General features: G+C 39.2%; 1 protein-coding gene and 1 long non-coding RNA gene across 6 annotated transcripts; one reads left to right on the top strand and one right to left on the bottom strand.

Moving 5' to 3' along the window:
- Positions 1-34,863: 34,863 nt before the first annotated feature.
- LOC311592680 lies at positions 34,864-51,549 on the bottom strand. Of its 5 annotated transcripts, none has more exons than XR_014777479.1 (6): positions 51,425-51,546; positions 50,775-50,894; positions 49,840-49,935; positions 48,065-48,163; positions 47,716-47,811; positions 34,864-37,337 (listed from the first exon to the last, which is right to left on the bottom strand). It is a non-coding gene; the product is annotated as an uncharacterized lncRNA (long non-coding RNA). The 5 variants fall into 5 exon arrangements; XR_014777480.1 differs by lacking the exon at positions 34,864-37,337 and adding an exon at positions 37,839-40,419; XR_014777481.1 differs by lacking the exon at positions 34,864-37,337 and adding an exon at positions 37,839-40,415 and having other exon boundaries at positions 47,712-47,811.
- A 37-nt stretch (positions 51,550-51,586) lies between these two features.
- Positions 51,587-115,481, top strand: RAB38 (RAB38, member RAS oncogene family). Its single transcript, XM_084773385.1, has 3 exons — positions 51,587-51,927; positions 76,676-76,956; positions 114,602-115,481. Exons 1-3 carry the CDS (start codon positions 51,726-51,728, stop codon positions 114,752-114,754), a joined length of 636 nt encoding a protein of 211 aa, XP_084629511.1. The 5' UTR covers positions 51,587-51,725; the 3' UTR covers positions 114,755-115,481.
- Positions 115,482-144,179: the final 28,698 nt, after the last annotated feature.

The following is a 144,179-nucleotide window of genomic DNA, read 5'->3' on the forward strand; positions in this document are numbered from 1 at the left end:
CACAATAGAGAGGCAGATGCTTATACGCATAGCTAGAACACTGTGTATAAATATGTGAAATATAATTGAGATCTTACAAATGTGAAGCAGTGCTAGTACAACAAAAAGGTATGTTTATTGGGACAGGTAAGTCATTTTTTTTTATTAGAGTAGAAATCCCAGAAGAATAAAACAGAAGAAAACCACTGGCAGAACAGGAGCTTTAAGAAATTACTCAGTCCTCTAATAGGATGTGAGTGAGCTCTGCACAGAAATTCAAAAGCATAAAATGGCACATGTTAAGTAGAAAATGATTCAAACAGTCCTAGTGTCAAAAGCTAGGCATTGAGAAGCAGGGAAACTACATTTACCTTTTTCATATTCTCCTTTTTATTTTCCATGAACAAAGCTGTAATTGTATGCATTTCTTTTTGAAGGGGCGAAAATTGGCCCAGTCACAAAAACAGTGTATGTCTGAAGCTAGTACTAAAAAAAAAAAATGTGGGCATTTCCAGCTTTCTATCTTACTTCCTGTCCTGGCTCTCACTTACTAGATACTAACTACGGGAAGCTTCAAGTTCTTTCAGATTTATTTTTTTCTTTTTTAGGTTGAGAAAATTATAATAATATCTATAATATAGTGTTGTTATAAGACTAAAGGTTAGCTCAAATAATATCAGAATTAAAAGTGATGATATTATATTTTAGTTTTTAGAGCAATTAAAGAGAATGCAAAAAGTAAAATTAAAATGATTTTATTAAATTTTTGGGGGGTCTATTCTTTTTTTTCTTTATTAATTTATTCTTGTTACATCTCAATGGTTATCCCATCCCTTCTATCCTCCCATTCTTCCCTCCCTCCCATTTTCCCCTTATTTCCCTCCCTTATGATTGTTCCTGAGGGGGATTACCTCCCTCTGTATATGTTCATAGAGTATCAAGTCTCTTCTTGGTAACCTGCTGTCCTTCCTCTGAGTGCCACTAGGTCTCCCCCTCCAGGGGACATGGTCAAAGGTGAGGCACCAGAGTACGTGAGAAAGTCATATCCCACTCTCCACTCTACTGTGGAGAGTGTTCTGTCCATTGTCTAGATCTGGGTAGGGGTTTAAGGTTTACCACCTGTATTGTCCTTGGCTGGTGCCTTAGTTTGAGCGGGACCCCTGTGCCCAAATCTGCCTATCATAATGTTCTACTTGTAGGTTTCTAGGACCCTCTGGATCCTTCTACTTTGCCATTCTCCCATGCTTCTCTCTTCTAGAGTCCCACTAGAATGTCCTCCCCTCTGTCTCAGTTTTCTGGTAAGTGAAGGCTTTCGTGGGACATGCCCCTTGGGCTAATATGCAGATATAAGTGAGTATATACCATTTGAGTCTTAAGCCTAATGAAATGGGCAGGTCATCTTAATTGAGACATATTAAAACATACACAAAATATAACATAAGAGTTTAATAGGTCATATCCAGTAAAGAAATATGTCTGGAACTAATATCCTTCCAATAAAGGAAACGTCAAGCACAGGTGAGTATGTTATGAATGTATTAAACAAATCACACTAAACTTGACTATAATCTTTGAAAGAACAGAAAAATGCCATATGCTCATATAATATATAAAAATATATTACCAGCATATATACTTATTTTTGCTATCATATACTAGTATATATCTTCAGCACCACAAATTAATAATAATAAATTCATAGTTGTAAAGCAAAACATGTGATGGTGACATTTTTCATTTGTATTATAAAACTTCACAAAAATTAACAGATCATTATCTACAAGTTACTTATTATATAATTGATACTTTGTGGTAAATTCTTTGACATTTATAACACAAGGTTGTAAATATAAAAATCAGTAGCCTTTGTTTATACAAATGACAAGCAGGCTGAGAAAGAAATTAGGGAAACAACACCCTTCACAATAGCCACAGATAATATGAAGTGTCTTGATGTAACTCTAACCAAGCAAGTAAAAGACCTGGATAACAAGAACTTTATGTCTTTGAAGAAATATAGTGAAGAAGATGTCACAAAATGAATTACTAGCTTCAACTTAGTAAAAATGTCCTTTTAACCAAAAGCAATCTACAGATTCAATGCAATTCCCATCAAAATACCAACATATTTCTTTGTATTCATTGAAAGAACAACTCTCAACTTTATATGGGAAAACAAAAATATCCCAGAATAGTTAAAACAATTCTATACAATAACAGAACTTCCAGAGGTATCTCCATCCCTGATTTCAAACTACCCTCACAGAGCAATAGTAGTAAAAACTGCATTGTACTTGCATAGAAACAGACTGGTTGATCAATGGAATTGAATTGAAGACCAAGGAATAAACCCACACTCTTACAGATACCTATTTTTTGACCAAAAAAACAAAACCATATAATGGGAGGGAAAAAAAAAAGCATCTTCTAGAAATGGTGCTGGTCTACCTGCATGTCTACATGAAGAAAAATGCAAATACATCTATATTCATAATCCTTAACAAAACTCAAGTCCAAGTGGGTCAAACGCCTCAACATAAAACCAGAAACACAAAATTTATTAGAAGAGAATATGGGAATGAGGCTTGAACTTACTGGCACAGGAGACAACTTCCTGAACAGAAGAACACCAACAGCTCAGACTCAAGATCAACACTTAGTAAATAGGACCTCATGAAACTGAAAAGCTTATGTGACGCAAAGGACACTGTCAACATAACAAACCAACAGCCTACAGAATGGAAAAAGATCTTCACCAATCCTACATCTGAAAAATGGCTAATTTCCAAAATATGTAAATAACTAAAAAAAAAAAACCCCACGAACAAACAAAGTAACATAGTTTAAAACTGGGGTACAGAGCTAAACAGATAATTCTCAATAGAGGAATATCGAATGGCCTGGAAGCACTTAAATACATTCTCAATGTCATTAGTCATCAGGGAATTGTAAATCAAAGCAACTCTGAGATTCCATCTTACACCCACCATAAAGGTTAAGGTAAAGAAACTCAAATGACAGCACATGCTGGCGAGGATGTGGAGCAAGAGGAACACTCCTCCATGGTTAGTGTGAGCACAAACTTTGGAAATCAATCTGATAGTTTTTCAGAAAACTGGGAATAGCCCTAACTCACGACTCAGCTACACCACTCCTGGGCACATATTCAAAATGTGCCCCACCATACAACAAAAACACATGCTCAACTATGTTCATAGCAGCTTTATTCATAATAGCTAGAATCTGGAAACAACCCAGATGTCCCTCAACCAAAGAATAGATAAAGACACTGTGGTACATTTACACAATGGAATATTAATCAGCTATTAAAAACAAGGAAGTCTTGAAATTTGCAGGCAGATTAATAGTACTAGAAAATATCCTGAGTGAGGCAATCCAGACTGAGAAAGACATACACGGTATATCCTTACTTATAGACAGATATTATACATATAGTACAGGATAATCATATTACAATTCACAGACCCAAAGAAGCTAAGTAGAGGTCCTAAGGGAGGATGCTTGAATCTCATTCAGAAGGGGAAATAGAATAGCCAGTGAAAATGGTTTTAGAGAGGAAGCAGGATAGGACAAAGAATGTAGAGGGAAATGAGGGTGGGGATAAGATGTGGAGGGGGTTGAGGGAGGACAGAGAGCTTGCAGGGAGAAACAGTGGACAGGGACATCTCTGAGTCAAGCTGGAGACCTACTACAGGGTAGGCTCCTAGGAGGATATTGAGGGGACTCTAGCTGAGACTTCCACTAGTGGGGTTCATGGCGACTGAAGAGGCCACCCTCTAACCAGACAGGACTCATAGTGGAAGGAAGGTAACACTAACCACAGAAACTTTAAACCAAAATTTACCCTGCCTACAAGATGGTGCAGGGAAAAAGATAGAGCAAAGATTGAAGGAATGTCCAACCAATGCCCAGCCCTACCTGAGAACCACTCCATGGGAGAGAGCCAACCCATGACACTATTAAAGACACTCTGGTATGCTTGCACATGGGAGCCTAGCGTCACTGTCCTCTAAGAGGCTACACCCAGCAGCAGACCGAAGCGAATACTGAGAATCACATCCAAACATTGGGTGGAGCAGAAGGAGAGTTATGGAAGAGTGGGGAGAAGGACCAGGAAGGGATAGGAGCTCCACTAGGACACCAACAGAGTCAGCTAACCTGGGCCCAAGGGGTCTTGCAGAAACTGAAGCACCAAACAAGGACCATGTGTGGCCTGGACCGAGGCTCCGAACACCTATGTACCCAATGGGAACTTGGTTTTCATGTGGGTCCCCTAATAAGGAGATCAGGGTGTACTCTGTGACATGGACTCTGTTGTCTGCTTTTTTCTTTTGGGAATAATTTTTAATTATGTTTGTTTTTTAATGTATACATTTATATTATCACACATGAATAAAATAAACTACATACATCAGGAAGAACCATGAGACAATCAGGAATGATATAAATAATTACATTCATAATGATCTGGCTATTTGTATTTGGCAAACTTGAAGCAAGCATCCCTCTTATCTTGCCGAGTCTAAATCTCTGAATGAAGATCAATATCTATCATATCATACAACATCGATCTTGATCTAAAAACTTCTTATCCCCTAACCCACTAAGCTTAATTGTAAGACTAAACTATCTGGTCTTCAACCCCATCAGTGACTTGAGAAGGAATAAAACTTAAATACCTGAGTGAACCGGAAGTGTAGGTTAACAGCTTCCAAAATGAAAACAAAAACAAAAACAAAAACAAAAAACGACTGAGACAGTTTACTGCCTGAACAGTCACCCAACACTCTCTATAACATGGGAGCATCATCCTTGGCCTTCTAGGCAAATATATCTGACAGACTTATTTTTTGAGTCAGGAACTATTGAGGACTTGCTTACCTTGTCTTGGCAGAGTTCGGCATCAACTCTATCTGCATCTAAGCTTGTCTGTTTTTAGGTAGAATTCTGTCTGTTGTTGCCTGCTTTTTAGTCACTTGCCATGGCGGGGCTTCCTTGCCAGGCCATCTACACTGTGGAAAAGGATGAGCCCAGTCCTGATAGGACGATTTGATACGCAGTGGTGGGTTGCTGGGGGTTTGCCCTATTCTGAGGGGTAGGGAAGGAAGGATATGGGGAAGAGGAAGGGAGGGTGAGACCGGAAAGAGAGGATGTAAAGTAAATAAAGAAATTAATTAATTAAAATATATATTAAAGAAAAAAACATACCAAACTTGGCTATACTCCTTGAAAGAACAGAAAAAATGCTACATTCTCATATATCTGTATATATAATATTACTAGTATATATAACATATATAGTTAATTTTTATTATAACACACTATGTTATAATATGCTATACTAGTATATATCTAGTGACATACATACATAAATATATGTATATATACATATTATCCCTGAGTTTGATTTTTATTACCACAAATTAATAATAAGAATAAATTGATAGTTGTAGATCAAAAACTATGAGGACACCCAATTTTTATTTTTGTTATAAATTTTCATGAAAAATTAACAGAACAAACTTCTTTATTCTTTTAAGTTATCTACAGGTTCCTCATTGTGTAGTTGATATTTTGTAGTAAGTTCTTTGACATTTATAACACAAGGTTAGAGGCAAGAGAGAATGCTCAATATCTCCTCTTGTACTCAACATTTAGCATTTTACTAGAATACTGTTAATTAGGAATACCTAGGCATTGAAGAGGAGGAAACAACTCATTATTTGTCGCAGATAACATGATTTTTGAGTAGAAGAACAAAATGAATCCTTAAGAATACAAAAATGTTGCAAACAAATTTACTTTATTTAGCATAAAATTAATTTCTATTTTATCTGTAAACAAAACTAATTAGAAAATGTTTATGTACTTTTATGTGTAATGAATAATGGCCAAGACATTCTCATTTTTAACTATATAATATTACTGCAAGACTCAGCTAAAACTCAGATCAAAGGCAAAAATCTCCAGGGTTACTCATAAAATGTTAGCACTGATAGCATACCAACTCAAGTATGAATGAGACAACTTATTGATTGTTGTTCGTTGGACAGAGGTCAGGAAATAGTCTTATGAAAACTTCCATTGACTTCAAAGCTTTGATCATGTCTAGCAGGAAAGGATGTGGGATGTCTTGTGAATGGCTAGAGCCTCAAAGCAACTAAAGGAGACACGAATCTTCAAATTACATATGTGGGAGGTTGAGCGAATTAGGCAGGTTAATGGGATAAAAAGATTTATATATGTGCGTTTATCTCAGGATTCTAAAAACAAATTGGTCACATGATCTCATTTTCAGCTACTACCATCACATTATTTTAATGATAATTTTCATATTTTAGATTTTATGCTAATACATACTTATTACATTTTGAATATTAAAAGTCATTACAGTTAGCACTTTGCCTTAATTACATACAAAACTCAGCTAATCTAATAAGAAGCATTACGTCAATGTTATTCAAAGCACAGAGGAAATTCCCATGTCTATTGTTAGGTTTGTATATTTACTTGGCAACTATATGTCATATTGTGTGGAAGAATTTTGCTTTACAATACTTTTATATTATATTTTTCCAATAGGACCTAGAATACCCTATAGCAATTAGGAATTGAGAATCAATAACCAAGTTTTGAGCTCAGACTCACATTACTATTAGGGCACTGTACCACAATACTTAAATTTGACATAGGAGATACACAGCTCATTCTCTGACACACCAGTAATATCTAATGGATTTCATTACAATTATTGTAATAACATGAATATAACCGAGTCTCAGAAGAAGTCCCTTTCTTCCCTCTCTCCCTCCCCACCTCTTTACACTAGATCCTGACTCTCTCTTCTAATGAAGATTACTTTTTCTTGTCAGCACACAGGGATGGCTCTAGTTAAACTCAGTAGTTCACAAAGCGAAAGAGGAAGACATGAATACGGGAAAAATACTTGTAGGGTAAGGTAAAGGGGGTGACCTAGGCGGAAGAGGATAGGGGCAGAAGTACTCAGTGCATTGTGTATATGTATGGGATTGTCAAATATTATATTTTTATGGGAAAATATGTAAAAACAACAACACACAATAGAGAATTTGCTGATCACTCCTTTCAAGGGGTATTACACAGCAAGCTGATGCTCCACAAAAAAAAAAAAAAAAAAAAAAAGCTTTGGTTACACATTTGCAGATTCTGTAGAGTGGATTACTTTAAATCTGTGCTGACTCTTAGACATGTTGCTACAAGACTCTGAAACTGGTTTATCATTTCAGTGTATCAGTGATGAGATAAAGCCTTAATTTAACACAAAAGTCTTTGTGAAGGGTCCTGAAAGAACCATAAATAATGTGAAAGGTACAGAAAGATAAATAGATTGGTAGTCAATTAGTTCTTTCCTCTTGTAAGACTGGATTTTCAAAATTAAGGGATGTGAGTTAAAGGCTTTTTCTTTCTTTTTTGGTTTGCTTGTTTGTGTGAATGCTTTCTAGTAACTGTTTAAGATGATTAGAGATAATTATCTTTTTATAAATGTATGAACCTGCATAGATGTATCTTTTTATGTCTCTTCTAAAAGTTTTTTTTTATTTGTATGTTTACTTTACATCCTGATTGTAGCTCCCTCCCTCTTCTCCTCCTGGTTCCTCCCTCCCATCCTCTTTCCCTTCCCCTTCCCTTGTCTTCACAAAAGGGGAATCCCCACCATCCCACGCCAACACATCAAGTTGTATCAGCACTGAGCTCTTTTTCATCTATTGAGGCCAGGCAAGACAGCCCAGTGGGGAAGAAGTGATCAAAAGCAGGCAATAAAGTCAATGTCTTAGCAGCACCTGTTCAACATTCTAGGGGACCTACATGAAGCTCAAGCTCACCAAATCAGATGCTGTGACTCACAGCCCAGCATAAGGAGAGCTCGGGGAGTCCTGTGGAGGAGTGGGAGGGAAGGATAGAAGGACCTGGAGGGGACAAAAATGCTGCAAGAAGACAGAGTCAACTAACCTAGAGTCATGGGGGCCTACAGAAGCACCATCCAAAGAGCATGCATGGGCTGGAATAGATGCAACTTAAAAGGTAGAAAGATAATGGCAAACCGCAATTGTAGTGTCAAAACAACTGTATGCTACAGTTCTTAATATAAGTAAGTATAAAAATGTCTCAAATTAAAAAAAAATAAGAATAAAGATACAAGTTCTTTGGTATTGATTTAGGGTATGTGTTAGATTTGTACATTAGTACTGTACAAAAAAGAAAATTGAATCGTGGGGTTTAACTCTGTGATTACATGGTTTACCAACAAACATTTTATTTTTCCCCTCTTTTCTTTACTCCCTGATCAGTTCATATATATCTTTAATGCTAAGTTAAGTATAATAAGCTCTTTAAAAATCTTTTTTTATCTCTAACAGGATTAAGCCCTGTTTTCTGGTATACATTTTCTGTATAATTATCTTTTTCAACACTGGAATATATGTACCTAAAATGAAAATTATGATTGTTTTGAAATTTATTTTTATAAACAAAAGGAAACTAGTTCAATGCATTCCATCAGACTTGAAGTAATATTTAATTATTAAACAAGTAAAATTATTTTGAGCAAAAGGCAAAAAAAATAGAAACTAAAAACAAATAATCTTATATCCTTTTTGTGTAAGTATTGCCTTTTCTGTTTTTCATTCTGAAGATGAGAGATCAACAGAAATAAAAATAAACTCATTTGATATTTATATGTGATAATAGAAATAGAAAGTGGTGTTTCTAATTTGCTAAATATTTTCTAAGAAAGAGGACACATTTTTACTTATTATTTCTAAAGTGTATTCAGTTTAGAAATGGTGTATTTTTGTGACCAGATGTGAATTATATATTACAATCTTAAGCGGACATTTTCCAATGATACCATATATTTCAAGTAAAGATAATTCTATTAACAACCAGTATAATTTGTGAGAATATAACATTTCTTCAAACTTAAGAAACACAATTATATCATGCTTATTCCTTCTGGGATTCATTGTGTCTCCCACAACCCAACAGACAACAGAGTCCTGCTTCACTTTACCTCTTTCCCATAAATCTTGTACACTTTTAAGAACTCATTTCACACAGGATACATGTGTCTATTATTCTGATATTTACTATTATCCTAAACAACAGTCATCTGTTCTAGAATTATTAATACTTTATATTGATTCATATAATTGTTAAGGCACAAGTTATCCTTTAACCAGCCATTTTAGAAATAAACGAGCACAGAAACCAGTCAGGTTTTTAATATCTCTAATACATCTGGGCCTGGGCAGCTATTCACCCTCCAAGCTATCTTATCTATTTCCCATCCAAAAAAATCCATAAAATACTTGCACATGTTCCACTTGGGCTACTCCTGTTCCACCAGGCAGCCCTCAGAGTAATCTGCTTTTGGCCATGTGCTCCTGATTTACACTAACCTACAGCAACCTGCTCCTGCTTTCTCCTTTCTCCTCTCTCTCCCTCCTATGTTCCTTTTGAGATCCTGCCAAAGCCCACATACCTAGGCTCTGCCTACCTTTCTCCTGCCCAATCAGGGACAATTGGGGAGGCAAGGTTTACATCATGTCATATTTGGATATTGGGTCTTTGCTCATAAGGAGCTTGGGGAGAAGCAATTAACATTTGACTATATAGCAGTTCCAGATCAACCCCAACACTAGTCTTTTTTAAAATGGATTTTTAAAATTTATTCAGATTACAACTCAATTGTTATCCCATCACTTGCATCCTCCTGTTCCTCCACCCCTCCTGCTTCCATCTTATTCCCCTCCCCTAGCTCTATGATTGAGAGGGACCTCCTCCCCCACTATATGGTCATCGGCTATCAAGTCTCATCGTGGTAGCCTGCTTATTTGTTCTTTGAGTGCCATCAGGCCTCCCCACCAAGGGGAGGTGGTCAAATATGGAGCACCAGAGTTCATGTCACAGTCAGTCCCTGCTCTCTATATAACTTTGGAGAATGCCCTGTCCATCGGGTAGATCAGAGTAGGGGTTCAATGTTTACTACTTGTATTGCCCTTGGTTAGTGCAAAAGTTTGAGCAGACACACCTGGGCCCTGATCCACCCATCATGATGTTCTTCTTGTAGGTTTCTAGAACCCTCTGGGTCCTTCTATTTCCCCATCTCCTATATATGTCTTACCTAGAGTCCCAGTGGGATGTCCTCACTTCTATCCCAATTTCCTGGTAAGCGAAAACTTTCATGGGACATGCCTTTTGGGGTAGTGCCCAATTATAAGTGAGTATATGCCATGTGAGTCTTTCTGCTTCCTAGTTAACTCACTCAGTATGATAACTTTTCTTTCTTTCTTTCTTTTTTAAAAAAAGATTTATTTATTATTATGTATACAGTGCTCTGCCTGCATATACACCTACATGCCAGAAGAGGGCATCAGATCACATTATAGATGGTTGTGAGCCATCATGTGGTTGCTGGGGATTGAATTCATGACCTCTGGAAGAGCAGTCAGTGCTCTTAACTACTGAACCATCTCTTCAGCCCCAGTATGATAATTTCTAGTTCCATCCATTTGTCCACAAATTTCGGGATTTCCTTGTTTTTAATAACTGAGTAGTATTCCATAGTGTAGATTTATCACAGTTTCTTTATCCATTCTTCTACTGAGGGACACTTGGGCTGTTTCCAGGTTCTGGCTATTATGAATTAGGCTGCTATGAACATGGTTGAGCTTATGTCCCTGTTGTGTACTGGAGCGTCTTCTGGTTATATTCTAAGGAGTGGAATAGCTGGGTCTTGAGGAAGCCCTATTCCCAGTTTTCTGAGAAAGTGTCCAATAGATTTCCAAAGTGGTTGTACAAGTTTGTATTCCCACCAGCAATGAAGGAGTGTTCCTCTTTCTCCATATCCTCACCAGCATGTGGTGTCACTTGAGTTTTTTATCTTAACCATTCTGATGGGTGTAAGATGGAATCTCAGAGTGGTTTTGATTTGCATTTCTCTGATAACTAAAGACTTTGAGCATTTCTTTAAGTGTTTCTCAGCTATTCGATATTCCTCTGTTTAGTTCTAAGCCCCATTTCTCAATTGGGTTATTTGGTTTGGTGGTGTTTAATTCCTTAAGTTCTTTATATATTTTAGATATTAGACCTTTGTCAGATGTAGGGTTGGCAAAGACCTTTTCCCAGTCTGTAGGCTGTCGCTTTGTTCTGTTGACAGTGTCTCCTGCCTTACAGAAGCTTCTCAGCCTCATGATGTCCCATTTATTAATTCCCAACACTAGTCTTATGAATATACTAATGTCATCAGTAGTACTGCTTGCACACCCCACCATCACCACAAAATCAAAATTAGAGCATATTAAATTAATTACTTCTGTTTAGATGCATGGTGCACATAATTGTTTATATTCAGAAGAATTTAGTGATTATGTAATTAAACTAACATTATCAGATTATTAGCTTCAGTTCCTACCTGAAACAAGCACAGGTCACATTGTATTGAACCAGTAAAGCTTTATGTTGAGGTCACGTTGCCATCTATAAAGGGTCAAGGGGTTTGAAGTAGAACAGGCTTCCAAATAAGGATTCAGGAATATTGGCTTTCTGTTATAGCTCTAAAATCTTTCAAACACTTACTCCTAGCAAGTATGTCAGGAGAAAGTCCGAGAGAGAACCACTGAAGTTGCTTCTAGCCAGGTCAGTGTAGTAGTAGTAGTCCATCTTCTCCTGTGTCATACTGGTCAGATTCAAGCCACATGGCCCAGGATACAACTTCAAAGGAAGCTTGAAAAATCACCATTCCTGTACTTTCTGGAGAAAAGAGGACTAGGTAGCACCTTGCTTGTATCTACAAAGCCTCAAAAAGAAACACAATGTGTACCCTACATTGATTCCTGGGAAATAATTTCCCTGCTCTGCCTAAAAAAACAGACTAATTGTAATTATGAGACTCATTCAAAAGTAATAAACGTTGCTTTAATTCCCAGAACAGTCTAAGAATAACAGCTATTTCTATTTTTGGAAATACTCTTTGAAAAATATAACTATGGTCTGAGAGTGTCAGTAACTATCTGATAACCATTTGTGAGCTAACTCATGAAGAGAGAGGCCCTTTGAAAAATAGCAGCAGGTTGGCTTGCTATACAATCTATGTTGTCTTTAAAAAATAACATATATTCTCCCCCATTATCTGTAGAAACTAAGCTGGCTTTTAATGTAGCTTTTAGTGGCTTTTATTCTATCTTGTACAGCCATTTTGTTGAGAAGCTAGTTGTGCAGCAGGGGGGTTTAATGGGCTTTCTCCACTAGCTGTAATTTCTGAGCTTTTCAGGATAGGGGCAAGAGAAATAAAGATGCCAGATTTAGCAAACATCATGTTCAAACTCTGTGACTGAACTCTGCAGCCTATGCTATGCTGGAATGATAGATGCTCCATTATTATTATTTTGCTCTTGGGCCTATTGTAGATTCATCAGAAGCTTTCCAACCTAGTACATAGCATTTCCACAACGTTGAAATATATTCCTGACATTTTCATTTAGGCTGTGCACACATAGTCCCCACTCCCTTCCTAACAGATCTGATGATCTGTGTTGGGAATAACTCTTGAACCGAGACTCTTGCTCTACAAGGCTTCTTGCTATATGGAGTCTTTGAAAAATAAGACATATTCTCTCCCATTATCTATGGAAACCAAGCTGACATCTAATATAGATTTACTTCAGTACTAGACCATTTAATTAATAGCATTTAACATTTATATTTCTTCAGGATTCACTTCAAAAGTTGTTTTTATAAATCTATTAGGCCATCTCAGCTGTTGTTAGGAAAACCTCAGTTGACTTGAGAAAATGAAAACGCATTTGTTTGAGGTTGGTTTGATGTATTTTGGTGCTCATTACTGGCTGGTGTCCCAAGTATTGCTGTGTAACCTTGCCTTAAGATATGTATTCTCATGTGACTAATAAAAAGCCAACACACCTGGACAGGTGAATGGGATAGGCTTGGCTAAGGTTTGTGGGCTTTTGAAGACAGAGAGGATCCTTGGAAATGAGAAAAGACGGGATGGAGGAAGGAGAAGGAGAAGAATTGCCATGGCATAAAACAAGAGCCACGTGGACCTAGAGAAGGAATTCTAAAGTTCTTCATGGAAAGAGATGTAGTGCCTAACCAAGGGTTTGGGCATTGTGGATGAGAGTTAGCCCAGATAGAAATTATTAGAAGCAGATGGAATGGGATAGAGTCTGAGAGACAGAGGAGAACAGCGTAGGAGGTAATATCTGCCTTGCCCCAGATAAGAGCCTATTCTAAACTACGTCAGGGTTCTGTGTTTTCATTGATTGGTAGTGGGTTAGAAAATACCACTGTAGTAATAATTAGCCTAATAGTAAATGTTTATTAGGCCATACTTCTTAATTAACCACAACATGCATTTTGGGGTGGGTGGGTTTTGTTGTTGTTTGGAAACGAGTAGTAGGGAAAAAAAAATCAATAAGCTTCCTGCTACTTTCCTTAAAAGCAAACCTTTGTTTTTAATGTAATTTAGGCAGATGGATTTATAGTTGCATTCTTTAAAAACTGAAAAACAAGTGTAGAATCTCTTTAGGAATTGGGCGGGAGTTAGAAGTAGCACTGTGATTGTTGGAATGAAAATGGCCCTCATATGCTCATATATTCTAATGTTAGGTGCCCAGTTGTTGTAACCATTTTGGGAAGGATTAGGAGGTATAGCTTTGTTGAGGCAGTATGTCGCTGCAGGTGGCCTTTGAGGGTTCAGCCCATTCTAAGTCCAGTCCTTTTTTTCCCACACCTCTGCTTCCAACTTACAGATGAGATATAAGTTTTTCACTACAGTGTCATGCCTGCCTGCCTGCTACTAGTCTCCCTCCTGTAGTGGTTGTGGACTCACCCTCTGCTACTCTAAGCAATCCTCCAACTCCATGTTTTCTCTTATGAGTTGCCCTAGTCTTAGTGTCTCTTCACAGCAGTAGTAGAACAATAAGTAAGACAAGAATATACATGTTTTGTTTCAGCAATCTAATTGCCTTTAACCATTCCTGAGGATATTATTACTGTTAATACATTGCTAACTAAAATGAAAAAAAAATTGCAAGAAATGGTATACTTAAGACAGTGGTGTAAATTACTTCAATGCCATGACATATTTGTTTGCTTTCTGACTAACCAAAAAAGTGGAAGAACTAGAGTTTTGTGCATTAAGACTCTCTGAAGCATGTAGGGTGCTTATGAGACTCTTTTGAGTGTAGGAAAAGCACCTGTCACTTACATCTCTTCAAAATGAATCTTGAGAGAGCTGAGCTGTATGCTTTTACCCAATCCTATCACCGGCCTTCACCAGGAGGCCTCCCAGGCCTCAGAACATCCAGATTAGACACTCCCTCTCCTGCTCTACTAGTCCCCTGTCTGTCAGGTCCAACTTGGGCAGAGCCAGTAGAGGTTAGCTATGCACTATCCCCCAAACCCCATCAACCATTTTCCTGAGGTGGCCTGCAGAGTCCCAGGAACATCCATCTTAGATGCATCCCTATCAATTCCTTGCCTGCCTGGTCTTCATGGGGCCTCACCCACCAGGAATGAGGTGCACTCTGTCCCCTGAGCTCCACTGTCAGGCCCACAACTCTGCTTCCCTTCTCATGGAGGTCTGTGGGAAAATTGAGGTCTACCTGGAGCAAAGCTAGTTAAGGTGAACAGCAGGCTGTTCCCTCAGCCCCATTGTTAAGCCGAAGGCTCTGCCTGCCTCCCCAAGGAGTCCTTCTAGCATCTCAAACATCTGATCAACACCAGGGACAACCAGATGGCTAAAGGCCAGCATAAGAACACAAACAACAAGATCCAGGGCAATATGGCAGCAACCAAGCTCAGATATCCTACTACAGCAAGGCCTGGATATGGTAATGCAACCAAAGAATAATAAGATAATTTTAAATCCAACCTTGTAAAGATTACAGATCTTTAAAGAGGAAATGAATAAACCCCTTAAAGAAATAAAGGAAAATACAATGAATGGGTGAAAGGAATGAATAAAATGTTCAAGACCTGAAAATGGAAATAGAAAAGATAAACAAGTAAACTGGGGCAATCTTGGAGATGGAAAACGTAGGGAAGAGAACAGGTGCTACAGACACAAGCATCATCAATAGAGGATGAGAGATAGAAAAGAAAATCTGAGGCATAGAAGCTACAATTGAAATTGATATATCAGTAAAAATAAAAGTTAAACCTAAAAAGTTTCTGACCCAACACATCCAAGAAACCTGGGATACTATGAAAAGACAAAATCATAGAAGAAAACTTCAACAACTTAAGGAAAAAGATGTCTATAAACATACAAGAAGCCTACAGAACACCAAGTAGATTGGACCAGAAAAAAAAATCCTCCAGCCACATAATAATCAAAACACTAAATGTACAGAAAAGAGAAACACTATTAAGAGCAACAAGGGAAAAAGGCCAAGTAACATGTAAGGCAGGCCTATCATAAGAAGGGCCTGAGAAGATATCTTGCAGACTCTAAGAGTCCACAAACGTCATCCCAGACTACTATTCCCAGCAAAATATTTAACCACAATAGATAAACAAAACAAGATATTCCATGACAAAACCAAATTTAAACATCTATGTACAAATTCGCCCCTACAGAAGATAATAGGAAAACTACAACCCAAGAAGATTAACTATATTCAAGAAAACACAGGAACTAAATAACCCCACATCAGCAAATCCAAAAGAAAGGAAACACACACAGACACACAGACACACACACACACACACACACACACACACACACACACACACACTCACACTCACACACACACACTCACACACACACATACACACACAGTACCACCACAAATATCAAAATAGTAGGAATTTAACAGTCATTGGTCATTAATATCTCTTAACATCAATGGACGCAATTCCCCAATAAAATGGCACAGGCTAACTGGGCGTGAAAACAGGATACATCATTCTGCTACATACATGAAACACGCATCAGCCACAAAGATAGACATTGCCTCATATTAAAAGGCTCTTGAGCAAAAGTGTTCAAAGCCAATCTATATTCCATAGCAAGCCCTAGTCTCTTAAGAAGTATATAAGGGACTTGAAGCTTCACACATTTAGCAATCTGACAAACACACTCAGGAAACCGAGGAGCAAGCATCTTAACCTCTGAAGGTGAATACAGCCCAGGCTCTGAGCCATACGAAAGACTCTTGATATATTTTTATTCTTACTGGGAAGAAAAAGTGAGATTACAGTGAAAGCTTTTCTTTGATCTATTTTAGTATACTTGCCCATAAGATACACTTCAAAAGTTGCTTCTACAGGAATTGCCTGGCCATATGACCTCTTTGGCCTGGATGTTTAGAAATAATCTTGGAAGTCTCCATGTGGAGTGCTCTTTCCTCTCAACTGTCAAGTGTATATTAAATTTAGGATCAGCTTGTGCCATGAGAGAGAGAGAGATGAAGAAATGGGCCTTTACAAAAGCCTGTTTCCAGAAGACGTTGTGACTGCTTAGAAAGAGTGGTGGAGAATGGGAGTACTCTGCAGTGTCAGATAGGACAGGAATCTTTGAAGGCATAATGCGAAGGTTCTAAAAGTTGAAGCCTGAACTGGAAGAAAGAGCGGAGGCCATGAACAAATGGGATCAGATTAGACTCATTAGAGGATGCAGACCTCTGAGTGTGAAGAGTTCAGGGGTCTAGAGATTCTGCAGGTGACTGTGATGAGCCGCTGTCCAGGCACAATGCCCTTAGTTCGGAAATGCATCAAGGCAGGTGGGACTAATGGGGCTATAAATGTTGGGTGGAGGAAGGATAGGGTGCTAGGTAAGAACTTGGAATAAGCAGGACCAGAGTAGCTCTCTGATTAGTCATACTTTGAATCACTGTAAACCAACGCCTGAAAGGAAGATTATTTGATTCATAGTCGCAGAGGTTTCTATTCATGGTTTAGTTCCATTGATTCCTGGCCTGCGGTGAGGCAGACAGTTGTTGGTGGGACCATAGGCAGAGGCTCTCTTCCTGGTATACAGGAAGCAGAAGGATAAGAAAGGACCAGGGAAGCCAAGACTAGTGCTGCACACCTTTTATCCTAGGCCTTGGGAGGTGGAGGCAGGTGGCGCTGAGCTTGAGGCCAGCCTGGTCTGCAGTGTAAGTTCCAGGACAGCCAGAGCCACACAGAGAAACCTTGTCTTGAGAAGAAGGAAGAAAAAAAGGGTGTGTATGGGGGGGAAGGGGGTACAAGAGAGCAAGGATATCCTTAGAAAACACACCTACCAGTGACCTATTTTCTTCTTCAGCCATTCTTCGGCCCCTAAAATTACTACTATCTTCCAAAATAGCACCATTCACGGGGGAACAAGGGTCAAAGCCCGAGCCTGTGGACAGCATCTCATATTCAAAGCCTAATCTTTTCTTTGGGAAATGCTCTTAAGTGTTTGGGGAGAGGAGATTCACAGAAATGTGGTAAGGCAGCCCCAGTAAGGGAGCAAGAGTCTCCTGATGACTCAGGCTAAAGCCTGCATTAGCAATGCCCCAGTTTTTCAGCCAAGAACTCTATCAACTTAAAGTCCTTAAGTATAACAAAATGCAGCAAATTTTTCAGTGTAGTAATTTCAGGTATAAAAGAGCAGGAAATAGCCCTGGCTGCCATGTGCTTAATTTACTACAATACTTCCCGTGTATTATTTTTTGGGAAATATCTTTTTTTGTCTTTACTAGATATTTATGAAAAGAAATTAACTTGATCAAGGAAGTAGTGGCACACGCCTTTAAGCCCAGAACTCTGGAGGCAGAGGCAGGCAGATCTCTTGAGTTCAAGACTAGCCTGGTCTACGTAGTGAGTTCTAGGACAGCCAGGGCTACATAGAGAAATCCTGTCTCAAAAGTTAAATCTGAGGGTTCCATTGCAGCCAGTTTGAAGCCTTGCAAGTAATTAAATCAAGGACTATATTACTGGAAAGTTAGCCTAATGTTTGGTGATGGGCCACTGTCTAGGTGTACTTCATGTACATTTTTATAAAAAATAAGTGACCATGAGCCAAAAAGATAAGACTAAATATGAACTCACAAGTTCTTATAGAAATATGAACAAAAAACCTCAAATAGATTAAATATATAAATCAATGAAATTATATTAAAATTAAATAGTAATTAATTACAGAAGATACATATGCCATTGAAGCAATATTAAATGTAATACATTATTTTCACCTGCAATATAAATACTTATTTCATTATCTTTCTTTTCTTTCTTTGACTGAAAAGAGAGCTTTTCATACATTTTATTCTGATTGTTTCTTAGCTCCTTCTCACCTCCCCTGTCATCTGAATCCATACTCTTTCCATATGAAATAAACAGTCATCTAAAGAAAAAAAAATAAAGCTGAACAAGTCAGAATAGGACAAAACACATAGTGGAAAGAAAAAGAGCCAAAGAAAAAGCATGAAAAATAGACACAAGGTCACATAGGTCTGTATCCTTGGTCTCATTATCTTTATGTTCATGTTTCATGTACTTTTTGTTTTAAAACTGTCTCATCAGTTTTGTTCTTTTAAACTATCCTATCTGCTTTGATATTTTTCATTACTTCATCTTTTGTAATTATGAAAACATCATTTTAGTAGAGCAACTGAGGGGATAATGTAGAAGAAACTCTTGGAAAAATATAAAAGCCTGTTAAACGTTCTTTCCTTTTATATTTACTACTCTGTGTCCTGCTGAGGAACTTGAATGTGTTGGTGATACAAATGAATGACCTCACTCATATATTTTCTTGCCACTTGAATCAACTTTCTGGCCCTGGTCAGTTTGAGTTTTCAGTGTACTCTGTTTAATGTGATGAATTCTAGTTACTACATGGCACCAAACCAAGCATACGGCCAAAAGCAAATTATAACAGAGAAATCAATGGCAAATATTTTAAGCTTAGTGCTGTAGAAACTCATCAACTCTTCCAGAGTTAAAATATCTTTCCTGCTTCACAACTGAATAAGACTTCTTCTTTGCAGTAATGCCTCCATCAAGACAACTTGTAAATCTTAGTCATTGTTCAAGAACACACTACACTGTATGATCAAGAAACCATTTTAATCGAACTGAAGACCCAGAGATGAATCCACACACATTTGCTCACCTGATTTTCGACAAAGAAGCCAAATCCATTCAATGGAAAAACGACAGCATCTTCAACAAATGGTGCTGGTCTAACTGGATGTCTACATGTAGAAAAATGCAATTAGACCCCTATTTGTCACCATGCACAAAACTCAAGTCCAAGTGGATTAAAGACCTCAACTTAAAACCACAGACATTAACCCAGTTAGAGGAAAAAGTGGGGAAGAGTCTGGAACTCATAGGCACAGGAGACAACTTCCTGAACAGAACACCAACAGCCCAGGCCTTAACATCAACAATTAATAAATGGGACCTCATGAGGCTGAGAAGCTTCTGTAAGGCTGGTGACACTGTCAAGAGAACAAAGCGACAGCCTACAGACTGGGAAAAGATCATCACCGACTCTTCATCTGACAAAGGTCTAATATCCAAAATATATAAAGAACTTAAGAAATTAAACACCACCAAACCAAATAACCCAATAGAGAAATGGGGCGCAGAGCTAAACAGAGAATTCTCAACAGAGGAATATCAAATGGCTGAGAAACACTTAAAGAAATGCTCGACCTCCTTAGTCATCAGAGAAATGCAAATCAAAACGACACTGAGATTCCATCTTACACCCATCAGAATGGCTAAGATCAATAACTCAACTGACACCTCATGCTGGCGAGGGTGTGGAGAAAGAGGAACACTCCTGCATTGCTGGTGGGAATGCAAACTAGTACAACCACTTTGGAAAGCTATCTGGTGCTTTCTCAGAAAAATGGGAATAGGGCTTCCTCAAGACCCAGCTATTCCACTCCTTGGAATATACCCAGAGGATGTACTACCACACAACAGGGACATATGCTCAACCATGTTCATAGCTGCCTTATTCATAATAGCCAGAACTTGGAAACAACCTACGTGTCCCTCAACAGAAGAATGGATAAAGAAACTGTGGTACATTTACACTATGGAATACTACTCAGCTATTAAAAACAAGGAATTTCCAAAATTTGTGGACAAATGGATTGAACTAGAAATTGTCATAATGAGTGAGTTCACACAGAAGCAAAAAGAGCTAAATGGTATATACTCACTTATATCGAGACACTAGTCCAAGGTGTACGTCCCCATGAAAAACTGTACCTACCAGAATAATGGGTAAGAGGGGAGGACATCCTATTGAAACTTTAGGTGTGAGAAGCCTGGGAGAAAGAGGAAATGGAAGGATCCAGTGGGTCCTGGAAAACTACAGGAGAGTCTGGGCCCTGGGGTCCTCCGCAAACTGTGGCAACAGCCAAGGAAAAAATAGGCAGTAAAAACCTTGAACCCCTACCCGGACTAGCCGATGGACATTCTCCACTGTTGAGTGGAGAAGAAGATCTAACTCTCACACAAACTCTGGTGCCCCATATTTGATCATGTCCCTTGGATGGAGATGCCTGGTGGCACTCAGAGGAAAGATAATAGGTCACCAAGGAGAGACTTGATACCGTATGAGCATATTCAGGGGGAGGAGATCCCCCTCAGACACAGACATAGGGGAGGGGAGTAGGGGGGGGGAAGTGGGAGGAAGGGAGGGATGGGAGGATACATGGGATGGGCTAACAACTGAGATGTAATATGTATAAATTAATAAAAATGTATTAAAAAAAAAAGAAGCCATTTTACAGAAACATATATTATACGTCACATGTGTCACTAAATTATTCCACTCATGATAGAGACTATCCTAGAAACTTTACTCAATATACCAACTTTTCCTGTTTTACTAAAAGTTCTGAAAACTCTTGATTAATATAGTAATCTAAATTTTATTCATTCCTATTTTTTTCTTGATTTAAAAAAATAACTTGTAAATAATCTGAGAAAGTTTTATAACATGAAGTGGTATACGACTTCTATTAGTGATATTGTTTATTCAGACATCTGAAAAGACACTGGAATTCTGTGATGATCAATGGCCATATAAACAACTCTGTCACAAGCATTACTATGTTAGCCATTTTCTGATTATTCTCACTCCCAAGTCACATTCTGTTCTCTTCTCTTTTCCTACTAGTGTATCTGCTTGGCCACCATGACCAGAGTGTACAGAGTGTAAATAAGAGTATAAATAGCCTCTCTGCAAATTACAGGACTCTTGTCAATTCTCTGGGTGAATGCAGTCCACCTTTTTGTGTGGTTTAGTAAGCAAGGCATGCACCAGTTGGGGACCCATGACTGTTCACCTTTGGTTGGGTGTCCAGCTTCAAGTTATAACCCACACAATTATCTATAGTGGCCTTGGCCGGGACTCATTCAGACACTGTGACATGCATCAGTTTATACTAATCAACTACAAAGAGATCCATATTAATAGGCATTTTAAAAAACAAAGCTTTCTTCTCTGCAAGCTACAAAGGTATACTTTACACCACTGGACTCTAATAAAAAAACAATGCTGGCTATAATCAGCTAATATTAAAGAATAGACAATCTTGGGACCAGCTCTAGTAGGAAGCTGTATTAGTTATTAGTATTAATAAAGAAACACAATTCAACAACGACATGAGCTTATTTATAATTTTTATAAAGTCCAGGATTACTTTTAATTTCATTGTTTTCCAAGAACAAGATCTTTTTTTTTACAATAATCACTTTTGTTTATGTATAATTGATACAAAATATATTATACTTATCTGAAGGACACAGCCAGGTAGGAAAGAAAATTATGTCACATGTAAATTGTATTTCTACACTTGGCAACCCTCTTCCAAGACCTTTTATTTCTCCTCCTATGCAATCAAACTGTCACTCTTCTGCTTTTTGTTATGATGTGATAGTTTCTATTTTGCTGAATGTCACATGCAAAAAAGTTACATAGTACAAAGTCTAGTGGTCTTCTTCACAGAATATTGTTTTGAGATAAGTACAAATTATTGTGTGTATCTGTAGTTATTTCTTACTGCTAAGTAAAATCTATTATAGAAATACTCCAAAATGTATTAAGTAGTAAATGAATATATGGGTTGTTCCAATTTAAGAGATTAGAAATAAATTGAACATATATATTCATATGTGTTTGTATGGGCATATGCTTTCAATTCTTATAGGTAAACAGTAAGGAGTAGAGTAGCTGCATTATACACTTGGTGTCTGTTTAACATTTTAAGAAGACTACAAGATAAGTTTTAACTTGAATTCTCTGTTTTATGTAAAGATTAAATGCTTTCTCTTTATGTTTCTTTTATATTGGTATTATTATTTTTATCTCACTAATTTCTTCCAGGTTGGTTGTTACTATTGCCTAATGGTTTTCTTAATTCTGATCAATATAGTATTCACATTTTAAAGCATTTTCTTTTCAATACATTCTAATAACTTCTTGAATATATGGAACACAGTGTAACTATTAATTTCTTTGTCTAGTATTCCTATGATCTGTGTTACTTTTGCAAGAGCTTTCAGTAGAATGCTTTCCCTTTTCATTATGGACAGTATTTTCTTGCTTCTTTGAATTTCTGGACATTTTTGTTGGATATCAAATGTTGTAATTTATTGAAGTTTGATAGGTGTTGAATATTGCTGTAACCCTGAAAACAGACTTGACAGCTGTCCTGTAAATAGTTATGCCAGATAGAAACAATCTTATTCTTTCAAGACTTATTACATTATATAGGAAAGAATAGATAAAGTCTTACTCTGCTACAAGGACAAGATCTTTTGGAAAACTATACTGCAAACAGCATGAACTATGGCAAATACCTACTAGCTGGTAGGAAGAGGCATCGATTTCCACTCTTGGTGCTCCTGACGTTGTTCTTAGATTACTGATTTTTCTAGCTCAGACAGTTCTCTCATATATGTTTGCTGGTCAGCGTGTTGTTGAACACTCAAGCGATAATGTATATGAATACTGTGCATACCTTCTAAACTCTGTCAGTGTAGCTCTATCCTTTATGATATTCTTCCCTGTGATTTCTACCTCTCTATATTCCTCTAACTCCCATCTCTGACTACTTTCAGAATTTTCTAGGCTCTAACTTTACTTCCTTTCCAAGAGTCAGGTCTTGAGAAGGACAGCAAACTAGAGTGAGACAGGATTCGCCTTACTCACTGTCTCTCAGATTGCTATGCTTCATTGCTTAATATCAATGCCTAGTTTTTAGGCAGCTAATGCTTTATGTATTTCATTTGATTTACTTTTTAAATAGAAGACTAAACTTAGGTCCGTTTTCCATCCATCTTATCCAATATCCAAGCTCCTAGAATCCTTTGGCATTGTTAATGTACAAATCTTACTATTCTCAATCTCTGAGCTCTTTCAATGAAGCATAGAAAAAGAAAGACCATGAAAGATCATGTTTGGGTCATTTTGTGATTTACATCTGAAAATAGTCACCCAGTTCTGTCCCATGGTCATTCTTGGTTAAAAGGTCAATATAGAACAATGTCAGTCTGTGCTCTAATCCATAGACCACTGCATATTTATCAGTGCCAAATACCTACATTACTCCTACTCTCATAAAATAAAAGGCATCATTCTATTTTAAGGGACACAGTAAAAAGTCCATTATTTATTATCTCCAGGGACTGATCTTTCCTCTCCATTGAGTCTGAATGTTGCTTTTAATTAACTCTCAAAATCTGAGACTTATAACTATATATCCATGCAACAAATACTATTGGAAATCAAAGGAAAATTTAATTAAAACTTTAATTTAGGAAACAAAATAGGATAATATTACTTCAGTTGTGGCTCATGGTGTTGCTAAAATACCTGCCAGTCAAGAACCATCAAGTCCCAGGGTTATCTAGAATGATGCCACGTGCTTGTAACCTCACTAATAAGGAGACTGAAGCAGGATGGTCAGAAGTTCGAGGTCAGGTTCAGCTACATGATAAGTTAAGGCAACATGGGTTACATGGATTATAGGAGACCTCATCTTTAAAAAAACATGGACCTGCCAAGATATCTCAGTGATTAAGAGCACTTGGTGCTATTTCAGATGACAAAGGTCTGGGTCCCAATACCCACATGGTGGCTCACATCTCTCTGTAACTCTCAGTTCCCAGGGGTCTGGTACCTTATTTTGACCCCCATAAGCTCCAAATCTTAAGGGAGGCAGGGGAATGGTAACAGATTATATGTCATATGAAAATAGAAGTGAGAACCTACTTGGGAGGGGCAACCTGAAAGACGGGCAAAGAGAAAATGGAAGAGTTGTGAGACAGCAGGAAAAATATGAGTGAAATGCAAAGAAATATATGTAAACATGCCACAATAAAACTTACTACTGTGCATGCTATGCTAAAATTTAAAAATAATTTTAAAAAAAGAAATAGAGGTAAATTGATACTGAGAAAACACACACACACACACACACACACACACACACACACACACACACACACATGTATAAAATTGTTAACTTCTGGAGATAACATAATGTAGGTTAACCATGAAAAATGCCCAAAGAAAACCTACAAAGAAAGAAAGAGAAACCCAATCATGTCAATGAAGTCATCAAGTCAAAACTGACATAAAGATGAATGGAATGACACTAAAAATTCTTATTTATTAATAATTACTTTAAATGTAAGTAAATTAAAGTCACCAATTTAAAACAATAGAGTGAAGGAATGGATAAAATAAAACCCAGTTATACACTGAATATGTGATTTACATTAGGTTTAAGAGCACACATAGCTTGACAAGGACATAAAAATATGTTCTACACTAATGATAACCCTAAGAGAGTAGAGTGGCTACATGTAAGTCAGATAAAGTAGGGATATAGAAAAATATGGTTCTAAGTCAAAGAAAGTCAATATAGTATAAAATGGTATATGCACCAAGAAGTCATAATTATAGAAACACATGTATGCAACATCAGAGCACCTAAAAATGCAAAGCTTGACAGATCAAAAAAGAAGAAACATTGAAACACTACATTTCAATATTCTCATTTCAATAATGGATTTTATGTTCAGAATGAAAATGACTTTTAACAAAAACAATGTTGAACATTTGTTTACCTGTTCTTGACAAATGTTTACAGCATGCTCTACCAGACAGCATAACATGTATGCTTCTAAAAGGAACCTGGAATATCTTCAGAATTTCTAGACATCACTATGAACATTGACTTATTTTCACTTTTGCTTTATTTTCAACACATCTATCATACATAAAGTTAAAAGATGGCTCCTTGGAACCATTGTGAACAATGTGTCGGAAAGTTATTCCCTATCCAGCTATCACTACCAAAGCCTTTATAAAAATCTTCATTTTTGAGTTCTAACATCAGGTGTATTTTTCATTCTCTTGGGCCCTCAAATTCTGAACTCTATCCTTTTTTAAAATGTATTATTGAAAACTAGTTCCTGAGCTGAGCTTTTTTCATGCAGTAAATTATTATTATTTTTTTGCTGTGAACTTTATGGTTTTTTCTTTATTAATTTATTCTTGTTACATCTCAATGGTTATCCCATCCCTTGTATCCTCCCATTCTTCCCTCCCTCCCATTTTCCCCTTATTCCCCTCCCCTATGACTGTTCCTGAGGGGGATTACCTCCCCCTCTATATGCTCATAGGGTATCAAGTCTCTTCTTGGTAACCTGCTGTCCTTCCTCTGAGTGCCACCAGGTCTCCCCCTCCAGGGGACATGGTCAAAGGTGAGGCACCAGAGTATGTGAGAAAGTCATATCCCACTCTCCACTCTACTGTGGAGAATGTTCCGTCCATTGTCTAGATCTGGGTAGGGGTTTAAGGTTTACCACCTGTATTGTCCTTGGCTGATGCCTTAGTTTGAGCGGGACCCCTGAGCCCAAATCTGCCTATCATAATGTTCTACTTGTAGGTTTCTAGGACCCTCTGGATCCTTCTACTTTGCCATTCTCCCATGCTTCTCTCATCTAGAGTCCCAATAGGATGTCCTCCCCTCTGTCTCAGTTTCCTGGTAAGTGAAGTCTTTCATGGGACATGCCCCTTGGGCTAATATGCAGATATAAGTGAGTATATACCATTTGAGTCTTTCTGAAACAATAAATAGTAGCAATAAATTCTTACATTTCCAGCATGTTTCCTAATTATCTTTAAAATTACAGAAACATTAATTTTATTGTTTTTGATTCCACACTGCATGACTAATATATCTCTTCTGTAAGTAAGCCAACTACAACTGAGAAAGGTAGATAATGTTAAAATCTTTTAAGATGTTGGGATAACCATCACTCTACACCTGGAACATGTTATGTACAAAACAATTAGAAGTATTATTGGCTTTGGTAGAAAACTTAATTAAGAATTACATTCACTGAGACAGAGAGAGCCCCTCCCACTTTTAGGGGACCAATATGATGACTGTTCTGTACATGTTTGACATATGTGTAAGGGGTCTAGGTACAGCCTTTGCGAGCTTTTTGTTTGGTAGTTCACTTTTTGTGATAGCCAATGGGACCGTGTTAGTTTACTCTGTAGGTCTTCTTGTGTTGTCCTTGACCACTCTGACTCCCTCAATCCTCGCTGAGCTCAGCCTACTGTTTGGTTATGGTAGGTGGGTTGCCTTGTCTGGCCTCAGTGGGAGAATATCCACTTAGTCCTGCTGTGACTTGAGGTGCCAGGGTAGACTGGTACCACTTAGGTCCTCTGAGAAGAATAAGAGGGGAGATGGGGGGTCATGAGGGAGGGACTGGGAGGAGAGGAGGGAGGGCACTGGGATCAGGCTGTAAAGTGATGAAAGAAATATTTTTGTTTCTTCTTTATTTTTAAATTTATTTTTATTAATTATTCACTTTACATTCTGGTCGTAGGCCCCTCCCTCCTCTCCCGCCAGTCCCACCCCTCCTCCCTGCTTCACCTCCCCCATCCCCTACTCCCAAGAGAAGAGATCCCCCCCCAACCCATTCACCCCAGTATATCAAGTCACATCAAGACTGAGGGCACTTCCTTCCCCTGTAGACCAACGAGCCAACTCTGCCAGGGGAAGCAACCAAAAAGCAGACAGCAGAGTCATGTCAGAGACCGGCCCCATTTCCCTCACTAGGGTACCCACATGATGATTGAACTGCCTATGGCCTACATCTATGCAGGGGTTACAGATATAGTCCCTGGCTGGAGCCCCAATCTCCACAGGAACCCCTGGGATCTGGTTTATTGCCTCTGTCAGTCCTCCCTTGGCATTTTTAAAAAGAAATTAAAGAGAGAGAGAGAGAGAGAGAGAGAGAGAGAGAGAGAGAGAGAGAGAGAGAGAGAGACTAACTCAGTTACCAAACCTTTGACCTACAATAAAATAGAATTACATTTACTTTCTCTGAATTTCATTCTTTAACATTTTTGAATGCCATCAAAGATAAGTGGTCATAAAATTACAGATAGAGAAAAAATATCTTCAGACACACACAAGCACATGTATTAACATAGCTACATATTGGCAAGTGAATTTTAGAACAGAATCTACTTCAAATCCCCTGGTCAACACTGTTAAATCACTTAAAATTATGAAATGAAGTGAAACTCCTTCTAGGTTAAACCCACTGGCCCACTGACTTAAAAGTTGGGATAGGCCTTGTTTTGGAAAATATTTACCAGATAAGACTCTCTAACTCCCTTATCTTTCCCCTGACCTCTAATACTACTGGAATGCTTTCGTTTGGAAGTATGAAAAAGCAGGCTTTTTCTTCAAGACTCCCTTTTTCTAGCAGTCAGTAGAACTAGGAAACCAACTCTATAAACGTTCATGTGCCATCCTTCAGGTCATTACCATACAACTGATGGTGACTGGGGCAGTTCACGCATCTTTTTGTCTGGCTCACTCACAGCTTGATGGGGTTGCATCTCCAACCATTCTCCACCATTACATCAAACACCCTTGGTTGGAGGGGTTTTTGTTTTGTTTTGTTTTTTTTTGAAATTGAAGCCTCCTGCCTAATGATAAACGCATACTCCTCTCTCAAAGTCTTCAGGGACCAAATGAAGAATTTTTCCTGTAAGTGATTAACCCATTTCCTTTTGTATTTGTTTCTAATGCTCATTGCAAAGAGATTCTGAGAAGAATCCAACTCTGACTGTTCACCACAGGGCAGCTGTTCTGCAGATGTTGCTATGCTTCTTCTGGTGTTCATATTGAGATTTAAACTTATTGCAGCCTGTAATTTTCACATGTTTCTACAACAGAAACCTTTCATATGCTAAATAATCTTCACAGGCAAAATGGCAAAATATTTAATTTATTCTAATTTCACAATAAGATTAATGAACATTCACTGAGCTGTGACCATAGCACTGCTGAAGGTTCTGGTCTTATATTTAAGAAGAGAGTTAGTGGGGAACTTAAAAGACATATAAGTATTAAATATACATAAAAGTCAAGTAAGTGTTTAAATTGTCCAAAGAGGGAGTCACAGAATAAAGCAGCATTCAAAATCTATGGGAAAAGGGAGGTACATGCAACACTGGGGAGTCTGGGAGGAGGGGAGGGAGAGGCAACTGTGGTCCTGATGTGATATATATGAGAGAAGAACAAAATAATTCAAAAAGAAGATAGAAAAAGTATAGACTCATAAACATGATAAAGGCATTTCTTCCAATGAGAAAAAGTGTGTGTGTGTGTGTGTGTGTGTGCGTGGGTGCGTTACATTAGATACATACATGATACAGCCAGGGTAGAATATCTAGTGTCTCACCCTATCATTTTCTTCCTTCTTTCTTTGAGACACGGATTGCTTGTCTCCATCTTTCACAGTGCAGGAGCTATGGGTGCAGGGAGCTAAGCCTGGCTTTTACCTGTATGCTGGGGCTTCAGAGGGTGTACCAAGCATTCTCACCCTTCCAGTCACTTCCCTGGCTCCAATAGTGCTATTTAAATTAAGCCAATACAGTTATTCAATGCTTCAAATGGCCAATATTTTATTGCTCTGTGAATCATAACTGGTGATTTATTGGTGGGTGGGTCTTCATCTGACTTGAAGTCAAGCTTACCTCCTTCGACGTGTGATCTCTAAGATTGTAAGGCTTAGCTCCTTAGCTTGTAGAGAAATGAATCACTGGCATTCTCACATGCCCTACGCCTGGAAGGAGACAAAATCTTGCCCCCTTACCCATTGGTCAGAATCAGTCATATAGCCAAACTTAATTATAAAGAAAGTTGAGAAATTTACACCATCAAAAAACCAAACAAGCAAGCACACAAACAAACAAACAAACAAAAATCCATACCAAAACAAAATAAAACAAAAATTTAACCAGTTTTATACAGAAGCCAACACCAACAGAGGAAGTAAATGGGTACATTGAGCTACTGGGTCAAGTTTCATTTTGTGGGCAAGTTCAATGTTTGTTTCTATTGAAGGTCAATTAAATTTTGTCCTACCTTGTATATCAAGTATTGCAATTAGCACAAATGCCAGACAAGTTTTCCATTAATATCAACTAATATATAAAAAATATCTCTGCTGGGGATCATAGGAAACATCAAAAACACAACAAACAAAAATAAGCGGTGAAAATAGGAAGGGTATTTGTAGAAAAAAAATCTGTTCATTCTGAGCAGAATAGGAATAGAGAGAGCAAAGGAAGGTAAAGGCTTTATGTACAACACTGTCAAGTAATAATAAATAAATATAAAAATATATATAATTTGAAATCAGACATTATTCAGTTTAAGTTCTAGCTCGGTTAATATGTTATGTTAATTATTAAATTAAATTATGCTTCTCTTAGCTTCAACTGAATTTGGAAACTGACGCTAACATCCACATGACAGGCTTAGGCTAGGAGCTAAATGGTATAAGCTAATAAAAACAAATAGAACTATGACAGCAAATATTCCCCTTTTCTCTTCTTCTTAGTCCTCTTCCATGCAATCTTTCACCTTCTCCTCTTGCTTTTCTCAGTTTCTTTCTTCTTTTCTGTCTCCCTAGTGAACTCATTTCCCATTTCCCAGTAAATATGATGAGGGCTAAATTTTCCCCTCCAAGATTACAACTGAGGTTGCAACAAATGCCCTTTCTCACAAGTATTCCAGAATCTCTGCCCTTTGAATAATCTACTTAAGAATATGATTAAAATGTTCTTTATTAGGTCCAAACACTCTACTTTACACAGACTTTAGGAATTTCTTCTTTAGATAACACATCACAGACCATTTCCTTGCGTGCTTTACTGATGCAACTGATAATGAACTTTTAAGCATCTGAAAAAATGGTCAGAAGCTAGAAAATGGTAGAGATAAACATTTTATATAAAAAGTAGAACAGTGTAAGGATTTAATAAAATCCTTAAGCTATTTACTCATCATTGATTATTCTTGAGTTAAAATATCCTATTTGGATTTGTTTCATTTTAGCAAGTAATCAAAACGTTTTAAAAGGGAAAGAATGGATTTCTGAATTTTACTTGCTGTGCATTTACCTTGAAATAGAGTATTTGTCAGCATTTTAGGATGTCTGTAACCATATGCTTTTGCATATAGTCTCTTATATAAAGGGTTTCAGTGGAATTTCCTTTGTTAATATCACTTCAAGTCAAATCTTTAATTAAAAGCTTTGAGTCTTTATTCAGCAGTGTGAAATGCTTTGATTCAGCCCTGATAAGAAGTGCTAAGCATAATTAGGTGTTTAAAATTTACATATGCCAAAAATTACACTCAGAAACTTTTGTGAAATTTGTACTTTGGAGGAACTCCCTAAATATGTAAAAGATAACTTTTGTAGCTCAAGAAGACTATTTTTAAAACTATGTTTTATTTTGGAGAAAAAGCAGATGTTTTATTATCTTTGAGGAAGGAAATGATTTTGCTTAAAATGTTATTTCCTATGATATATCACTTCATATATAATGTGTTTAAAGTAAGAAAAAAAATCTTATTAAGACTCCAGAGATGTTATATTTGGAAATGCCACACTGGATTAAAAAGTTATAACTTGTTAAGCTTGTTCCTTGAACATTTTTAAGAGAATAGACTATATGAAAATTTAATGTTATAGTATTTAAAAATCAATGAAATAATCATTATGTAAACAAGTAGAAAAGGATTTTTATATCTATTATTGTTCTAAGTATATGTACGTGTCTACATATACACATATGCATTAATAGAAATAGATTAGTAAATAAAATGCAAGACATTTTGACAGTGATTGTGTTAAATGATAAAATTTATATGTTTATTTTTCTACTTTCTGCTTTTGCTAAATTCTGGAAGATGTATCTGTAAAAATGTATAATACAATTTTTAAATGCCCCCAATCTGACTCAGTAATGAATATGAATTCACCATTTATTGATATACATCAGCCGAACCATTTATGACTCACTAGTAGCTCTCCAAAATTATTTGCAGTGATGATTGCTTGCATCTTCGTGAACTAGATAGCAATTTAGTATATTTACATCACAGATCAAGAAGATCAAAATTTTCATTGTTGTTGAGCCTTAGGGGATTGTTTTTATGAATACTAATATATATATAACATGGAAGTACCCCAGGATGACTTGAACTCAATATCTTTCTGCCTCAGCTTCCAGGATACTGATATTATAAGCCTATACTATTATTCATGACTTACTTCAAGTACTGAACATGTGCTAACTCAATATACAAAACAATCCAAAAAGAAAGATAACAGAACTTTTAAATTTTGTTCTTATATTCCATACAATAAGTTCTGATCATATTTCTTCCCCCGATTCTTGCAAAATTTGCCACCCTTCTTGTTGTCCTACCCCCTTTTTATCCATGAAGGCCATGTATGGTTCAAACATTCTTGGATGTGTGTCTTCAAGAGGAGTAAGGTCAACTTATCAGGGACTGTAATTTTAGAGAAAACTGACCCTTACTCTCCAGGCAGCTAGGAATTGTCAATGGCTCCTTGATTAAGGTTGAAACTTCATGACTCAGTCCACATCTCCATGCTTTGATTCTGCTTGTTATAGACTTGCACAAGTCTTTTTTGTGGTGTTACAACCATAGTGTGTGTGTGTGTGTGTGTGTGTGTGTGTGTGTGTATACACAATTTTTCTTGTGCTTAGAAGATAGTGTCTTTTTAGTCATCCACTGTCTCTGGCTCATACACCCCATTTGCTCTGTCTTCCACAGTGACCCCTGTGCATTTGCAAGAGGAGTGCAAAATATCGATTAAATGCTGCACTGTAAAAGTAGCTTTTTTAAAATCTTTTTTATTAATTCATTTATATTGCATCTCAATAATTATCCCATCCCTTGAATACTCCCATCCCCCTCTCCTTCCTGCTTTCCCCCTTCTCCCCTCCCCTTTGACTGTGACTGAGGGGAACCTCCTCCCCCTATATATCCTCACAGGGTATCAAATCTCTTCTTGGTAGCCTGCTATCCTTCATCTGAGTGCCACCAGGCTTCCTCATCAAGGGGACGTGGCCAAATATGGGGCACCAGAGTTTGTGGAGAATGTCCTGTTCATTGTGTAGATCTGGGTTGGGGTTCGATGTTTACTGCACATAGTTTGAGCAGGACCCCTGGGCCCAGATCCACCCATCATAATGTTCTTCTTGTAGGTTTCTAGGACCCTCTGGATCCTTCTATTTCCCTATTCTCCCATGCTTCTCTCACCTAAAGTCCCAATGAGATGTGCTCCCCTCTGTCCCACTTTCCTGGTAAGTGAAGACTTTCATAGGACATGCCCTTTGGGCTAGTATGCAGATATAAGTGAGTATATACCATTTGACTCTTTCTGCTTCTGGGTTAACTCACTCATTATGATCATTTCTAGTTCAATTCATTTGTCCACAAAATTTGGAAATTCCTTGTTTTTAATAGCTGAGTAGTGTTCCATAGTGTAAATGTACCACAATTTCTTTATCCATTCTTCTACTGAGAGACACTTAGGCTAGTTCCATGTTCTGGCTATTATGAATAAGGCCTCTATGAACATGGTTGAGCATATGTCCCTGTTGTGTGCAGGAGCTTCTTCTCGTTATATTCCAAGGAGTGGAATAGCTGGGTCTTGAGGAAGCCCTATTCCCAGTTTTCTGAGATAGCACTAGATAGATTTCCAAACTGGTTGTACTAGTTTGCATTCCCACCAGCAATGAAGGAGTGTTCCTCTTTCTCCACATCCTTGCCAGCATGTGGTGTCGCTTGAATTTTTCATCTTAGTCATTCTGATGGGTGAAAGATGGAATCTCACAGTCGTTTTGATTTGCATTTCTCTGATGACTAAAGAAGTTGAGCATTCCTTTAAGTAAAAATAGCTTTTATTCATCCATTTTAAATGTCATCTTGGAGCCTTACTGCCTTTGTCTGCTACCTAGGCCTAGTCATGGAAGCTTCTAGCATCTGTACAATCTTGTCTAGGCCTATAATATTTTCAGCTTCTGAGAATTACAGCTGAATAAGCACAGCCTTTCTTGTTCTTTCTGAACTCTGGCTAATCTGTTTCAACTCATCTGTCCTGGTTCAAACTCCTCTCCAAGCTGATTGATTCAAGCTGGCTTCTCTTTTGGTTTCTGACTGAATTGCTCTGTTTAGGCTCAAACTAACTCTACCAATCTGGTCTAATATTTTAGCTCCTTCTCATTCTTTGGCTCATTCTGTCTTCACCTGTATCTAGCTTTTCTCTCTTCAACCTGTCTCTATAAACTGCCTCTGAATTCCACAAACTGAAATGCTACAAACTTAACTCCACTTCACAGCCTTTCAGCCAAACTGCCTAAACTGGAACTCAGAGATCTGAATGCCTTTGTCTCTTGAGTGCCGAGATTAAAGGCATGTACCACCATACCTGGACTAAGTTTTTCTTTACCTGAAACTTGCTCTATACCAGGTTGGCCTTGAACTCAAAGATCTGTTTGCTTCTTTCCCCTGGGAATAAAGATTTTCTATCCAAATCACACAAACCTAGAAGGTCTTTGGTCGTGATCTCTTGCCAGAGCAGCCATTTTGAAGTCTCTTAGTCTAGGATTGTTTTGGTTCTCTGCATTGATCTTTACAGAAGCTTCTATGATGAGCTCTGACAAATGTCTTAATACATGGGCATATTGATAATTTGTTAGAGGTTGGTTTGAAACTATGTCCATTTAGCAGAATAATAGTAGTATGCTCTCTCATATGGTCCATTGTATGTCTGGCAACTGATTCATGACATGGTAATGATTTCAGTTATTCATCTTGCGGAAGAGACCTTAAATGCAATTAGGAAGTGGTTGGTCACTGCCATAACATTAATGCCACTATTGCTTCAGCTTTAGCTCACAGGGTTCATGCCTGGCTAAAATTGATAATTGTTTTTCTTCCGCAGTAGCATGCTTACTTTAAGTATTATACGTGCATTAACTCTATTTTCAGAATAATTTGAAAATGTATATGATATTTTTATTTTTTTCTTTTCATTTTTTTCTTCTTTATTAATTTATTCTTTTTACATCTCAATGGTTATCCCATCCCTTGTATCCTCCCATTCTTCCCTCCCTCCCATTTTCCCCTTATTCCCCTCCCCTATGACTGTTCCTGAGGGGGATTACCTCCCCCTGTATATGCTCATAGGGTATCAAGTCTCTTCTTGGTAACCTGCTGTCCTTCCTCTGAGTGCCACCAGGTCTCCCCCTCCAGGGGACATGGTCAAAGGTGAGGCCCCAGAGTATGTGAGAAAGTAATATCCCACTCTCCACTCTACTGTGGAAGTGTTCTGTCCATTGTCTAGATCTGGGTAGGGGTTTAAGGTTTACCGCCTGTATTGTCCTTGGCTGGTGCCTTAGTTTGAGCGGGACCCCTGGGCCCAAATCTGCCTATCATAATGTTCTACTTGTAGGCTTCTAGGACCCTCTGGATCCTTCTACTTTGCCATTCTCCCATGCTTCTCTAATCTAGAGTCCCAATAGAATGTCCTCCCCTCTGTCTCAGTTTCCTGGTAAGTGAAGTCTTTCATGGGACATGCCCCTTGGGCTAATATGCAGATATAAGTGAGTATATACCATTTGAGTCTTTCTTTAACCCAGAAGTATATGATATTTTTTTTCTTTTTTTCCCCTCCTTTATTAATTTATTCTTGTTACATCTCAATGGTTATCCCATCCCTTGTATCCTCCCATTCTTCCCTCCCTCCAAATTTCCCCTTATTCCCCTCCCCTATGACTGTTCCTGAGGGGGATTACCTCCCCCTCTATATGCTCATAGGGTATCAAGTCTCTTCTTGGTAACCTGCTGTCCTTCCTCTGAGTGCCACCAGGTCTCCCCGTCCAGGGGACATGGTCAAAGGTGAGGCACCAGAGTATGTGAGAAAGTCATATCCCACTCTCCACTCTACTGTGGGGAGTGTTCTGTCCATTGGCTAGATCTGGGTAGGGGCTTAAGGTTTACCGCATGGTACTGGCACAGCAACAGGCCGGTTGATCAGTGGAATCGAATCGAAGACCCAGATATGAATCCACACACATATGGGCATTTGATTTTTGACAAAGAAGCCAAATCCATTCGATGGAAAAGGGATAGCATCTTCAACAAATGGTGCTGGTCTAACTGGATGTCTATGTGTAAAAAAATGCAACTGGACCCATATTTGTCACCTTGTACAAAACTCAAATCCAAGTGGATTAAAGACCTCAGTATATGATATTTTTAAAAGGATGTGTGTGTGTGTGTGTGTGTGTGTGTGTGTGTGTGTGTGTGTGTGTGTGTGTGTGTGTGCTGCATGTGACCATGGAGGTAAAGAGAGGACACTGGACCCTTGGCAGTTGTGCACTGTTCAATGTAGGTACTGGGGATCAAGCTCAGGTCATCTTCAAGAGCATCACATGGTCTTAACCACTGATTCATCTATCCAGTATGACTTTATTTTAGGGGAAAACAGAGACAGAGAAGGATGACACATCCTTTTAGTGTTTCTTGTTAGCATATATTAATTATACATAAGTAGGTTTCATCATGAAATTTTTATACATGTGCATTATGTATTTCAATTACATTCATCTCATTATCTTTTCCTACTCTACTCCCACTCTAACTGATCTTTCTGTTCCCAACTAGGCTCCTACATGGTGTGTGTATCTGTCCCAATAAATTTCATTATGATTGTTCACAGAAGCATGAGGTAAGAGTGTGTAGATAGGAGGATGAGGACCTTACGAGAGATCTCTTTCTCTCCCATTAATGGTCAAATGTATTTACGTGCACATGAAAAGGTAGAGCCCTTTAAGCTCCTTTCATTCCATGGTAGGTTTTTCATAGGTCTAATCTTCTGCAGACTTTGTGCAGGGGATCATCTACTATGAATTTAAGAGGATACAGGCAGTCCAGATGAGACATGACAGGCTGAGGTTAGATGATAGGGGATGAAGGCTCCCTCTTTTTGAGGACTTGGGTGGGGCAAGGGAGGGAGGGTAGAACCCGGAGGTGACGAGGGAAGGGGCTACAATCAGGATGTAAAGTGAACAAATTAAAAATAAAATAAATTAATTAATTAAAAAAAGAGTACAAATCCTTTTCATTTCCGTAAGGTAGCATTGTACCATATAGTCTTCTTCTCCTTGCACTGCACCATGTCTTCTTCTCCTTGCACTGCACCATGTCTTCTTCCTTTCCTTACACTGCACCATGTCTTCTTCCTTTCCTTGCATTGCACCATGTCTTCTTCCTTTCCTTGCACTGCACCATGTCTTCTTCCTTTCCTTGCACTGCACCATGTCTTCTTCCTTTCCTTGCACTGCACCATGTCTTCTTCCTTTCCTTGCACTGCACCATGTCTTCTTCCTTTCCTTGCACTGCACCATGTTTTCTTCCTTTCCTTGCACTGCACCATGTCTTCTTCCTTTCCTTGCACTGCACCATGTCTTCTTCCTTTCCTTACACTGCCCCATGTCTTCTTCCTTTCCTTACACTGCACCATGTCTTCTTCCTTTCCTTACACTGCACCATGTCTTCTTCCTTTCCTTGCACTGCACCATGTCTTCTTCCTTTCCTTGCACTGCACCATGTCTTCTTCCTTTCCTTACACTGCACCATGTCTTCTTCCTTTCCTTGCACTGCACCATGTCTTCTTCCTTTCCTTACACTGCACCATGTCTTCTTCCTTTCCTTACACTGCACCATGTCTTCTTCCTTTCCTTGCACTGCACCATGTCTTCTTCCTTTCCTTACACTGCACCATGTCTTCTTCCTTTCCTTGCACTGCACCATGTCTTCTTCCTTTCCTTGCACTGCACCATGTCTTCTTCCTTTCCTTTGGCTCATATGTTAATTTCAGGGACTTCTTCCACAATGCTCCTGAGTCTGAGAGAGAGAGTCTTGCATTTATTGCTTCCCATTCATCTTATTCTCAGACACTTAGTCTCAGTCCTTGACCATTCATGCATGCCTGCAGTTGCCACTGGCACTACAAAAGGAGCTTTGCTCCCAAAAGCTGCCAGCAGCACTATTCTATGAGCATAAACAGAGTTATGTAGAAAATTTGACAGGCACATCATGTTCATTTAACAAAACAATAAGAGTAAATCTCCCACTAGAGCCTTTGACCTCCTTAGCCACAGGCTTATGCTTAACAATGTCACACAAGGAACCACAATCAATAACTATTATCACCAAAGTGAAACCAGGAACTTTTAGCTTAGGGCCTATGTTCTTAAACAGCTTTTAACTCAAATATTCTGCCTGTACCAACCAGATGTCTGCTGTGTTGCTTTGTACTTTGGCTTATGCATCACTGCCAAGGGAGATGAATATGATTCTAGATCTAGAAGATTTTAGATGTAAATCCCACTTCCAATACAATGACTTGCAAAATATCTATTGTGTAACAGTTATATTTTCTAAAGTGAAAACAGCAGTCTCTTCTACTGGAAGTTTCTATGGAAATAGATTTAAGTTGTATTACATCCAAAGATGGTCTCTCTCTCTCTCTCTCTCTCTCTCTCTCTCTCTCTCTCTCTCTCTCTCTCTCTCTCTCTCTGTCTCTGTCTGTCTGTCTGTCTGTCTGTCTGTCTGTCTGTCTGTCTCTCTCTCTCTCTCTCTCTCTCTCTCTCTCTCTCTCTCTGAGCCTTTGGAAAAAGAACCTATCCTCTCAGCTTGAGCTTCTACATGAATAAATGGCAATACTCACACTGTTTGGTGTAAAAGAAAGCCTGGGCTTAAATTATATATATGACACAAACATGTAAAATATGTCTTGGCACATTATATGACTTCTCTGAGTGGGCACAGTTAATGAGTGTTACAGTCTCAGTTCAAGTTAGGGTTCATTGATGCAAAACAGCATGTGCCATAAAATGCAGAGAGGCTAGAGTCTCTTTAGTTGGCAGTGCTCAGGAATGCTTCCTTAGAGGAAGAATTATTTTAGTTTTTAGTTTTTAGCTTGACTAAGTTAACTTGTTTAGACTTAAAGGTTTAGCTTGATGCTTAGTTAGACAGTACAATATTTAGTTTTTGCTACTATTATAAAAACATTATCGCAATTGGTATTTAATCTTAATACTTTATAAACATAAGAATTATTTTTTGTTTGTGGCATGTTCAATAAAAGAGAGCAATCCAAAACTTACTCTCATACAGAGACTTCTTAAGCTACTCTTCAGTCAACTGTCTGATTTGATTCTTTACAGCCAGAGAGAGTATATGATATTTGTTGCTAAGAATAAAAGTATATTCCTTCTTGATCTTTTGGTTAATATCAAGTGTAGAATCTGAAGTTCATTGACTTCCCAAGTTCATACTGCAGGTGAGTTGTGGAGCTGGTATTAAACTGAATAGCTTATTTTCTGTGGTGGAATTTAAAGTCTCTGACACAAAGTGAATAGTTGGCCTCTCAGCAGAGTGTGTCTCTGGAATTTGTTATAAGCATTTTCTTTTCTCAGGCAAGATGGCCATCATTTCTTTTGGTGAGACCCATAATTAAAGCCTTCAGCAATTCTTGCAGACCCAGTGTTCCAAACCTCTTTTCCAAGTTATGCTAACTTCTCTATATAATGAGTGTCAGGTAGTACCAGCTAATTAGCAAATGTCAGACACTGCATGTAGATTCATAACTCTTACTTTCCAAAGCCCCTATTTGCTGTCTGTGACTTGTGACCTCGTTGTGAACCCAACTTACAATAAGGCTACCACTGTGATTGGGGTTAAAGTAGCTGTAATCTTCTTAGTCTTAGCTGAAGCTGTGAAAGTCTCTTTCATCTTCAATTATTATTTATTTGGCCTGTTTCCCTGGAGGGCAGGGGGCTGCCTAATCCTTTAGACTGAGCCTCAGGAGTCTGCCCCAGCAGAAAGGAATGCTAGTCTTACATACCAGGAGCTAGAAGACTGGGTCTTGACCCTAGTAAGGATGGAAGTGGACATGTTTCAGAAATTCACTTTTCTCATGGACATTTACCAAGAGACCTACTTTAGAAATGATTCAAGAGAAGTTCCTAGCATTGAAGAAATTCATAGGTGAAGAAGAATTAAAATACTGAAAACCCCTTATTTTATTTTTTACAAATTTTCTCATATATTAGATCTTACCCACAGTTTCCCCTCCCTCCTGCTCTCCCAGTGTAATCTGCTCAACCCCCTCCTCTCCTGCCAGATTCACTCCTCCTTGCCCTTCAGAAAAAGGCAGGCCTCCCAGGGATATCAACCAAACATGGCACATAAAGTTGTACTAAGACTAGGCACCTCCCTTCATATTAAGGATGGACTAGGCAACCAAGTAGGAAGAAGAGGCGTGTATAAACAGACAAAGGAGTCAGAGACAGCCCCTGCTATCACTGTTAGGAGTCCCACAAGAAGACTAAGCTGCATAACTATAACATATATACAGATAGGGTAGGTCAGACCCAAGCAGGCTCCCTGATTGTTGGTTCAGTCTCTGTGACCCTCTATGAGCCCTGGTTGATTCTCTGGGTTTTCTTGTGTGGGTCCTTGGTCCCTTCAGGCTATGGCATCTTTTCTTCCCCTCTTCAGCAAGTTTCTCAGAGATCTTATCATTGTTTGGCTGTAGGTTTCTGTATATGCTTGCATTAGGTGCTGGATGAAGCCTCTCTAATGACCACTGTGCTAGTCTTTTGTATACAAGTAGCAGAGTATCATTAGGAGACATTACATTGCCTTTTTATTTATTTTTTTCCTTTTTGTTGATTGTATTTGTTTCTCTCCTAGGTGGTTGGGCTATCTGACCTTAGGCTCCTGACCCTCCAGGCAGTATCAGATGTAGGCTCTCTCTTGTGGTATGGGTCCAAACCTGGACCACTTTAGACCCATGATTCGTCTCTCCCACAGGTTTTTAGCCCATCTTGACCCCAGCACATCTTTCCAGCAGGACATTTTGCAGGTTGAAGGTTCTGTGGATGGCTTGGTGTCCCAGTTCCTCCACTCAGAGCCCTGTCTAGTTATAGAAGAGAGATGATTCAGACTCCATATTCCCCCAGGGATTCCTGAGAGTTTCTATTACACTAAGTTTCTACCTTGCCTTCCAAATGTTCCACAATCCCAGTCATCTCTCCTGTTTCAGAAATTCACTAGGCTCATGGCTATTTATCAAGAGAGCTACTTCTGAAATGACTCAAGAGAAGTTCCTAGTGTTGTAGATGACTCCAAAATTAAGGAGAAGTAAAACACTAAAAACCCTTTACTTTCAAAAAGAAAAAAAAAGAAACCAAACTAAATGAACGAACCCACCACCAATCCAACCAACCAAACAAAATCTCACAGTAGATCAGAGTGCATAAGTTTATTGTGTAGTTTAAATTCCGATTTCCTGTCTAAATGTTGTGTAAACTCTGCTCCCCCATTGTCCTCCTGTTATGTCCATAAAGCAGCTTACAGCCAATTGATAGCAGGGAGAAAGGAGGGCTGGACTTTCCGCCATCCAGGAGAGGAGGAGTCAGGAAAGGAAGGAGGAGTGAGCCAGGCATAGAAGTCCAAGGAAGATCAGGAAGAAGGAGATGGAGCCCAGAAAAGCTACAAAATGCAAGTATCCCTGGGATATTTTCTGGGAGCAAGATAGGATAGCACAGAGGGAAAGAACAGACTTCAACTGCTCAAGATTGTTATTGTGAAGCTTGTTTTTAAGCAAATACAAAATAATTTCAATGATTTGTGTGATAGCAAGGTTAAAAAATAAGCTAAGAGAAACAAACACTGTTTACTAAAACTAACTTCAACAGAGGTAGGATAGAATGGGTCAGAAGTGACCTGGCTCATGGGTGAGACTGCACAGCAAAGCTAACACCAGCTCTTTCTCTGTGCCCATACTTTACTCTAGGACCGTGGAGAGCATTGGAAAATGTGTCCTGGTGACCATGTGATTAATGTGAGAACTTTAATGAGGAAGTGAAGATTTGTTTGCCATTCCATTGCATCATATGGAGGACCAGCAATGGTGTGACCACATTCATCAAAAAGGACTCTCCCCTCAACAGCTGCTGCAAACACTTGCTCTCATTGAGAACTGGCTATGCTGTGTACAACCCTGATTTGGGCCTTCAGACAGTGGGCCTCGAGCTTCTTTTTTGAGATTTTTCATGGGATTATGTCCCTCAAGAAACTTAGTAGAGAAGCCTGTTCATACTTCTCTCTGAGCCTCCTGTGACATGATCCTTCCCTGTGACATGAGCCTATTATGCAACAGTACACCTCACTGCTATAAATTATCACACGTGAACAGACTGAGAAGGGCTGCAACCAATTATCTGCACCACAGAATCGGACTCTATCAAAAAGATTTAAATAGATCCAAGCTAAGAGACCATTGGAGTAAACAGCCAACTAACAACAGAACCCTTTCACCTTTCCTCATCACTTCTATTTTCTACATTTTGTTTGAGTATTTTCTTACCCAAAGATCATAATCAAAGATGATCTTTAAGTGACTCCAAGTAAAATGACAGAAAGCTGTCATCTCTCACCTGCCTTCCAGATGCACAAACATCAGTTTACCTCATCAAATTTTTCCAATATGTCATTGTCTGAAGGTTTCTATTGCTGTGAAGAGACACCATGGATACACCTACTCTTATAAGCAAATATATTTAATTGGGGCTGGCTTACAGTTTCAAAGGTTTAGTCTGTTATTATCATGGTGAAAAGCATGGCAGCGTGCAGGCAGACATGGTGCTGGAGAAGGAGCTGAGAGCTCTACATCCGGATCACCAAGCAGAGGAAGGAGACTGCTACTCTAGGCCTACTTTGAGCATACATGAGACCTCAAAGCCTGTCTCAACAGTGACACACCTACTCCGAAAATGCCACATCTCCTAACAGCACCACTCCCTGTGGGCCAAGCACCTAAATATATTAGTCTATGAGAGACATTTCTTTTTTTCTTTTTTTCTTTTCTTTTTTTTTTTTTTTTTTTGGTTTTTCGAGGCAGGGTCTCTCTGTGTAGCCTTGGCTGTCCTGGACTCACTTTGTAGACCAGGCTGGCCTCGAACTCTCAGTGATCCGCCTGCCTCTGCCTCCCGAGTGCTGGGATTAAAGGCGTGCGCCACCACGCCCGGCTAAGAGACATTTCTATTCATACCACCACAGTAATCGAAAGAGTTCTGCTTTCTGTAGGTCATCTATTATAATGTTGCCAAAAAAAAAAAAAAAGGTGATTGTTGAGACTGGGATATGTCAGGTTTGGAAATCTACAGGCAATATATAATTCCCTTTCATTAAAATACTTCCAGTGTGGCAGGGTGACAAAGTGAGGTCTTTAAGTAGTGAATTTCCCAGTTTATTTTTTTGGGAACCTGAAAAGACTTATTAACAAACACCAAACCCAGAAAGCTTAATGAATTAAGCTGTAAATCCATGTGATAGAAACATCTTAATTTAATAGTTGCATGTACATCTAAACATTTAATAAAAATCAACAATCTAGTAAAATGTTTTCTATGAAAGATGTAAATAACCAAGTTGAACAAAAGAGACTGATACTTTCAATGTCTGTTACAAATGAAACACTGTGGGATACTAAAGATACATTAACATGCAGAGAAAATTGTCAAAGTCATAATTTAAAATGCTTTTGCTAAAGAAAAAAAAGTGAGTAGTGAGAAGAAAAAACATTTAGTGACTTAAGTTAAATGTATCACTGCAAAACCTTAAAATACTAAGTGAAAATAAAAATTAAAAAATGTTCCAAATAATTATGCATTAAAGTTAAGAGGTAATACCCATATCGTGATAACTTTCTTTTCAATTATATATGTACATATATACATGATGTGGATAACTATAGGTATAATTAATGCATGTAACTATATATTTTAATATATAATCATGTCCATATAACATTAGGATTATAATATTCATATACAAAGATATAATAAATGAATCATTTAATATGCTTTTCAATGTATTTCATATATGTATGATGTAGTTGATATCGAAAATCATATCACATGTAACTTTATTTTTATTATTTTTTTTACATGTAACTTTAAATATTGCATTTTCAAATAATATAATAGGATGATTATAATTTTCATTGACTAAAAATCATGGAACTAAATGTTAAATAACTGTAAGTTACTAAGTTTTATGGACATGGCATTGTTGTTTTATCAGTTTTATATCAATGTATTTCTGGTTTGTATTAAAATTGATGGTATATTAAATATTTTGTGCACAGAGTTTGAAAGAGTGCCAATTTCTTTAGAATAGTTTTTTAAGATTTATTTTATCTATTATTATGTATACAGTGTTTTGCCTGCATGTACACCTGCAGGCCAGAAGAAGGTGTCAAATCACATTATGGATGGTTGTGAGCCACCATGTGGTTGCTGGGAATTGAACTCAGGACTTTGGAAGAGCAATCAGTGCTCTTAACCTCTGAGCCATCTCTCCAGCCTCCTTAAATGTCTTAAGAAGACACTAGTTACACAGTCCACATAATTTGTTGGCTAATTATGTCTATGCTTCAGACCCATGATGCACGTGTTTATAAAGGCCTTTATAATTTAGAGAAGCTATTTAACAGACTGTAGCACAGTATGGGGTATCAAAACTAGGCTGATGTTGGAGTCGGCTGCAGTGTTACAGAAGAAAGAACCACCAAAGCTTCTTTCCCAGGAAACTTTGGGCTTCTATCTTTCCATTATTTTCTATAGATGCCAATCAGAATGCTCGTGTCTTAGAGGAAAACAACAGCAACAGCAATACAAACTGTTGAACACCTGTGTTCAACAGGTACCTTACTATATATTCAAGTTTCACAGGAACAGAAGTCACGGTCTTTCATATTTCATATTTTATATTATCGGTAAATGATTTTTGAGCACACATGCAAGGCAGAACATCAAACATATCTGCACATGAACAAGTGATAAAAATGTCTCAGCCTTCTAGGTATGTTGTGACAGGCACTGTACCTAATGTGCTGACAAGAGATATGTTCATAATCTCAGAAGAAGAGACAAAGAGGAGATGAGGAGACAATGTCTGCAGAAACAAAGCTTACGGAGAGAAAAATAGCAAACCAGCATCCATAGAATGTGCCTAGTCCACAAGAGGGTTATGGAGGGGCATACTTCTCTTTTTTCATATTTAAGGACAGTTATCAGTCAGGATTCAATTTGGCTACATATAACAGGACTCAACTAAACTAATAGTTAAACAAGACAGCACATTCTCTTCTAATGCATAAAGTATCAGATATACATAAAGTATATCTTAAAGTTATGGGGAAATATATACTATTTTATTTTTGAAGAGGACTGATCTAGTGATCAGATCAGATAAAGGCTGGTGACAGAGTACCAGCCTAGGAAACCCAAGTCAGGCAGATTTCTTAGGAAGTGGCTGCTAGGTGAGCTATTAAGAGAGGAGAAAATTGGGCCAGTGAGAGAGTTCAGCTGGCAGTGGCGCTTACTGCCAAGTCTGATGACCTGAGTTTGATCTCTGGGTCCCACATGGTGGAAGGAGAAAAGTGACCATTGCACTCTGTTCTCTGACATGCATACTTACATGTACCCTCATTCCTTCCCAACAAAATAAGTAACTGAAGGGTAAGGATGAGGGAGGAGAGGAGGGAAAGAGCAGGGATTAGGACAAGAAGAACAAGAGAGGCACGGGAGACAAGAATCAGCAAAGTGCTGCCAGGGGGAAAGTGGGGCAGGACCCTGAGGGAGACAAAGGTACTGCCAGACGACACCCATGAGCCCTATAGACATTTCAACCCAAATGAGCTCATGCAGACGGCTCCCACAATGCCTCCTGAGTTAAGCTGCTGTGGCAGAGTCACCACAGGGCATTGGCTGGGCCCTGTCTGACTGGTTGTGAGTGTCACATGAACTGGTGTGTTGGTCTGTGGTGAGGGAAAACGTCTCAGCACTGATAAGATCAGTGGGATGAGAATGACAAGTGTTGGCTGGAAAATTACTGACACTCAGCTGGGAACTTGGCAGCAAGACTTTGGCCGTCATTGTCACTGCACACTGAACCCTGAAATCTGCATCTAGAGTTGCTAGGGCTTCTTGTGCAAGACCTAATTGTGCGCTCAGATTCTTTTCTCTTTTAGGTATCAGCAGTGTTGCCTGTATAAGTAAAATGGAAACTATAGAAAGGCAGGAGCAGCAACACAGTGTCAAAAGGCAGTCACCTCACCATCCAAGAACACAGGTCAATTGTACATAATGTTTATTTTTATATGTTTCTACAGATAACATATCAATTTGTTTGTGAAGCAAAAGTTGAAACTATAGTTAGTGATTTGATTTTTTTCCAATTTTAAAATAAATGTTATGAAGAAAATATTGTGAGCAACTTTCAGTGCGTTGTTGATATCTCAAGATTACTTAATTTTCATACTTTCAATTGATAGAATTTTTCATATTGTTGTATTTTTGTATTTCTTGTGTACCAAATTGTTTGTTCGCATCTTTGCTCTTTTATTTGTGGAATTGCTTTAAAAATAATTTAATGCAAATTTAAGTATATAAAATATATTCTATTTTTCCTTTCTTAAATGTAACTTTTCAACCATTTTGCATCTATCATCTGTCTTGTTTCCAAAGACATACTTACAGACAGACACAGAAATACAAGCACACATACTAATATATGCACAAACATACATGTAACCACAAACCACATACACAGACACATGCATGTGTCTTTTATCATTCCTGCCCTCATGTAATCCTTCCTAGCAATAATATTGAATAACCATTCATTTTTATCTTCTCATACTGCTTCTGTGGTATAGAGGAAACATACTCTGGAACTGGCCTGTGATAGAATCAGAGGGGTCAGCTGATGGATGCTGGTAATAAAGAGGGAGGAGCCAAATGTGGCTGACTTTCCAGGCTTGGTATATAATGTTAGGGTGGAGCCACAGACCAAAAACCATGAGTACAGGAAAAGGAACAAGTCTGTTAGGGTAGATAATGGATTCAGTTTTGCCCACGTTGCAGTGGAAAGGCCTGCCAGAAAACCTGGCAGAAATGCCCAGCAGGCAGTTTGTAACCAGTGTAGAGAATGCAAGAGTAATGCTGGGGTTGAAAATATGGCTGTGGACATCATCAGTCAACATTTGTTAGTTTAACATGTTCTTTTCAGAGCATATCCTTGGCCAAGAATTTTGCAAAATACTTTATTGCATCCTTTTTCATTTAGTCTTCTCAAAGAACTTATTACGCAAAAAGTACTTCTGTTCTCATTGTACATAGGAGGGGACACAGATACAGAAAGTAAGTTCCTTAGGTCTTACATCTAGGTAATGTTAGAACCTGGATGAAAATTTAATCTTTGGACTAATTTGGTGTATTGTACAAGAGTGAATGAGTTCAAGCAAAGATTCTGTATCTAAAGCATGGAAAATAGCAAAACACTACATGGACAGAAAAGAAAAAGAAATTGCCAAGGAAGGAGCTTCAGAAGATACTCACAAAATAGGCCGAGGGCCATGCTGATAGTTTAATTAGAATGGGTGCATTTTGATGGCAGGGGCTTATATCTTTCCTATATTGTATTGGCCTTTAACACGAAACTTTCCATTGCAGTGTTTTGCATATAAATATATTTGATTGACTCTTGAACAGTATGCCAATACTTTTCTGGCATAAGTTTATCCTTTGGGCAACATTGCATGGCTTCTTATATCCTCATTTATGTAGACTGGGGCTTAGTCTGAATACTGAATACACTCAGTATCATGCCATAACTGCCTTCTCTGAAAGCAGTGGAAAAAGACACCTTGGTACTTGCTTGCTATATAGTATAAGGTTGGGTTACTGCTAAAAAAAAAAAAAGATATTTCTATTTGTTGAACAAGTGTAAAATATGTGCTTTTTATCATTAAATGATAAAACTTTGTGGCCTAGGAATGGAAGCAAACTTTTTTTTTCTTTCTATATTGCCGGAATTTATGATAGTATAGTACAAAAAATCTGGAGAAGAAACTTAGGTCTATATTTTTGTCAGATGCTAAAGGAATGTAGTACATACAAGAAGAAAAAAGCGTTGGGGCTATGTGTTGAAATTCATATTATGTCTCTTTATATCTGGGACTCTGGTGGTAATTGTTTAAACTATTAAATGCCTATTTTTTCCCCCAAATAAAAAGGAGGGACTTGCTACAGGGTAATCATGAGGCTTAAAGAAGTTCAGCTAAATAAAGGCTACATAGCATAAGGAACATTAAACGGGCCTCCATTTTGGAATGTCTTGATGCCGGCTCGTCACACATACTTGCCTTTCAGCTTGTGTCTCCTCGTTCATGTTGGGCAGATTCGGAGGAGCAGGAGTCCCAAGTCTGGCAGATCATTCAAGACAAGCCCAATAAGCGCAGCTGTGAACATAATTACACCTTTCAATAAACCTATGACCAAAGTGTTTTAGGACTGGATCAGGTTGAAAACCTCAGCTGCAGTTAGTTTCTGGTGATAACTTGCTATTTTTTTTTTAAATAAACTTTTGGAGGAAAAAAAAAGCAAACATTTCAACGTCAGAATTCTTACAGACCAACATGAGTTCATTTCAACCACTCTCCACACTGGATCTGCCTGGGCCTCTCTCCAAATAATCTGCATGTTAATACCCACCTGAAGATGACTGCTGCATTCCTGAACCAATCCTGGATGTAACCAACGCCCATCACAACAAGTGAGCACAGGTTTGAGAGGAGCAGGCTTCCGAGGAGCCTAGGGGATAACAGGGGAACTCTTTGAAGATAACAGGGAAAAGAACTGCAACCCTGACTTGGCAGCTCAATTTGTTGAGATCGTGCTTTAGAGGATTTTTCAGATGCCCATGTTGAATGCAGATGTCATTTGAGACCTCTAACTCCCTGCTTTCGCCTCAGAAATGAATAGACTTGAAGAAGGCTTTGGCTCATTCCTTTTATTTGCCGTGATTATTAATAAGGTCGCTTTCTGTTTCCAAGAGGCCCCAGTTTGGATAATAAATTATATGGTCATCTCTTCAAAGATCTTTTTTTTTAAGGGCAATGACATATTTTTTATGATATCTTCCTTACATTAATCTAAGAAAAATTAACTTACCTTTCCTACAACAAAGCTGTTGGGACTGACTCTATCTTGCAGCCCTTTAAGTATTTACTTGATGCAATAATTAAGAGCTCGCATAAGCTAACAACTAACTCCCTGTGGTTCTTTTAATGGCAAAAGCAAATAAAGCAACTTTTCAGAGGCTCATCTAATTTGCCAACCCCAGAGAGAAAGCAAAAGGGATTGGCCTTTCAAGCTTATATTTGCAAAGCAATTTCCAATCATTTTAATTAGTTTTTTCCCACTTAATAAGTGAAAGCTTTTGTATCCACACTGGACAGCAAGTGGACGGAGAAAGAGATAGGCGGCACTGTGCTTGCTGGGATATCAGGAAGATCTTGAACTGGGAGGACTTTGCAGTCTCACACCTTTATGGCTTGAGTCATCTGTGTTCCTGTTGCTGGGGCGTACTGTGGTTGTGCAACAGGAACGTGGTAAGAGCGTGAAAACCGTGCCAGAGATGTGTAGAGAGTCGCTGGGAAAAACCGGTTTCCCTGATGCAAATATGGATGTCGAGAAAGTTCCACTTCAAGTTCGGAGACCTAGTTTCCCCCCCCCCCCCCCACTGGACTGCTGCTCTGTGCTTACCATGCCTCTTAAATCTAAAGGGCTTTAAAAAGAAACTAAGAGTAATTTCTCCCTGTTGTGAGGAACTATCATAAGACTGCAATGAATATCTCTGGAAATAAACTGCACATACTTTCTGTCTTGTCAGAGTGCCTGCTACCTATTGTCGGGCAGTTTCCCAGAGAGGGCCATCCTACTGCCTCAGAGGGGCCGCAAAACAGACATGTTAGGGCTCCTTCCCGGGTCCTAGACCTACTTTTTACGTTTCAATGTTGTGTTCTTTTGCTTAAAGAGCCACCTGTTTTTATAAATAATGGCCCCAGAAACCCCAAGCCTTATCCTGCCTGTCCTAAACCACATGTTGGAATATCTGATGTCCCAATAATAGAAGAAACAGGATCAAAGTCAAATTGACACAGCTGATATCTGGCTTGGGAAACAGGCCAGGGTGTGCAAAAAAGGTTGGCAGCTATGGTAGTGAGGGATGGGCCCCTCCATGTCTCAAATTTCTACTCATCTGCTGGTTTCTTCCATAAGATCTTTGGCCACAACAATTCTTTTTTTCTTATCTATAGGAGTATGGTTTGGGATCTGGCAAGAGTCTTATTTTGTAAGCACTTCTAGCTTCTGAGGCCTCTTCCTGGGAAATGAACATGCAGTATCCTTCAATTCTGCCAGCAGGCAAAACATTTCTATCACCTGTTAGATATGATCTGCCTAGTGGGTATGTGGATGCCACTTACCTAGATATCTAAACACTTCAACCAAATGTGAAGACACTGAGCGGTTCCACACATCTCCCCTTAGTGTTCAGTTATGAGCAAAGCTTCTGAATTAGCCTGTATGGAGAAACAAAGCTGAGGAGAGCCTACTTGGACTGAACTTAAAGCTTGGCTGTCATTTCCCATTAAGAGCTGCCAATTCTTCATGTTTAGGCAGAACCTATTACACACCATATGTATATATGTATACTCTCTTCCAGGTCAGTGAGAGATGGAAAGGGAGAGAGAGAGAGAGAGAGAGAGAGAGAGAGAGAGAGAGAGAGAGAGAGAGAGAAGAGAGAGAGAGAGGTATATGCCCCCTCCCCATGTCATTTAGACATTATTGCTTCCTTTTATTTGGAAAAATCAGTTTAGCAAGTTGCACATGTGTGGTCACCCAGGAAAGGATGCTTATGAGGGGCTGCTAGAGGCTGAAGGTGAAGGTGTTTTGTAATTTCAGAGGGACAGAACAGACAGATGTTAGCCGCAACAAACTTCTTGCTCACTATTTTATACAGTTTAAATCTCCTTTCATACACGCTCCAGCTACATGGGACCCTGGGAAGGTGGCTCTCAATCTTGTTTCCCTCCCCCATAGTTGCACACAATACTTCACATCATAAGGAAATATAAAGACAAAATAGGATTGCATGGACTGAGCTCCCTCCTGCGCACACCGGGTACAAAATAACCGATTTTGACAGGGAATACTGGTCCCCAAGATCTGCTTCTTTCTCCCCTCACTTCCCTAAGCTCAGTGAATTTACACCTGCCCAGTGAGACTTTTTTCTGGCCTCCTGAAGTAAACAGCCAGCCCCACACAGGCTTTACACATCCCTATCCTACTTTACTGGCGCCTTTATCTCGCTGTAGCTCCGTGACTATTTGTCTACCCCCACAAGCACACAGATACTTACATAGCGCGTTTTATGAAATAACCGAAGAAGGAAGAAGGCGTTGATACTACCAAGACCTGCATTTGAAATAATGCTTTTTCTTTACACGACTAAGGTACATCCGGTTCTTGGGATTCCTCCCTTGTGAAAGAGGAAAAATAATGATACTTGTTTTTAGGACTGCCAGGATGACCAAGTGGCGTATTTATAAACATTGTAAACATGTGCTGCTACTTATAAGACCTATGGTAGCCGCTCAGTGTAGCTGGGAAGTATTAGGACCAGAGTGGAGGCTGAAAGTTTAGCAATCCCTCAGCAGTTCACCTGGGGGGGGGGGGCTTCTACTTTAAGGCTATTAACAGACGAATAGGTGAAAAGGTGCGAAGAGATCAGTATTACCATTTTACAGGGCGCAGGGAAAGAGTTTGTCTAATCTAATTCAACTCCTGGGGCCAGGGAGGACCCAAATCAAAGAGCCTCCTGCTTTGGTGTTTGTCTTGGCCTCCCCAATCTTACAACACAGTGTGGGTGGTGGGAGGCTTCCCCCACCCACCCCACCCCCCTACCCCGCCGCCCGCCCCGGTAGCGTCAGAAGACCTAGGTACTTCTCAACACTCAGTTCTCTCTCAGGCAGAATATGGATGGAAAACAAAAACAAAACACACACACACCTTACAAGTTTGTGCCATCTCTGCTGCGAAAGGCTTGAAGCACTGTGCAAATAAGAGCTGGAACAGGCACTGGGGCCTTTGGCTTTCAGTCCCAGGAGTAGCTCACGTCTCCACCCACTTTGGAGAGCGCGGTGTAGGAAGAAGGATTAACCCCAGGGGAGGAGTTCCGCCCCAGCTCCTTAGCCTGCGTTTGCAAGCTCGGCCTTCACGCCCACACAGCGCTTGGGTCTCCGTCCCTTGCCAGGCCCTGCTGAACTTCCCAGGGCAGGTTCCAGGCTCCTCCGACCTGCGGGCCTCCAGGATGCAGGCCCCGCACAAGGAGCACCTCTACAAACTCCTGGTGATCGGTGACCTGGGTGTGGGCAAGACCAGCATCATCAAGCGCTACGTGCATCAGAACTTCTCCTCGCACTACCGGGCCACTATTGGTGTGGATTTCGCGCTGAAGGTGCTCCACTGGGACCCTGAGACCGTGGTGCGCCTGCAGCTCTGGGACATAGCAGGTGAGCGCGTAGAGCGGCGCGTGCCAGAGGAGAGAGGGTTGAGGAAGTGGAGAGAGACTTTTCGGGCTCCTTTCCCGTCCTGGGATCCTGGAGTGCCACAAAGCAGGAGATCATCAGGGCGGTCCACTCTAGGAAACTTTGGCTAGTGGCTTGGAAGCCTGTTTGCAAAGAAAAGAAAGTGTTTTCCTTGTTTTTGCTGTTGTTTCTGTTGGATTCGTCCCAATCCCAACTGCAACTTCTAGTAACTTCGCTTGCTCTCACTGGGCGTTCTGCTACCATGGCTCAAGCTGCTTCCTCCACCCCCACCCCGGATTTCTTGGTTCAAAAAGCAGACTGTCCTTGGACCCAAGAAGGAGGTTGTAGTCTCATTCCTTTTTGATTCTAGTCTGTTTCTAGACGCAGGTAGCCCTTAGCCTAAACTCCTCAGAGAGTGTCCCACGTGGCTTTTATCTTTCATGTTCAGGTCGGCAGAGGGGATCATCTGAAGTTAACTCTTGTTAACTCTCTCTTCTCTTCTCTTCTCTTCTCTTCTCTTCTCTTCTCTTCTCTTCTCTTCTCTTCTCTTCTCTTCTCTTCTCTTCTCCTCTCCTCTTCTCTCTCTCTCTCTCTCTCTCTCTCTCTCTCTCTCTCTCTCTCTCTCTCTCTCTCTCTCTCTCCAAATCGTTACTCATTACCTCTTCAGTGAAGAAGGTTTGAGACTGTTGACTTGTATAAATCTAGGACAAACTATCTCTGTCCACATCACCCCCCTCTTCTCGAGACATTGAGACATCCTTCTATATCCCTGGCTTTCTGTTCTTCCTAGTCCATCACAGAAAGGAAACTGTATATTTTTTAGGGACACTTTTGTTTTGTTTTGTTTTTCTGAGACAGGATCCGATCATCTAACTGTGACTGGCCTGGAATTTGCTGTGTAGTCCTAGCCGGCCTCGAACTCTTAGAGATCCACTTGCGTCTGGGTGGGGTTGTGATAGTGTAATTAGCATTTGCTCTAAGATTTCATGATTTGATCCTGGCGTAGTCTTTGAGAAAACTACAATATGATTAACATTTTTTTTAATTGTGTTTGAAATCAGAATTTCACCAAGAGCTTATACTAGCTCCTGGGCACAGTGGAAACTGAGGCTGCAGCTTGTATCACTAATGAGTCTTACTTGATGACTGCTTGGTAACCCGGTCGTGCCTAGCCGCTTATTCTAGACGCTTTCTCACCAGATCAGTAGCATATCTGTTAACCTGCAAAGGGGTAGGCAGTGGTGGCTGGGCAATCTTTCCTCTAAAGAGTTTGAACTCCAAGGAGATTCTCTACGATCCTCTTCAAATAGCCCTACTTAATCTCTGTTCATAGTTTGTGGCACCAGGAAGCCCCGAGGTAAGTGCTCACACTCTAAAGTAAGGAGATCTTTTTCAGAAAACATAGTTCATTTCAGCTAGTGCATCTGACTGGAAACATTTTGTCATGACTTGAAATGAAAACCAAGGAGGAAAATTCCTAACAGGACATTTCTGGTCTTGGACCTGAGTGCTTCTGAAACCATGAGTTTGTCAGGTCTTCTGATAAGGCTACTGTATGTGGACAGGTTCAGGGTTTGGAGTTTCTAGAAGCTCTAGAAAAGGATGAGTTATTGGAGACTTGAAGATCCATCAACTAGAGCCCTTTCAGCTTTTCGTCAGGAGCCTGTGGACTCTGTTGCCGCATGTTTTAGTGTCTGAAGTGCCTTATGGCTGTGCTGAAGTTACCAGGACCCCAGGTTAGATTCGCTTACTGTTTATTAGATGTAGTGTGACTAGCACCAGTTTCCATTCTTTGTAACATTATGCCTTCAGCCTTGTCATATGTCTGTGAGTTTTAGTTTCCTCATATAAACAAGAAGAGCAGAAAATGCTGATCTCAAATTTCAGAATGAGATATCTCCAGAGTCAATTACCTCCTTCTGAATCCTACTATACGATTATAAATAAATTGCCCAATCTCTTTGTTTTGCTTTTTCTGTCTCTAAACAGGGCGTGTGTTTTAGCCCCGGAAATGGGAGAGAAATAAACAGTAGGGCAAAGTAAAGGCAATAATCCCTGCTGTCTAGGAGCTCACTAAGTCACCACTATTTGAGCAGCTGTATATACGAAGCAAAAAGAACATGGAATACGCATGATGGTTAAGTCCTAATCATTTGTAATTCCGATACCACACATATATCTTGTCCTCAAAAGCCATCATCAGTTTTAGTCTCATGCATTTTGCAGCCTAAAGTAGTTTAAATTCCAAGCTTGCTGCTGGAAGCAATTTAACCCCCAGACTTGGTAATGCTTTTCTAAGCCATAGTTTCAGACCAAGGATGTGGTGAAGGCTATAATCACAGAAGTCTGCGCAGGTAGGAAATGTGAAGGATCTGAGGACCATTGAGCAGAGAGAGTGACAGTCAACTTCATGGCAATGCCCAGTTCACTTTCTTTGATAGCCTCAAGCTCAAAGGCCCTGAACTGCTGAGCTGAAGGTTGAACGATGTTTGGGTAAAAACTAGGTAATGCATCTACCTATAAGGTGGTTGGAACATAAATCTTTCAAGTTGTATTGGAGAGAACTCTGGCTTACAAGGTGATGTGACTGTAGAAAGAATATCTTGTGTGTTGTATAGATGTAACACCTATCAATAATAAATCTGATGGCCTATAGCTTAGACAGGAAGTAGGAGGTGGAATACCTGGTTGGCAGAGAGGATTCTGGGAGGGAGCTAAGCCCTCAAGCTTCAGCCAGGAAGATGTGAGGAAGATGGATGCATGGTACCTGAGCTCAGGTAACTGTCCATGTGGCAGAATGTAGATTAGTATAATGAGTTATTTTATGTTGTGAGCTAGTCAGAGAACCTAGCTATATGGCCTAGGTATTTGTAAAATAATATGTAGTGTCTCATGGGTTATTCCTGGAGCTTGGGGGTAGGAGGAAAAACACTGTGCCCAACCCACAACAGAAATCTAACCTCAACTCTACTCAGATTTAAGTTAGGCAAGTATGCCTTCTAGTGCCTTCAAGTCATAACATGACATCCTCTTTTTTTTTCTTAAAAAAACAAAACAAAACAAAACAACTCTGGTATGTATCTATAAAGAATAGGTAGTAGTGAACTGAGTTTTGAGAGTGTTGAAATTCTTTTCTTTCAACATAAAAAATAAAATATTATTTGATGTGTATGGGTGTTTTACCTGCATGTATGTTCATATTCCACATATGTGCAATAACCATTGAGACCAGAACAGAGCGATGGAGCCTCTGGAAGTAGACTTACAGAGTCGTGATCTACCAGGTATGTGCTAAGAATTGAACTCAAGTAGGTCTTCTGCAAGAGCAGTCAGGGCTCCTAACTGCTGAGTCACCCCTCTAGGTTCTCCCTTTTTTGTTTTGTTTTTGAGGCAATGTAGCTGTGGCTACCCTTGAACTCACAGTGGAGCCAAAGATGACAGTAGGCGGCTGATCCTCCTTCCACTACTTCTCAAGTGCTAAGATTACATGAAATTACCACCATATCCAGCTTGTGCAGTACTGGGGATCAAATTAAGGTCCTCTTGCATGCTAAGCCAGCCCTTAACCCACTGAGCTTTATCCTTAGCCTTGACACTCTTGTTGAGATGGAAAGGATTTGCCCTGCCTCTCTAGGATATTAGCCTACTGTAGAGGGCTTCTTTGTGTAGGTAGACTCTTTGTGTTCTATTTGGTTCAGTGATAAAAGGCTTAATTTGCACATCAATTTCCCATGATATTTATCTTATAGTCACTTTGGCTGGCCAGTTTGATTCAGAAAGTCTCAAGACTCTAGGGGCTTGTGAAAGAAGATGGTAATTTCTCCTGAACCATACAGGGACCAGTGTTTGCCCCATTGCTGAGCAAGTCTACTACAAAGGAGCATCTGGGTCAACTCTGCTCAGGTGTTCTTGGTAGAGTCAAAGAGATTAAGTTACTTTGCCCAGGATGAACCTATTAACGGTGGACAAGCAGGGCTGTGCCTATTCTGTGCGATTTGAAACCAGCCTAGGTTCTGCAAGCCCAACAGCCTGTGTGTTCCTGACAAGCCATGGGTTCTTATGGGTAAGACCGCCTCCCTTTCTTTGCTTGGTAGATAAGCCTTGCCATCTTCTTGCAATTTTTTCTTTTATTGAAAATAGATTTTTTTCGTACCATATTTTCTGATGATGTTTTCCCATCCCCCTCCCCTCCTCCATGCTCTTCCCCATCTTTCCTGTTCTTTAGTAGTTAGGTAATCCTTGTCTTCTTTCTATAAATTTTGGATATTATTAGATACCACTATGGAGAAAACAGAAATAAATGCATGAAAAAGTTTAAATTTGATCACTGAATTAGATGGGTTTATATCCCCCTTTTCTATATGCATCAATGAAGAAGAAAAAAAAAAACCAAAAACAAAAGTTCATATTTAAGACTTAAAAAAGTATTCTCCAAACCAGAGACAGATGCCAGAAATTGCCACACCACCTCATTCAGAGATCTGGATAATTCTCTGTGAGTCTTTTGATGTACTTTGGGACATAGCTTCAGGTATTGAGGCAATTACAGATCTAGCACCCATTCTTACAGCTGTCCAAGGACATCTAATTTCCTAGTCTAACCTATGGTTACATGGGAGTGTCAGAATTTAAAACATGACTGTTGATCATGCCACTCCCTACACTGTTGAACATGCCCCCTCTACCCTTTCTAACAACTTTGTTCTGATTCCTCTTGTTTAATAGTAGAATATTTATATATATTCTAAATTTAATAAGAAGTATATATGGTAAAAAATGTAACACTTGGTATTGGCCAAGTCATGAAATCTTAGCAGACTTCAGATGTTTCAATACATAATAGCAATTATTTTATTTTCCAATGATATCACGTTTGTGAGGTGTTCTCTCAGCCTCTACGAACTCTAATATCATAGCCTCACCTTGCCTGTAGTGCAGGTGATACACAGAGTTTTTCTTAACTCTCTTACTTGTAAGTCTTTTGACATGGAAGTTACATAGCCTCTGCCTTGTCTGTAAAATGGGGATAACAGAACTTGCATCTGTTAGAGTTGCTATAAAAAAATAAATGACTTGATTCATGAGTGTTTCAGACATACGATAAAGACATTAGTATTCTTTTTCTTAAATACATTAGTATTCTAGTTATGATAGTTGCCATTATTATAAATTATACATTTCCTTCTTGACCTTGATGTATATAGTAAAGATCGTAACAAATTAATTTTATATTAATGAAGATCAAAAATTAAAGAAACAAGGGACTTGCTTACAGACACAAATGGCAGAGAAGGGCAGAAACAGTATATTTGTCTAACTGAAATATATTTATATAATATATAAACACACACATATATATGTATGTACATATATATGATATATATATGACTTGACTGAGTCTGCTAGTCATTACACAACCCAATTCAAAAATTCAGTGTAAAACATTGTATTTGCAGATAATTTAAAGAGTACTTTTTCACCATGGAGAAATTTCACTGTAGCAGTCTTCTATGTGACAACTGCCTCTAACAAGACCAGGCTTATGAGAACAGTATTCCTTTTTCCGTGCTAAACTCAGCTATACTGTCTTTTCTCACTCACTTGGGTCACTGTGGCAGACTGCTTTTTAGTTTTCAAAGTGCTTTCATGCTGTGCACTCAGCTGAAGTAAGGGGTTTGGACTTGGCCAGCTCCTTAGTATTCTTGGTATCTATGTCTAAAAATAATTACCCGATGAATTTAAAAAGTGTTGTGTCAGGCCGGGCGTGGTGGCGCACGCCTTTAATCCCAGCACTCGGGAGGCAGAGGCAGGCGGATTGCTGTGAGTTCGAGGCCAGCCTGGTCTACAAAGTGAGTCCAGGACAGTCAAGGCTACACAGAGAAACCCTGTCTCGAAAAACAAAAAACAAAAAACAAACAAACAAAAAAAAGTGTTGTGTCTTGGAGATATATATCTTTTGAAAACAAATATGTCAAGTGAAACAAAATTCATTCAAGGATGGGTCCATCTCTGCAGGGGGGAATTTATTGGTTTGTTTCTAACCTGGCTAATTACAGGTTTTTCAGATTACTGTGTGGAATAACATGCTGTGTGCTTACAGCTAAGCAGAGTGTATAGTAAGAAGAAGTGGAGAATTTTCAATACTGTCCAGGAAATGTGTGGAGAGAGATGTTGAGGTCTTTTCTAGAGCCTTGGTTAAGATTGCATTTGTTTAAAATGTGTGGGCATATGGACTATGCCCCATCATCCAGGACACGCTCCAACAGAAAAGTGGGTAGCAGTTTCATAAAACAGTTCTAAGTGATTTGAGGGAAAGAGGGTTGGAAAGGACAGTTCTTATGTGTATGGTTGGATTCTATGTTAGGCCAGGGGAACAGGATATTGAATTAGATGGAACTTGCTTCTTGACCTCAGGAAGGTTAAATGCTTTATGGCACAATAGCATGAAAACATGCTATCTCTAAGAGTGAGTGGCATGTACTGATAGAGGTAACTTCATGTGAATCATTTCCATGGAACACCCTTCCGGGGTTTGAGACTATTCCGACTTGAGAAGGCTGGACCAAGCCTGAATGAGCATGGCATTTCTTCATCTCTGTTCTTTTATTGGAGTTATATTCCCCCAAAGTGCCATAGACTCTGGCTCCAAAACTGCCTGTGTATTTGACTTTGCAAACATTCACCTTACAATTCCATCTTCCTGATGGCCATGTTCTCTACAATACTTTTGCACATTAGTCGTTCATTGAAAGTTTTTTTATGTTACAAAGCCACTCAGTCTGAACTAGACTCATGACTTATCTGAAACACTTTTTGAGAATAGTTGTCTTGAAGTAGGCTTGCAGCTTTTTTTCTCTTATTAAATCTGGATACTTCACTTCAGGGAAAGGGATGCATCAAGGCTTGGAAGCCACTGTGCCCACTAGCAATAGACTTTCCAGAAGGCTACGGTGGCCCTACTGTTTTAGCCTAAGAACCACAGATGCTGCATCCAGGGAGGATTCTTCTTTCTAGGCTGTTACACTTTAGTATCTCTTTCAACCTGGTAAAGGTCAAATTTAAGACTATTTTAGGATTTCAAATTATTGCTTTACTGTACTTGCTATTAAACTTTCACCCTTTTCCTCCATTTATTTCTCATTCCTAGACCAACAAATGCTATCTTTTCCCCTTTGTAAAATAGTGATTAAAAAAAAAAAACTAACCATAAGCTTTTCTCCACCTATCTGAAGCATGGTGGCAGCCTCCTCATGTCCTCAGTTTGAAGTTTACAACAACCTGTTCCTTAGGACAGTGTCCTCATGCATTCTGATCTCTTCAGTTTGACCTCCTGTCAATCACCACCATTTTCAGAATTAAAAGCTAAACTTTTCACTCTGAATTTCAAGGCTTTATGTGATCAGGCCTCTGTTACCCGTCAGTTTTACCTTCCACACATGCCATTGTTGACTGTATCAGGAGTCTCACAATGTCCACATTTACTTATCTTTCCCGCTCACACAGTTGCCCCTGTATCAATGCACCTTCCTCTATTTTAATTACGCAACTTGTGTGCATCCTCTGTCATTGCATCCATTCCATTTGTTGACTTCATATGAAGATCGGCAGAGACACTACTTTAAAAAATCACCAATGAGTCCATATCCTCCATAGATCACAGAGTTTCTCCTCTTATATGAGAGTGGTATTCTCATTCAAACTGTATCCCAGGACACTAACCTAGTACTTAGCACATAGTTGAAGTTCAATGAACATTTGTATAATAAAAACATTTCTAATCAAGTATTGTATCGTTAATTCAGTCCCAAATACATTGAGTTATGAATCAAATGTGATCTTAGTTGAAAGACTAGAATTTCATACATATTAATAGATGTATAAAAATAAAGTTTTTTTTTAAATTAAGAAACCCAGTAACTAAATTCCTTAAGGAGGTGTTCTAGTATTTTTAACACAAAAATTAGAGAAGGAGCTTAAAATGATTTTAAAACTTAGGAATCTTCATGTATCAAAAATCTCCATAATTTGAGGAAAATGTCATTAATTTGAAGGTCAAGTGGAAAACTATCTTCTTTGGCATTTTCTCAATATTAAATTAAGTAATAACTTGCAAAAAGTAATTTTATAAAGTTACACCTTCTTGTAACTACTTATTCAAGCCATCCCAGACCCTCTAGAAATGGTAGAGAAGCTATGGATGGAAGGGAGTAGCATGGGATTCTCAGGTCCACAGAACTTACTAATGGTAGAACTAATTCTCTATTATTGATGAGGTCTGAGGAATTAAACCCATTTTTAATAGTAGGTGACTCGTGTTATCTTGAATACTATGGTTCCAAGGTTATGGAATTGCATAGACAAGAGGAATCACAGTTCAGTTGCTAACAGTATTCTTTTTTTTCTGTAGCTCTAGGGATTGAACTCAGAACTCTGTGAAGGCTAAGGCATGGAATATACCACAGAGCTATAGCCTCAGTGACTCTCACAATTTAAAAATGAACACTGTCTCACTGACCACCTGTTGTGGATTCATATTTAAGTCATTTTAACTTTTTGGCATTCTCTATTGGGTCTCATGTTTGTTGTCTCTATTTTAATCTATGCTGCAGATCCATGTGACCTTTTCTTTGTTTTCACGTATCATAATCATAGTCCTTGTTAATATTTGACTCATTTGAAAACCAACTCCTCTGCAGAAATCCCCCAATTATTTCCTGTCAGTAGTAGCTTCTTCCTCCTTTGAGTCTCATGTGACATTTTTGTGTTTATTCCCCTGTAATACTTCTCTCTCACCAAACCTTGTATTAAAGTTATTTTGTCCTTTTGTAGATATCCTGTGCAAGTTTCAGAGGACTTTGCCATGAGTTATTTGGTATAGAATTTAATTAGGTGGTTGTGGTCATCAAAGTAGTAGAGAAGTGAAACACGCTGCTTAGGAGGGTGTCCTAGTTAATTTTCCACTTGTAGTGATATATCTAACAGAAGCAATGTAAGGGAGAAAGGGGTCTATTCTCGCTGGCAGTTCATCGTGGCAGGAAGCCAAGGCAGAGGTGCCCCAGACATCATAATCACAATCAGAAAGCAGAGAACAATGAATGCATGTGTGTTAGTGCTCAGCTTGCTCTCTCCCTTTCTAAAGTCCGGGTACTTCTGCCTCAGTAATGGCCCCACACAAGTTAACAAGGGTCTTCCCTTGCCATGTAAGGGCATCAAGATAATTTCCCGCAGGTGTGCTGAGGGGCCCACTTCCCACAGGCTTCTAGGTTCTTTGATTTTTGGAAGAGACTCAAGAAAAGGCCTAGTTTTGGAAGCAAAAGAGAAACGAGTTTAAGAAGCCTGACTAGTTTGAAGTGTTTGATTATTTTTCCTTGACTCAGTTATTTTTGTACTCTGCCTTATCCTGATGCATTATTTAGCCTTTGTTTCCTATATTTATATTGAAGTTTAACTTTTAATTAGTTTACCAGTCTTGCATAAAATTACTTTTCCAAGAAGGATGATCAACTTTCTTATTGACTTCCCTAGTCTAATGCAGATGAACTATTTCTAGTATGAGGGGGATTCCAAAAGATTTCGGTCTAATTGATAGGGGGAAGTTCAAAGCAAATTGCTTCAAAGTCCTTGTTGAAACACTCGCTCTCCTCTACAATATAACGTGTTATTAATAGCTCTATTTATTGAGGGTCAGACATATTGTAGGCATATGCATCATTACATTTATTGCTCATGATGAGCTTATCTGGACGCTATTATTACACAGAGACAAAAAAACTATGCTTGTTTGGCTATAAAATGAGAATTTCATAAAACACTTTTGAAAAGCATACATATAGGGAGTTCTGCTGAGTTACAATTTGTGCTCTATCTGACCACTACTCCTATTTTCTATCCAGTCTATCCTAATGTTTTCCAATAAAATAAAATAAAGCATATATTTTGCAACTCAAAATTTGTTTCAAGTTCATCTATAAGGAAAGCTAAATTCTTTACAGTCATCATTAACAAAAGCTTATGGTAGAAAGGGCTTAATAAATGATCATTTTAATATATACATGTTAGGCTGGAAACTCATAGTACCTGAGTGGCAGAAGTCTCTCATGTGAGAAAGAAAGCACTGTGGTTTCCAAAAATAACTAACAATTACAGTGACAGAGTTCTCTATCTGTGGTGACGGGGGTCTCTATCTGTGGTTATGTATCTGTGTTTTGATATAAGAAAAATAGACTGGTCTCTGAAGGCTAATGCAGAAAAAATATCAGACTCTTAGTTTATCAAATTCGTAATGGAAAAATAATTTATTATCCCGTTCACCCAAAGGAAATGGCTAAAACTTCTGGTCCTTTCAAAGTTAACATCAGCTGACTTAATAAGCTTTAGTTTTTGGGCTAGGGATGTGACTCAGTTGGTAGTGCTTACTTAGCATACATAAAGTTTTAGGTTCCATCTCTAGCACTATGTAAAACCAGGCATGGTGATGTTTGTCAGTAGTGTCAACAGTCTAGAGGTGAAGACTGAAGGCCCTCCTAGGCTGTGTAGCATGTTTGCTGTACACACACAAAATATCTTCTAGTAAATAACTGTCCATTTGAAAAACACAAAGCACAACTTAGAAAAGAAAAAAAATTGATTTGATTTATAAAAAGTATAATTTAGAAATTTGTATTATGGAATGACCTCACATCGTTGAGACACTGTGGCCCCATTACCCTCATTTCCTGTCTGCATTGATTCTTCAATTAATTCTTGTTTTCTATAACAGAAATTTCCAAAATTAACTATCCCAAGTTAATAGTGTCTGACGTATCTTCTTGACCAAAATGCTACTGTGTCTGCCTTGAGATTTTAAAATGTCATGTGGGTTTCCTGGAGGCATACCAGGACATTTCTGGCATTGTTTTTTGGGTAATTAGTACTCTAAAGGAATCTAGATATCTTTCAAGAATCAAGATTTAGGAATTTAAAGGGTATTTATGTTATGCATTAACATGTCTTTAAAGGCTACTCATAACTACTATTTCAAATGCTGTTATTCACAGATTGCTTATCATTATGTATTGAGCTTACTATTTAGTGAACATATCTTAGGTGGATTGCTTGTTATTTTTAGAGAAGTAATGTTTCTAATTAAACATTTTTGGTTTTTAATAATTTTAATGCATGGAATCATACAATTTTTAAATTAAGATCAGGGAAGTAGTGTATACCTGTGATACCAGCACTTGGGATCACAAATTCAAAACTAGCGTGGCTTACATAATAATTTTTAAAACATGGAATCATATTTTCTTGCACATTTTAGCTTAGTTAAATATATCACAGATACCTTCCAAGAGAATGAAAGAGCCATAGTTTATGCAGCATCTAAAATGAGGAGAAGAGTCTGCATAGTTGTGAATCACAGGCAGGTTGAGGTCTTTATGCGCAGTTTAGTAGAGCAGGAAGGAAATACACAAAATTACGATTCTGCTTTACCCACTCCTTTCCTTCTGTGTGGTTCCCTCTCACCAATAAGAATCACGAAGAGTCACTGCATTATATGAAGTCCCCATATTGCTAGTTTCATTGTGTTATGTAAGCCTCTTGAGTCCATGTGCTAGGCAGACATGGGCACTGTGATTGAGTCATTGAACAGGTGGCTTGTGGAGTCTACAGTGTCACTGGAGACATGCTGCAGAGGCTTGCAGAACATGAAAAATACTACAAGCGGGTGCTAAGTTAAATAACCAAGAGGGTGATATGGTGAGTCACTACTGTGGGAACTCAGGGAACAGAAACAAGGGCAAAGGCAAGGAGTCACAGTCTCCAGGAAGGTTTGGCTTGGGTACAGTCCTGAAGGCTGACTAGGATTTGGTCAGGAGGAAGGTAAGGAAGAGTCATAGAGAGAGTGGCCCACCTGCCAGTGAAAAGATTGAAAATTAAGCACAAGAGTTAGCAGAGATGAACAAGGCATAGTTTGACTTGCTCTTTTTTTTAAAAAATGAGTTAGCTTGTTCTTTTTGGTTAAGCTTACTTTTTAAAATTTTTTATTAATTTATTCTTGTTACATCTCAATGGTTATCCCATCCCTTGTATCCTCCCATTCTTCCCTCCCTCCCATTTTCCCCCTTATTCCCCTCCCCTATGACTGTTCCTGAGGGGAATTTCCTCCCCCTGTATATGCTCATAGGGTATCAAGTCTCTTCTTGGTAACCTGCTGTCCTTCCTCTGAGTGCCACCAGGTCTCCCCCTCCAGGGGACATGGTCAAATATGAGGCACCAGAGTTCATGTGAAAGTCAGTCCCCACTCTCCACTCAACTGTGGAGAATGTTCTGTCCTTTGGCTAGATCTGGGTAGGGGTTTAAGGTTTACCACCTGTATTGTCCTTGCCTGGTGCCTTAGTTTGAGCAGAACCCCTGGGCCCAAATCTGCCTATCATAATGTTCTACTTGTACTTAACACTTAGGTGTACAACCACCAAATTTTCACACGGGACCAGAAAGTAAACGTTCATTTTTAAGAGAGTTTCTGAAAATGTTGGATTACTCAAGCTACTACTCCCATTCCCCTAAGAAACAGGAAGCAAGCTTCTCCACAACCTTGGGTCAGTGCTTTTATATTTGAATAACCCAAAGTACACTAATGCATTTTGATGAAAAAGCAAAGCAAAGCAGAACAAAACAGAAACCACCAGGACATCCTAAGTAATTCTTAACTGGAGCCATATGACAACAATGTACCAGTTGCAATGGTTTCTTTGAAAATAAAATTGTATCTTGCTCTCTAAATATTTTGGTTAGAAGGAAATGATACTTATTAAAATGGTATAAATTCAAAATGTACATTTAAAATGGTGTTTTCCTTGAACATGAGTATATGAAGGAAGTATAGTCTCAATATGTTTCTCCCCTTAAAAGGTAGGAGCTTAGTGTTGATTAGTTCAACAGTGTTGAAAAAGGAACCATATATGGTCATGATTTATTATTAATATTAATTCTTTATTTCTGTGTCCAGAATTGTTAAGATACTCGAATACATGAATATTTGCGTATACAGCTTCCTTTCTATTATAACTGTCTGAAGGGGCCATTTTAAATCGTTTGAAGCCTGTTGTGGATCACAGCACATGTTAGCAATTCAACTTCTGATTATGCACCTCAGCTCTCAGCTCTAGGCACATGACTCTCTACAAGTGTATAGACCGACCATGGAAAGTGAATTTGGTAGTAGTACACAAAATTAAAAAAAAAACAAAAACAGTTTAAACCCACAATCCTGATCTCCACACCCTGAAAGTTGTGGCCATCTATGCAATGATTTATGTAACATATTTCTTAACAGAAATCCCCACTGTCACATGTCAGAATCCTGACTTACTTTCTGCCACCGAGTCTCACACATCATGAGGAAATCATACCCATCCCAGCTAATGGTGAAGTTGTGTTTTCTTTGGGGCAATAGGAGTCATGCTTGAGTCATCCCTATCTGTACAATTTCTCCGCCTATCTCTGTCTCCAGCTGCATCTAGGAAACAATCTTTACAACTACTACTTTAGTTCAAATAGTAATCTCTTTCTAACTATTGCAATACCTTCCTAACTGGCATCTCCAGTCTTGTCTTGACTCCCACAAAGCATTGCCCAATACAGCAGCATTAGTAACCCGTGATGTCACATCTGCATGCAATCCTTCAGTGTTTCCATCTCTTGCCCAGAATTAAAGACAGTATCAGTACAATGGAACCAAACTGTTTATATACTCGAGACCTTCTGGTCTGTTTGTTTTATACAAGTCGACTGTGACCCATGTACAGTCTTTGGTGTCCCTCCGAATCCTCTCACTATTCCTTAAGCACTTGCCAGACTGATTTGTTTTTCGTTGTCCTTGTGCCAGATGTTCCCTCTGTTTTAACCTAGAAAATATCCATATAGTTTATTATTTAACCTGTTGGTCTTTGCTGAAATGGCATACTTTTACTGGAATATTCCCTATCCAACCTTTTCAATTCTGTCCCCATCCTCAGGATACATTTTTCTCCTTTCCTTCTTTATTTTTCTCCATAACATTAAAAAAAAGATGAATTATATTCTTTTAATTTTACTTATTATATTTATTGTTTATATCTCAACAAAACAACACAATCTACATGAAATTAAAGAAATTTTATTCTAATTACTGGAGATATTCTTAGAAAATTATAAGCTTTAATTGTTGTTATATGATGAGATTAGATGGTTTATTTCAGTCCAAGTAGAATAGCAGTGAAGAATACAACAGGCAGGACAAACATGATTTAGATAATACTTGCTAAACCTACAGTTGTCTGTGGGAGGGAGCTAAGGGACAGGGTTTTATCTAGCATTTGTGTCACTGGGACAAACTATCTGAGGGAAAAAATATGTAATGAAGTAAGATTTATTTTGATCTCATTAACCTAGGAAAGAAACATAGGGGAAAAATAATGCCATATATGCATATATCTGTATATATTTTTTTTTCTTCAACACTGTTTCATTCCTGTGGAGAAATACCATGACTAAAGCAACTCTTATAAAGAAAACTTTAATTGGGGCTTTGCTTACAATTTCAGAGGCTTAGCCAATTATTCTCTCTGTTTGGACCTATAAAGTACTCATATAGTTTATTATTTACCCTTTTGGTCTTTTCATCATGGCAGAGAGCATGATGGTAAGCAGACATGGTGCTGCAGCAGTAGCTGAGTGTCATACACACTGATGCACAGAGACAGACTGGTCCTGACAAGGGCTTCTGAAACCTTGAAGCCCACCCATAGTGAGACACTTCCTCCAACAATGCCACACTTCTTAATCCTCAAATAGTGCTACTCCCTGGTAACTTAGCCTTCAAATATATGAGCCTTCCATACTTGAGCCTTCTTAGGATACATTTCCTATTCAGTCACCAATACCTTTGGTAAGTAGGTCAGAATAAAACTGGAGCTATAAGACTAGGGCATACATTAATGTTACCTAGAGGGTGTTTACAAACGAAGACTTCTGTGCTGCACACAAAGCCAAAGCAGCACATCATTACAGAAAATAGGGCAGGAGTAGATATTCTATAGATATTTTGATTGATTGGCTGATGATTGCTTGATTGATTTCTTCTTTGGAGACAGGGGTTCGCGGTGTATCTTCAGCTATTCTGTAACTCAGTCTATAGATCAGGCTGGTTTTGAACTCACAGAAATGTGTCTGCCTTTGGCTCCTGAGTGCTAAGATTAAAGGTGTGTGCCACCAGCGCCTGGCTATTATAGATTTCTTTAAAATGCTACCATATTGAAACCATTAGAAGACTCATATTGATGCAGTTATACTCACACTTACATTTTTATTTATTTCCTGGTAGAGATAATGTGATGAGAGGCAGCGAGGGACCTGCAGAGGGTCCAGGCGATGGTCAATGTGACTCTATCAATCAGTGGCAATTTTGAGGGATAGGAGATGGCAGAGTTAAGAGCCACTTTAGTAGTGAAATTTGGGGTGGGTATCAGAGAAGAGATCCTTTGGATGGGAGAATCCAGTGTGTTGGAAGATGTCCTAACAGTTCATCCTGGGCGGTTGTGTCATTGACGCTATGAATCAGATCGGCAAACACGGAAGGGATAGGAGGTGAACAACTTGGCATCTGCTCTATCAGTTACTTGTCTGCCTGCTGTGATGAAATGTGTGAGCAAAGCAACTCAAGTATGGGTTTATTTGCATCCACCTCCACAAGGTACAGTTCATGCTGGCATATATGGTAGCAGGAGCCGGAGGTGGCTGGTCACATTGCATTCATATGTAGGAAGCAGACAAAAATTATATACTATTACTCAGCTTTCTTTTCTCTTCTCCTTTATTAGACCAGCTCATGTTATGGTGCTGCCTACAGTTAAGGTTGGAATTTTTTTTTTTTTTTGGGGGGGGGGAGAACCATTTTTAAATTTTTACATTTTATTTATATTACATCCTGATTGTTATCCCCTCGCTTGTACCCTCCCATTGCCCAGCCTCCCTCCCTCTTCCGCTCTATCCCCCCTCCTTACGAAGGTTGGAATTTTTACTTCAACTTAATCCAGATATTCCCTCTGGACAGGGAAGTCCAGATGCTTGTATCCTCGACAATTCCAGATCCTGTGAACTCAATCATTTTGGCCATTACACTTGCCAGATTCCCAGAAATCACATCGCATGGAGTTAGAGTAGACAGTGAGAAAACTAAGTTCCGTACGAGTGAACAGACGAATCTGAACTCACAAACGGGTGGGCGAGGGTCAGCTGGCTAAGGTCACCTGTCGGCTTAGTATCTGTGACTTCTCCTACCTTTCTCAGTTGAGCCCCTCCTCATCTGGAAAGTGTCTACAAGAATATGAAGACCAGTTTTGTGCAGGTGGAATTCATTAACATAGACTAAGACCCAACAGTCCACTTTTCTTGAGTGTTAAAAACATCACAGAAATATGATGTAGGTTCTGAAACAAAGTTTTGGATCGGAGTTGAAGACAAAACACAATCACAAGTACTGCAGCAGAGACAAAAGTGAACAGATTCCTATCGCCTCTAATTCAGCGGAGGGTGGGTTTTAAATTTATGGGCGCCAAACCTCTATTTACATTGAATTATACAATATTATAAATCAGAATAAAGGTGTGTACACATCACTTCTCTTAGAAATAATAAAATACTGAAAATGCAGTGTATTTAGGAAAATGCATACCAACATAACCTCATAGAATATTTTAAATTTAGAACACAAGATTTTGTGTTGGCGAAATTTAATACAGAGTAATGCATGTTTTGTAGTTTATAGCCTTCTATGCATCTGCCATAGGTTTTACGCCTGCTTAGGAGACTCACTGCTTGGTTGTACTTAGCTGGGGCATCAAGGGTACTGGCTGTTATAGTTAGTTCTGGTTGTCTACTTGACCTAAACCTATAGTTGCCTGGGAAGTGGGAATCTCAACTGTTGATTAATATAGGACGGCTTAGCCTACTGTGAGTAGTTATCTAATCTGTAGGCAAGTGGGCCCAGAATGAATGGAAAACGTAGCCAACTCTGAGCCTTAAAAGATGCTAGTAAACATCATTTCTCGGTGATCTCCATCTCAATTACTGCCTCCAGATTCTTCGGCATTTATTTCTGGCCTTGGCTTCCCTTGAAAATAAACCCTTTCCTCTGAAGGTTGGTTTGGTTAGTGTTTTACCACGGCAACAGAAAACAAATAAGAACACTGACTATTAAGCGAAAATGCTATTAAATGCACATTATGGTTGTCACATTTGCATATATTTTTGTCTAAGCCTGTGACACCAAGGCAACTCAGGCTATTAGAAAACAGAGCCAGGGTTTGACTACATCTTTAAAAAGAGTGCAAAGAGTGAACCTTAGCTATCAGGCTTACTAAATTCATTTAGCGCAGCACAAAACTAAGATGCAAAGAGGAAGAAATATTTGTTTCAGGCCACCTTGATTTGTTTAAAGCCAGTGGCAGTTAAATTAAGGCCCATGTCTTCTGACTCATTAAATAAATGTGTTTACAATTGCATATTTCTCAAAGCTGTAAGGAGAATCATGATCAATATCCATACTACCCTGGAATGTTTTTAGAGGCTGTAAGAGAAGTGGGAAGTGTTCTTCCTATTGAACTAGATCATTTTCTGTAGAACCAAGAATGACTCCCCTTGCTTAAGAACGTACTAGTGGGCAAAATCCTACATATTAGTGCCAGAGAGTAAAGAAGCTGCCAGTAAATGTGTATTGAGTCGGTGTTGTAATGCCAGAGATGGTTTTTGAATTGTAGTCTCTGTTTCGTGTTAAATTAAATTTACTCAGGACAGATTGGATGAGTCTCTACCCATAAATAGGCACTTACTTAGAGTCACATGATTTTTACTTTTAACAAGAAGTAGGAGAGAGGGCTGTCAGCTGACAGAGGAAGGATAAAATGTGAGGGCTAGAAATGCTCTGGTCTGCCCATGACCCTTTTCTGGAATGTCAAAACCACAATGTTTCCCAGTAGGTTGGCCCAGTGGCCTCCATATACAATGGTCTTTTCTTTCTAGAAACAAGTCACCATTTCTTTGTTTCTGATTTGTTCACTCACACCTGCATCGTTGTTTTAAAACCCCTGTTGGTGTTGCATAGTCTGAAGATGATACTCAGCCATATGTTAAAATGTAAAATCTTCATTCTTGGGAGCCAACTGCTTCACAAACCTTTGGACAAGTAGATTATTGAATAACCCATGACTGCCCTTAGTCTGGTTAGATCTCTCAAGAGATCATAAGACATCTTTAACAAGCATAGAGGCGCTTAGAATTCTGAATGATCACAGAAGGCTTTTTCCCCCATTTGTCCTGAAATGTCATGCCTCACCCTAACCAGTATCAAAGGAAATCATTATTTGTATCAGGCATAAAAAAAAAAAAAGAAGCAGGAGGTCATTTGGAAAAAAGGAAAGTTCATCTGTGGGTTGTGTGTCATATGAAGAATGTCTTACCCTTCTCATTCATTGGCTACATGTCTATGGGAAATATTTGTAAATTTCTCTGTGGTGCAGCCTATGAAAGACATATTGGAAAGTCATGTGCTGGTCCTCATGAACTGCTGTTCTCTAGCACACATTCATGAGGAGAGGCTCAGTTGCCAAGGTGGGGCCTTCAGCCTACATCCCTTCCCATGAGACGTTTAGGAAACTTGACAATACTCATTTGGAAGATTTTCAGAGCAAAACTGATTCCAACTGACTGCAACTAAGTCCCAAACCAATCCAAAGAATCCCACAGCCAAACAATCGGCCAATCTTGGGGAGTTTTGTGGAAAATTGGAAGGAAGGATTGAGGAATTCACAGGGGTCAAAGGCACCACAAGAAGACCTACAGAGTAAGGTAACAGAGGCAGAACCACCAAACAAAGAGCATGCATTGCATCGGCCAGAGATAGACGCCCTACAGATATGTAACAGATGTACAGCTTGGTCATCATGTGGGTCCCCTAATAGTGAGAGTAGGGGCTATCTCTGACCCTGTTGCCTCCTTTTGATCCCCTAGCTGGGCTGCCTTATCTGGCCTCAGTGGGAGAGGATACTGTTAATCCTGCTGTGACTTGAGGTGCCAGAGTGGGTTGGTACCCCTTAGGGCTCCCTCTTCTCTGAGAAGAAGTAGAGGAGGGAATGGGAGGAGAGGGCATGTGGGATGGAACTGGGTGCACAGGGGGGAGATGATGGCTGTTGTCAGGCAGTAAAGTGATTACATTTTAAAAATGCAAACATCCAAAAAATGATTTTCTCTAATATCAGATATTTCTTTAACTAAAGTATTGTAGATGACTTAATGGAGAGACTGTTTAATTCACTGTTGCATTATAAAGGCATAGACCAGAGACTGCCACACATTCTATGGATGCCTAATAAATATCTGTAAAATTGGTCTGAACTGGCTGTTTCTGGAACATAAATCTGCAGTCAAGATAACACAAGGGTGCAGTTTAGAAGCTGAAAGTACTTGATGTTAGTGAACAGACATGGCTTTCGATTCAGACAGCTGAGGTTTAAATTCTCACTTTGTAAGCTTACCATCTGTTTCATTTGATAAAGTGACACAGACATTCCAAGTCTCAGTTTTCTCATTTTGAAGTGTAGATAATGGCTGGGGGTGCAGCCCTATGGTAATGTGTTTACCCAACACTCTTGAGAAGCTGGATGTGATCCCAATCTGCACAGAACCAATAATGATAAGAAACTAAGCAGTGAGGATAATAAATATACTTTAATGGTCATTGGTATAAATCATATTCAGATAGAAGGCAAACATTCAGAGTGTGCTAACTAGTTTTATTAACTTTGATGGAAATATATTTTGGATGTCTTTTTTTATCATAATACATACTTAACTGTTAGTCTGTCTTCCCACTAAAATATAAGCTCTGGAGTGCAGGGACTTTTCATCTTAACATCATTATGTGTCACATGTTCAGAGGACTGTTGCCCAATTCAATGACCCGTGTTGATTCACACAGTCGGCCTTGGTATCACAGAGTGTAGCAGCCACTAAGTAAATGTACTTATTTTTTAAAATTAGCTCTTTTTAATAAATTAAAAAACTAGTACATAAAATAATAGATTTTATTACTGCTTATTAGTTGAATGTTGTTTTCACTCTATCAGTTGGGTTTGTTTCTTTCAATAGATGAGTTGAGTCTGTTTGCATTTCATGTTGTTACTAAGAGGGATTTGGCATTTCTGTGTGTTGTGTTTTTTGTTTCAGTTCTTGGTCCTTCTTCCCTCTCGTTCATCTTGGGGATTTCTGGTTACTGTACTGAGCATGATTGATTCCTTACCAACTCCCCATCTTTAATTGATTCCTAAAATAAATTGTATTATTTTTCTGTGCTCACTGATTAGTATGCTCTCATTGTGGACAGTGAATTTTTTAATATTCCCTTTTTAATATTTTTTCAATGTTGGCCTGATTATCATAATTGTCTTAATTTGTGCTTATCTTGAGATGTTTTTGTAAAACTCTGTCAATTTTAAGAGACAATTTTCTTGTGCATAGCCACTTCATTTGAAGCAAAATTACTTTTCACTTTAGAGGCTTAAAGCATAGCATTTAAGGCTTATATGGCTTTTCCTTATAACAATCAAAGCTTTAGTGCAAAGAACTTGCAAATAAAAATCAATATGTAGTGAGATTAGTCAGACCTAAAATCTCGATGTCTCAATCAGATTCCATATAACTAGAATATTTCTGGAAGCTTCACACTGGATTTTAAGGTTGCTGATTTGAGAGCTGATGTTATTCTGATAATACTCGTCTATGTAATGATGAATACTTCCAACTTTTGGCTTTTAATGTTGTTTGTTTGCACCTTTGACATTTTAAAAGGTATGTTGTAGTGACTTCTTTTCCAGTCATGTCTACTTGGGGACTCTAAATGCCTCTTGGATTTGAATTTCACTAGTTATGGGAAATTTCCTTTTAATTTTATTGACTACCTTTTCTATTCTCTTAGGCTTTACCAGATCCATCTTCCATCTCGTGGAGTTTTAGATTGTGTATTTTGAGCACATTCAATAGCTCTTGGGAGTTTTTGTCACATTTATAGTATCTGATTATATCAGATATATATCAGATAATATCAGAATAATAAGTCTGAATAGCATTTTCCCAGTTTTTGCCTCTGTTCCTGACATTAGACCTTCTGCTTGGTCTTCTCTCTTGGACATGCTTCTCACTGTTTTCTCTTTGATTCACTCATTCTTTCACTTTAAACATTTCTATGTGGTTCCTTTGTGTAGTTTCAGTATCCTTTCTTGAAATTGTTCTCTGAATTTCAATTTCAATTTCAATTTCTTCTCTTAGCCTCTTTAGTTACCTTCCTTGTCTGGGTCATGGTTTCCTTACTTCATTCATCTGTTTACTTGAGCTCTTTTTGTAGTCGCTGATCCTTTAAAAGTAGGACTCTGAGCTCTTTTTCTGGCATTTCATGCATATCTCTCTCTCTCTCTCTCTCTCTCTCTCTCTCTCTCTCTCTCTCTCTCTCTCACTCACTATTTGGTTTCGACTACTGAGAAGTTGGGATCTTGGGGAAGTGTCAGAGTGAATTGTTTCATACATGTGTGTTTTGTGCTTCTGTTAAAATAGTCAAATTTCTCAATGTCTTTCCCCCCTATTTTTCCATTGTTTTAATTTTTATTAGGTCTCTAGTGAGGTGTCTTTATGTAAGTTTATGTTCTATAATGCCATTTAGAGGGAAAACCAAGCACACTGGCAGATTTAATAGTAGTCCCAATCCTAGCTTCAGGAGAGGATAATTTGTTCTCTTGCTTGTGTCCTGATAGAGTTCAGAGACAGTGTCTATGGTGTATTGGTTAAGGGGCTATATTTTGTAGTGGCTTTAGAGGTAAGGGTTTCAATATTTAAGAGTTAGGTTAGGAGAGAATGTGGAAGAGAGAAAGTTAGAATAACAAGAAGAAAGAAATTACACAGAACAGAGCCATGAGAATTACTAGAGAGAATAGTTCAGAGTAGTATAGAAAAAGAAAGACCATTATGCGAGGTTTTTTTTTTTAAACGGTGGTTATTTGTCTTTATTGGATATAAAGCTTTTTTTTTAGAAGGTAAGCAGAGCGTACGAGAGCACCTAGATTAACTTTGTTTCACAAATAGGAACAAAACAAACCTCATCGCAGGTTCGCACAGCTTGTTAGTGGCACAGGCAACACCCACACCAAGAGCATTTCACAGAGTCCGGATCCACTAATGAGGTACTGTGCCACTATTTCAGGGGACACTCCATTACTTATAGGAAAGTCCATAGTCTCAATTTTGAGTATGGGTCGATCCATGATCTGCTATCAAGCTTACTTTCTACTAAATTCAAATTAAATATCTGGATAGCTCTGTGAAAGGCTCCCTCAATCCTTTCCCCCCTCTTAAGATTGTGAGTCGTTCACCACTTCGTAGAATGACTTTGCTCTGTCTTCCCTGCTCTTCCTAGCTGAGTTTCATCTCTGCCATGTTCCTCTCACACACCTTTATTATACCCTGTCTCTGTGGTGCTACCTAGAGCAATCTGTCGGGTTATAACTTCTATCACGGAGACAGTCACTCAAGTTCTCCCCAGTGCTTACCAAGAGTTTTTCAGTAAGACCCGTCAGGCTGCGCTATTCCATTTATAACTTGACAAAGTTTTCAGTGTCCTCCAGGTTCTACCCCTTTTGTACTTCCACGACCTCACTCCATACACCTTCTGCCTCCCTCACTGGCCACTTCCTGATCTGCTACAGGGCCAAGCTGACTCTTCCTTACAGGCTACGATGCAGGGTACTCTCCTACACTGAATGCTGCGTTCCTGGGTCTTTGCCTGTAGCTCATACATGACCTCCTCAGACCTTTTCCGAAGATGACCTCCCATCTCCTCATTACTCTCTACTATCATCTACTCAGTTCCAGTGCTCTGATGCCCCTCTCCCATCATCAAGGCTGACCACTTCTCCTTATATAAGCACTACTTTGTTACCTAGTCCCAGTGCAAGAATGTAAGCTCCCTTAGGACGGCAAGTTACCTGTGTTCTATGGAAGGTTTAAAAAGAAAAAAGAGATCTAGAGTAAAGCATAATAACAGAACAATTAATGAATAATAGCTAACAACAACAATAATAACTCTAAAGTGAATCAGAAAATGATATTATGTCTGTAGTTGGGAAGATGTGGTTTCTCTTTCACCTTGTCTTGTCTCTTGGACCAGTCTCCATGGGAGGGTAGGCAGATTTATAGTGTCAATGATTCAAACAAGTTATGTCAGTTCGTCCTTGTGAGTGAGGAAATTTTGTACAGCTGAAGTTCACTTTCTGCCAGAATTCCCAGTATGTGACACTTGCTGTCAAATTGCAACTTTGTCTCTGGTGTTTTGAGGATTATTCTCTTTGTCAAAACTGTCTGTGACTGAGGCTGCAGAGGAATTTGGAAGACCTGTGTGCCTATATTTACCTTTTTTGGAGCTTATTTGAATACCACACCGAGTTCTGTAGCTTGACTAGGCAGTGGGCGGGGTGGGGTGTAGAATAAGGATCATTGAGAAGTTTTCAGCGTTTAGGTTCCACACTGCTGATGCTTTCTCCGGTCTGTTCTGCTTGAGCTCTGTTGCACACTCATCAGGACACTGCAGGGCTCTTCATCCAGCTTGCTGTGAGCTTTGCGGCTCATCTGGGCAGTGGCCAGGAATGAGTGTGTGAGTGTGGAGCTCTTCTCAGCTCCAATCAGCTGCACCACACTTGCTCTACTCCACAGCTGGCCATACTCTGGACACTTTTCCTTGAAAAACTGTATTCTACTTCTGGTTTGGGTTCCCGAAACCTGGACTGTCTCTTTCTAGCTCTTGCATTGTTGTTTGCTCATGAATTCACCTCCCAGGCAGATCCTGCTGAATTTCCCAGGATGCAGGCAGCAGCATGGCTGGAGCACTGGCTTGGCAGCTGCTTTGTGGGCAAAGACCTACCAAGGGTGGTTTCTGTTTTTCATAGCTTTCTCTCTTAGAAGAGTAGCATCTACTTTTTTATATATATTAGTATTTTTTTCATCAAATTTCACCGACAAAGCTTCTACTTGGTCATCTTGCCCTGAACTCCAAAGAACACAAGGTATAGTTACTGAGCATTTGACATGCAGCTAATGACTATGACTGATGGATTGAACTTTAAATTTTATTGAACTTTAATTAATGTAATGTAAATAGCCACATACATGTACTGAGGTGCTTTATCAGCAGAGTTATAGAATAACATATGATACATAGCACTTTTCTCAATTATTATTTCATATTTTTTCACATTTATTTTCTCATTTTGTGTGCATGCATGTGCAAACACAAACACATAAGCACACATAGTATAGCATACTTATGGAGGTCTGAGGAGAAGTAGTAGGGCTTGGTTTTCTCTTTTTACCATGGAAATTCTGGGGATTAAACTCATGTCTTTAGGCTAAGCAGCAATAACCTTTAAGTGCTGAGCCATCTCACAGGCCCAATAATCAAAAACCTATTTGTTTAGACTGAAAGTTTCCTTTCTGGCTGTAACCATTAAATAGCATAGCTACATAATTGTATAATTATCAACCCTTGAAAGATTAGCAACACAACTGTCTATTGCATCACATACTCATTTTGGGGGCCTTATGAAGCTCTAGGGTAGTGCACAGATATGATTCCAAGTTTAGTAACTTTCTGAGTTCTGTATCTTTTTGGTGACAGGTCAAGAAAGATTTGGAAACATGACAAGAGTCTATTATCGAGAAGCTATGGGAGCGTTTATTGTCTTCGATGTCACCAGGCCAGCCACATTTGAAGCAGTGGCAAAGTGGAAAAATGATTTGGACTCAAAATTAACTCTCCCTAATGGTAAGCCAGTGTCAGTGGTTTTGTTGGCCAACAAATGTGACCAAGGAAAGGACGTGCTCGTGAATAATGGACTCAAGATGGACCAGTTCTGCAAGGAGCATGGTTTCGTAGGATGGTTTGAAACATCAGCCAAGGTAATACCATATTAAACAGTGACCTTAATAAAGTAAGAGTACAAAGAACCTGACACATAACCATTATCATTATCACAGTGGTAATAATGTTTCTGTCCAGTGATTTAGAGTTAGCAAGTTGTTTTGTGCTCTGTCTCATAGGAGGGTAATGAGTAGGCAGGGCAGAAATTATTATTTGCTACTTAAGATGATTATGACTGATGAAGCAAAACCATTTGTACATGGCCACATTGATCACAGTTTAAAGTCGTGCACAACACTTGTGAGCTCACTTTACATAAGGCACGTTTTACAAACATTCTTGCAGCTAGTCCTTACAGCATCATATGATTTCATAGGAAATGAAAGAAATGGATGTCACACTCTGTGTCATTGTCTTGCTGTTAAATTCACGATGTGACTATTAAATGAATTCATCTGCATGTCAGGAGTTAGACTTTGTTATGAATGGAGAAATGACAATAATAAGGACCACTGTACTAGGAATACTAGAATAGTCTGGCAAGAGACAGAATAGGACAACGGGGGAGAGCATAGCATAGCTTGGTACTTATGATTGTTCTGGGAGACTGGGAAGTACCAGGAAGTGGGAGCCTACGCAAGACAGGAAGACCCAGGAACCCGTGCGAAGAGTATTGCACTTAAAATCGTGCCTTACACTACCCTCTTATTTTTAAGTATAAGTTTTCTTTTATACTCGCCCTCCTATTTTGTTTATATTTTAAATATCAATCTTAGAGGGAAAGTACCTTTCATAATAAATTTTTAATTCAGTTTATTTATAACTGACGTATAATATTTCTACAAATTTATAGCATGCAATGTGCTGCTATGATTCATTTATCCATAAGATAATAATCAACATAGGGAAATTAGCATATTCATTACCTTATTTCATTTTATTTTTCTGAAATTTTCTGTGTGCATATAAATACAACTTTTAGAATATAAAGATTATAATCTATATAGTTTTGTTCTCATGACTGTTCTACTTTTGTTAATTATTATAAAACAAATACATAGATAATTGTGAAGCCCAAGCATTTGCTACTTGTTGGGGATTCAATTGTGAATAAGGCAGGTAGTGTCTCTTTACTTATGGAGTTCATATGAAGACTTCATTGTAGACATTTGTAAATATCACCAGAGAATCATGGGTGAAATTCCCTGAATGGCTATCATTTAAAATGGGTTGGGTTTTTCCTGGTACATAGTATTTGACTATAGATATGATAATCTACTATATGTTTTAAATACAGCTATATATTTTAAAATATCTAGAAGAAATAAAACATTTCATTAAATATATTTACCTTGATTTAAACATTACTAGATTTTTGTGGGAAAATAGCCTTCCTCAAAATTATTGACAACAGGGATTGAAAAGAAAAAGGTTGTTTGAGAACATCCCTGAATACTAAACCCAGCAGGATTAAGCTACTACTTGGCTCACATGATAATGAAAAAGGAATAGGAGTTGGTCCCACTGATGGGGTCCTACTGATGGGGTCCTACTGATGGGGTCCCACTGATGGGGTCCCACTGATGGGGTCCCACTGATGGGGTCCCACTGATGGGGTCCTACTGATGGGGTCCCACTGATGGGGTCTTACTGATGGTGTCCCACTGATGGAGTCCCACTGATGGGGTCCCACTGATGGGGTCCCACTGATGGGGTTCCACTGATGGAGTCCTACTGATGAGGTCCCACTGATGGAGTCCTACTGATGGGGTCCCACTGATGGGGTCCCACTGATGGGGTCTTACTTGAAAGCATCTTTGTTATAGTGATTTCTGGACAAACTTAGCACGTGGTCCACCTATGGCAGCCACAGCTCACCAAGATTCACTTGTGTTCAGAGAGTAAATGGTCCTCAGTTCCCAGTGTTGTCTTTTTTTTTTTTAAGGCCTTCCTGTTCTAGCACACTTCTCCAGCTCTTTAGTCTTTAACTACCCATTTCTTATTAATCTTCCCTTGGTTCTTAATTAACACACTTATTTTTAACAACTACGGTCTTTCTTTAAATGTTAGCCTGGATTTTTCTTTTTCATTCCAATATGAGTTAACTCACACACTCTTGTTTTCCCTGAGCCACACACTCCATTTTCACATCACCTGCATTTTCCTTCAGATCTGTCCTTTCTCCTTCCCTTCCTTCCTCGCTCTCCTTCCTCCCTCCCCTCCCCTCCCCTTCTCTTTTTTAGCTCTTCGCCTAGGCACAAGGAGATAAAGTGTTCTGGATTGCTTTTCTTAGCTATTGGTAAACTGATTTTTATGGCGAGGCAGCCTTTTATTAGTCTTCCATTGAATACATACCATCAATTATCGCTAGCTTACCAGACAAGCATTATGTGCATTGAAACTGCATATATTTATAAAACAGACACAGTCTATCCTCATGCCTAACCATAGGCCAGCATAAGTAAAATCTAAAGTGTGCTTGCTGAATAGTGATTGCTTACTAACAAGAAAAAGGAGAGGAGACTATCAACTATGGGGAAAGTTGAAATTACTTTGGAGTTTAAGGACTTTCTTAACTTTGTTGTCCTTACTTGACTCTGACATTCTTTGTCCTTCCACTGTAGTGTCAAACACTATATGCTTGAGACCTCTATGGTGGTTAACTTCAGGCCTAGTTGATGTTCGCACTTAAATATTGCATTCCTAGTTACCCAAATTTCCACTAGTGTTAAGTTTGAAGTGAGGCTACGAACAGATGTGGAATAGTGGGCCATGGAATTTCACAAGCATTGTGTCCAAGAGCGTACAAGACCCCGTGGTGAAATACAGCATCCACATACTGCCCCACCCCTTTAAAATCAACGCAGTTGAGGCTGCCCTTCTGAGCATCCTAACAGAAATGGTTTGCTGACACTGGGTTAACATTCACTCTCAACATTTGAAACCTCTTCAGTAATATGTGTAATTGACAAAGTGGAGTGCCAAGCTGCTCAGCAAGTTTTTTCACAGATATGTGAGAAGAGGCTGCTAATTTTTGAATACAGCATTGCAACACGTAAAATTGTGACCCAGATTAGACTTCCTGTCTGATTCTGAGACCGCAGCATTAGGAAACAGCAAACAGTTCCTTCTTTGATTGAATTTGGGATCAGGGGACTTGTCCGTTATAAAGCATTTTTTATTTAAGTAATTTATTCACATTATATCTCAATTGTTATCTCCTCACTTGTATCTTCCTATTATAAAGCATTTTTATAAAGGACATCTTTAAACAACTAGCAATCTCTTGCATGATATCATAATCAGCTGGTGAAGAACATCTGATTTCCATTTTTCTCTTTTTACATCTCCACCCCCTCTGGCTTTGCCCTTACGGACACATCCTGTAGAAACCCTGTGGACATCGCTAGCAGCCTTGCCCTTTCTTAATTGAAACAGGAGCTTGTGATTGAAACCACCCTGCTTGTGACCCCAGCACTGAGGAGGACTTCCTGTCTTAACCTTCATTTTCTGCAGTGCCTTAGTGCCTGTTATTATTGCTAGAGCAATATGGTAGTCCCTGGTTGACTAGTGAATTAAATGTGTGTGTGTGTTTGTGTGTGTGTGTGTGTGTGTTTGTGTGTGTGTGTGTGTGTGTACACATGTACATGCCCAACTGATCTTTAAACCATCTCTTCATATACTAACTTTAAGGAAGGAAAGAAAATTAACTTACTAAATCAGATTTTCTTTGCAGTCTGCATGAATTAATGCTCACTGTGAATTTTCTAGATAACATATGATTGTTCCCTCAAGCATATGATCCAAATTTCCTGGTTTATGCCTCCTATTTTAAAATAATTATTAAAAATTTCTACTTCTGGTTGTAAGCTTACACTTACATATATAATTTGCTCAGGAGCCCAGTCCATCTTACTCTGTACGTGTACTCTAACAATGGCTGTTTTATGCCTTCCTGTGACCAGATATAATGTTTATAATGTGCTTTCATAATAAAAGTTTGGAGTCTGAGCTCATGTCAAGGATTGATTCAACCCTGCTTGCTAACAGGTTCACCTAGTGCATTTCTGGTGCCTGTTGTCTGAGCCTTCCCTCTTACAGCTTTGGGATATACTTTCTCACAACCTTCTAAAGTCTTGTAATCATTGTGAAAATGTATGCGGATTTCCCAGGTGCATTATATATGATTCCACTATTACACACACACACACACACACACACACACACACACACACACACACCCATAGCCACATCTGCTAGTCTGGTTTTTACTGTCTGATTGGGCTTTGAGGCACACACAGCTGCACTGTGGTGAGAGAGGTCTTTCTGTATCTCAGCATTTCCTCACCCCCTCCATTTTGCTCTTAAAGTGTGGTGCTTCAGGTGCAGCTGTGTTCAGAATTAGGCCATTAGGTCACGGCAGTGCAGCTGGGAAACAGTGGAGCATGTTGCATCTGTGTAAAGTGAGGATGAGTCAGCTGATGGTGTTTTCTGTCCTTGTCCTCCTTTACATCAAGCCTTACTCCTGACAGATTTCCTCAACTATTTCTATTCTACATACTGTGATTCTCTAGGTGCCCACCTCCAAGAACGCTCTAGGATCAATAAGTGCATCGGGAAGCAGCTACTTTAAATGAATTTGTCCTCAATTTGGGTTAAAAGTAAATATGCCTGTGGATGTCTTCTGCTGCGAGAATGAATGTGCTTGACTGGTGCCTTCGGAGACAGTGCTATTTATTGTGGGAGAAGAGCCAACACTGCAGCATTTTTTTTGGGGGGGGTATTTTCGTGAATTCTAAAGGATGGTTTTTAGCTCACCTATGCAGGAGCTTTGCTTTGCCTTTTGTTGTTGTTGTTTTTATTTTGGGTTCTTTTTTTTTGGGGGGGGGTTGACAAGGCTGGCCCCAGACTCATTATGCAGCCAGTGGTGATCTTGTATTGCTGATCTTTCTGGCACTACATCACAAGCCCTGGGATTATAAGCATGTGCCACTACGCATGATTTTATGAGGTGGTAGGAGATGGACTGAACTCAAGGTTTTGTGTATTTTAGATAAGCACCCATAATATGCTATGTATAATAGTTTTATTATATTTATTTACTGTGAGGGGTGTGTGTGTGTGTGTGTGTGTGTGTGTGTGTGTGTGTGTGTGTGTGTTCACATGTGTGGGAGTCAAAAAAACAACCTTCAGGAGTCAATTCTTTCTTTCTACTGTTCCAGGAGTGGACGATTGTCAGGCTTTGCTATCACCCACTGTGCATTCTCATTTGTTCATATTTTCCTCTGTTGCTTCTTCTGGAACTTGGACATAATTTTGTGACCTAAATTCCAATAATTAAATGGAGTAGAAAGTGAGAAACTAGATGACAAGGGTAAAAAGCAGAATCCATTTCTTTTTTTCTGGACCGTGATGGCAGAAAAGGCTCTGCCTTTGGGACACAGTGTACTTTCTAGGCTCCGGTGCTTGTCATAATCAGCCACTCATAGATCCATGGATAGTTATATTTAAAGCTGAGTTCTTTGGTTCTTGAAAAAAAAAATAAAACAAAACAAACAACAACAACAACAAAAAACAGGATCAGTGCTATGAGGTGCCAAGAAACAGGTTCTTACTTAAGCTGTTTCTCTGTGGGGGTTGAAGCTCATTCTGAAAGACAAAGCTGACTGGTTTTTCCAGATGTATGCACGATTCTGCACATTATGCACCATTCCTTAAATATACTTTATTCAGCTGGCATTAGGCTTCTCAAATAATAATGTATCTTACCATAAATATGGCCCAAAAACAAGGTTAGAAAATCAAGCTCGCCGCTGTCTTTCCTCCAGGAGTCCCTTGATGTTGCTCTCCAGTGTGTTCTGAATCTACACTGACACTTTCTAAACTTTGTTATTTGTCAACTTTTGGTTTTTTTTTTTAAAGATTTACTTATTTTATCATGTGTGTCTGGGTACCACATGGGCCTATATACCTGTTGAGGTGAAAAGAGGGTGTTGGAGCTCCTGGAGGTGAATTTGCAGGCAGTTTAGAGCAGCCTTAAATGAGTGTGGGCAATCAAACTCCTGTCCTCTGGAAGAGCAGGAAGCTCTCAGAGCCACTGAGCCATCTCTCCAGCCCTTGTTGTTTGTTAACTTTGTACAAAGACCTTTGTGTAAGAACTCACTCAATTATTTGTAAGCCTTTATGAGATAGGAATTGTTATCATTCAAAAGAAATAAAAAAAAACTGAGGCATAAGTGACCATCCTAAAGTTGAATAGTTATTTTATTTTAATAGTATTTATACCTAATTACAGTGACATTTTAAATTTTAAGATGTGCTTATAGTCTTGTGCTGTGCCACAACAAATAATGGGTTTATTGTTTTTACTTTTTCCTGTTTCTTCTAAGAGGTAGGTATACCAAATGGCAGCTCCTAAGTGTTTTGCACCATGTTAAACACTTAAAGAAAACAGTGGGAATGCTGGCTTCGAATTATATTGTTGCTGTTGTTGAAAAGGGAAAGTTTTCTGGGTTTCATTAAGTTTATCGAGCTCTTTTATTATTTTTGAGCTATTCTGAAGCTGGTCTGGAGAGCAGTTAAGATTGGCGAGTTTTCTGAAGCTGCTTAAAGGGTAGTATCACACATCATTTATTTTACAGGCATCTAGAAAATAAACAGTTATAAAACATGCATTTATACAAACTGGAATTGCATAGATAATTGCACTTGGGTATGGGTAAATAGTTATTCTAATTTCTTTTTTAATGAGTTGAGCACAACACATTATTTTTAAATCCTTTTCTATTAAATCAAGTAATAAGCCATCTCAGATTCTTTCTAGTTTCCAAATGTTAAAATGTGAAAAAAAAAAAAAAGAAGCCTTGATAGTCACTTTTATATTCATTGATGAGCACGATTTATATCAGGTGAATTTTTCTTTCAGGCTCTGTGTTTTGAATGGTGTATCTTAAACCCATAGGGGTTCAAAGAAACATGCCTATTATTTTTTTTTTAAGTCAAGGACCTAAGGAAAATAAATTAATTTACACATTCAGCTCCCATGGCTTTAGATGGAGTTATAGGCTGCGGCTAGACTGACTTATCCTGCCATGCCTTTTACCCTGCTCATACATTTCACCCTCTACCTTTTGTTCTTCTGGTTGGAGCTGTGAGTGCTTAAGATCATTAAAGGTTAAAATCTAAAATCAGGGTGAAGTTAGAAGGTGTAATTTAAAGGAGATTCTGGGTGTGTCTAATAGTCCTGATTGGTTCCATAATGACTACTAGTCTGTATTACCGCCATCTGAATCATTACTTGTGATGGGTTTTTAATGCCTTACTTGAAAAAAATAGAAATCTTTTCATGAGTTTGAGAGTGGCTTAAGCCTGGGTCACAAACTTAAGCTACCTATCTGCTTACAGATCGGCATAAATTAATAGCTTATTAATTTTTGCACAACTAGTTCTCCAAGTATACTCTAGCTCGGTGCTTATGATTTTGTAGATAGCCTGACATCCCATTTCAGAGGAGTAGAAAGAGACCACTAGAGAATCTAAACATGGCTTGGTGACAGGAAGGCACACTGCTGCACCTGTCACTCTGTCCTTTCTGGTTCTTGATTTTGTGACTTTGCTTCCTCACATTTAGAAAATTATAATATCCCACATTGAGGCTTTGTTCACAGGAGCCTATTTTATGTGCCGAAAGGTGAAAACTCACCCCAGAGAGACACTGTTTTCATTTCCTCACTGCCTCAATCAATAGGCTCCATTTATTAATGACCAATATTCAAACAGCTTAGCAAGTGTCAGTAAACTATGACCTGCGGGCCAAATATAGGCCACTCTGTATTAAGCTAAGCTCCTGTTATAGCAGAGCTATGCTCATGATCTGCACGTTATTGACGGCTGCTTTTCCGGTTGAAGTACAGCAGAGCAGTTACACAAGAGGCCTTGTAGACTGTGGTGAACTGTTCGACATCTGTCCCTTTACTTGCTGCAGTTTGTTACAAATGTTTTATAATAAGAACTACCTCTCTTGTCCAGGTACCGTGGGACTGGTTTTACATAAAATACTGTGCTATTGAATTTTTTTTTCCAGACAAGTTTGTAATGGAGTATCTGTTAGTTTTTTTCTCTTTTTCAGATGAAGACATTAAATTTTAAAGTAGAAAGTGTAGATGCTTTATACTCATTGTTGGCATGTAATAAAGCTGAGATCTCAATATAGGTATACGAACAGCCCAGCCTAGTCACCCAACCGTCATCTTGTGCTACCTTCTAGCTTCGTCATTTGTGGCCTTCTGTAAGAATTACTTGCTGAGCAACTGACATTTGCATATAGTAAAGCATGATTGAATCTGCTCTCCAGAAGATTAAGGTCCAATGAAAGAAACCCATGTGATGACAATCAGCCTTCCTTTCACTATAGCAAAGAGCCTGACAGAAACACCTTGGAAGGAAGAAAGGTCTACGTATAGTTCTCAGGCCATAGTTCCAGAGGTTTTAAACACATAGTCCTTTGACTGAGGTGAGGCTAACAGTGGGCAAGTAAGGATAGATGGGATAAGGTCAAGGGAGAAAGGCAAAGAGAGCAGAAAGGGAAGGCCAGCAAAGGAAGAAGAGGGCCAAGAAGAAGGGGAAACATGGACAAAATATACTCTTCTAGGATAAACCCATCATGACCTACTTGACCTAAGTATTCTCCGACTTTGAGAGCTTACCACCTCCTAATAATATCATCAGATTATGAATCGGGCTGGGGATTTACCTAGTGGTAGATCATTTGTCTAACAAATACAAATTTCTGGATTCAGTAACTGGTCCAAACAAACAAACAAACAAAAGCCAGACATTATGCAAACAGTCTAAATTGGAGATGTTTGTTGGGTTCATCCACTAGGAGATCAGGAAACCCTGCAAAAGATGGGGAAGAAAGATTATAGTGGTCAGATGGAATGGAGGAGACTGGGAGAACATGTCCCACCATATCAACTATGCAGGGCTCGCATAGGCTCACAGAGTGAAATGGCAAACAAGGGGCCTGCTTGAGTGTGTATCAGGTCCTCTGCATAGATGTTATCCTGTTAGCTTGAAGTTTTTGTGGGACTCCTAACAATGGGAGTGAGTGTATCTATGACTCTTTTCCCTGCTCTTGAGACTCATTTCCTCCTATTGGTTTGCCTTGTTGAGCCTCAATATGAGGAGGGCTCTTCTCTTGTCTTATTGTATCTTGTTTTTTCCTGTTTGACTTGTGTCTTTCGGAGGCCTACTCTTTTCTGAAGAAGAAACTGAGGCATAGTGGATATGTGGGAGAGGGGGGGTGGGAGGAATGGAAAGAGGGGAAACTTGAACAGATGTATGAGAGAAGAATCTATTTTCAATTAAAGCAATTACAGTGTTTTTAAAAAAATCTTTTTGCAGTAGATGGCAATTAACAGGGATCCACAACTGGCCAACATACAGAAACTAAGAGACTTTGCAGTGCTCAGTCCTAAATGAGACACCTATATTCTTCTTCCTCCTAAGACCCAGGAGTCATGATAAAAGATGGGACAGAACATTTCTAAGAGACAGAGACAGTGGATGACTACAGCAAAACAGTGTTTTCTGCACACAACAAAGAAGCTGCACATATGGACTCAAGGGTTGTGACACCATGTACAAGACCTGTGTAAGATCAAGCCAGATCAAATCTCAGCGTGGAGAGTAAAGCTGGCCACGATGTCTCACTTCTAGCTGAGAAAATATTGGCAACTGATGGCTTCTGGGAGAGGAAGTGTCAGCTTTCTTGTAAAATTTGGCTCCTGAGTGGATACTCACTCCAGTTAATGGCCTAGCACCTGTGCACATCCAGACAGCACTAAGTAGACTCAGGAGTATATATGTGTGTGTGTGTGTGTGTGTGTGTGTGTGTATTTGTGTGTGTGTGTGTGTGTGTGTGTGTGTGTGTGCGTGTGTGTGTGTATGGTCATATGGAGTTTGGTGGTAATAGTTAGGACATGGGAGAATAGAGGAAGGATTGGAGTTGACAGAATGGACATTGGACTTCATCAAAACACATTATATTTAAGTATGAAATTTTCAAACACAATACATAAAAGAATGCACTTCTATGCAATCATTGCACCCAAACTCCAAAGGCTTCCTGGACAAACCTAACAACCAAATCATGGAATATTCTGTGGCTACTTCCTTGATGCCTTGAATTTCTTTCTTTCTCTCTTTTATTGGAAGTCATTTTATTTTATTTCCTTTTTTATTAAATACCTTTTTATTCTTTGCATATACATTTATATTATTATACATATATACACTAAGCTACCTACAGAAAGAGGAACCATGAAACAATTAGGAATTATGTAAATGTTACATTCATATAGTGTTTTGGCTATTTGTATTTGACAACCTTGAAGAAAACGTCTTTCCTATCTTGGTGAGTTTAAAATTCTGAATGTAAACCAGTATCTACCATATCTCATCATTATCAACTTGAAACATCTATCTAGACCTAAAAACATCTTAACCCCTAAACAACTAAGCTTAATTTAAAAACTAAAATATCTGGTCTTCAACCCCATCACAAACTTGAGGAGGAATAAAATTGATTACCTGAGTATACAGGGAATGCAGATTAGCAGATTCTCAAATGAGAAAATGACAGAGGCAGTTTGCTGCCTGAAAAATCTCCCAAAACTCTCTAAAATGTTAGAGATTCACCTTCAGCCCTCGGGCCGAATATATCTGGCAGACATATTTGTGAGGCAGGAAATACTGAGGACTTGCCTACCCTGTCTTGGCATTCATTCAAACTGCAGAACATGCAGGTAACTTATAGTGCTAATCCCACCAGATGGCAATAGCTCTGAGACTGGCTGAGACATGAATGTCTATGCACAGACAGTGCTTCTTGTTTGCTACAGAATCCATGTGAATTATTATTCTTCATATGGCGTGAATGAAGATTTACAGATGTCTTTTTTTTTCCTGCTCATACAAAGAACAAAGAACCAGCCTTAATTGTTCTGTACATAACGCACACTTTATACATTTTAAATTTTTGGACTGTATAAGGCTTGTGAGAAAATTATATGTTTAAAGAACAAAAGAACCAGACACTGACACTGGATAAGACCTGATAGGATTCATTCTTCTCAGCATGCTGGACACTAAGGTCCTGTATTTTTCATGTTCCTGCACCAAATCCTTCAGTTGCTGTGCCTCATCAGAACAGGACAGCTCCTAAGACAGCTTCAAACAGAGTTTTCAATCCCACTCGGTCCAGCATTTCAGATTGTCCTAAATAAGCCTGGGGTTTCTCAACATTTAGAAGCTGGACCATAAATACTATTCCTAGCTTGTTTAACCATATTCTCCAATCTTATTTGGGCCCCTACAAAGGTATTTGTCCCAAATCAGCCAGAAGAAAATGAAGAGAACAATGCCCCACTTCCCTGAAAGGGGATTCTGAAGGCTTTTGGTTGCTTTCTTTGGTGATAGATGTTTATTTTTATTGTAGGTCAGTTATAAGTTATTGTTGGTCTTATTTGGGAAAAAAACAAGGTTGGACTCAGGGACGCCTCTTTTCCTTTATCTTTCATTCTTAGGTTTGGAGATAGAGGTTGAAAAGAAGGAGGAATATAGAAATACATAGGGATGATAGGACAAAAAGTAGATTAGTGAATCTACTCCTCAACTTGATGTCTTAATTGTTACTCACAAGGTTATTTTTAATTCAGTGATATAGAATTTTGCATATAGATGCAAAATAAGTCTAATTTTACATACATTGGTATAGAATTCAAATTTAAGATAGTCTCTACTTATAATATGTGGTATTATAGCCTTGACTTTCTTAAGTCTTCTCGGCAACACATTAAGAAAAATGCTTGGACATGGGGATTTCGGAAGGAAAAACTGCTTAGCTAGAGTATGATTTGAAGTGAGGGCTGAGTATCAGAATTGGAGAGGGGAAAACAGGAAAATTCCTTTAAGGAAAACTTGAAGGAATTTACCAAATACCTTGGTAGCAGGTTCCAATGCCTCCCTCCTTGCCCTTGTATGGACTTAGAGATGGTTCTCATGCAAATAAGTTCAGGATGAGAACGAAAATAAAAGCTACAAACTAGTGAGCTCATCTAGAGAAAGGCTGGGCTTCATGTAATCTGTAACCATTGTGTTTATTTTGTGTTTTGTGTGCATATGTTTGGTATACATGTGTATGTGTGTGTTCATATGTATGTGGCTGCAAAAGTGTAAGGAAGTGCATCTGCACATATGCACACACACGTGGAGGCACAAAGTCAACATCAGGGGTCTTTTGCAATCACTTTTCCTTATTTATTAAGTTGGGGGTCTCTCTCACTTCAACTAGTCTCACTAACTAGCTAGCCAAGGTGATCCCCCATTTCTGCCTCTCAAGTACTGGGTTTATAAGAGGCTCACCATGTATTTATGTGTGTTATGGGGACCTGAATTCCATTCTTCATGCTTTCAAGGCAAGAGCTTTATCAACATGACCTAGAACAGTTTTTTAAATAAAGAACAGGCCTATGCACTTCATTTTGGAATTCCAAGGTCTAAAGATGTCTTGAAGTTCCACTTCGCTCAAACTTCATCTGAAAACACAAAGCCCTTCTTCATAAAACTGTAGGTAATGAGAACAGCTCATAAAATCCAGGGGGATGTTAGGGATGAAGATATTGCTTGAAAGCAATCTGGTGTAGTTTATAACTAAATTTTGAACTGTAGAATTCATCAGTAAGCCACAGTGCACATCCTGTGATCCAAGGGATGATTAAAACAAGCAGAATTTGTTTCTGGGTTGTGGTTTCTGCTGAGATTTCTATCTGCAGGTGCAATTTCTTTCCACTCTTTAGACTTCCATTCTTTCCGGATCTCTATCTTTACACGACCCAGAGATCTCAAGGCTGATGGGTCTGGACCTCAGTGCTTCTCTACAGACACCACCATCTTGTTGGGAGGCCTCTCACACACAGTTAAACCAGTTACTATAGCCTGTTACTCACCCTTCAGGGTGATCTTTCCTGAGCATCAAAAACTCCCACAGAGAGCCTCCTCCCTGCTTTCCCAGAGCTTTCTTTGCTTCATCTCTCTCCACAATGACACTAACTGGCATGAAGGCCTCTCTAGGTCTTTAAACCCCTCCTCGGAGGACTGTACTTTCTGCCTTTATACACCTAGTTCTTCTCCTTCCGGATTCAGCTTGATATCTAAGATTTATGACCCCAGGTAATCTCTTCTTTAGACTTTGCGTAACGATAATTTCTTCATGAGTTTGCATGCCCCCACACCTGTAAGTGTCCCTGTTTGTCACCCAGTACAATGGCTGTGACAGAGAAGGTGATCACTGTGTCAGCAGCTATTGAATAGAAGAGAATTCATTGTTTACTGTCCTGCCTTTCAAGGACGTTTTTCAGAACATTCCACTACTGTATTATTCTCTCCACCCATTGTGGACGATTTTCTGTCCTTGGAGAACTCTGCAGAAGACAAAAAATGAAATTACTTCTGCATTTCCCAGAAGGACTCTAAAGAATACAACTCTGTTTGTGTAGAAAACTCTTCAGATACTTTGCACAATAAGGAGATTGACTCTGTGCCGTGCTGTGTGCATGAGGAGTCCGAGGGGAGACATGACGGTGGGTTAAAGAGACCTACATGCCCTCTCTCTATACTGGGAATGAAAACTCTAGTACTGCTACCTAGAATCCCACAAATGCCGGACATTGGTCCTTGGTATTCTACCCAGTGTATACCACCTTTTCTCTTTACTGATTTTCTTTAGCATGCTCATCTTCTGTGTTTCTGGTACTATCATTTGAGCCATACAAAGTGGTTATCATATTTGTTTGTTTTTCCTAATAAAGAACAGAGACCTAACAAAGCTTTATAAAATTTCTTTAAACCATTTGTCCATTTGTTTTATTTATATGGATTTGTGCTTGCCTTACTGTGATTCTGTGCACTTCATGTACATAGGAGGCTGAGGGCACCTAAAGTAGACAGTAGATCTTCTAGAACTGTAGTTACAGGCAGTTTTGAGCCACAGTCTTGATGCTAAAAACTGAATCTATCCCTCTACAAAACAGTAAGCATGCTAAGCCATGCTGCTGCCCCAGGAAAGCTTTGCAACGATGTTTGTTGGACATATTAAGCCTGAGCTTCAAATCTAGGCCAATGGTCTGTCCACTCACTGATTCTTAAAGAGTCTTGCACATCAGGATCATCTTTGAGGATTGTTACAATTGTGGGTGCATTGATCACATTTTTAGAAATAATTGTAAGGGAAGATAATGTTTTTGGAAAATACTGCTTTCATGATTTTGATTTGAATAATAATTAATATTTATTGTGTTAATATTCACTCATTCGTTCTCAAAACATGAGAATTTCTGCTTTTTCCTCAGGTGGGCACTTTGCTAAGTTCTGAGATACTGAACATTAAGGGTTGTTTCCCTTTATCAAAAAACTCCTGGTATCCTTGGAGACAGCTCATAAAAAAATTCCAGTACAGTGTGAATTTTGATAAAAATATTTATTCTCTAAGCCCTGTGAGAGAATTTTCTAGAAAAACTACTACCTATATCTTTGTGAAGCAGCTTCCTTTCTGTTTTTATCAAAGCTACTGAGTATAAGAAGGCTATAAGGGGCGCTCTTAGAACTCTTTCTTCATGAGTGTAGAGTGGAGCCTTAGGAATCAGAGTTAGGAACCCAGGAATTGTTGAAGGAACACAGCTTTTCACCATATTCTTAAGAGTGTTCTTTTTTCTCATTTATTTATTTATTTATTCATTTATTTATTCGATGACTTTACAGCCTGATGGGCATGACATTTCTCTCATCGCTATCTCCCTCTACCGTTAGGCTGTATCTTCTGCGTGTTAACCAATACATTACCAACATTCCATTACCTCTAAATTTCTAAAACTCCGTGGAGGTCTCACAGGTGTATATTTTTCTTATTCTTTTAATCATTAAGATGCTATTTAATGTATTCTATTACTCACAGATTTTTTTTGCAGTATATTGGTAAAGAAAATAAATGGGCACCTTTGATTGTTTTGTCATCCTTAACTAGAATGTGTGCATGCTCTTTGTCGAGTTGCTGATTGCTTACTCATTTCAGTCTCGGTTAACATATAACTTAATTGTTGCAGTTTTTATAAAAAAAAAAAAGTAGTACTTACTCCAGATTTTATAGTGTGGAAAGTAAAGTGCAGTGGTACATGAGTACCTTATCCCCAGTCACCCCAGCTAGTGAGCATCAGAGCTAGGACAGAAATTCATAACAGTTGATTGACCTTCATACTCTTTTTGCCAACTTCCTACTTATAAAAAAATAAAACAGTAGACAAAGGCTTTTCCTCCTCCGTCAGAACCAACGTCTCTCTCTCTCTCTCTCTCTCTCTCTCTCTCTCTCTCTCTCTCTCTCTCTCTCTCTCTCTCTCTCTCCCTGGCAAGGGTTTCCCTCTGTTTTAGGATGGCTTCATTGTCAAGACCTGTTTGGCTTCCCCCTCCTTGTATTTCTTTATTGTTTCCTGTATTGACTTTGTTTGTCCCCTGTTTTGTGGTGCTTTGCCTTCTCTGATGGTGTCTTGTTTGCCATCTTTGAAGCGTTCTTGATTTGTTGGTGACAGCCTTATCGTCCCAAGGCCTTCCATTTTATCTCTGTCTGCTTCACTGCAAGAGAGATATTGATTTCTTGAGAGAGCCTGCTGGGGTTGGGGGAAAATCAATATCCCATTAGACATAAGTGAGGAGTCGCAGAGCTCCTCAGCTGACAGCCCACCGATCTGACATGCTGGGGCAGTGCTCAAAGGCTAGCTTAGCCTGCTGTGCCCAGATGTATTCTGAAATGATGAGAATGTCACAGGGAGGAGGAAGGTGGCCAAGTAGGGATAGGCAGCGCTTTCCTATGCTCTAGTAAATCTGAAAGAAACATCTGATCTGTGACTCCAAAAAGAGATGAAACGTGTGAAATGGCAACAGAAGATCACAGTAATTTTTCAGACTATAAAAGACTAGATAAAATACAGAACTATTGAATGTAACTATATTAGGGAATTCACAGACTAACCTAGAACACTTAACGAAGCAGCTGCATGCAGAGAGACGGAGAGGGAGAGGGACAAAAAGATGAGACAGACAGAGACAGAGACAGAAAGACACACACACACATGCACACACACACACACACACACACACACACACACACACACACAGAGAGAGAGAGAGAGAGAGAGAGAGAGAGAGAGAGAGAGAGAGAGAGAGACAGAGACAGAGAGAGAGAGAGAGAGAGAGAGAGAGAGAGAGAGAGAGAGAGAGAGAGAGAGAGAGAGAACAAAAGAGCTATAGGACGTGTAGAGAGGATTCTGGGTGATGAACCACCCACTGGGAGCTATGCCTCATTACTGCCTATAGTGGTGGAGTAAGGAAAAAGTAGATCCTAAGAGAAACCCTCCAGTCAAGCTGCTCAGTTGGGAAGAAAATGGTTAGAGAGATAATGCTGCACCATAGCATCCCTGAATCTCCAAACCTTCATCTTCCCATTAACAATGTGAGGTGGAGAAAACTTCATGAAGACCACTCTACAGAATATATTTTTTTATTCTTTGAGAATGTTACATGATTTATTTGGCCATACAAACATCTGAGTCAGCCTACCACCTTCTCACAGAACTATCATAACTTCCTTACTCTCTCCAGTGTCTGCTCAAAGCAACAAGATAAATGAAGGAAAAAAAGACATACAAATAGGAAAGGAAGAGAAAGATATCAAAGCATTTTTATTGCAGAAAATATGACCCAACACATAAGAGACCATAAAACTCCACCAGAATTTTCCAAAGTAGTAGGATACAAAATTAACTCACAACCCCCTGCAACTTTCTTTAATATATAATAGTAGTAATAATATATAATAGCAACCGATGTAATAAAAGAGAAGTCAAGAAAACAATTCTATTCACAATAACCTCAAAACCAAACAAGGAGAAAAACAGAACAAATCTAACCAAGAATGAAAGTTCTTTATAATGAAAACATTTAAACACTGAAAAGGAAATCGCATACACTGGAAGATGGAAAGACCTCCCGTTCACATAGATAAAATTAGTATTGTGAACATACTACTACACTGGTGAAGACAATCTATAAACTCAATGTAATCCCCATCAAAATTCCAATATTGTTCTTTAAGGAGCTAGAAAAAAAACTTCCAAAAATTCACACTAAAGTGCAAAAGGCCCAGAATACCCTAAGTAATTCTGGGTATAAATTATAATGCTAATGTTGTATCACCACACCTGATTTCAAGTTTTCTACAGAGCCACACTGATCCCCAAATGACATGGTACTGGACCAAAAGCAGAATTGTAGGTAAACTGAGTAGAGGATTCATGTACAACTCCAGATAACTACAGCCACTTAGCTGTGATAAAAATGACAAAAACACACATCAAGGAATGGCATCCTCCTCAACAAACTGTGCTTTAGAAACACATAGAAAAATGTAATTAGAGCCCTATCTGTTCTCCCTTGACATCTTTTCCTCCCGTGAGTCCTTCCCTGCTGTGATAGTACTTTTTTTTGTTTTTTAAAATTTTTATTAATTTATTCATATTACATCTCAATGGTTCTCCCCTCCCTTGTATCCTCCCATTCCTCCCTCCTTCCCATTTTCCCCTTACTCCCCTCCCCTATGACTGTTCCTGAGGGAGATTTCCTCCCCCTGTATATGCTCATAGGGTATCAAGTCTCTTCTTGGTAGCCTGCTATCCTTCCTCTGAGTGCCACCAGGTCTCCCCATTCAGGGTACGTGGTCAAATATGAGGCACCAGAGTTCGTGTGAAAGTCATACCCCACTCTCCACTCAACTGTGGAGAATGTCCTGTCCATTGGCTAGATTTGGGTAGGGGTTTGAAGTTTACCACCTGTATTGTCCTTGGCTGGTGCCATAGTACTTTTGTTCTGATTTAACCCATGCCATTAGCACTTTCTTTAATCTTGTCCTAAGGTTTGGTTTAGCTTCATGTCCTTATTGGTGCAAGTTCAAACTAATTCTGAATCAGATTTGTGGTCAGATTCTAGACCTTCTGATCTCTGTATATGTTCCTTTAAACCTGACCTTTGTACAGTTACATTGATTTCTTTTATATTAGTTTTCTTTTTATTCTTAATGTTCTCTAGTTCCTGCAATGTTTATCAGTGTGTCTTGTTTTTCCACACTGTCTGAGTTTCAGGAGTAAAATTTTCCCATGATGGTTTTGGCTTAAAACTTAACATTCCTTATTTTCTTTGTTCTACCTTTAATTGGGAATATTTTCATATAGGTGTCATATGGAGAATTTAGAAAAAAATCACAATTAAAAAATACAGGAAGACATTACCTATAATCTAATGATTAATTGAATTAAATGAGAATATTTTACTTTGTTCTCTAAGAGTAGGGACTTTTTGTTTATATGTACATTTAAAAGAACTCCATCTTAATTGTTTTAAGGCATGTTTATTCCTTTAAAAAAACTTTATGCATTTGTTTTTATGTGTAAGGATATTTTTTATGCGTGTATGTCTGTGCACTGCATGCACATCTGGCGTGTATAGGGGCCAGAAGAGGGCAGCAGACATCCTGGAACTGGAGTGCATGGGAACCACCACGTGGCTGCTGAGACTCAAGCCTGGACTCTGTAGAAGAGCATCAGGCCTTCTTAACCACTGAGCTATCTCTTCAGACTACCATGTTTATTTTGACACTTCAGTCCTCCAGATAGACTCATTACGTGCAGACAGAGAGTTGCTATCTGTAGGTGTATAATTACCTAAGTACAGCAAGAGTTACAAGAAAGAGGGAAGTGAATGTGATTAGTGACAGAAACTCCACTCCTGAATAACGATTTATGCTGTAGACAATAGACAGCATATGCACACACACACATACATATCTATAATATATATACACACATACATATACATATATATTATATATGTAATATATGTATCAATTCCCAGCAATAATACTAAAACTTTTAAAGTTCACATCCAAAGTAGCAGCGTCTTCTTCTTGGCAAAATTATTGTTCCTTTTGCTCTATTGCTTTGTAAAATCCTGTAAAAGGACCAGAAAACAGGAATTAGGTTTTAGTTTTTAAGTTTCAAGTAGGCTTTTTAGTACTATTATTATTATTTTACATAAGAATGTATTGACTAATTGTGGTTTTCTGATCAAGAAAATGATTTCAAATCACTCTGCTTAAATTCGTGTTAGCATCTCTATCAGTATGCCCAATAAAGTATCCCAAATTATGCATGTGCCAGCACATGGTGGTTGTTAGATATCCCTCTACCTGATAGAAAATATAGCTTTGCGGAAAATATTTTTTCTTGTTCATGTTTTGTTTAGGCCATCTAAAACATTTGCCCTGTCTACCCTCGTGTTGGTGCTATTAGTGTCTGTTAAGAGATAATAATAAGACAACTAAAGGTTTTCAAGTTCAAAATAATTCCACAATGTCCAGTTTTTATTTCTGCTCCTACCCACTTCCCTCTTCATTTCCCCCTACATATTATATAAGCATAAGTTACCATTTGTATTTTCTGGGCTATCAAATCACTGTCAACTGCTAATAGCATTTACAGGATCTAAGTGGGGCCACTCCTGGAACCACTGGACTTGGAATTGTTTCTAGCCTGAGTGTAAACATGGTCCTGAAACGAAATTCATCCAATTCCTCTTCAGGAACTTTTGCATCTGAAGTTGAGGACTGGAAATCTTTTTCTCTGACGTCAAAATGATGAACTAATAAGCCTAGAAGCTGCAAGTCTTTTCATATACAAAAAGCCACTACAGACAGAGAAAATGAAGCTGACCTGATAGCATTTAGAGTCTAATTGTATTGCCTCATGTTCATGGAGTAGTATGAGCCTTTCAGCAATTCTGTCACTCCTGGGAACTAAACTCTAGATGCCCTGGGCAATTCAATGGGTTTCTGAATTTTATAGCCAAAAAAGTACGGCTAATCAAGTTGATAGAGTGCACTTGCTCTAGCAAGTGATCTGTTAAACAAATGTCTCCTACTTAAAGCCTCAGCATGAAGAATCATCTCCATTTAAAGAGCATTCTTCGTGTGTATTTCACCAGATTCACTGCATTAGTCAACAGACAGAGATAGTGTTGAGGGTCATCTTCAGCTGTTTCAAAAATGATAGAATATAAATTCCCAGCCTTCACAATTGATGAAATTGACACCAGAGAGACAGAGAAGAGAGAAAGAAAAGAGAGAGAGAGAGAGAGAGAGAGAGAGAGAGAGAGAGAGAAGAAAGAGGAGAGAGAGAGGAGAGAGAGAGAGAGAGAGAGAGAGAGAGAGAGAGAGAGAGAGAGAGAGAGAGAGGACAGTTTGCAGTGACATCAGGGCCAAGGTGAATTTGCTATCCTAATCAGGACAACTTGCCCATAAATGGCATTTAAAAAACTATTTCCATATGTAATAGGTACCACAGCAGAATACTAGGAAGCACCTAGAAGAGGTACCTACTCCTACCTTGTTTTGATCATTAGGGAATGTCCATCTGTCACAATGTGTTTTCATAAGCAACCAAGGCCACTATCTTCAGTGTTGCATTATGTGACTCTTTGTTAATGTAACACACACAAACACACACACACACACACACACACACACACACACACACACACACACACACCATCTTTAGCTAGACTCAGAGATATGGAGAAAGGTGAGAGCAGAAGTAGTATACCTTAGATAAAGATTAAAAAGTACAAGATTATATAAAAGTCATTGATAAGTCTCTCTGTAGCTGGACTTTTGGCTACATTGTTGGGTTATTTTTCACTACTCTGCCCTCATACCTTCCAGCCCTCCAACACTAGGTAGGAGAAAAAGAAGGTTGAAAGAGAAAGGGAGCATTGATATCATTGGACTACTGCCTGCTGATTAGGAACATCAAATTTCTTGGGGTACATTTGATCACAGTCATCAGGGTATCTCCAATTGACAACCAGCAATCCAGCAAACAGCAACAAACAGCAACAGCAATAGGAGTAGCAGGGCCAGCAGCAGCAGGGGCAGCAGCAGCAGGGCCAGCAGCAGCTGCCTCCTCTCTTGTGGCTCTGACATTAATATATCCTGTGAACTGTCCACAGAATTCTGAATGTAACCTATCTGCAGCTGGCAAAATCGCACCAGTGCCAGAGCATGAGGCAAACTATATTTATCTACTGTAGTCAATCTGAAGCAGCCCCATATCTCTACCTGGGATTAAAACAATAACACATTTACATTAAATTTCTGTGTTTTTATTTTTTATTTAATTAATTTAATCAGATTACAACTCAATTGTTATCCCATCATTTGTGTCCTCCCGTTCCTCCCTCCTTCCTGCTTTCACCCTATTCCCCTACCCTAGGTCTATGACTGAGGGGTGACTCCTCCCCCACTATATGGTCATAGGCTATCAAGTCTCATCTTGGTAGCCTGCTTATTCTTTCTTTGAGTGCCATCAGGCCTCCCCACCAAGGGGAGGTGGTCAAATATGGGGCACCAGAGTTCATGTCAGAGTCAATCCTCGATCTCCACATAACTGTGGAGAATGTCCTGTCCATTGGCTAGATCAGAGTAGGGGTTCGATGATTTCTACTTGTATTGTCCCTGGTTAGTGCAATAGTTTGCACAGAACCCCCTGGGCCCTGATTCACCCATCACGGATGTTCTTCTTGTAGGTTTCTAGAACCCCCTCGGTCCTTAAAGAAACCAAAATTCTTGCTACATGTCTTCTCTGCCTAACTTCTCCATCCACTATTGTCCCATGTATCACTACAGCTTCAAGTTAGTAGCTGTCACTTGTATAAAGAGAAGCACTAAATCAGAGATACAGCATTATGTAATAATTCTATGGTCAGATATAATATATCTGCTTGATACTCTTTCACTGTGTTGGCATAGAAGGAATAAAATGGGGTGGAGGTACTTTTTGTTTTCTCTAATTCTCCTTTTTTAACTAGAATCTACCATGTGCTATTGCATACACTGTGGATGCAAACCTTCCTGTGTGTTCTGCATGTTGTTCTGAATGTGGCAAGGCATCTACACAAGGGTTAGACTAAGAGTTATCAGACCAGAGACGTGTGCTTGATCTACATCCAGGGAGGGAAATAAGACTAACTTAGGCAGAGGCCACAGTGAGTACTCTAGCCCTTAGCACATCCTGTTGTCTAGCTCACCGAGGCCTTGGGTAAGCAGGGAAATCAGTAGTGATGAGACAAAAGAGACAAGATCACACACTTTAGTATCCACTCTGAGCCAATAAAGTTTTATAAGCTAATAATGAGGATAAGGTATGAACAAAATTATACTTTAATTGCCAGGAGACAACCTGTCAAGAAAAGGAAGGATGACTTTTAATGGAGAGAAACTAAAGGCATGAAGCTTGAAAGTTTATACAGGGCATGGACCAGGGGGAGAATGAGTATAAGATGAAAGCACATCGTGTTTGTCATCATTTCTAAACACAAAGATTCATGGCCCAATTCAACACTCACAGTAGCTGACGCAGTGATTTCAAACACAGCTTGAGACAGAATATATCTGATCTGTTGAAAGGCTCAATGATTATTTCTTGACTAATAGATTATTCTGTTCAGTGGTGTGATATTTCAAGACCTGTAATGCCTACTTTTCCAATTACAAAATTATGGAATGAAGAAAAGAACTTACCACTCCATCCAGAAAGAAACAAATGACATATCAGGCTCTATATGATGCTTCAGGCTGTTCCCAGCCTAAACATGGTCTATTATCCGACTATGGAACTTAGAACTCAGGGATTTGGAAAGGCAGGTAGGCAGGTTTATTTCCAGGAACCAACCTGCTGTTCTGGTAGTTTCCTAACTTCATAGACATTCCAGATATGAAAAGGGGATTAAAGATGAGTTTCTTAGTTTTATCACAATCTCTACTTTTACACACCAGTCTTGTTATTATTTGTTTTTATCCTAGTTAGCATTACTCTGATAATAGTGGTAAAAATAATTTTATTTACACTATCCAAAAATGCAATAAATTCAAACTTTCAGTGTCTTAATCAGTGTTTAATTGCTGTGAAGAAACATCATGACTATAGCAACTCTTATAAACCAAAACATTTCATTGGAGCTGGCATACAGTTTCAGATCTTTAGTCTATATTGGCATGGCAGAAACCATGGCAGCCTGCATGCAGATATAGTGCTGGAGTGATATAGCTAAGAGTTCTGCATCTGACCAGCAGGTAGCAGGAAGAGAGAAACACTTCCTGGCTTGAGCATTTGAAATCTCAGACTCCATCCCCCAGTGGCACATTTCTTCCAAGAAAGCCACACCTCCTAATCTCTGTCAAGTAGCACCACTCCCTAGTGACCAAACATTCAAATATATGAGTCTATGAGGGTTATTCCTATTCCAACCAGCACTCTCCCCTCCCTGGCCTCCATAAGCGTGTAGCCATACCATAATACAAACAACCATCCAGTCTAACTACAAGAGTCCTCACAGTAGATAAAAGTCTCAACACTGTTTAAAAGTCCACAGAGTTCAAACTCTCTTCTGAGACTCATGTAATCTCCTAACTGTAACACCCATGTGAAAATCAAAATCAAAAGGCAGACCACATACTTTCACCATCCAATGACATAGAATAAACATGGCCATTCCAAAAGAGAAGAAAAGGAGCACAGTGAAGGAGTATTGGACCAAGGTAAGACCAAAACCAGCTGGGCAGACTCCAAACTCTGCATCTCCATGTGTGATGTCCAAGCACCTCTTCACATCTCTACCTCCTTTGGTTGACTGAAACACACTTCTCTCTCTTGGGTTGGCTTCACACCCTGTTACCAGCTCTCCTTGGCAGGTATCCCACAACTCTAGCATCTCCAAGGTATTGGGGCCTCCAAGGCAATCCTGGCTTCACCTTAACAGCTTCAGGCAATGGCCTCCCTAGGCCTCATGCAAGGACATCCCTAACACACGCCTTGAATCCAACAGCTTTCCTTAGCCACAGAGGGAGCTTGCTCAACCCCTTTCTCGTATCCTTGAGTCTACAACCAGAACCACATAGATGAAGCTGCCAAGGTCTTCTGCTTGCTCAGCCTGAAAAAATAGCCCCCTCATTCAAATACATTTACACCAGATTTTTAGTTTTGATGTTTTCCTTTACTGCCTAAACATGGATGTCCTGGAACTTGCTCTGTAACCAAGTCTGGCTTTGAACTGCTTGCTTCTGCCTCCTGCGTGAGTGCTAGGATTAAAAGGGTGTTACACCACACCCAGCTCTAATCTTTCTCTAATTATTTTTCATAAATTGGAAGCTTAGCTGGGTGAGATCTTGCTTTGATGTCACCACTTTCTTTATTCCACTTAAAATCAGGCTTTTCCTTAAACTTTTTATCTCTACCTTAGCTCTATTAGAAGTCCTGGTGCCCCTTTCTCCACAGACTGTACATTTTGTTCTTTCCCTTGCTCAGGTGTACCTTTTCATTCTAAATCTGCATAAGAGACACCACTAATAACCACACAACAGAGTCAATACAAGGCTGCCTGAAATCTCCTCTGTCAATGCCATTTATCAAAAACTCTTCAATTTAGTCTCGGGCAGATTTTTTTTTTTTAAAGACAAGGTCAAAAATCAACCTCATTTTCCACCAGATATCACAAGAACGATCTCTAGACCACATACTAGTATTATTTTCCTCTGAAACCTCTTGATCTGGGCTGTCATAATCTACATTACTCTCAGCACTACTGTCTTCCCTGTTCCTGATAGGATGCTTCATTAAGCTCTACCTTTAAAACATTGGACTGTGTTCTTGATCCAAAGTTTAAAAAGCCACAGCCCACCAATAAGAAACATGGACAGACTATCCGAGCAATACCTCAGTCCTGCTTCCTTAGTCAGTGTTCTGTTGTTGTGAAGAAACAATATGACCACAGTAACTCTTAGAAAAGAAAGCATTTAATTGGGGCTGACATTTGAAACCACTAACAAGGCCACACTTCCTAATCATTGTAAAGTGGTGCCACTTCCTAATGACCAAGTGTTAAATATATGAGACAATGGGGACCAATCCTACCATTTCATTCAAACCGCCACACTCTACTAAAGAGTTAATTGAGGAATAGACAAAGGGGTCACATATAAAGAAAAACCAAACTAAAGGATTGGCAGGATAATATCAAGCTTGAACTTCATTTAATTTTTTTTACAAAGATAAATGGACATTCATTTAATTTTGTAAAGATCTGTTAGGGAAAGATAATACTGAATAGGCATATATACAATCTTAGTATCTATTCCAGAAATGTCAGGGCTTATATATTATGAACTATGTATGTACTATATAATATGTATACATAATATATATATATATATACTCTGTATACATAGTATAAAATGTAATATATAATCCTTATAATTCTTTTTTTGTTTGTTTTTTTTCTTTTTTTTCCTCCTTTATTAATTTATTCTTGTTACATCTCAATGGTTATCCCATCCCTTGTATCCTCCCATTCTTCCCTCCCTCCCAATTTCCCCTTATTCCCCTCCCCTATGACTGTTCCTGAGGGGGATTACCTCCCCCTCTATATGATCATAGGGTATCAAGTCTCTTCTTGGTAACCTGCTGTCCTTCCTCTGATTGCCACCAGGTCTCCCCGTCCAGGGGACATGGTCAAAGGTGAGGCACCAGAGTATAATCCTTATAATTCTATGCACTCAGTTTTAACCATCACACTGACATTTTTCTTTTTTTTAAAAAAAGATTTATTTATTTATTTATTGTGATGTATACAGAGCACTGCCTGCATGTACACCTGCAGGCCAGAGGAGGCATCAGATCACATCATAGATGGTTGTGAGCCACCATGTGGTTGCTGGTAATTGAACTCGTCACCTCTGGAAGAGCAGTCAGTCTTAACCACTGAGCCATCTCTCCAGCCCAGACAGTTTTCTTACTTAAATATTTATTTTTATTTTATGTGCATGAGTGCTTCACCTGCATGGAGACAAGAAATGGGTATCAAATCCCTTGGCACTGGAGTTAAACAAAGTTGTGAGCCACCATGTGGGTACTGGGAACTTACCCCAGTTCCTCTACAAGAAGAGGAAGTGCTTTTAACTGCTGAGCCATCTCTCCAGCTCAGAAAACAGTCTTAATGAGGAATGATGGAGGTCAAGTTGCTCTGTGGTTGTGGCTGTGTAGGACTGTTTTGATTGTTAATTGATGTTGGAAGACTCAGCCCATTGCATGTGGCACCATTTCCTAGGCTCAGCACTCTGAGCAGTGTAAGAAAAGAAGAGAGTGATCAGAGAAAGTAAGCAAGGATCCTAGCATTTGTTTCCCTCTGCTCTTGACTGAGGACTGGATGCCTTAAGTTTCTGCCTAGATTTACCCTCAATAACCTGCAATATAAGCCAAATGAAGCCTTTCTTCACTAAGTTGATTTTGTTAGGATATTTTCTCTCAACAGAAATGAAACTTGAACATTCCAACAAGTAGATGTCATTAATTAGTTTTACCTTATAAGTAAGGCTTAAGAAAACTTGTCTTTTGTCTATATAAATTTAGTTATTAATCAGCAATAGTTATTCTAAACAGGAACAACACAGTTAAAGAATTATTTCTAAAGGAAATAAATGATGCAAGTTAAGTCTGCTTGGGTGAAAGTCTAATTATCCAACTGAGCTCAGCTCAGTGACAATAAACTGGTTCAGTCAAGCTGTCCCCCACTTCCCCTGATAGAGTGGTGTCAGACAGCAGCTGGGCACAAATTAGAACAGGCAGCTTGGCTTGTGGAGTAAATTTTGTAGAGAACATATTTTCTTTTTCACTCTCTCCCCGAATCACCCACATCTAAATGTATTTTCAGGTTGTAACCTGAACTTGTCACTCTTCTGAGGACCTGATCACTCATTTAGTCAGTTGATTGGCTGTTCATTTACTTAGATGCTGCATGCAGCCATTGTGGTGTAGAGAGAAATGCAGCATTGGCTCTGGCATCTCAGGGAAGGATGCATACAAACAAGTCTCTTTCCTGCAGATCAGAATTAGGTGGAAGTATCTGAAGGGCATCTGTCCCAGCCAAAGAAAGTCAAGAGACTCCCCACATAAAATGATTGTCAAGGTATGATTTGAAGCAAGGTGTGAGTGTGAGCAGGATGTAGGCACAGATGTGTTGAAGTACCAGTGAGTGCACAGGAGCAATGTCTGAGTGTTTCATCTCTGTTTATCACCGAACTCTATCAAGAGCACTGTGAAACAGAGTTATTACTGGTCTCATTTTGCAGACTAGGAAGGGGAGGCAGAGCCTTTCTACTTATCCGTGGTCCCAGAGATAAGTCACACTATAGATCTTAACTCTGGAGCTTTCTTACATTTCATTACTCCCTGCTGCTTCCTGGGACAATGATGCTCCACTTTCAGATTGCAGTCTTAGCACACAGAGTTGCTAAAACAAAAGCATTTAATCAAGACAGAAATAGATTTTAAGACAGATCACTTCTGCTCATAGTGAGCAATCAATAACACTTGAAATTGAATCAAGTACATCCAGCATATACTGTGAGCTAAGTGTTTATTCTGTGTGTGTCTCAGTCTCCTCTTTGCCAAAGTGGAGTTAAGAGTATATTTCTTCTCAGATGAGTTTATATGTTTCAGCATGCAAAGCAGAATACCGAGTGAGTATCCAAGCAAGCAGGGTTAGTAATTATTACTATTAATATTTGTGTCCGTTGGAGCACTTGCCTTCCAGAGCTGACAAATGAGAACAGATATTAACTGAAGCAATTCTTCATGAATGGAATTGTTATGTCTGACTAAATGAAAGAGTTGGAACTTGGGTAGGCTCTTTTTAAAACTGATTATTGGGTGTCTTAACACTATGTTAGCAAAAGATTCGCAGTGGGGGTAATTAAAACGCAACTAAATTAAAAGTGAAGTGTTAATTGTAGCAGAATCTGTGAATGCTCTGACTGAGTGATGGTTCATGGTAAGGTACACATTCTGGGTTTGGAAAATGCATCTATGGAATGGCAAACTCAAAAAAAAAACAAAAAAAAAAACAAAAAAACAAACCAAAACAAAAACACCTGGGAACTGTCTGCCTAGTCTTAGGGCTCTTGGTACTTGATGAAGGAGAAAGAAAGTAGGTATGATTCCATGCTTCTTCAAGTTCGGGAATTTAATGGAGATGAGTGAGTTAGCTGCCAAGCTAGAAAGAATATGCCTATGCCACTTAAGGGTTTCAAGCCTGAAAGCCACCAAACTAACTAATAATCATGAAATGAGTATTAACACGCTGTAGACTGCTCACTTCTAATTTTTCAGGGCTACAAAGAAAGCAACAGAGCAATGAGGTTGACGAGCTAATGCCTGGTGCCTTACATATCATTTATGGAGAAGAGTAGCCTAAGAACAGAAACTCCACTGGCCTGTGGTCCTGCACCTGATCGAATACATTTTGGGTTTACATGACTAGTTTGATTAGTGGGTTAGGTAACTCTGGAAAAATTATATAATCTCAGGGGTTTGTTTTTTGCTTCTTTGGGAGGGTTGACTTAGCTGAAATAGAGAAAGGATATAAATGGTATATAATTTTCAGCTTGTCCATGGGTATAGTGATGTCGGGTAATACTATGATTTAGAGAGTTTTTGCCATGTTGAAAGTCAGTAGCACACAGTATGCATTATAGCTAAACATGATGCTGTTCTGGGGACACTAGTAACAGGCAGGAAAGGCACAGTCCTAAGGGTCCGTTGAGGTGACTATAAAGAGACAGATAACATAGAGAATGCATTTCATAAAACAGACGGAAGACTACTCCGAGAAGAGAATGTTTTCAGAAACGAGGAGGAGGGTGGGCAGCAAAAGCGGTGCAATTCAGTAACCTCTGTAATGCCCATAAGTCCTATTTTCTTCTGTTTGCCTTAAATTTCTCGGGTGTCTGAGAAGGCTGACTCGTTTTCCATTCCTCTTTAGTGTTTGGTGACTCTGTAAAAATCGAGGGTGTTTTCAGGGCTGAAGTGGGGTACATGGCCACCCAGGTGGTGGAGGAAGTGTTCCTTGGCAGATCAGAGAGGAGACCTGAGAAATATGAGGCCCTGAAGCTGTAGGAAAGCACTTAAATGTTCGGTAGAGATGTGACGTGTGTTCTCAGGGTGAGGGGCTTCCGTGTCTGTCTGTGTAAGACTTCTTACTGTAGTGCTATTACCCGACACACTCCTGCTCTAATGCCAACTTCACAGTGACGAGGACTTTAGTGCTGTAAGCCCAGGCCTCTAGTACGTCTGGTTCTGAGATTGATGTGTTTGGGAAGGTCGTGGAAAGTGAATTCTTTGTCGGCTTCTAACAAAACAGACGTGAAACTTTTTCTATTTGAGTTTTTACTCCCTCTCTGGCACTGGAGGTCAAAGATTAACTAATTTGTCTCCAGGTAGATGTCCTAAAGAGTTGAATAAAAACTGAGACAATCTCCAGACCCCAGGTAGTTAGAATAGATGCTATGCTCCACAGGAAAATCGGAATCGTTCCTGTGTACGGCACTCTACTAAATTATATTTTCACAAGTTCCAAAATAGAAATTAGAAGGACAATGATTTTATAGATCTCTTTCCTATCTGTGTCTTATAAGTGGATGTACATTTCATTTCTTTAGTTTTGTGTATGTTTGTATACTTGGGAAGGGGTGTGAGTGCACCGCCTGTGTGCCTGTGTGCCTGTGTGCACGTGTGCCTGGAAGGCAGCGCTTACCATTAGGTACCTCCTGTAATCAGTCCCTACCTTCTTTGTTAGGACAGGTTCTCTTACAAAACCTGAATCTCACCAGTTTGGCTGGACTGGCTGGCCAGCAAGCCGCAGGGACAGTTCTTTCTCTGCCCCTTCAGTGCTGTGATTGCATAGACATGACACCTCACTCAGCTTTTTACATGGACTTTGGGGAACTGAACTCAAGTGCTTCACCAATTAGGCCACCTCTCTGCTCTCTGCTCTCTCTCTCTCTCTCTGCTCTCTCTCTCTCTCTCTCTCTCTCTCTCTCTCTCTCTCTCTCTCTCTCTGTCTTTCTGTCTTTCTGTGCGTGCACACATGCTCTGTCCTTGTATATGTGTACTATGATTCATGTGTACATACATGTATGTTGGTATTATGTATACATTCATGTATGCATGACTGTTTGTATGTCCACAGGTGCCCACCCTCAAGCACTGAAACATGTAAAGGCTGTTGGGTGTTTTCTTTTACTGCCATCTGCCTTATTCCCTTAAGACAGTGTCTTTCACTGAACCGGAAGCTCATTCTTTTTCAGCTAGGCTGACTGGCAAGTGAGCTCCCAGCATCTACCCATCTGCCCCTCTCAATGTAGCCATTCCCAGCTGTTACATGGATGCTGAAGACTTGAACTCACATGCTCAGGCTTCCAAAACAAGGACTTTTACCAACTGAGTCATCTCCTCAGTCCAGAATCTTCTGAAGCCTCTCCATGTGGGTTATTGGGCCAGACCCATTGAATTAGTGCCTGAGAGGAGGTCTCTGGTAATGTACATTTGTAGGCTTACATGGTAGACATCCATAGCCATGACTGAGAACTCTGAGCTTAGTAGTGAAATTATTTTCTATCTACTTTAAAACCTAAAAAAAAAAACCAACCAACCAACCAAACAAACAAACAAAAAACAAAAAACAAAAAACAACCTGTTGTGTGATGCTCAAAGAGTAACACCGGAAGTTGCATTTTGGTTGACATGACAGATTGACCAAAGGCAAGCTCTGCTCGAGGTGAGTTTTCTGGGCCTTATGACTTCCTTATCTAGAAATGTGGCTGGCAAGTGGTGGGGCATGGTTGATGCCTGACAGCATTATCTTGTACATAACTCAGTTGTCTAACCATAGGAGTCACAACCATTTGTTTTAGTGAGATGCTTTCTTGGCAATTTTAAGTCTGTTTCTCTGGCTCAGCTACTGGTACAGTAAAGCCAGTCCATAGCAGTGGCCCCAGCCTGAGCATTTTGACCTGAAGCTGCAAGCACAATACACCTTCTCCTCACACTGCAAATGTGCGAGTGAATCAGCCTGATCCTGCCAGCCTGTGTGTGGCTTGGGAGACACAGAGTGTGTAAATTCCGCTTCAGGCAGCAGATGCTCCTGGGATGCTGTTACTACACTGAGTCACATATGCAACCAGAAATCCCCAGGTAGCACTTCTCCTTCTGCACAGTCACCTGCAATATGAGCTCGACCTGTCTACCCGGATGCAGAGTAGCTCAGGAAGTGATACTGGCAACCTAAATGAAGTTTTTTTTCTTTTTTTCTTTTTTTTTAAAATTAATTTATTCATATTACATCTCAGTTGTTATCCTATCCCTTGTTTCCTCCCATTCTTCCCTCCCTCCCACTTTCACTCTATTCCCCTCCCCTATGTCTGTGACTGAGGGGAACCACTTCCTCCTCTATATGATCATAGGGTATAAAGTCTCTTGTTGATAACTGTTATCCTTCCTCTGAGTGCCACCAGGCCTCCCCACCAGAGTTCATGTGGAAGTCAGTCCCCTGATCTCAAGTTGTATTATAGAGCAACAATAATTAAAACAGCATGGTACTGGCACAGCAATAGGCTGGTTGATTAATGGAATCGAATCGAAGACCCAGAAATGAATCCATACACATATGGTCACTTGATTTTTGACAAAGAAGCCAAATCTATTCAATGGAAAAAGGGTAGTGTCTCCTAAATTTCTCCTAAAGTGTCTCCTGAAGTTTCAACCATCCATCTTGGCCTTGGCACAAAATGGCAGGGAGCTTTGTTCTATATTAGACTAGAGAGGGCACTCAGAAGGTAAGCGTACCTACTGCCAAAGCTGATGATCTGAGTTCAATCCCCGGTGGAGGGAGAGAACCAGCTTTCTTGGGTTGGCATGCATGTGTTCATACACGCCACTAAAGTCTTTTTAACAGTTTCTACATTGGTATGTGTTTTCTCAGCCTTTAACTGCTACTCTAGTGGTGTACGATGAAAGCAGGAAAAAGCACACTATGTATATTGGTAAGGGTATCAGCTGTCACAAGCAGGCTTGAGGTCCCATTGACATGCTCTTTCTCTTTTTCATGCTGGCACCAAGCACTTATCCACTCCATCCCTGTATTTATTAGGGAGATATTTAGAAGAGTTGAAATGAATTCAAGCTGGCTTTAGGCACTGCACACTTCCCTCACCCTTTGGCAGTAAGCCTACGGTCATTATCACTATTTACTATTTCCCACGAACTCACACCTGGCCCTACCACTTACTAATGTGTGGCTTGGGGCTAGCCACTTAACTCCTTTTCGATCTCAATTTCCTCAGCTGCCAGATGAAGGGGTGGAATTCACACATTATTGTTCTTCAGATGCTAAGTGAAACCGTATGTGCGAAGACTGTGGATCATGCCGTGTCCTCCACTGCTCCACGTATTTCACTTGGTTTAAGTATTAATATATTGAATTTATTATCGTGGTCATTTTGCTTGTTCTTTGGGGTTTTTTGTTTGTTTAGTTTTGTTTTATTTTTCTCTTTTCCAGAGGAAAAAAAGTGAGGGATAGTGGTTACTTTTCTGTTGTGATAAAATATCATTATTTAAAGCACTTCCGAGCAAAAGGGGGTTTATTTTAGCTGTAAGTTCCAAGGGATGTATAGTCACCATTACTAGAAAGACAGCAAGGAAAGCACGGGGCTGGCCTGGTAGTCAGGAAGGAGAGAGATCATGTTTCATGCATACAAAGGAAGTAAAGAGAGAGAACAGGGAATGGAGCCAGGCTCTAAGACGTCAAGGTCCACCTCTAATCATGTACTTCATCCAGGGAAGCCCCACCTCCTTAGGATTCCATAACTTGCCCAAACATCACCACCATCCGGGGACCAAGTATTCAAGTACAGGGGTCTATGGGCCACATTTCTCACTCTTACTGTCATGGGAGCATCTAACACTTTGCACTTCCTGAGGTGACATAAGAGCCAAAAATGTGAGGGAACTAAGACAAGCATGTGACTTCATACACCTTCTCTTCCTTTTTACAGCACGCACACGGTGAGTACAGTGCTAAGTGGAAGCCTGACTGCTCCTTGGCTTCATCTTTAAGCCTACAGTCTGAACTGGTCATGCTGCCATGGTAACTAGCAGCACACAAGTACTTGTAGGCACGAACATGAATTGATAGAGGGTAAGGCAGAGTGCTCAGCATCTTGTCCTGTCTGTAACAGGATTGTATAGAATTGTACTTATTAGTACTTCACCTCCAAGAGGTCCTGGTGTTCACACTTCTGCGATGCGCTGGCCTCCAGATGCTCTCTCTGGACACTTTATACCTCTGTGGTTCATGCGCTCTTTTCTAGTGTGTAAGCCTAGACTCGAATGAGTGTTTCTCATCCTCAACCCTGTGTCCAGGACTTAGCAGGTAATACTTGTTAAAATGATGGATGTGGCTCAGTCACTGTGAACTGCCACTGTGTATCTATTTACAGCCTCAGTGAGATTCTGTTACTCCTCGGCTCTTCGAGTTTTCTTTATGGGGAGCCCCATACCCCACCCCAGTACTAATCCCACTTACCTTCACTTGATAAGTTACTCTCCAAAAACAATTTCCCCTGCATCATCTTGTCTGTTATGGGAACTGTCTAGGTAAGCTGCCACCGACTATTCAGATATTTAAGTAATTTTCTCATCATGACTGTCATTTACTTGACAATATTAGCATTTAACCCTCTTCACTAAGAGGTTTTGCCAATTTGTACATTAATGAATGAAAACCCTACTTAATTGTCATGTTAATATATTAATAGATATTGAGAAACACTAAAAACCCAAGTTACATTATACATGGAGGGGTCCTCTTAATGTTTAAAGTTTTTCTATTATATAAATATTTTTTTAGAAAGTGACAATTACGCTAATCCTTGTATGAAAACACTTGCCAAGTGCTCTGAATTCTTTTTTTTTTGCATTCCTAATATAACTTACATTAGATATTTATAAATAACTTTTTAGTTATTTATTCCTTTTGCATCTCCATGCAGCTTTCCTTCCCTCTTCTCCTCCCAGTCCCTCCCTCTCACCTCACTTGCTCTCCACATCCACCCCTCCCATGGATATCCACCAACAGTAAGATTAGGTGCATCTTCTTCTGTTATGGCAACCTGGTTAGGAGAAGGGGATTCAAAGGCAGGCAATGTAGTCAGGGAGCCTCTGTTCCCACTTCAGGAGTCTCACATGAAGACCCCACTGCACAAAAGAGGACCTAGGTCCATCCCATTTATGCTCTCTAGTAGGTAGTTCTTTGGGCCCAGATTAGTACATCTTCTGTAACCAGGAAAGGCTTCCAAAGGAGGGATTGGGACGCCAATCCAGCCACAAAACCTTTGATCCTGTCTACAAGATGTACAGGGGTGAAAGATGGAACAGATTTTGAGGGAAGGGCCACCAATGACTGGCCCCGCTTGAGACCCATGCCACTAGAGGGGGCCCACCCTGACACTATTAGTGATATTCCGCTATACTTGCAGACAGGAGCTTAGCATAACTGTCATCAGAGAGGCTTCACCCAGCAACTGATGAAAAATGATGCAGCCGAACATTAAGTGGAGATTGGGGAATCCTGTTACAGAGGGAGAGGAAGGATTCGAGGAGCCAGAGAGGTCAAGGAAACCACAAAAAATTTTACAGAATAAGCACGTGTTTACAGTATGTAACAAATGAGGAGATTTACTTAATATACATTGTATCTGTATAAATAATTCTGTTACTGCATTTGATCTTTAAAATAGCTTAGATAGCATTTTGTCATGGGTCAGGGAAGAACCCACAAGGCCCCGCCTCTCTCCAGTGGGCTATTTGGTAGTGACTGGCTACTGGGGAGAGATTGTCATTTTCTTCAGTAGTGTAGTCACACAAAAAAGTAGTTTATGCTCCAGTATATAGCCTTTCACATACTCTCATACAAACTTCCCTCATTAAACTCAGGGCGTCACAGAGAGAAAAAGCCATGAAATTGTGAAAAGGCTTGTTTGTTTGTTTTTTTGTGAAGAGGAAATCTTTCTGTGGAATGGGGAGGGGCTGAGTGAGGACAGTGGGGGTGAATATGTCTAAAGTTCATGATATGCATATATAAAACGGTCAAAGAATAAGTATAAAATGAGAAAAATTCTTGACAGTAAGTTAAATATTGCTTGGTAAAAGACATGGTTGAATGCTGGGGTGTGCAGAGGTGGTCTGGTCTTCCAAGCCACCTGCTGTGCAATCATGGTAAAAGTCCATAGCCTTTCTAAACTTATGGTTCTTTTTTACCTGCCAACATATGATAACAGCTCATGTCTGTTTTGAGGGACGGAAATGTGCCTTCATTTCTGACACATAAGAAATAGTTACAAAGAAAGTGGTATTGGCATCTTGACTACTTGAGCATATACTTTAAAATCAAGCTCACATATAGGATTTCTTTAGTGGGAGATGCCATCTTGTACTCTGAACCTACAAGACTAAGTGCAATTACCCGTTCTCACCATCATGAATGGAATATAGCAGAGAAACAGCAATGAGGTTTTTCCTCAGTGACATAAACAACTGGCTGGATTCAGGAGCAAAGTCTTGATCTGTGTCTGGTCCAGGTGCTGCAACAGCCTCAGATTATTATCTTGAAGCAAGGAGTTCAGGTGTGACATCTGGGTGTGATGGTGGGAATACTATATATATATATACACTTATATATACATACATACACATATATGTATTATATATATGTAATGTGTGTGTGTGTGTGTGTGTGTGTGTGTGTGTGTGTGTGTGTGTTATCCTGGTGGTAAATTCTTTATTTCTTTTGTTTCTGTTCAGAAGGAAACCTCCCACAATTTCTAGCAATTAAACATCTGATGTAAGCCAGGCATGGTGGTGCATGCTTGTAATTCTAGCACTCTGGGAAGCAGAGGCAGGCAGATCTCTGTGAGTTCTAGGCCAGCCTGGTCTACAAAGTGAGTCCAGGACCACCAGTGCTACTCAGAGAAACCCTGTTTAGACCAAAAAATTATGTATATTTTAGATTCAAATGTTTGTTCCATTTTTCAAAATTAAAATTTCTTCTATTATTAACACTAAACTCATTTCTTACGTGACCCCCATGCGCATGTAAGGAAGGGGGTGCCATGCCGTGCCACAGTGTCTACATGTAAGTCAGCACACAAACTTGGGTGTTGATTCTCACCTTCCCCCTTGTTTGACTACAGGGTCTTTTTGTTGTATTTCCACTGCCAGTGTTTAGCTAACTGGCCCACGAGTGAGCATCAAGTTCCCTGTGTGCACCTCACATCTTCACGCAAGCGTGTGCTAGTGTTACATGCACTCAGGCTACTGCATCCGTGTCTTGACATGGATTATGGGGGGCTTTTAACTCATATCCTTACAATTTTGTAGCAAGTGCTGCTCACTGAGCTGTCTTGCAGCCCTGGGTCCACTTCTGACTTCACGTTTTCCTTTCAAGAGTGGCCTCCATCGGCAATGCCTAGGCGATACCATGATAGAATCATTTCTATTCTCAGTGACCTCAGATAGCAAAAGCATAAATCCTACCCAGGCTACATTTATCATCACAAATGGATTGGAGCAGAGTCTAAGCAATCCCACTTCCAGCTCTCCATGACATCATAGGAAAGGAACGTGGGGCAGTATAACCCTGACTTTTATTGCCTCTAACTGAGAAAATAAGACACCTGGCTTCTCACTCATATTTCTCATATTTAATTGGCCAGCAGCTGTCACATGTTTGTCTGAGTTCAAGGAGGCCAGAAGCATGGGATTTGTTTCATTTGGCTGGAAGGCAGAAAGATAGAAATATTTGTCAAACTGCTAGTGAGTGCTGCAAAAGATGTCCTATTGCCTCTATTTCCTATTGCGCCTATAAAAGCAATCTGAATCAGGGGAATTGTAAGTCTAAGCTAGACTGAAAAGGTTTGTGTCTCATATACGATTATAGATGAACAGGTGGAAATCTAAAAAATGTAACCCATTAAATGAGTCCAGCAAACAATGTTATTCCTATTTGGCAAAGTGAAATCTCTATGCTAACTTTCGTGAAGAGCCAAGACATAGAAAGGAAAGAAGGAAGGAAGAAAGGAAGGAATGTAGCAATGAGGATGAAGGAAAACAAGAGTATATGTGGATAGTGTACAGAAAGGATTTTTACATGAGTCACCAAAAATACTGCCTTGGCTGGAGAGAGAGCTCAGTGGGTAAAGGACTTGTTTTGTGAGCACAGGGATCGGCTTCTGATCCCCAGAATATGGGCATCAAATTCCAGACAAGCGGCTCCCAAGGCCCCTCTCATCCCATTGCTGGGAAGGCAGGTCCATGAACCCCAATGGCCAGCCAGCCTAGCCTATGTGGCAAGTCCCAGGCCAGTTAGGTACTGTGTCTCAAAGAAAGGCAGAGGTGCCTGAGACACAACACTTACGGCTGTCCTCTGTCCACCACATTCCAGTGTACATGTATGTGTACGTGGAGACAACTGCAACACACAAACACATATTTTTAAAATATTGGATTTTATCTTACAGGATACTGTTATTTTCGAAGGTTGCATTAAAAGAAAATTGTTTGTTTTCCTCCCCCCCTCCCCCAGGAGAATATAAACATTGATGAAGCCTCAAGGTGCCTGGTCAAGCACATACTTGCGAACGAGTGTGACCTCATAGAGTCCATAGAGCCGGACATTGTGAAGCCCCACCTCACATCACCTAAGGTTGCCAGCTGCTCTGGCTGTGCCAAATCCTAGAAGGCTCCTCTGCTGGCATACGGCAGAAAGAACCCCGTGGCCTTCATGAATTGTTCTTCAGGTTTTCTTTATGACCACGTTGGGTAAGCGTCATGGTAGGGAAGCCCATGTGACAAGCCAAAGGTGTATGACGGTATGTGTCCTGTCAGAGAGCAGCAGCAAATGTTCTTTACATGTTTCCCCCGCTGTCAGCACAGTGTTTACAAGCTTTTAAAATATTAGTCTGTTGCAAAAATGCTGTTTTAGCACTGAGAAAAGTCACTCAGGGACACAGCCAGCCCTGATATTTATTCCTTTAAATCAGCAGAAGCTTCTGGGCTTCTTGAGAAGGGGAATAAGAGAGCAAGGCGGAGGTCAAGCGAAGAGTCGGGATTTGCCTTGTCCTGGTGGGTCTTTGTGCAGGTTTCAATTTGTGTCTGGGCCGTCCAATAGGTGTATTAAATAGAAACGGTATTTTCTCCATTCACTGCAGACCTAAGGGTTGTCTGTGATGTTGCTCTTTAGAGCCGTCTGCACCGGCACCCTGTGCTTTGGCTGCCTTCATTGTCACTTGCTGTGCCCTGAATGCTGGTTTAACTGAAAACCGTATGGAAAGATCTTGCTCCCTGTGTGTGCCTTTCTTTTAGCTTCCTCTGACTGTAGCTGCAGGACCCCTCTGTACATGTAAGATATATTATATATATTTTTCACAAGTGAAAAATAAAACATTAAAGATGCTGTTTCCCTATGTCTGATGCTGCCTTCAAGTTCTTTCTTAGTACTGTGTCATTTTCGATTGTGCTTTGTTTTGTTTTGACAATACAACCATGTTTCTCAAAATCCATTTCTACAGTTGATTTTTGAAAGGAGGTAAGGAATTGGGAGGAGTTCATTATATCTGCATCAACTGTTTCATTCAGTAGTTAAGACAAGGAATTAATCAGTGTTTATTTTGGTTAATCACAGAAATATGCCTTCATACATTCCAACCAAGAAAGTGACAGAACAATGAATGTAAAGACAAATAACTGGCCTTATTGTTGAAATGCTGCAGGTGGATAACATTTTTAACAGAACTATTTTGTTTGGTATTTATAATACATTCACAGCCAGGATGGACTCATTGCTGGTGGCGAAAGCTGAAAGCAGTAGTACCACGGGGCTAAGATACCCATGAGGTGGGTAGAGGACAGATCTAAGGTAAATACGATTCTATCAAATCAAGCTTTTGCACAGCAAAGGATGCAAGCAGCAGCAGCGCAAGGGGACAAACTACAGAATGGGAAAGATACTTTCAAACTATTCACTGGTAAAGAATTAATAAAAAAATACAGAGGGACTCTAAAAACTCAATGGCAACAACAATAATCCAATAAAAATGATCTGAAGAGATACTCTCCCAGTGAGGACATATCAGTAGCCACCAAGTCTTTGAAAAATAAAGGTAGAATGACACTAGCCATGAGAAAAAGGTGAACCTAAAGCACAAAGAGATGCAATTCTATTCTAGTCAGAATACCTAACAACACAAAGGAAAAATAAGAAATGCTGATGAAAACAAAGGAACTGAAACTCATGCACCATTGATAGGAGTGAAAATTAGTGCAACAGCTATAATAAACAACATAAAATTCCCTTAAAAATCTGAAAACATATGTACCACATAGTTCAGCCATCCATCTCTGGGTCTGTACTCATAAGAGAATGAAGCAGCATATGAACAGGTATCTACACTTCATATGTATTGTCTCACTATTCACAATATCCAAGGTTTAGTGTCAACCAAGGTACCCATTGGCAGATGAACAGGTAAAGAAAATGTATAAGTGTAGAATACCATTTATCCACAGGAGAAGACGTGAACCTGTCATTTATAGTAAACTAGATGGAGTAGTAGCATAGCATTTTGTTATATAAAATAAGACAAACACAGACAAATACTATGTGCTTCTCTCTTTCATATGTGAACCCTGTAAGTAACAAAGATATAATTGTAATTACTAGAGGGTGTTAAGGAGCAAGAATGATGGAGGGAGGGTGAATAATGGGTCTGAAAATAGGTAAGAGGAATAATTCCTGGTGTTCTATAGCATAGCAAGGTCATCATAGCCCACGTGTCCATAAAAAATTAAGAGATGCTCTCAAGTTGCCCAAATGTGACAAGAGAAATGTTAATTAACCCAATTTCATCATATTGTATGTGAGTATATATTGAAACATTTTGATGTACCACACACATATGATTATCATTTATTACTTTAAAAGAAGTTTAAAAACAAAAGAAAAAACTCTAGACAAGAAAAAAATAAAGACTCAGATCAATCTATACTTGTAGTAAATTTGGTATGCAACCTGTATCTAATAAATATCAGCAGGATCTTGGAAAGCTTTTCAACCTTGTTGTGTTGTGATGTTGGGTGTGTGATTAAAAACAGCCATTTAAGAATCTGCTCACGGAGGCACTCTGCCATGGCTCAACTATTAATATTCTGGCACATCCACCTGTAGTAAACATTAATATTCTCCTGAATAACTCCTTGAAATTTACAGTGATGTTGGCCCAAAACAAAATGATATGGAAATGCCCAGGATTGCTTTGGCAAAGAAAAATAGGTAAAGTGATTAAAATATTTCTTTTTGAAAAGCTGAATACATGAAGTTGTTTCATTTCCAGATTGTAGTATACACACCCTTCACAAAAGCAATAAGGAGTCTTCCAAGAAAGAGAAGAAATCGAGGTTGGGGTAGGAGTGGAAATAATAGCAAAGAGAAGCTGTGTACTGACTTTTTAAAAAAGTAAGTCAAGTTTGAGTGAATAAAGATGTGGCTGTATTTTAACAGGCATGTAACTTAAATGGTTTAAGGTATAAGTAATACTAAAATGATACTATTTTATTTTTTTGCTGTGCTGTGGACAGCTAAGACTAAAATCCAGAATGGATCTTCTTCCCTCAATAACACCTTCTAAATATGTACTCCTTTCTCTCACTGAGCTTCTACAGCATTACGAGTCTTGATACTTACCCAGTGAACACAGGAAGGATTCCACGTGGTGTCAGATACTGCTAGATTACTTCTGACCACTTATGTTCATAGACCAGACCATGTAGGAAAGGTACTTAATTAAACAGACAAAGTAGTTTATCATGGCGGCCGAGGGGAAATGGGATTGCTGAAAGCCAATGGATCAGGGAGGCATAAGTCTGGAACTCTAGGCTCACTGGCATCCTTGTGGTGCTTCCATGCATGGGGATAGCTCCTGGAACAATTGCAGCGTCATATTGGTGAGGTGAATCAGGACTCACATTCATGGGACTCAAGCCTGAAGGACAGTGTCATGTGGGACACTTGATCTAGAAGCAACCAAGTCAAGGGAGTGAGAGTGGTAGAGAACAGTCGTGAACATCAGTTATAATCTCAGGGATCAACCGCAACAGGAGGTAACAGAGATTGTCCCACCACGCCTCCTATTTTACGTACTCTCTCCTCTACCTCCATTTTTCCTTATTACTTGGGACTCAAGCTTCATAAACTGTAGTTTGTGACTCTTTGAAGGGTCAACTGCTCAAATGTAGCGACTCTGAAAATTTGGCAACACTAAAAGGTTTCTAGAACACATAACAAAATGTTATTTTTAAAACAAACACATCATGAATCCTGTGTGTTTCTGGCTGCACTCCATCTGTGCTGTATCCCACAGGTCTTACTGTGGCCTTAGTTCTGAACATAAAACACATGCACTTTGCACATGTCACCACATGCTGCCTGAAGCACTTTGGATAAGATTGGGCATTATTGTGTGTGGTGAATTGCAGTGCTTTTTATTGTACATAAAGAGTTTTATTTTTCTCTTACAGAAGCATGGTAGCATAATTCTGTAAAATGAAAACTTCTAATATTTTCCTTCCATGCCTCAGCATGTTCGTGTAAAATAAATATTTGAACTATATGAATTGAATCATGTCAGAATGCCTGATTTTAAAAGTTGCTATTTAGTTACTGAATTGAGTTTCAAAAAACCATTAAAGGGATTTTGACTTGAGGTTAAGATAGAATTTTAAACAATTGCTGAAATGGCTAAATGTATTTCTACCACTTTGTACTACTTACTTATCTGAAATGGAGTTCTCAACATTAGTAATTACAAAATCAAACAACTAGAAAAATTATTGAAGATCATTTATGTCCTGCAATGTTTAATTCTCTATGAAAAAATAAATCATTTTTCCTAAGATTTCTGTAGGATGCAGTGCTACCACATACAAGATGGTACCAAGTACTTCTCTTCAGAACCATGAGAGATGCTATTGTACACCATCTATGAAAATACTTAGCATAGTGTCTAAAGCATGGAAAGTTATTAACAAAAATATTTACTGTGTTATTATATTTTTGACTTAGTTATTACTAAGCTAAAGGACTACAATCACTCGATGAGATTATATATATATATATATATGTATATATATGATATATATAGCATTAGAACTAACCCACTGATACAGTTTAGTGATTGGTTCCAATGATAGCTAAAAAGGGTTATTTTCTTTGGGGAAAAACAGGAATGTTAAAAAATTAATTTTAATGATATTCACACAACTTTGTATACATATTAAAATCCAGTGAAACATGAGATAAACAGTGTCCAAATTAATTACAAAGTTCTCACAAGAAAAAAAAATGAAGCAAGAGAAAAAGAAATCTGGAATTGTTTTCTTTGATGAATTAATGTAATTCAACTTGGGGAAATTGTTCTACTGTGATTCTGCAGGAAGGTGTCTCCTGAAGTGTGTTCGCCCCGCTGTTGTCACTGGTCTCCTTACCTGCTCTGCTGCACTCTCTGATTGCTCTTCTATGCTGGGAACTACCACTGTATATGGCTTCTGAGCTGTCCCTCCCCCTGATAGCATCATCTCCCTGAATCCCCACAAGCAATAGAACATCTTCCAAATCTGTAAGAAAAGAAACTCCAAAGGAAAGGGTGGAATGTGCAGGTAAAGTGAAACAGGACCCTCAAACTTGGAAGCAAAGTGCCTCTGCGAAGCATGCCTGACCATACTTTTAAAGCATGGTTATGACTGAAATGAAATAACAACTAACTTATTTTCTTCAATTGAATTAAATGTCAGAATATTAATCCTCAAGCACACAGGCAGTATATTCCTAAATTCAGTTTACTAGCTGACTTTAGACCTAAGACCGAGGAAGCTAACATTCCGGTAGGCCCGGGTTGTGCTTTCCATTAGAACATGAATCAACCTTATGGAAGTGTTTTCTTTTTGTATCTATCAAATACCAACTGATTGCTGATACTTGTAATACATTCTTCTGTTTTCTGTTGCCTTGAACTGAAGTTTTAGAAAGTTGCCTTGCGTTGGGTATGTAACATCAATCAATTTGTATTCATAGAGGTCTTTAATCAAATAGATATCAAGTCACTGCTCTGAGCATGTCTCTGTATTTGTATTAAATAGGCCACCTGTCAAGGTTTCTAGCAAAATATATAGTGCTTAATATGTGTTAGTTTCTTTTTTTTTTCCCCTGTGATAGCTGTTGCCATGGAAACATGAGGAATAAAATGTCATGGTTCCCTGCACTTTAAGTTTCGAAATTTCTTAGAGGAAAAGAGGGTGGTTAATAAGACAGGAAAAAGATGAAACCAAGAATGGAGATCACTGTTTCTGTTTCTACTGCATGCAAGTCTTCATTTTTTATCATTACAGTAAATGATACTAGCTATCATGTATTGCTAGATCCTATAATATATCATTTCTAAATACAGTATCATTTAATTATCTTTACTAATCTACAAACTGGAGGATTTCAAAATTTTATAAATAAATAAGGTTATAGAAAAAAAAGGTATCCTTATTGTCATGCTTCTGTGGAGATTTGAAGCCAATGTGTCTACTGCCCTTCTGGTTGTTTTAAGTCTCTGTCCTTAGCTATGGTGAGATACAGAGATGTACTGGTGATACAGGCTGTGTTGTGCACGCCTCTGTGCTTCCCTGCCCCTAGAACTTTAATAAAGGGGATACAGGCTGCACCTGTCATTTCCTCATCCAGTATCACTTCCACGAACTCTTAACCTATACACAATGGGTGAGAGTCAAGCGGTGAGAGGCCGCAGTGAAGAAGATGGTAGAGCCTGTCTAGGTCTCTTGGTTCAACTCTACAGAAGTCATGGTTTAACCTTTAATATCTTATTATGAGAAGCATCAAATTCTCATTTTGTTTCTGTATGTTTTGTTCGGTAAAGATTGAGTTTATTTTCATCTGTCCATAAACTAAATGCTCCTGGCTACTAGAGGCACATGGTCACTAAAAGTGGGTTAAAACATAGATTTAATGTCATTTTCTTGTATTTCAGTTGTGTTAGTGGATTCGGGGCCACTTGCTGTAGGATTACTGGGTTCTGAAGGTAATCATATTGCTCTGGTTTTCGTTGGTTGTGTTTTTACACTGGCCTTTAGCCATTTGGGTCCAGGAGGGCCTGCAGAGACTGATGAACCAACCAAGGGCCATGCATGGAGAGGACTCAGACCCCTTGCTCAGATGAAGTTGGTATTGCAGTTTCTGTGTGGGTCATATAATATGGAGAGCAGGGTCTTTCTCTGACGTGGACTCTGCTGCCTGCTCATTGATTACTTCCCCTTGGTGGGGCAGCCTTGCCAGGCCACAGAGGAAGAGAATGCAGGCAGTCCAGATGAAACATCACAGGCTGGGATCAGATGGTAGGGGAGAAGGGCTCCCCCTTTCTGAGGACTAGGGGAGGGGCATTCGGAGAAAGAGGGAGGAGGGTAGGACTATAAAGAGACAAGGGTGGGGCTACAATCAGGATTAAAGTAAATAAATTATAAAAAAAAAACTGAAAAAGAAAAAGAATGGGTTGGGTTGAACCTGTTCCTTCTAATTATGTTCATGGTCCATAAGGTCCACATTCCGGGCCATAATGTTCATTAATAACTACAACTCCAAGTTACTTGGAGATTTTTCATTTTTCTTATTGGAGTCTTATCTTCAATTATTCTAGTCATATAGAAACATAAAGATATAGTTGATGAAAGGACAGGTGCTTTATAATAAAATGGTAAAAATGTAGCCTGTCAAAACATGGTCAAAAGAATGATCCATGGTGAACAATGCTTTGGGGAACTGTGAGAGAGCCTTCAGGAAGAAAGGCAGAGGACATTTTACCTCAGGTGCATTTTGTTCCCTGAATTGTTCTGGGATGTGATTTTGTGCCTCCTCTGACAAACATTTACATCCAACTTATGAGACATGTTTAATCTTGTTGGATGTCAGATCAGAGTTATAGACCCCAGTCTGGTCAGTGTCCCCTGACTCTGGGTATGGCCTTCCGCTTGTTTGCATTCTTTCTCAGATATAACTGATAGCATATGCCAGGAAATTTTGTTTAAATTGGTCTATCCTGAGAAAGTGCTGGGAAAGGGTTGCTCTGTTAATATTTAGTATGTGCTACTAGTGTTTGTTTACATTTTTTTATTATGTTTTTTCTGACCACAAACAAATTTCCCTAGATCATTGTTTTCTTTCATACATCCCTGTATAAAAGTGCACTGAAAGTGAAGTAAGGTTGTCTACAGTGCGAGACCATAGTCCACCCCATTCTCTCAGGTCCTCAGATCCCAGGTCCAACAGACAAGACACCATCTGCGCAAGCTGGCTGAAAAGTTGATAGTGACCTACCTAATAAAATCAAGAATTTAAGATTTTGTGATTAAATTACTTTATAAGATTATAGAGAACATTATACTTGACACAAAGTATTTCACATTACGGTATCAATTTATATTTTAAAAATTAGTGTGAAAATGTTTTCAAGTATAATCATATGTCAGGCAAGCAGATTTTCTTTTAAAAGTCTATGAAGTATAAACTAGGAGTCTGTTTTAGAGATAAATGGAGATTTTTTTGAAGGAAGTCAAAAGAGGATTGGAATAAAATTTTTATAAAAGTGTGAAGTAATACAGGCCCGTCAAACTTCGCCCAGAGAAATGGGAGAGAAGCCACTATGGTGGTGATTCCTGTAGCTTAAGCACTGAAGGCCGGAAGTAGGAGGACTGATCAAAGTTAAAGAACCAGAGTTTGAACATTTCTCCACGTGACCATAGATATTTGGCAGTAATTGAAATGACAGTTTTCCAATGTACTTATTTTGTGTGCGAAACTAAATTTTCAGTAAAAAGCAAAACACACATGAATTTATACACAGAACACTTAATATGAGGATTTGCTGGCTAGTAATGGGAGATTGATTATGAAGAATTAGTCTAGGACTGTAGAAGAAATCCAACACTTCTTAGGCTGAGAGAACACTTCCAAGAGGGAGAAAACTCTCAGTTGAGCCTCTGCACGCACTTCTCACCCTTTGGCTGAGGCTGATAAAGAGACCCAAGGACCTTACAGCCATGGGCAGCTAAATGCGAAGAGAATTAAGCAAGAGTAGCTACATAGAAACCAATCACTGTTAGGTAGGCTACTTAAGCCTACTGGGAGGTGTGCAACACTATCAAGGTTTTCTGTCAAAAGAGCTGTCTGCCAGAAAGGAATTCATTAGCATCAGACTGTGGAAGGAAGAACAGCACTGAATCCTGGGAGAAATGCCTTCTCCTCCTCTTGGGATCTTGCTAGCACTCTCTCCTGACAAGGCTGTGTCCTATGCACGCTGGCAGAGGACAGGAATTAGCAGGCTCAAAGAAAGACAATGTGGATCTTAGCTTCTTACTGTTGAGTAGCTGCTACTACTGTCTAGGAAACAAGAATGTTCTTCCCTGAAATGAGAATTAAAAAGTGAAAGGACAAAAGAGGGAAAGGACCCAAACAAAGTATGCATGAAAATCACATAAGGAACCCTGATGATCTGTAAGAAAATTAGATTGAAAAATTAAAAATAAAATTTAAAAAACAGGGGAAGGATGAATTTGGAACGGATATGTGATCAATTGATAACTAACATCATGTGTTAATCATGATTACCCACAATAGCTCAACCACAAAAAGCTCCCTGTATCATTGGCTCAACTTAACCATTTCCCCATCACTGAAATCGTGATGTGGAGCTGGTCAGACAAGGTTATTTTTCTCTTGAGCTTCTCCACCACCCTGAAATCCTTTGCTTCTGGATATACAGACAGAAGTGAGAGCAAGAGAAATACATAAGATTAAAGTCAGTCTTACAAGAGTTGTATTGAATACTTGCTCACTCTGAGATAATCCAAATTGAGATGACTTCTAGTTTTATGAGATGCTGAGAATGTGCGAGAGAAAAATGTCATGTAGTCTTGCCTTTGCCACACTTGCTTTTAAGTGACTTATTTACTTTAAAATTTCAGCATGGCAAATGTTTCTACTTCAATCATTGTACCTACAATATAAAAATGATAATAATTATCGCATATATTGATCTCAGTAAATATTAAGTTCCTTTAATTGGAAAGTAAGAAGGCTGGAAGAGAAATCTATATGTGTATAAATATCTTAAGAGGTCATTATAAAAATATTCAATTTATAGTTTATAGAGAGAACTAGAAATGCCTATTGCTTTAGTGATGGAATTTGCTGAGTTTTTACATCATCTTGTGTGCCAAAAAAATAGCTGTTTTAATGTGAGCCACATGCCTTGAACAAATCCTACATATTGAAGCTTTGACATTGGTAAAGCCTAGTATAAACTTTCCATGTCTACTCTAACAGCCAGACTCTTTAATTTTCACAATTGAAGTGCTGCTCATCATACTATCATCTTCAGTTGTTGTGAAGACTCAGTAACAACAACATGGGCAGTAGAAACACCCTGAGTCTTAGAGCACATCCACTGTTTCAGGCATGTTTACGAGTGCTTTGTGTGTAGAGAAGTATGTTAGGCATGTGAGAAACACCCAGAGTCTTAGAACACATCTTCTGTTTCAGGGATGGTTATGAGTGCTTTGTGTGTAAAGAGGTACGTTAGGCAAGAGGAAGGATAGCAGGTTACCAAGAAGAGACTTGATACCCTATGAGCATACACAGGGGGAGGAAATCTCCCTCAGGAACAGTCATAGGGGAGGGGAATAAGGAGAAAATGGGAGGGAGGGAAGAATGGGAGGAAACAAGGGATGGGATAACCATTGAGATGTAACAAGAATAAATTAATAAAAAGTTAAAGAAAAAGCAGTTTTGCTGTTTGCTTTTGTTAGTTTGCCACTTTTTCCATGATAACAATAATAACTATTTCAATTTATATTTCAGGCTATCTTCCCCGAATTCCATGAAAATTAATTGATATAGTGCTTAACTCCTTCTATATGGACAGCAATGTAGTTATGCAAATATATAACACCATGACTATGAATATGTAGCATTTACTTTTAATAAAATAATTATGCATATTATTGTTTCTTTGTTGGTATCCTGGTAATCAGCTGCTGAAGATGTTATTAGAAAGCATGTAGTCACAGAAATAGAAAGGCTTTTTACTATAATAAGCCTCTGTGCACATTATGAAAAATAAAATGTGTGCAAAAGTTATGAGTGACTTAACTTCCCAAATTAACCAGAATTTTTTCTCTGCCTAAAAAGAATTGGTGTTCAATATCATGTTAGGATTTGATTTCGTTTTCTTTATGATGAACATCTCTCTAGTTCAGGGACTTTTTTCTACATCATATATTTTGAGTGATAGAAATTCAACATTATCATCCAGTGTAGCTTATGCAATCATACTAATAAGGGACTCATTTGTTTTCACCAATAGTTTGAATTTAAAATATCTGAAAAATAAAAATTTTATATAGTCATGATTAATTCCTCAGCATAAATTTCTAGGAATGAAATCTCTGAGTAATAGTGTATGCAAAACTTTAAAACTGCCTGAAAATTACTTGCAGAAAACGGGTACTGATCTTTCCTTCACTCGAGGATGTTTAATAATAACCAAAGAACAGAGCAACCTAGGATCCTCTATTCAGCCTTGACTCAGAACAGTTGCAAATTCCTTGCAGAACCCACCCCCCCCTCCCTCTGTGCATGCGCTCGCATGTGCTGTGGAGGACTGGTAAATGTGTGAGGGGAAGAGAAATCTCTGCAGACACCGAAAGTCATGGTGTCATTTTTTTTTTTATCGGAGACCCAATTAAACACAAATTTAGCCACCTCCCTCTTCTCCTCAGTAGCCTTGAAAAAGGTCACTTTCTCTCTAGTCCTTGGGGAGAAGTATCGTAGCACTAAATAAAAACACAATAAGCACAAATTTGCTTTCCTTAAGAAGCATTTTATCTGATAGAGAGATGTAACCTGTATGTGCCAGTAAATTGGCTTGCCATAACATTAATGAAATCGATGAGTCAAGTATTGTGTTTTATAGCATTATATGTATTCTACCAAGGCATTATAAATTATAACACGTCCAAAATCATAATAGAATCTTTTTAGTTGCTTTCAATCTATGACAATAAAATGTACTTTACAAAATACCGTTAGAGACTGCTTTCATTTTAGCCTTGTAGAAAATTGAATTGTAGCGACAGAACAAATCCAAGCATAGAACACTTCTCTGGCAATATTTGTTTGTTTGTTTGTTTTTTTAATTCTTAATTTCTAGAGGTTTTTCCAGTCCTGGTATCATATGCCTGCAATGTCATCCCTGCACTCAGAAAGGCTGAGGCAGGAGGACACCGAGTTAGACGTAACTCTGTTCTGACTATACATAGTGAGTCATGCACACTCTGGAGTGTACAATATAACTTGAATCTACCATTGTAAAGACTTATTTATATGATTTTCCTGTTTTCAGGTGACACATAATCACATCATCCCCTTTGATACTCTTAGTTTTCAGTTTATCTTGGCTGACTTTGGATCAGAGTTGATGATGTCCATCAATATTATACCAGTTTCTCTCTTCTTTGGATTTAGAGTAGGAGATAGGATGTCTTTTTAAGAATTCTAGGCAAACGAGGAATGCTGGGAGTAGGACAGGTGGTCTTCCCCAGGGAGGGACACAGACTGTCAGTTGTGCAGTACCAGGTGATCAGCCCTAAAAACATGCAACTCAACAGGGTATAGTTCAGAATTTTTATGTACATACAATATAAATAGACATGCACACATATATGTATATATATATATATATGCATGCAGTAACATCTTATAAAGAAAGAGATGGTGAATGTGAGGGAACTCTTGGAGTGCTATATGGAAGAGTTTGAAGGAGGAAAGGGAAGGGAGAAATGTTGTAAATATAATCTCAAAAAGAAAAAATTTTTAACTAATTCCCCCTCTCCTCTCCCTCCCTCTCTTTTCTTTTGATTTGCTGCCTGTTTGAGCTTTAACTTCTCCTAGAGGAAGCCTTCAGAAGTGACTCATGATTAAACAGTTGCTGATAAAACATTAAGATCTTGGTAACTGAATTCCTATATGAAGTAAATGAAATAGTCAATGTGGAATATTTAGAGTTGTCTGTGGTTTTTTGCTTGCCAAAGATGTTAGCTAGTCATATTCTGAAATGAATTGAAATTCAAATGTCACACAAAACAAAAGGCATTTCTGTGAACTTCAGTGCCAAGAGCATGCACTACAACAATCAGAAATTTAGGTTTAGAGACATTTGACCTCAATTTTTGTTCTAAGAGTGTTGTGGCGCTATCTCAGAAAACTGGGAATAAGGCTTCCCCAAGACCCAGCTATTCCACTCCTTGGAATATACCTAGAAGATGCTCCAGCACACAAGGACATATGCTCAACCATGTTCATAGCAGCTTTGTTCATAATAGCCAGAACATGGAAACAGCCTAAGTGTCCCTCAGTAGAAGAATGGATAAAGAAACTATGGTACATTTACACTATGGAATACTACTCAGCTATTAAAAACAAGGAACTCCAAAAATTTGTGGACAAATAGATTGAACTAGAAATGATCATAATGAGTGAGTTAACCCAGAAGCAGAAAGACTCACATGGTATATACTCACTTATATCTGGACACTAGCCCAAGGAACATGTCCTATGAAAGTCTTCACTTTCCAGAAAAGTGGGATAGACGCAAGGACATCCTATTGGGACTCTAGATGAGAGAAGCATGGGAAAATGGGGAAATAGAAGGACCCAGAAGGTCCTTGACACCTTGAGGAAGAACATTATGATGGGTGGATCTGAGCCCAGGGGTCCTGCTCAAACTATGGCACCAGGCAAGGACAATACGTGCAGTAAACTTCAAACCCCTACCCCGATCTAGCCAATGGACAGGACATTCTTCACAATTGAGTGGAGAGTGAGGACTGACTTTCACACAAACTGGTGCCCCATATTTGACCATGTCCCCTGGATGGGGAGGCCTGGTGACACTCAGAGGAAGGATAGCAGGCTACCAAGAAGAGACTTGATACCCTATGAGCATATACAGGGGGAGGAAGTCCCCCTCAGTCACAGACATAGCGGATGGGAGTGGGGGGAAAGTGAGAGGGAGAGAGGAATGGGAGGATACAAGGGATGGGATAACCGTTGAGATGCAATATGAATAAATTAATAAATATATATATTAATTTAAAATAAAGAGAGAGAGAAAAAAGAGTGTAACAAAAACTAATGGTGTTATAAAAAGTTCATCTGACACTTCTGTATACTTCCTCCTTCATTAGAGTCCTTTGGGTAAAACTCTGTGGGTTTGTGGGGCTTGTGCACACATGTGTGTCTACATGTGTGTGTGTGTATACCCACACATGTGCTTGAAATTTTTTTCAAGATTTATCTTTATTGTTTTTGATGATGTATATATGTGTGTGTCTAGTGTGCTCTTGGCGTGCAGGCACCTGAGCTGTCAGAAGTCCTAGAGCTGAAGTTACAGGAGTCTCCTGACACGTGAACTCCACTCTTTTCTAAACAGGGTTCACATTCTTCCTTGATTTTACTTAAAAATTTTAGATGTTATATTTTAATCATGTTATTTCCCTCCCCCAACTCCTACCAGTTCCTCCCTTTTTATCTAACACCCTGCTGAGCCATTGGTGCTTACACTTTGAATCAGTTCACTCCTGTCAGGAAGTTGTAACTGGTGAAAATGAAATTCAATGTTAAGAATTTCCATCCAAGTCCATGTGAGGTTTTCTTTAATTCCCCCCTTTTGTCTTTCAGAGAATCAATCAATCTGTGACTTGAGACATGGCAACGAATTCTCTGAAATTTGAAAAATAAAATAATATAACAAAGAAAGTGGTTTCTTTGTGCTTTGGGACATGAATGTCTGTCACTGAATATTTAATAATAACTCAGACTTGCTTTTTAATCTCAGAGTTCGTTTTTCATCATATTATTGTATTTTGTACATTAAACACAATCAGTTTATATATGAGAAAATTGCACTGACAAACACAATCAGTTTATATATGAGAAAATTGCACTGACAAATTCCTTCTGTAGGTTATGTTCTGATGAAGACCAGATATAGTTCTTTATAATTTTGTAAGCAACTATTAAAACAATCTAAGAACTTTATTTAAATCCAGAGTGAATACTAAAGAAACACATTCACTTCCTTGGATCTATTGTGCATTCAAGTGGGAGAAAATAACAATGATTTAGTATTAACCTTTCTTAGTAAAAGGAATTAATTTTGTATTCACCCCTCAAACTCATAAGTGATGATACAATAACGAAAGTCATTTCATTAGCCTGAGTATTCAGAAGACAGAACATGAAGAGGCCCTTGGAGTTTCAGGGGTTGGGCCTGTTCTCCAGGACATGATGGAAATGTGAGTGGTAAACACAGCACTCAGGTTCCCTTTAGCCCTACCTGGCAATTCAGATTTCTAAAACAGTGAGCAAGTCAGCTTCAGTACATACCGAAAGTCTGTATTTCAGTTTGATTCTCTTGCTGAGCATCAGAGATGCAGCTGCAGGGCATTGGTACAAGCAGACTACCTATTTTTTATAATACAGCCTCATAAAAGCTAGGTGGATTTAGAACCACAATGTAGAACCATTTTTTCTCCTTATTTAAAGCTGTAACTCCAGTCTCATACGGTTGGGTGGCACACAAGAGACCATGCAATGATCTGCAAAACAGAATAGTGGTTAAAAGCCACATCTCCAGCATTTCACTAATAATGCATCCTGTCTCTGGTACCAGGTTGGATGCCAGGTAAATCTGTTTATACTAGTTTCGGAACTGACATAGCAAACTTGCACTATATGTGTAAATTTGAGAGGAATGCCTGATATCAAGAAGAGACTTGATACCCTATGAGCATATAAAAGGGGAGGAAGTCCCCTCAGTCACAGTCATAGGGGAAGGGAGTAAGGGGAAAATGGGAGGGAGGAAGGATTGGGAGGATGCAAGGGATGGGATAACCATTGAGATGTAATATGAATAAATTAACGGACTCTGGTGCCCCTTTTCTGACCACGTCCCCTGGATGGGGAGGCCTGGCAGCACTCAGAGAAAGGACAGCAAGTTACCAAGAAGAGACTTGATATTCTAAGAGCATATATAGGGGGAGGAGGTCCCCCTCAATCACAGACATAGGGGAGGGGAGAAGGGGGGAAGTGGGAGGGAGGGAGGAATGGGAGGAAACAGGGGAAGGGCTAACAATCAAGATGTAATATGAATAAATTAATAAAAATGTAAAAAAATAAAATAAAATTTAAAAAAATTTTGAGAAGAATGGACGCAGAGATATTAAGTAGCATGTGCAAGGTCACATGGTATAAGAGTAGGGCCAAATCAAGTTCCCATCCTTAGTATAAGTCTTTTTTATTTACCAGCCTGTGCTTCTCATAGCTGTCTATTCCATCTTTGGTGTTGAAATGCCTTCGATTGTGGTATTTTGTCTGATGTGCATCAAATTCCTGATGAGATGCTAGGTAGTCATGATAAAAAGGACATATCCTTCTGTCTGTTGGTATGACCATGCAAAAGAGCAGACTGCCTTTCAAGTGCAAGCTAACTGCAGTACCTAGAGCAATGAGGTGGCATAATTGGGAAGAATTTCTGTGTCTGACCGCAGGTTGTGAGCACACTTACCCACACCTTTTGTCTATAGAAGATTCACTCCTCCCATCCTTGGGAAGGCAGCGAGGAAGAACGGCCCCGCGTACTGCACTCCTTGCATTAACTCCAATAATTCCTTATGTAGATAGCTTGGGTTTAGTTTTTTTTTTTCATGATTTCTTTCTTGAATTAAGCAGAAGAACCATGGGCTGAGGTGGGAAACACCACGAGCTGTGAATCTGAGGCTGATAACAAGGAAACTGGAGTCTGTATTTTCATGTTTATCTAAATTGAGAGAAAAAAAAGAATTTTCATGTGTGAATAAGAATGATCTAGTGTATGCTTAGAAGAGTTTACGAGGGTCTGCTTGTCAAGAGTGGAATGACAAGCTAAGAGAGACACTTGCTGGCTTACAAAGTTTTAAAGTTGGTGAGATTTTTCTGATAGATTGCGCATGAGAAATGAGAGAAGTCAAAGAGATTTAACTATTTTATCTTGACTATAAAAATTCTGTGATGCCTGGAAGAAGTTGTGTTGGTGGAGAGCTCAGGGGTTAAATGTAGCCTTCATAAATTTGACATAAATATCTGTACTTGTGAGACATGACATTAGAATATAGAAAACGCCAGATTTAGGCAAAACTTTGGGAATCTACACACAGTATTTAGACTTATGGTGTCAACGGGAAGATCATGGAAATACCACTGAAACAGTTTTGGGAAGGTTCTTAGATACTCAGCACTTAGTTTAAGAGGTGAGAAGGAACAGAATAAAAGACAGAAAGCAATGGCTGGTCTGCAGGAGAAAGAATAACCTCCTGCGATACATATGAGAGTTTCAAGAGTAGAGAGAAAATAATGCCACATGCTGCTGACAGGCCCAAGAGTGAGGACTCAGAGCACACCTCAGGGTTTATAAGTGAGGAAGTCACCAAAATCCATAAAGCGGCTTGCTGAGAAATCTCTATCCTGGAGACCCACCAAAGAGTGTACTGTCTCAGCAAGTAAGTCAGAAGTGTTCCCAAAGGTGTCTAAAGCTGAGACTACATAGAGGAAGACGACTGACCACTCTCATTTCTAACAAAGAAAGCAGACTTGTCTGCTAAGCCATGGTGACAACGGGCCTCCAGACAAGCGCAAAGAGTTCTCATCTTTTTGACGTCTGGCTGTATTAAAAAAAAACAACAACTCTGTTTTCTTGTATGATCTCATGTGCCCTTAAAATGAATTCTCATGAGTTTAGAGGCCCTTTAGCAAACTCTATTAATCTATGTACTTCCTCTGAGGTCAAAATATTTGGGCAGTGTTTTTCATATGTTCACTATTCACTTCTAAACTGTGTGTTCCTGACTAGGTGACTTCTTGTATGAATTTATCAGACATGTGGTAAAGACTGGAATTATCCACCATACACAACCACACAGCACACTCTTTCTGACTGAGTATTTAGGACAAATGAGCTAACAGTAAATGGTAAAGCCCTGGTCTGTGTCTTGGAAAGAGTTTGCTCTAGGGACAGGGTAGTCTCCAGGATTCACTTCTTCATAATTGACCTCAGCTAATAGGATTGAGAATCTAGTGTTTGACTAAAGTAAAATTATGTTCAGAAAGGTTCATCATGCCTGTCTGAGGGAAAAGAATCAACCAATGTCTAGGGTCTCTCCACATCAGGCCCTACACCTCTTCACTCTTTGTCTTATTGGGAATTGTGTGGGAAGATGTCTTAGCAATCTTTCCACCCTCTCCATTGTACCCATGACATCATCCAATCTGTCTTTTGTTGCATTCATGTCTTTCCAGCATAAATAATAAGTACTTTTTTGAAATTAGTGAGAGGAATGAGAACTGTGGTAAGAAGTTTACCTCTGGTCCAGAAAACCCTGCATTATACAGACATAAGAAAGAGCCTTCTCCATTTAGTATGTAGGGCATAGAATTTCAAACCAGAAGCACACTCAGAGAAGACAAACCACTTTATGAAAACACTTATCTCTTTTTCTATCCATTTATCCAGTTTTTATTTGCCAACATTCTGATATACTGTTTGTTGGCATAGTGAAGAAATTCAAATGAGATTGATCGTTTGACAGATATGAGAACTCTGATTTGGACTCTTAGCCTAACCCTATTACCTAGCTCTTGGAAAATCCCAAGGCCCAATAATTGGACTAGCATGTGTCAGAGCTCATCAACTCACATCAGAGTTAAATGTTAGCACTTTACACATTAATAACTAGGCTTTTAATGTAGATGATTTTTTTTAAAGCTGTGACTGGTCAAAGGGAAAAGCAGTAGCACTGACTCTCCTTGGCATGTGTCTCCTTGGACTATAAGATAATTTTGCCTCTTCACTTCATTTGCTTTGTGATAGATGTAGTTGGTTTGACAGAGAACTGCTGATTTCTTCTGGAAAGATGAGGAGCTATATAAGGAAGAACACACAACAGAGCAGGCCACGCCCATGCCTTCTGCTTTATGCACAGTAGTGTCATGCTTTATTCATGAGATGGCCATAGCAGAGTGGGCTTTGTTCCTAATTGAATCATCTATTAATCCTCAGGCTAGCAAAAATATAATGAAGCTGTGAGTGCATTTTGAGATTTTGTTAACTGAGAAAGTAAAGCTCTCCCTTAAAATAATATTTATAGTCTTTGTGATTCCTGTTTATTGTTATCCCTCATCTCCCAAAACAAAAAGCAAGCTTCTAATATTTAGGATTTCCAGAAGACTCATAATAACAATATAAGGTCCAATTAAATTACATTTCAAATGAAGAAAGTAAAGGATGGAAAGATTAGATTACTTTCAGTCAGAGTTAAAACTCACACTAGCCTACCAAGGAACCCTAAGCTGGCCTTCCACTCCCTCCCCCTGCCCCTCCCATCCCCACCCCCATCCCCTACCCCATGCGTGGGCAAAGAGACACCTTGGTGGATGAAGGTGTTCTTATGTCACTCAGGGGCACAGCAGACGGCAGTCCTTCATTCATCCTAGCTCGATGCCAGGCTTAGTAACCAAAGCTGTTTTATGCCTAGACACATAAAAATCAAACCCAGGCTGTGCATCATGGGAGGAAGAAGACAGACAGAGACCCGAGTTCCCATCCATGAAATGGGGGCAGGGAAAAACACCCACAGACCTGCACTCCACCCCATGACACAGGTGGGCCATACACACACAGAGTCCCACTTAACCACCACTCAGCACCTGTGTGTGACGTGCCACCCATAGACCTGCCCTTCAGTCACAGTACAAGCGGGGCCATAGATACCCACTTGCCAACAGGAGTCACCTCAGTGTGTGCAATTGGTGGAGAGATGGGAGAGAAAGAGAAGTGGTGCAGGGCGAGCATTATAAAGAGAGATCCAACTGGAGACTCAAGGTTGGATAGAGTAGACTCTTGTGAGTGGCCAGCCCACTTATGGTGAAGTTCCAGCCCAAGCTGCTGCTGAGGGCCATGTTTGGATCTGTGGCCACACAATGGCAAGGGTCAGTGTCAATGTCCATAGCGCATATTACCAAAAAGAACATGAGGACATCTCTGATCAGGGAAAGCTGCCAAGGACATTGTGGATGTCTAGGTGTAGGCTCAATTTTCTTAACCAATATATTTTATTAACAACTTAGTGACTGAGCATATGTCACTTCTAACTCAACTAACCAAAACAATAGGAAATGAGGATTAATAGACACAATAACAAAACCGTAAGGATATCAGTTCTGAGGAACAATTCTCCTGGCACAATCTGCAGGATTTCTTCTGCTGGAACCTAGAGTAAACAGAACCCAGAACCTCAGCAGGAACCAGAGCCCCGAAGCCTTCCCTCAAGCAGTTCTCTCTAGGAGCATGTCGAAGTGCAGCGATGAACAGCCAAAACTATCCCAAGTCTCCAAAAAGCTCCCACCTCAAGTTCTAGGCTCATTTATATATCTCCTCCCAGAGTCTGTTCACGGGATCTTTTCAGCTGGCAACAATTAAGCTCCTGCACGAGATGGTTGCTCTTCTAGTGGATTAACCTCACCTGTTCTCACACGAGACCATTCCAATCCCACACTTGGGATCCTAAAAAACAGGGTTATCCCTCCTTCATCTAGGGGCTGTGGACACTGGTGGCTAGGTAGAGCTGGGCTCACCTCTCACAAGCAGCAGCACTTGGGAGAGTGGACTCTGAGCCTCACTTAGGCAGCACAGTGGAGCTGGCCCTGGTGATGCAGTTGGGAAAGAAGGCTCTGCCACTCATCTGCTGTGGGATGGCACAGGGGCAGAGGTGATGTTCCCACCCTGGCCTAGATCCATGGGTCTGAGATGGCACACCCCAAAACCTACATCATCTGTGAATAGTTGGGACACTTGAAAGGGCCCATCCTCTTGATCCAAAGGTTCATGGTCCTCATGACACAGGGCGGCAACAGGATAACCTAATATATGTGCCTGTATACACAGCGTGGAATATATGTGGAGACAGAAGACACTTTGCAGGAGTGCATTCTCTCCTATTACGCATATTCTGGGGATGAATTCAGGTCATCCGTCATGATAGGAAGCATCTTTACTCCCTGAGCCACATTGCTGAACTGGCCCAATCTTAAAGCCATTATTTTACTTCGTGTGTGTGTGTGTGTGTGTGTGTGTGTGTGTGTGTGTGTGTGTGTGTGTGTGTGTGTGTGTGCATGTTTTATTTTGGAGAGAAGGTTGCAAAGGCAAAAGGCAGATATTTAGGGACAGGGAGATGAGCGAGAATGGAGTGCATAATGTGACACACAAAGATTCAATCAATGCCTGATTTTTGTTTTTGTTTTTTTCTTTAAGAAACCCTTTTTTATTTGAGGAGACTGTAATAGATGTGTGTGTGTGTGTGTGTGTGTGTGTGTGTGTGTGTGTGTGTGTGTGTGTATGTGTGTGCATGCGTGTGTGTGTATATATATATATATATATATATATATATATATATATATATATATTATATATATATATAATGTGTGTGTTTAGTTTGTTAGTTTCTATTCTTGAAAAGCAGAAAATTGGCAGTTGCAGCTAAGCAAAAATCACACTGATGCTCATTTCTTTTGCACTGTGGATTCTATAAAACTAAAATGTGGAAAATGATATATTTGATGATTAGATGAAATAATATTGAAAAGCAAGCACCAAGCTGAATGCTTTTCTATATTTAGGCTCAACTAATCTCATTGTCCTTTGCACTCTTGCTCTAATATAGAGTCCCAGTTTTCTGAGTCCCAGTTTTCTCCTGAAATTGATAGATCTTTAGATCTGGGAGGAGGCTTAAATTCATCCCTGTTACTTAGTGATGTAATGTTATAATAAGGGCTTACTTAATGTCTACATGAGCACACAAACCTGTGTGTTGGGGGAACAAAACAACATCTACTTTAAAGCATTATTATTATTACTATTATTATTAAATAATTTAAACTATTAACATAATGTTGGCGTTCAGCAGTCATTCAATGGCTTTGAACAACCTCCTGCTTCTAGCTATTTCCTCAGCTCATCTTTTACCCTTATATAACTCCTCTGTTAATCTGGACTTTCTCACATTTATCTCTCTATTGCTTGTAGGCTCAATTTTCTTAGCAAATATATTTTATTAAAAAGTTATTAACCAAGCATACCTCACTTATAACCTGACTAACCTAAACAACAGGAAAAGAAGATTTAAAAAACACAATAAGGAAACCATAAGGATATAAGTTCCAAGGAATGATTCTCCTGGCGTAATCAGCAGGATTTCTTCTGCTGGAACCTGGAGCAACCAGAACCTGGAACCTCAGCTGGAGCCCAGAGCCCTGAAACCTTCCCTCAAGCGGTTCTCTCTAGGAGCATCTCGAAGTAGAGTCAAGAACACCCAAAACTATCCCAAGTCTCCAAAGGCCCCACCTCTTGTTTTTTGGCTCATTGTTATACATCCTCTTACAATTTCTTCAAGGATGTTTTTCAGCTGGTTAATAACCAATCGCCCCCACATGGTGGTTCGACTTCTAAGGGGATAAACATCACCTGCTCTCTCACAAGTCTTTTCTCATCCCCCGCTTGTGATCTGACCAAAAAACATCTTTATCTCTCCTTCAATTGCTGATGATTCAGCAACTGTCTTAACTTTCTCTTTGTGAGGATATATTATCAACATAATGGAAATAGTTAAATTAACATTTCTTAGACAACAATAAATCATCATCTTCTTCTTCTTCTTCTTCTTCTTCTTCTTCTTCTTCTTCTTCTTCTTCTTCTTCTTCTTCTTCTTCTTCTTCTTCTTCTCGCTTTAAAAATCTTTATTTAGTCTTGTTGTCTTTAAAAAATTTTTTTTCTTTACATCCTGGTCATAGCCCCATTGCCTCTCTCCTCTCAGTCCTACCATTCCTCCTTCTCCCCATCCTCCCTGCCCTATTCCTCAGAAAAGGGGAGTCCCCATCCCATACATCCCAGCTTATCAAGTCACATCAGGACTGAGCATGTCCTCTTCCCCTGTGGCCTGGTAAGGTGGTCCCACCAGGGGGAAGTATTCAAAAACCTGGAAACAGAGGCATCCCCCACTCCTTTTACTAGGGGACCCATAAGAAGCCTAAATTTCCCATTGGCTACATCTGTGTAGGGTGCCTACATCCAGTCCATGCATGGTCCTTGGTTGGTGCTTCAGTCTCAGCAAGGCCCTCTGTGCCCTGGTTAGTTGGCTCTGTTAGTATGCTTTGGATCACATGTCACTTCCATGTCCTTTTCTCAACCCAGCCCCCACCCCCAAACTCCCTACTCAATGCCCAATGTTTGGCTATGAGTCTCAGCATCTGTTTCAAACTGCTGCTGGGTGAAGCCTCTCAGAGGACAACTCAGCTAGCCTCCTCTCTGCAAGCGTAGCTGAGTATTGCTAATAGTGTCAGGGGCTGGCTCTCTCTCATGGGTGGGTCTTGGGTTGAGCCAGACATTGGTTGGACATTCCCTCAATATCTACGCTACCTGCTTTATCTTTGTCCTTGAACAGCTTGTAGGCAGGGTAACGTTTGGGTCAGTTTTGTAGGTGGGCTGGTGTTCCCATCCCTCTACTAGGACTCTTATCTAGTTAGAGGATATCCTCTTCAGTCACTATGACCCCTGCTACTAGAAGTTTCTGCTAGAGTCCTCCTCATATCCTCCCAGGCGCCTACCTTGACTTAAGTCTCCAGCTTGTCACAGAGATGCTCCTACCCACAGTTTCTCTTTTCTCTGCAGGCCTTTTGTCCTCCCATACAGCTCTCCCTAGGTCTGATCTCCATCCTCATATCTCTGTACCCCCTCTTCTTCCTTGCTCCCCCTCTTAAACCACTACATCCGTCTTTTCTATTTCCCTTTCTAAGTGAGATTTATGCATCCTTCCTTGGATCCTCCTTGTTATTTATCTTCTTTGGGTCTGTGCATTGTACTATGTTTATCCTGTACTATATGGCTAATATCCACTTATAAGGGAGTACATACCATGCGTATCTTTCTAGGTCTGGGATATCTCACTCAGAATGATCTTTTCTAGTTCCATCCATTTGCCTGCAAATCCCATGATTTCTTTGCTTTTAATAGCTGGGTAGTATTCTATTGTGTACATGTACCCAGTTTCTTTATCTGTTCTTTGTTTGAGGGGCATCTATGTTGTTTCCCGATTTTGGCTTTTATGAATAAAGCTTCTAAGAACAGGAAATGCAAATTAAAATGACTTTGACAGTCCATCTTACACCTGTCAGAGTGGCTAAGATCAAAGTCTAAAGTGGTAGCACATGCTGGCAAGGATGTAGAAAAAGGGGAACACTCCTCCCATTGTTGGTGGGAGCGCAATCTTGTACAATCACTTTGGAAATCAATCTTGCACTTTCTCAGAAAAAAGGAATAGCTCTACTTCAATAACCAGCTATACTAACTCCTTTGTATATACTCAAAAGATGTACCACCAAACAACAAGGACACTTTCTCAGCAATACATATTCTAAGCACTCCAAATCCGTTCTTTCATTTACAACCTGATGCACTTAAGGTAAACCTAACTTAAAATGAAACAAATCAGAACAGTGGCTGTCTCTGAAATGTAACAGCAGAAATTTAATGGGAAACATGCCCCCAAGGAAGTATGTGAACTTAAAAAATTGTACTCTGCCTTAAGAGACAGATGTTAACACCGGTATGAGTATTTAATCATTGGTAAACTATCCAAGGAGATTTTGACAGGAGAAATATCATCTGGAATTAAGGAATTTTTCTTTTATTTATTTAGTTTATATATTTTGTTTGTTTGTCTTGAGATAGATGTATACTATGTAGCTCAGGTTGGCCTAGAAGAGTTTGTGGAGCCCAGACTATGCTTCTGTGCATGATTTCCTTGCCTCGGTCTCTTAAGTACTGGAGTTATAAGCACTAGCCACCATGATTTACCTAGAATTGTGTTTTTGGATTGTCTGTTTCTTTGCTTGGTTTGGTTTTGTGTTTACTTTCAGATAAGAACACCACAGACTTGAATGATCAATTTTTTTTTTAGTCAATTTCTCATATACTGGTATCTCTACTGAATGGAAATCCAAACGAATTTAGTGAAAGGCCTTTACACAGTACATTGTTTTTATTATTATTATTATTATTATTATTATTATTATTATTATTATTATTATTATTATTATTACTGTGTTATTTTAGACAAAGATTGAGACAGAGAAACAGATTCTGAAATATATGAAATATATTGACTTAGTGGATTAGAAAGATGGGGTTTCCTTATTTTTCACAAAACTCCATAAAGAAAAAAAAGATCATCTCAAAATGCTTAGTAAGGTGGTGAGACCCAGGACACATCTTCTTTAATTAGTACATACTTATTAGAATTTGTGGCAAGGGTCCAGTGGCGTCATTAAAAGTAACCTCTGGCAGCAATTTGAAATGGCAACTCACCCAGTAAGAACTAAGGTAGTAAACAGCTGACAATGCCTCTGCTGTGAGCCAGCAAAGAGTCAGGGTGTCTCTTAATCAGAACTTCAGCAATCAAGCAAACCTGTTAAATGTCTAACCCTCCATGACAAAGCATACATTTAAATTCTAAATCAAACATATCGGTGAAGGGTCCTTGCTATTTTGATGATTATAAAACAAAGCCATGTCTTTTCAGAGCTGGGGTCACTTCAGGATCATTTCCTCTTTCAAAGAGGCAGCCGCTTCTAAATTTATAATAACCTTGCCCCATATGTCACTTGCAAGCTCTCAATCAAAAGACCTATAAAGATACAGAAAGCAGAATCTGAAATGTAAATTTCAAACAGGACAATTGATCAAATCACAAGGACACATTTCTCTGTGTCATGATGAGCATAAACTGAAAAATGCCTGTCTGTGTAATAATCTTAGGTCACTCTTCATTACTTAATATCCATATATTAAGTACATCATTTATTAATTCAGCTTTCACAGCAACCATATAAGGCTTTATTATGATTATGTCTATTTGTAGATGAATACAATATATTAATTGGGTTAACAGGTTTCCTGAAGGACACAGATCCCATAGTTTCTGAGTGGAAGAGTCAAAATTAAGATGTCTCTACTCCCTTTTTCTCTACTACAAGATATATTGTCCTTTCCCAAGAGAACAGAAAACCATTGAGATATTCTGTGCCTATTCTGGCTGGCTCTTGGGGGTGTACTGACCCTGGAAAGTAGTTTTCAAATTAATCTATTTCTCTCTCCACTCCATATGTAGTTCCTCACCTCTGCATGCCTTTTTAAGCCCAAAATTCCTGGGTATTGTATACTAAACACAAAAACTGAGTTCTGAGGGCAAGGAGAATATTTTGAATATTAGATACCAGGAAAGGTAGCTTAATTTGAACTACACTGATTCAAGAACGATGAGCAAAATATTAGTTTCCATTAACGTACAAAGCATGATTGTGACACAGAAGAGTCAATATTTGCAAAGTGAGTGGCACAGAGCTTCGTATACAGACCTATAAGATGAGTCCCAAACTCGTCCTTTGTATCTCAAGCTGTGAGAGAGATGTCAAAGGCTTGTTCAATGTTAGATTTGACAGAGCTCCAACTGTACAAAGATCATAAGCAAGATGGCAAGAAGGAAAATCAAGAATAATGGACATACGAAAAATATTATAGAATGAGGCTAGATCTTTCCCTAGAGATTTCAGGAAACCTCTGAATGTGAATATTTCCCACTAGCATATAAGTTTCTTATGTAAGGAAGGTATTTATTTTCTCAGCAATTCTTAGCATCAAGTACAAATTTGGTAAGAACTAGACCCTCAACAAACAAAAGTTAAAACAAACAAACAAAAAAGCACATATACAAAAACAAACAAACAAACAAAATCCCACCCCAAATATCATCATTAAAGAAACCCCTAAACTGAAAGCTACTAACCTGCACTCCTGGCATATTCAGATAATCAAGTTTACTCCTTCTCAAGTCTCTGAGGGAGTTAAAGACCGGGTAGCTTAGTTTTACAGTGAAGCTTAATTGTTTATGGGTTAAGATGTTTTTAGGTTGAGATAGTTGTTCTAAGTTGGTAATGACAGTATTTGACGGAGATTGATTTACATTCAGAAAGTTAGATGCGCCAAGATAGGAAAGATGTCTTCTTCAAGGTTCTCAAATTTAAATAGCCAAAGCACTAAAATATAACATTTATATAATTCCTGATTGTGTCACGGTTCTTCTTGCCATAGGTAATCTATTGTATATATGTGCAATGATATAAATATATATGTACAAAAATAAAATAATTTTTAAAAGTGATGAGTATAGTCCTGGTGATGCTGAAAGAAACCATCCCCATTTCCCACCAATAAAAATGTACTATATGCAAAAAAAGAAACCCCAAACTGTTAACTGCAAAGCTAATTTCAAATACAAGCTCAGTCAAATTACATGACATTCTTGTTATTTATATGCCAAGAGCTTAAAGGTGTATGCTTTTACCTCATAATACGAGTCTCCTTGCTTTAACAAACAATACCTGAATTTCAGTAGCTTAGTAGAATCAAGTTCCTTTCTGATGCAGATTATAGTCTGCATGTGAACCAAACGTTTTGTACACCTGCCTTCATGGGCCGTGTCAACCAAGGCTCTTTCAGGTTTTTATTACACATATTCCAGAGACAGAAGACATAGAACGTGATTGAACAGGCTTGTCTTAGAAATGACATTCGTTATGTTACATGGCATAGGCCAGTAGCAGTCACATAGTTACAGTTGAATGTGGCAACTGGGTTATAGAAAGCTATTTTCCCATTTTCCAGTAGAAGCAACAGTAAATGTTTGTCCACTCACTGATCTGGTCTATTTTTCTGAGAGCCAATGTTTTATTACACTTTCTTTCACACAGTGGCATTTGGTCATTCATCACACAAGCATCCCTCTCAAAGCTTAAAATTCCCATTAGTGACAGTTTATATCTGAGTCACTGATATTGCATGATACAATGAACTCTCCCAGCACAGCCTTTTACAGTGATGGAATATACTCAGTTCCAGTGGGGCATGGGAGTTGCATGTATAGAGAAAACTGTAAAATCCTCCTGAACATGTGTATGAAAGATTCTGTATCCTAGGTGAAGGGAAAATCCCTAGTGAAATTCTGCTCACAAACATCTTAACAGAAGAAAGCTTACTTCTTTTTCCACCATTCTCCATGTGACCACTAAAAGAGAAATCTTTCACTCCTAGATCATTTCCAAGTCAGTATAAAGATGTAGACTTCCCCAGGGCTATCAATATTTCAAAGGCAGCTTCTACAAAACTACTAACCTAAGGATAATTTCCATTTCAAATAATTATTTTTATAAGTGATGAGGAGATTCTGAGTCATTCTATTTGCTTCTAACCACAAAATTTTATCATAAACATGCTACTAAACTCTACATAATTAGTTTTTGGTTTGTTTTTCCTGCCGTGAAACTTCTTTTTCCTTTTTTTTTCTTTCTTTTATCCTTCCTTCCTTCTTCCTTCTCTTTTTTCTTTCTTTTGATGTAAATGGACTCACTTGTGAGCAAGAGACACTTCTTTTAGACCCTGAGACTGTAGATTTGGCTACAACATTCTTCTGGACTACTTTGATCCAGACTTACATATTACCATGGGAAAAAATCAACATATAATAAGATAATGAAAATTGTAGAACATCTTAATACCACTCTCCAAGTCCAATAAGCTTCAATGTCTAATTTTTGGTCCCCCAATTCACATATTGTTTTTCTGATGGGAAGCTTGCACTGTAGAGCATCTCTTGACATACGTATCTCATTATGCATCATGCAAAGAGAATGACACTTTACAGAGCATAACCAAATAAGGCTCATGTGCTAAGAGAAGTGATACCTGGAAAGTGGTATGCTCTTGTGAAATCAATTTTCAGGTGATGTCTCTTTATCTATATGCCTCCTCGTCTGCTTTCACAGTTGATTATTTTCTGTTTCTCCTCACAACAATTAGTTTTGTGAGCTCTTCTTCTTCTTCTCTTTTTTAATAGTTCAGCTCTTGGTACTCGCAAGCCTGTGGTGATGTTTGATGTGTTCCCCCCTCACTTTCACATCTTCTGCTTGGTAATTAGATACGGAGGTCTTAATCAGATAGAAAGGCTTTTGCTTGTTTGCTTGCTTGTTTTATTCTTCTCTCATACACTGCATCCAGACTGCAGTTTCCCCTCCCTCCACTCATCCTAGTCCTCTTCCCCACAACTCCCATCTCCGCCCAGATCCATTCCGACCAATTTCCCTTCAGAATAGAACAGGCCTCCCAGAGATAACAATTGAACATGGCATAACAAGTTACAGCATGACTGGGCAATATACTTTCATATCAAGGCTGGACAAGGCTGCCCAGTAGGAAAAAAAAAAAGATGCCAAGAGCAAGCAATAGAGTCAGAGACACCACTCCCACTCCCATTCTTAGGAGTCCCACAAGAACACCAAGCTACCCTCTAGCACACATGAAGTGCTCACTGCCATACTCATCAAGTGCTCACGCCTATGTTGATTTCCCTTTTCTTGAGTGTGCTATGTAACATTCTTGGGTTGAGCTCCTAGAGAACATGGAAAATGATGAGACGTCACTCCTAAGATTAGGCAGCATTATGAAGTAGCTTCCTATAGCAGGATGAAGTGGCAGTGCTTCCTTGCATATTAATGAAATAAAGCAAATACCTTGAGAAAGTTTAAATCACAAGTGATTTCTCTTCTTCTTTCTCTCCAATTCTATCTCCATCAACAGTGTTTAACAATAAAGTGAAACTAATATTAAAAAGTCTAAAGTATTCTTGGACTGTGTGTTATACTAATTGACATCATGTGAAATTAATCGATCTATACCACCATTAAAGCATTCTTTTTCAATGAGTAAATGTCCAACAAATGAGTGAAAATTGTGCTGTAACCCAAGCTTCCTTCTCCTTTTCTCTTATTCCTTGTTATGTGAGTCATTGAAGGAAGTCAG

The sequence above is a fragment of the Acomys minous genome (assembly GCF_964271855.1).
Source record: "Acomys minous genome assembly, chromosome: 2".
Lineage (NCBI taxonomy): Eukaryota > Metazoa > Chordata > Mammalia > Rodentia > Muridae > Acomys > Acomys minous.

Bases quoted from the DNA above. Each gene is read 5' to 3' on its own strand.
- RAB38 (XM_084773385.1), top strand. From the start codon at position 51,726: ATGCAGGCCCCGCACAAGGAGCACCTCTACAAACTCCTGGTGATCGGT. The intron at 51,928-76,675 runs GTGAGCGCGTAG...TTTTGGTGACAG, and splicing joins GCAGCTCTGGGACATAGCAG to GTCAAGAAAGATTTGGAAAC. The intron at 76,957-114,601 runs GTAATACCATAT...CCCCTCCCCCAG, and splicing joins GGTTTGAAACATCAGCCAAG to GAGAATATAAACATTGATGA.